Source organism: Plasmodium inui (assembly GCF_000524495.1).
Source record: "Plasmodium inui San Antonio 1 unplaced genomic scaffold supercont1.19, whole genome shotgun sequence".
Taxonomy (NCBI): Eukaryota; Apicomplexa; class Aconoidasida; order Haemosporida; family Plasmodiidae; genus Plasmodium; species Plasmodium inui.
This window is the reverse complement of record NW_008481853.1, coordinates 16,024-145,826: the sequence shown is the minus strand read 5'-3', so window position 1 is coordinate 145,826 and position 129,803 is coordinate 16,024. Positions and strand designations below refer to the sequence as shown.

Sequence of the window (129,803 nt, the reverse complement as noted above, 5' to 3'; positions counted from 1 at the left end):
TAAATTTATATATATATAAAATAGCATATGGAATTTTTTTTTTTTTTAACGATACTTTTTTTTGTATGCACATGCAGGAAAGGAGAAATCGTCTCCACGTTTCGCTATTTTATATATGCGCACACACGGAGGAGGGTGTGGGCAAGAAAGAGCTCGTTCCTGTGGCATAACAGTTTGTATCACCCTGCCGCGTTTATCGCTCTTCCGCTTTTATCGCCTGACCGGTTCATATTTTTTTTAACATTCCAAAAATCGCCCCCTCCAGGGAAATTGATCCGCAATACACATACGGATGTATGTACATACGTATATGCACCTTCCCCCCTGCGCTTCGCTCCTCTGATCAAAAAGGCGAAATGGTAGTTTAGCGCGAGTTGGAAGGATGTATATTTTCCGTGTGCAGATAACTGCGCACGAGGGGGAGCACAACTGGGCCGCTCACACAGCGCATGTACGAGCATGTATATATACGTATGAGCATTACGCGTATGTTTAAATGCTGCGGCGATTTTTATAAATCTGCGCGTACATATGCACGTGAGGAATTTGCCTGCCAGTGAACCTTTAATTCAAAGCAGCTATCTTTTCCACCCTTCCCCAGGGTTGATCGCAATTTTTCTACGCAACTCGCGCTGACTTAAATGTGAGGGAAACTCTCGTTTACGTCACCAAACTGCGCGTGTGTGACTTTAAAAAAAAGCCATTCCCCTGTTCGCTCCTTCAGCTTGGTACCTTCCGCCCTGTTCCTTCGATTTTGTTCCATTCGATTTGCATCCAATGCGGCGAATGGGGGATAGTATAGCGGCGTGTACCCTTTCGCCAGCACTTGGAAAAGAAAGCGGCCTTTTTAAAAAATTCCAAATTTGTACGTACTTATGATGACGAGCATTACACAGTGTTCCAACTCGCCGCTCTTTCCAAAGCGTCTGAACGGAAAATTACGTTGGGGAAAACAAATGGAACGAAGTAAACTCCAACGAGTTGGAATTGTATGCCACCATTTTGTGGCACATTTTACCATTGTCAAGACGGAAAATAATTTTTTCAGGAAGTTTTTGTGCCACTCCATTTTGGGAATCCTTCCAACCGATCACTTTATGTTCTTATGCGAACGTCGCGCGTAATTGTGCAGTTGCCTATGGTTAACAGACTAATACATAAATGAACGATCATTCGATGGTACGTTAGTTCGTCTTTCTGTCCGCGTTCCACCCCCATGTATGATTATAAATGTGTAGGACTCTTTTTCCGCCTTCCAAGTGATAACACCATTTCATTTGGCAGGAAGTAAGCACAGGGAGAAATAAAATCATGTTCGTACAAACAAATGTGGGCATATTTTCGGTAAAGAAGGAAAAAAAAGAAAAGAACCACCCATCCGTATGGAAATCAGCATTAAGTTTGTATTTTTCCGGGCGAAGACACACATTACAAATGCGTCGCAGTAGGTCATGGAACACATTGGCTACGTCTAAATGGATGGTGGTGCACACCACGTGTCACTTGGAAAATTTTCCAGTTTTGTCCGCTCAACATTTGTTCTCGGTACGCGTTATAAAAGTGAAGGGTTGTCACGCACAGAGGCTGAGATGGTAAAGGGTAGCTATGGGCATAGTGCGTCAGACCAATATACAAAGTAAGCTTGGGGTGGTAAAGACACCAAACGGCATATGAACGTGCAAAGCGATGGCACTCCTATCGCCCCCAAAAATGATCTTTTTACAATTGTGAACTGAAACCACCCCATGGCAGAGCTGATATGAGCGGATGGTAAACATGGAAAAGTGTCTGCTGCTAAAATGTGCTCCCTTACGGTTTACCTAGATTCGCCGTCTCTTCAAAATTAGGAAAATTTTAAAGTGGTGCTCCCTTCCCTCGATGAACATGTACCAGTTGTGGCGTGACAAATTCGTATCACACTCGCATGAAATTAAAAGATTTCTCCATTTATGCTTTTGCTTTACCTTTTTTTTAAATGGGCAAATTGGCTCATTCAGCCCATGGAGAAGGGGAACTTTTGGTCTGCTTCCTCAAGTGCAGCGTAAAAATGGGGTCAAGTGAGATGACGCATAATTCGGGAAAACAAATTTACCTTGGCGAGTGCGCGGGGAATGAGAATAAATGTCAGCAGAGGGGAGAACTACAGAGTTATTATGGCGCGTGCACGAAATGACGAACATGAGAGAGATACCCTTTGTTGAGAGATGTACGTTAAAATCCCTTTTGAATGACTTCCTTGCCGGGACACTAGACGCACGACGGGCACCCTTTGACACTTTTGGCGCAAATAATTTGGCAGGAAAGCATGCACTTATACATATGGCAGTTTGTGTTTGCTCATTTCGAAATATATTTTGGTTGACTGGAACTGCCGGGGTATGGCACGACTCGAAGCGACAGTCGCGTAGTATTATATGCCTATGTGCGTAGATGCTTAGGATATGTATATGACGCAAACCGCCGTGCGCCTCATGTCCAATAGTTGCGCGGGTGACACTGTCCACTCGGTATGCAAACATAAATATAAATGTATATATATACATGTATGTATATATATGTATATATATGCATGTATATATATGTATATTATATGCGCGTACTATGCGCATATGCCATGCGCGCTGGCATAAATTGGGAGCATTCGTAGCATCTTCGTTCGCCCCGTCAGCATGGGATGGCAAGGGGGTGCGGCATAAGACGTATGCGTATGTATGTACAAAGTATTTTTATATATACGAATATTGCATACGCGTATGTGCAAGCAATGCGAATGCGGTTAATTGTATATTCTTTCCTGCCGCAGTTGACGCGTGCGGGCAATTATCCCGAAGTGTACGGCACACGGCAGCGCAGGCGGCATTTATATATAAAGGAGAAATAAAAATATATACATATATATTTATATATATATATATATGTACGACGCGTGAACGGCAAATGTACGAACGCGGCATGTACGTACATTTTATGTATATTTATATGCGCAGCGCAGCCGTTTCGACTCAAAACTGATTTAAAAAAAAGGAATACGAGCTTTCCGGGCCGCGAACCCAGAGCGAACTCTCTGCTCATACGCGGAAAAAAAGCTGAAGAAGAATGCACAGAAAAAAGAAAAAAAAAAAAATCAAAACGTGACGGTAACGTAGCGCAACGATACGTAAAGAAAAAAAGAAAATCTCAAAACTTGTGCGCTGAGTGACGACCAAATGATCAGCCAGATTTAACGGGCCGATTTTTAATGAGCCAATTTTAGCGCGCCGAGAGCGATGCCCCAAATGATAATAAAAAAAATCAAAAATCTCAAAATTTTAAAAACGAATGGCCGCAAATGAAAATTTTAAAATAATTAAAAAAATATTCTGAACTGCTCATATTTTTTTTTTTTTTTTTAAAATAAATCTCGAAAGAATTAAGAAAAAAAATATATATAAATTAAATATAAATCATATAATACACTTTTTTTTTTTACATTCCCCAAATTAAGAAAATTTTCAGTTTTATATAATCTAATTTAAGCGAAAATGTCAGGACGAGGAAAGGGAGGCAAAGGATTGGGAAAGGGAGGAGCCAAGAGGCACAGAAAGATTTTAAGAGATAACATTCAAGGTATCACCAAACCAGCCATCAGACGTTTGGCCAGAAGAGGTGGTGTGAAGCGTATCTCCGGTTTAATATACGAAGAAATCAGAGGAGTATTAAAAGTCTTCCTAGAGAACGTCATTAAAGATTCCATCATGTACACTGAACACGCAAAGAGAAAGACTGTCACTGCTATGGACATTGTGTACTCCTTGAAAAGACAGGGAAGAACATTATATGGTTTTGGTGGTTAAATGTGACAGTTCGATAGGGGGAACTGAAGAAGAACAACCCCAGTTTAGCACAATCTTTCAGGAAAAAGAGACCCACAGAAGGAAGAAAAAAAAAAAGAAGAAGAAGAAAAAAAGGTTTATTTTTTTGCCTTATTTATTTATACAACTTTGCAATCTGATTGTGTTAAAAATGGTATTACCAATTTTCGTCCCATCCGAGGAGCGGAAAAAGGAAACCATTCAATGAACACACACGGTTGTAATGTAACATAAATAAATATGTGCATAAAAAAAAAAAAAAAATAAAACGAAAAAAAATGGTATCGAAAATACCGTAAAAAAAAAAAAGAGAACCAAGGATATCAAAGTTCTCAGGATGTAACGTTCCCCATAACTTCTTTATTATATCATACTGTTATTTTTCTTACATAAGACACATCGAAGTTTACAATAAAGCGAATGCATCTTAAGGGAAAAAAAAAAGAAAACAAAACAAAAGAAGAGAAAAAGAAGAAAAAAAGAAAGAACTAAAATTTAGTTTTTTTTTTTTTTTTTTGCTTTTTTTTTTCATACGACTATTATGTATGCAATCTATCTTTACATAATAGTATGAATTTTTTTTTTTTCAGGCTTCACTAGAAGCCATTCATCACTTATTGTAGATGAGTCTATAAAATAATTAAACCTGTTTTCATTGGTACACACATTTGCAACTATAACTGTATGGTGTTATTTCCCATTTGTCATGGGGAAGAAAAGTGCATAGATGTCTGTTTGCATGTAACGTTAGAATTTCTTTTTTTTTTTTTTTTTTTTTGCCCCAAAGGCAGAAAGGTATGTAACTTTAAGTAATGTAGCTTAAATTTAAAATGAAAAATTGTGGAAGAATTTAAACAAGTTCTTGTTCAGGATGACACTTAGTAACTGGCGAGCGGATTGGAAGATTACCATCTGGCTGTCTCCCATTTTATACGCGAGTATCAGTGTGGGGTGTTCCTTTTTGCAATGCTATAGAGTTGGTTTATTTTCGAGTCGTGTCATCGTTATTTCAGGTTTGTCCTCCCCCACCCCTTCAATAATTACGCTAATCGGCGTTTCTTCCTCCAACTCAGGGTTACCCATTTCTTCCTTTTAAGAGGGGCTCCCTCATGGTAGAGCCATCATCGTGCAAACGGACCTTCTTAATTGTAGACCTTGCAAAGTCATCCTTACATAGTCCCTCTCAGTTGCGCAACGGAAAAAAGAATTATTTTGAGTAAACCATACGCATTTCTGGAATGACACAAAATGTTGTCACTCGTCACTCTGCGCTTTCTTACGTGGAGCCCTTCTTTCCCTTTGACCCATTTTGTGCGGGGCTCGCAGGAATACACTACCAATTCGATCCGCATTGTCTACTCAAATTTTTGTGACAATAAAGGAGTTACGCTGTGAATTACGAGAAAAAAATATGCTGCCATGATTTTTGTTTTTTTTCGCGATTAGAGGGGAACTGAGGGGACACACCCAGAATGGGGTTTACGGTTATCTTCATTTGTAGTTTCCCCTAAAAGGGCCAGGATAACAAAACTATGCTAAATATTTGCCACGGGGTAGGGAGGCGTTCGGAGGAGAAGAAGCATACCGAATTAGCTGCCCCTCCTCCCAAGGTATACCTTTGTAACCTTTATAGTGGGGATTCTTGTAGCTCCCATTTGAAAAAATCCTGCATAGTGGAAAATGTACAAAATAGGAGAAAGGGAAAAACTTAAAAAAAAGGAGGAGAAAAAAAAAACAAAAAAAAAAGTGTCACTCTCGAAACAGTGCCAAACGGTTAAGTACAAGGAGCATGTCAAATTCTGTCACGCTTCTGTAAATGGGAAGAGGGCAAGGGAGATAAAACGATCTTCCATAAAATGAGTCGAAGAAAAGTTGAATAGTGAAGGTGAAACGGCAAGGGGTTGTCATGCTGTATGGCCACGGTCACACAATGGGAGAACAACACTCGGGTGGAAATCCAACGGGGGAGGCAAATTTCAGGACAAAAGAAAAAAGTGCGCAGGGCGGGTGGGGGGAAAAGGCAGCAAGGAATGGCGTACCTACTCACGTACGTAAGTACTCGTGTGTGTGCTGCCAAAACAAGTCGTGGAACTAAACTAGGGGAGGGGTTAAGAAGAACCATCTGGAGAAGGCGCTCCGGTGTGCAGATTTCCACAAGCCGTATCTCCTTGGCTTACCCAACACACGCGCGTAGACACGACGTCAGGCAGATGACACGAAGACGAAGTGGCCTTGGGGCCAAAAGGGTGTTAACTCATTCGGATTGTAAAAGAACCCATTATGAGGGGGGGACGTGCACTTGACATGCAAGTTTAATCACACAAGTGTAGTGAGGTGGGATCAGGCAGGGTTATCTGCTTTCTTAGCTATATATACACATCTATCTGGTGCGGATGGGTAACAATGCGCGAGACAAAAGGCGAGGCGCGCGAGGGAGGCGCAATTAAAGCAGGGTCGGCATGTAGCTAGGACAGACTCTAAAAGACAAAATATAAAATCGGAAAAAATGAAAAGACGCAAAATGAGAAAACAACAATGGACAATTCGCTTCCTACTGCGGTAAAAACTTTTGAAACACCCCAAAAAGAATGAGATAAAATAGAAAAATAAAATAATAAAATAAAGTAAAACAAATAGCCTACGGTCACATTGCTAAGACGTGGTTGACCATCTGTTCGTAAAAAGGGAAGAGACAGCTGCGCGTGAATACCCTGCTGGGGTGCTATCGCTCTGCAGGGTGGCGAGTAACTTGGGACGGAAACACAGAGGAGAGCACATCCTGGAAAGCGCACACGGAAGGAAGCCCGTCGCTCGGGGACTCCCTTCCCACTGCTTGATAACACACCCGTGTTTGTTTCTGCCCTCGCCCCGATGGGTAGTCACCCCTGTGCATAAACAAGAGATCTGGTTTCGTTTGCTTCGCTCCGGCTTTGTATGTCCACCCCATAACACCACTGCCTCGTGCCCATGCAACCTCGCTGGCTCATCGTTTCTCCGTCGCGTCACCTCTCATCCCCTGGTTTCACGCAACACATGGGGTTAAAAGGTTGGTGTCCTTTCCTACAAGCCATTCGTAATGGAAAAACTGGGGGGGACCCTGTCTAAACCACAGTCCGCCACTCGTTAGTCATTCCGAGTGTTGTCTTGGTTTGATTTTACTCTAGAGGAACACTCCAACTGTGAAGTAGAATAACTGGGTTGCCACTGTCGAAGAGGGCAGTATGACTAGCCAATTTAAATCTGTTTACAAAATTGCAGTTAATTTTGTCTGAACATAGTGGGAACGATTTCGATGTTATTTTTGTTGGCCCTGCGATAGTTGACATATATTGGTGGCATGTTCCCATTTTGTGAGAACATACTTTTGGCGCCGTTCTGAGGGATCTTACTTTTGGCGCCGTTCTGAGAGACCTTACTTCTGGTGCCAGTTCTTGCCAATTTGGCGTTAAGCCCGTCGTGCTGACTATGCATGCCATTATTTTGCCCCTCCTGGAGAGTCACCTGTTCCTCCTGTGCTTCATTCAAACTGGTGGACGTCTCGTACAGGTTAGTCACTTTGCAAGGGTCGTCATATGCATTGGCCGCCACATTGGCATAGTAGGTGTTGGAATGTCTGTCGCTGTTGATCACGCCAACGAGGTCATCACTGCTGTTTGTTAGGTGGCCCTTATCATTTAGAACAATACTGTTTCTTAGTCCGTTGCAGTGGTGGTATACAAGTGGGAGAAGAGAGGGAGACAGCTTCTGTGGAACGAGGATTACATTGGGTTTCTCTCCTCTGTGTGGAAGGGCGAGGTGACTATTTGGTACGTAAACCCGTTTCGGTGGAGCAGAATCATATGCCCTTTTATACTCCTCGTCGATCTGAATGATCTTCATAGGATCATTCTGCGGGATTATGCACATCGGGGGGGAGGAAAATAGTTCGGACACATTTTGCGTTCGTATGTATTCCACATCTTTCTCCTCTTCCGTGGTGGTGTGTTCCTTTCGCTTGAGGAGTCCTCCTATCCCGTCTCTTGTTCCATCGATTTGTTCATCATTCGGTACGTAGTAATCGGGAAAAGGCTTCTCAATGGAAGGGAGCTTCTCCAATGGCTTCCCTGTCATGGTGAATTTTTTTTTTTTCTTTTCGATTAAATGTTCGAAGAGGTCTACAAAGTTGTTGCAGTCTGGGGTGGATTCTTCATCTGGGTGGAGGGAAATGGGATCACGGCTTCCAGTGAGGGGGCGATCATCATCACGACTGCGCAAATGTTGCTGAGTAAGAATATATCGATGATCGGTGCCATAGTTTCCCTTTTCACTCCCGTGGAGAGCCGCACCAGTGACTCTCCCCTTGACGTTTGTCAAAATTTTTCCCGCTTTTCTGCGAAGAGGTCGTCTCCTTTGTGCACTCGAGGCTTCTTCATCCTCCTCGTCCTTCTTCTCCTCTTCGTCTTGCTGTGGCCTTCTCATCTTCTGTGCGTGTCGAACGGATGCCATTCCCTCAGCGGGGTGTAAGCGGCCACCGTCACGGGTAATGTCACAGGGATTGACACAGGAATTGTCTCCGTCATGGTCAGCGGCATTGTGCCTCTTGACAAATTGGTGGGATATCCTCGGGGGGTGCCTGCTGTCCCTGTCCTGGTAATAATTCACCGCATGGGTTTTTCCCTCAAAGTCGTTTTCCACAGAGTACGACGTGGCAATGACCTTGTCACCACAAGGAAGCAGCGTGTCGCCACAAAGTGATACCTTATCCCCGCTGAGGTTGCCCCCTCGCAGATATGAGAACCTCTCGAGGGAGGTAGACAATCCTGGATGGGGGAGGATGCCATTGCGCACTGCGTAGTAATTTCTTATCCTTTGGTTGATGAAGTAGTAGTATCTTTGCTCGTTGGAGAGGGGCAGAAAGGGGGGTAAATCTTCCTTAAGGTTCACTTCTTTCTGCATATGGTATGGGAGGATCACATGGCAGTTCCTGTCCCCATATCGAGGTCGTTTATTCTTCACGTAAGGTCCGTCATGCAGCGTGTTCTGACTCAGGTGAGAAGGTGTTAGGTACTTTCTCTCAGATGCACAGAGGTTGATGTTTGTTCCGAGAATATTGAAATATCTTAACCAGGGATGATGCGATGCGATCACAGAGTTTGGCATGCGCTCAGCCGGGTCGAACTGCAACAACTTCTCACATAGGTCTCTTGCCAATGGGTAGCTATTAAACGAGAGTAAGCTGAAATTGATTCCTTTCTTTTCCTTCTTCAAAATAATATCCTTGGTGTCTTTGTAGTTCACCATTAGACACATGGGCAAGGGGGTAATGCCCGTCATCAGAATGTAGAAAATGATTCCTATCGACCACATATCGGACAAGATTGAGTAATTATATCCTTTAATGATCTCAGGGGCAATGTATCCGTAGGTGCCCACAAGCTTCATGTGTTTCTTCCCTGAGGAGGATTTGGTTCGTGGTTGTTGGCGTCCGGAGTGCTGGCACAAATTCGATGTCCCGCTTCTCTCGTGTGTGCTCTTTCCCTTTGTCCTTCTCTCACTAAAACTTTTCACGCATCCCTTTGGCATCTCCCCAGGAGAATCACCCTTCTTCTGTTCCATTTTTCTTACTTCTCCATGTTTGCACATCTTGGCGCACTCGCTGGGCGTCACCCTCCTTTCTGTACTGGAAGATGGCGAAACGGTCCTACGTAGGTTGGCGGTTCCAGGAGGGTAAGACAATCCAGGGAGGCGACCCAAGCTGGGGGGATGAAGAAACTGACATGTGTCAAAATCGATTAAAACTAACTCATAGTTATACTCATACGTTTTATCCTTCCTCTTCTTATTTCTAAACATGAGATTCTCCGGTTTTATATCTCTGTGGATAATATTATGGTGATGCAGGTAATTAACGGCTTGGAGAATCTGGCTAAGTATATACTTGCACACACTCTCCTTGACCTGCTTCTTATAAACGAGAAAATTGAATAGTTCCTTCCCATATAGCTTCTCCATAATCATATAGAAATTTTTATCGTCATCATATATGTCGTAAATCTTCATCAGATTCTTGTGTTCCTTTAGAGATATGATGTGCTCGATCATGCACTCCCATGTATCTCCAAATGCACTGATGACTTTTTTTTTATTTACTATTTTCATTATTTTGCTTGTGTTGTCTTCTTTGTCTACTACGTTTAGGAGGACTGCTCTGTCGAAGGGGAGGTCCATTTCTCTGAGGCACTGCTTCGTATGTTGCGCGTACTTTCTGTAGAGGTTGGTTCGGTGGAGGTTTGAGTGGGAGCGGTTCGGCGCAGACCCGTTCATGGCAGACCCATTCGTGGCAGACCCATTCGTGGCAGACCCCTTTTCGCTGTCCCCCGGGGGCCCATCCCACAAGTCGTCTACACTTTCGCTTCCTTCTCCCAAGTGGTCCTCTCCTTGGCTTCCCGCTCCCAACTCGTCACCACTTTTGCTTTTCTTCTTCCTTTTCGCCTTCCTCCTAACGCATTCCTTCTCCTTGGTCTCGCCTCCTTTATGATCCCTGGTTTGTTCCAGCTGATCCGGCTTCTTATCTAATTCGGATTCATCTTGTCCGGGTTCTCCCTTCGTAATGGCCTGTAAAGACTTCCCTTTTCCCTTTGTCTTGTCCTTTTCCTCCTCCTGTTTTGGCAGCAAGTTTGAAAATATACTCTCATGGTGCTTTACGAGGAATTCTTCGCATATGGGCAGGAAATTCCGTATGACGAACAGGTCCTCTATTTTCCTATTCTTCAGCTTGATGATTTTCTTTCTGTTTCGATGTTGGTAGGGAGCACCCGAGTTCGGATTGGTACAAATTCTGATACTTGTGTTGGTACCCACATTGGTGCTGCCTACATCGCAGGCGTCCAGATCGGCGACTTTTCGTTTTTTCCTCTTTTCTGGGATCTCCTGGACGGCTCCGTTGCTCTCCATTGTGGGGTCGAGAAGTTGGGCGAAGAAAAGTAGACTTATGTACACGCACGCGTGTAGGTCGTTGTGTCTCCCAGGTTAACGGATGGTCTAAACCCTTCGAATTTATGTGTGCTTTGAAGCGACTCCCACTCTTCCAATCGAAAGAAAGATGTCTGCTCTCTACCTAACATGTACAAGTGGAGGAGTTCTGTTCAGTCTTGCTCAAGGATCGACTGCTGATGAAATGCAGCACACAGAAGATTCCCCTGTGTTTTACAAAATGGTACATCCGTTCTATCTACGGTTTTTGTAAGAGAATTATTCTTCACGTGACTTTTTTTAAACTCCTCTGTTGGCGTCTGGAGGAACAAAGGTATACCCATGTACATACATGCATATATCTACACTCACAAAAGAAAGGGTAAGCGGCAGTGGGGGGAGGCGGTAGAATGACAGTGCTTTCCTCAGATGATTTTGTCCGTCAATTTCTTAGCGTAAAAAAATACGTATGAAGAATTATACACAATGTAGAATGTATACAATAAAGGAACGGAAAACTACACAGCTTCTTTTTTTTTTTTCTTTTTTCTTTTTTTGCTTTCCCCTTTCGAGTAATCCACAGCCTCGTGTGACAAAAATGGTTTATTGGTAAATCGATTATAAAAATGAAATTATCGGCGAGGAAGACAAAAAAAAACAGGAGGGGGGGAAATTATTTCATTAAAATCGGTGCTGCTGCTGCTTCGGGCGCGCTACTGCCACGGCTGATGCGGGGGGTATGCCAACTTTTGCGTGAAAAACAGAAAATAAAAACGGGGTTTACTACGTTTCTATATGCAAGGAATCGATTCGCGTGACTACGGACATGGTTGGAATGAAAAAAAGTGCTGGTACACAGGTCGAGATACGTAGGCGTACAGCCGGTGCGCTAGGCCTCCTAAGCTTGCCTCGGAGGATTTGCAAAAAGTGTATTCTCCTAAGTCCACTCTTATGTTGAGGTAACAAAAAAAGAAAAAGGAAAAAAAAAATTTGCCATGCAAAATAGTAATTAGAAGTCCAAGTACATATGTCACTTAAAGCATGTCTGATTTGGGATTACACCATTGGAGGTACAGCACATACATGGGGACGTACCCCTGGAGTTGATTCTTCAAATATAGTAAGCATACAATGGGAAGAACAAACGGAGTGCGCAGCTGTGGGAAATGGAGGACAGGCGAAAGGCGAGACAAGCACGGTATAGACACGCTAATGGGTGCAATGTTCCTATATTCCCTAACGCCCCATTAATGCGCCCTCGGCGATGCTGTACGCGTGTATGTACGCATGCATGTACGTTCCCTCTTGCCGGGGCAGTAATCACGTCTGAGCTAGTGTATTCCTCATTCAGCAAAAGAGACAGTGATATGTGTACAAAAATGGAAAAAAATATTAAACCATATATTTCTTAATTCAGTTAAGGAAAACGTTTTTTTTTTTTTTTTTTTTTTGAGCGTTTTGGAACAATATTCTATGAAAAGAAAGAGTTCACTAGGTTAAACTAAAATTAGCATAAAACGGAAGGAGGAGAAATAGAAAAAAAAAAAAAAAATTGTCACTATCGATGCAGTAAAATATGGGTCACACTAACATGTAGGCAACGTATAGGCGCTACGAGTGTGTTTGTATATTCCCTATGCATGTGCCCGTACGGATATGTATTTACAGACGGTCAACCATAGCACCATACAAACCTACAAAGAGGCATAAGCCCCACAAAATAATCACTTACCCTTTCTGGTTGACCAAAATGTACTGTGATAGTATGAAGAGAGGGGGAAAAAAAAGTTAAATGATGCCCCGGAACAGCGATAATTTTGAAAGAGTACACATAATCGTAAGACAGAGAAGAAGGGAGAAAAATGTGGGAATAAGATAAAATCGGGAAAATGAAAAAGAAGGCAAATTATGAAATTAAGAAAAAATTAACGCATAAAAATTAAAGTAGTTAGTGGTCTTCGGATAGAGGGCGTGGTTTTGAAAAGGGGCCTCAGTCGAAAATGGGTGGCAAAATGGGTGGAGAAAACCGCAAATCGAAAATTGCAAAGGGGCCAATCAAGCAACGCCAAGTGGCCTACAAATTTCAAAAGTTTTTTTTTTCGCAGACATGCATATGCAAAGAAAAAATGCCCCGTCGGAACGACAAAAGAAAATTACGATAATGTTTGCGCAACTCTGCGCCACGATGCCCAATCACGAACTATATATGTGGTGGAGCGAACATACTTTATCTTTTTAAAAAAAAAATGTTAATTTATGCACAAAATGCCACTTTTCCTGCCCTCCCCCTTGAATAAAAAAACAACTGCGTTTTTATAAAAGCGTCTGTGGTGAACATGTGAAGTGGCAAAAAGCCAAATGGTCATCAATTTAAGCAGATCGCTTGGGGAAAAAACAAAAACGGGGATGTTGTAAACAGGGAAATTTTTGCAGACAGGAGGCAAACGAGAAATTTCTCCGCGGCGAAAAAAAAAAAAAAACGTATATGTTTATTATAGGCAAATGGCAACAGGTGAAATATAAAACATTCATGCCGCAGCTTTCCGCACGCGCGTAATTTTACAGACAACGTTATTCACGTGTTAAGCGCACATTCAAATGGTGAATTGTGTGAACACGTGTGAGGACATAAAAAATGCATGTGAGTTCTGCGCGGGGGAAACACATGCACCTTGTGTAGTGGGAAAAAGGTGAGTACAATGTGGGAAAGGAAAAATAGACGCAAAAATGGAGCATAAATGACGCATGAATGGCGGATAAATCGCTTCCTCACATTTTCGAACACGCGGAATGTCTACTTCGTGCCGCAGATGCAGGTGCGCGTAAATACATACACGCCGCGGTATTTCCACATGGAAAAAAGGAAAAAATAAAATGATAAAAATGCGAAAAACGTTGTGGATATACAGTACTCCCCGTGGACACTCGGTTTGGCCAGATGAACATATAACATTCATTCCGCACAGACGACTATCTTTTAAAAAAAAAAAAATAGACAGGCAAATGTGAACGTGTTGGTTGTACATTCAACGATTTTTTTTTGATTTTTTTTTTTTTACATTTTAAAATTATTTCATCAAATTTATCGCGTCAAAATGGGCGCTTCACAATCGTTGCAGAATTCACCCTGCTGATGTTGCTGTTAATCACCACGAGATGGTCCTCCCTCTGTGTTTCACTTTTTTCTTAATTTGCATTACGTACAAGGGACATCGCAAAATATGCGGCCAACAGGGCAAACGGGACAAAAACAGAACAGAGGAGCCAATGCAACGGTCACATTAAACACACGTGTCTTAGATGAAAGAGAGGAGGAAAGAATGCCAAGAGCAGAATTTCCACCCGCACGTACAAAATAAAATGCTGTATCTCCTGTCCTGTCAGAAGTTGACGAGGCCGAACCAAAGTGGATGTAAAAAATTAACGAACGATTAACCTCGAAATGGATAAACCGAGTAAGGGCAAAATGTAGGGGGAGAGTTAAAGCAGCTCGAAAGCATAACAAATGGCTTCTTCATATGCAAGAAGTGCAAATATGAGTTCGCATTTGAAAAAAAAAAAATACAACGATGCGTGTACATTCAAATGAAGAATCGTTTAAGGGAGGGGTCACCCAGACGAAAGTCGTGGACAGTGGAAACACACGCTGGTGCACATGTAGGTGTGCCCAGAAAGTTCTTCACCCAAGTGTATGTACGCGCGGAGTTGTTAAAACGCTGCACTACGAGGGGGATGAGCGAAATGGGAGATGGAACAATAGGGAAAAATTAAAAAGAGGGAAATGCATTCAACACATGTAATTGCAAAACGAACGGTGAGAATTTTTTTTTAAAGCAATCCCATGTGTGTACTGTACGCATTCTTCAACGTATTTATTGGGCGTAATTAAAAGCTGCGTTGTAAAAAAAAAAAAGCTAATGTAGAGGAGCAGAATTGATGAATGTCTACTTTGCTGAACATGAAAAAAGCGCGTGGCCTTGTTCGAGCATTAAAATTGGTTCGGTGTGCGGGAACAGAGGCGTAAAAATGTCGTAAAAGATGTTATTCCTTTTTAGCAACTTCACATTGCAGGAATTTGCCACAAATGAAGAACATGCGAAGCAAACGTGGCAGCAACGGTTAGCCTCGCTATTCAAACTAATCCACCTGCTGCGTTGAAAAAGACATACAAGTGAGTGACCAGCTATTCTGCCATTATTCCGTTGTTACAGTAAAGTACAATAAGACACCAGGCCTCTATTTCGACACTATGTCTTTTTATAGAAAAAATGGGCCTCGATTGCTTTTTCTGCTTAAAGGCCCTTTTCGAGTCGTAAAAATGCTCTTTTACCGTGCTCATAATAAAAACATACTGTGTAATTATAACGCGGAGGAAAAAGAAAAAAAAAAAAAAATGAACAAAGTGAACAATCATTTCACGTAGAGGAAAACGAATGGGACATTTGCAAACATAGTAAGTGTAGCATGTACATACCCCGGAGTTAGACATTCTTGTCACTTAAGCATTCCCTAGTTGTCTAAATTTTGGCAGATCCCCTTTTCCCAAGAAGTGAAAATAAAATCAATGCGTAGCAATATTAGGGGCGTTTTTTTTTATTTTTTTTTTTTTACCAATGTGCAAAAAAGGAATAACCCCCCACATAGCCAGACATTAAAATGGTTAAACGGACTGATAAATCAGTTTCTTCCTTTTTGAAAAATCTGAAGTGCAAAAATTGCGGATGTAGAAATAAAGAGGAAAAGGACATTTATAAAGAGAAATGTTTTACATTAATTTGACATTAAGGGGGAACATTTTTTTTTCACCCATTTGGAAGGGAAGAAGAAGAAAAAAAAATATATGAACAGTTGAGCAAAAACAGGAACAACCCCGAGAAGCAACGTCGGGATGATTTTTCCCCTTCTGTTAAGTTACCAACAGGAAAAGCAAGTTTTGCGTCTTACTCAGAATTTTTAATCACAGATAATTTTTATTTGGTTCACGATTGCGTCATTTTAATTCTGGATGTGTTACTCTGCTGGTTCGATTTTAAAAAGTGGTCCTTTGGTTGAGCGGCTAACAAGTGGTGAAGAAGAAGGGGTTGGGGACCCCATTCTGTTCATTGCACCTATGTCATCCGAAAAAAAGGTTCATCACAAGGTGTCAGGACAATTGTCCCGTTAAAAATTAAGTCATTTTAACAATATTCTTAAGACTAAATCATGTGACATGATTTTAGGGAGTATTTCTTTAGCTTAATCGCGTATGTTTCCTCTTTTTTCCCCTTTCCTTTTTAAATTGGTAGCAACAGGTTTTTGCGACATGGAGTAGACGTGTCGGTTGTTTTGTGTGTGCATGTATGTGCTTACAAGGTATTGCCTTTTTTTTTTTTTTTTTTTTTATTTTTTACATTTTCTATATTTTTCATTTCGATCCGTTGAGACAAAGTTGGAAGTGCTTCGCACACGCGGTGGTGCTATTCCTTGTAAACGTTTTTATTTTGGGAGCATCTGTAGTGGCGCTGTTAACCTTAAGGCCTTTTCTTTCGCGCGTTTAGTGCGGAAGACCAAAGGTTCCAAATGTTTCCCCATTCGTGAAAATCCCCTCCATCTGGTCATAAAAACTATTTTGCCTTCCTTTTTCGCCTTAGGTGGAAGTGCTAATTGGGAAGAAGAGGAGACAAAATAGGGGGAGTGTTCTCTAATGGACTTTCCCCCCTTGCTGTCCATCACGTATTTATCACTCCACAAAACTGAAAGGAGCAATTTCCGCACCGTGCGGCTGCTCGGCTGCCTTTTTACAAAAATGCGTCAAAAGAGTGATAAATAAGAAAATTGAAAATAGCTTAATGGGAGTCAAAAAAAAAAAAAAAGAAGAAAGCAGAGATAAAAGGGCACAAACTAGCGTCCAAAGCGAACAACACAGAGTAGCAAAGAAAAAAAAAAACTAAACATTTGTAAAAACAAAAAAGAAGCTTAATAAGGGTTAACGTGGCAATTCAAAAAACGATGCCATGTTTTTATGGAGATTAAACTACATGCACATAAATTGGGACGATATGTAGAGCTTAATTGGGAGGATAAATTTTACACACTTTTATTTTTAAACAAATGGAAACGTGTGATAGGGGTTGGGGACTTAAAAAGAAAAAAAAAACTGCAAAAAGAGAGTGCACGTTTGACCAGGTTAGGAAGGAAAAGGAAAAAGATAGAGAAGGTTTGGAATATTGCTTCTATAAGAGTTGATACGTCTACATAGATGCATGGGGTGGGTGTGTGTTTTTTTTTGTCCTATTTTTGTTTTTCCTTTTTTTCTGCTTCTTCTCCTTCTCCCTTTTTCATTTTTCCCGGAAAGTGGTGGGTGGGCCCCAATCCGCCCACACTCACATGGTTTCTTTGACCGGCACGAGCCACAAGAGGGGGGCGTAGATTATCAAAGATATCAAATAAAAAAAGGCTGAACGGAGGGGCGGAAGTACACGATAATGTTGTGATGAGGACTGCAAGTGGGTGGAACAATTTAGAAGGGGGAGCACACTAGCCCGTTCACACAGCAATGCTGTCTATTAAAAGGAGAGGGGAAAATAGCGTCACTTACTTGTTATTTTAAACGTGTTTCTGTATGACGATATGTCGGAGAGCCATCCGCCTGGGACGAAGAAAAGTGAAAGTGGTCAATCCGTCAAGCGGTGGATGGGAGGAAACCGTAATGGGGAAAAAATGAATGATAAAAAAATAACGGGAAAAAATAAACAAGAAAAAATAAACGAGAAAAAATAAAGGAGAAAAAATAAACGAGAAAAAATAAATGAAAAGAAGTAATAAAAAAGAGAGCTGCATGCTCCGATTAACCCCCTCCTCCGATTCTTACCAAAGTATGCGCTGATGGACCACACGACGTAGTACAAGCTTTGCACACCCATCCATCGACCTGCACATTTGAAAAAGGGGAAACATCTTATGTAGGCACGCATATCATGTGCGAGTTTATTACCCATGTGTAGAATGTGCAAGTCGGTTTCGTGCACCGCAACCTACACAATGAACTTAATTTTTCGCGCCTCTACATGCGGACAGCTTCCCTCCCAAGTGCATACCTGTGTATCGGTTGGTGTCGATGAAGTCATAGAGAATACTTTTATCTATAGAGTTGGTGCAATTCTGAAAGACGCTCCTACGGAATGGAGAGGTGAATAAAAAAAAAAGAAAGTCGTTTGTGTGTAAGGGGTTATATTAAGATAATTCGCTACGCTTCCAAATGGTGAATTTTGTCTAAATGGTGGGTACCTAAAAACGTGGACCTTCAGAACGTCCTGGTAATTGTGTATGTAGAGAAGAGAACAGAGGAGCCTGCACAGGGGGGAGCGGTATCACATAGGGCAGGAATGACGAAATATATTTGGGTGCACGCATATATGTGTGGAGTCCGTGGGGCTCACAGGAGAAGCAGGAAAAAGGTGGCCTATTCGTTAGTGCCATTTTTAAACTATTACAAGAAGCCAATGGTCGTGAAGAAGAGGGAAACCTGGGCCCGACCCAGCGACTTTGACAGCTTTTGTGAAACTGAGGGGAAAAAAAATAAATATACATATGAATAGAAATATAAATATGTACACATTTGTGTAAATGTACGCCCACGCGTTGGCGAATGGATGGCGTGCCCCCACGAAGGCGCCTGTCCTGCCCGTGGGGGTCCTTTTCCTTCTCAAATTTTACTGTAGGTGAAAAAGGTGAGGAGGACTGGAATGACAATGTTGAGGACGCACATCAGCATGGGCGACACTTTATATTCGGACTTGAGAAACAGGGAGAAGTATTTAAACGTCATGCCTGCGGGGGGATGCAATATGAGGGGGGATAATAGTATTGCTGCGTGCACGAGTCAGCTAGGCGGACCATGTGGAGAGCCTCCTAATCAGTCGTGTAAGCGCTAACCGAGACGCTTACTCCCCCCCCCAATGGAGAAGAAAAGTCCTACCTGCCCCAGCTAGGGTAATAATGTGAGAAACGAAAACAATGTACGGTATATGACTTGTGGAGAGGCAAAAAACACGCTTCTTATCGTTTTTTTTGGAGATGAGTTCCGTCTCCTCGAGGCTCTTAACCGGGTCGATAGGATTGTTCTGCCAGAGGAAACTGATCAGCGTCTGTGGCAGGATTGTTAATATAGAAAACTGGAAAATAACAAAAATGTTTTTGATGTTCCACTTGTCATTATACACATAGAATAGGATGAGACAAAAAAAAGGTCCTAGCATGGTGGCCATTGTGCTTATGAGTTTCTGGTAGGTAAAGATGATGCTCTTCTTGCCTTTGGGGCGGGTGTATAAATAGGGGTGCATGGGTATGAGTGTATAAGTAGGGGTGCATAGGTATGGGTGTATAAGTACAAGGGTATAAGTACAGGTTTATCAGTACAGGTGTATAAGGAGGGGTGGATACGTAACGGTGCACAGGCGCAGCACGCGCGCGGCTCAGGAGGAGGGACTCACCTCGGTCTATGCTCTCTATAAAGATCGATTCCGTAATCACGTGGGAACACTCGTGCAGCATCTTCGTTACAGCAGTGACGAATATGATGAGGCCCAAACTGTTGGTGCGTATGAACATGTAGTGAATGATATTCACCAGAAGGTAGGACACAGATATAGCCTGCAACATTTTCTTCCTGTCTTTTTTATGCTTGTCGCAGTAGTACCCAACCAAGGGGGTAATGATTAAACATACTGAAGAATTAATAATGGAAAACAAACCGATGACTTTGTTCTTCCTAAACTTCAAATAAATGTAGTGGTCATGGAGAAAGGTGTTTCTCATGGAGTAGTTTATTCTGTCAAAGAACTGATGAATGAACATCAGAATGATATTTATGTGCCATCTTCTTTTCCCTTTCCATTTTTTCATTTTTTCTTCATCATTTAGTTGAGCGATGTGTGTGCGGGGGTGGGGTGTTGCTTGGGCGTGGCGACGCGCGATAAGTGGTGGAGAGGGTTGTGGTGGGGTGCCCTACTGTACTGGGGAAAGTATAACCCAACGTGGCGAAGATGCTGAACTTTGGTCTCTTCTCCCGAGGAAGTGGTTACATGCCAGATGATTTGAACGCGGGCTAATTGACGTACACACGGAAGGGGGTGGTCATCACGTCTTTAATTAACTGTGCCGATTTGTAGGCAGAAAGATGCGCACATGGATTAGCTTCACGGGGTGGTTGACTCGGCGCGCGCAAAGATGGACAGGCAGTTCTGTTTAGACGGTCTGCGAGGGGGGAAGGGCACAAGAACGGCGGTTAACACACAACACATGGAATGGGGTGTAAAAGGTGGGCAGCCAAACAAGGACACCATAAGGGGGCCCTCCTCGTGTGCACCTTCACTTGTAGTAGCGTTTGAGTGCAATCACAGATAGGCAAAATATTTCCTATGACGGGAATTCCTCGGTGTGGCCCCCTCGCATAGACAGGTAATTATCAAAACGGGTAACTTACCATCTTCCTTCGACTTGAGAGGCACCAAACAGAAGAGTAAGCAATTTTGCTTGTCGCTCATTTACAAGCATGTAGGCATAACGTACACGGGGGGGGAAAGAAAAAAAAGAAAAATATATATATATATGGAGCGGCTATAGTTGTACGTTTGCTCACGCATGATGTACGTGTTCTCTCTTGAGAGAGAACCTCCTGGCGGTGAAGGTATTAGGTGGGTGATGATGATGAAACGGTGAGATGATGCATGGGGGGGAGCAGAAAGTTTGAGATTCAAAACGCCTGTGTTCTATATACTTAAAACGGGAAGAAAAAAAGAAAAAAAAATCCAATTGAGGATAGATAGCCAGCGGAAGGAAAAAAAACGTACCAACTCTTTAAGCATTTGTAAAAGTTTCACGTGTTAAAAAATTTGCCTCTGAACGCCCGCGGACGGTGGGACTGAAGCGAAACCCTCTTATGCAGGAAAAGGGGGGGCGAGGAAGAGGCGTAACAATGAGAAAAAAATCTCGGGGAATTAACGAGGGGTACGTGGCGCAGGGCAAACGAGTGGGCGACGATAATTTACCGTTTCAAGATACGCGGAGGGATATTCAGACGGATTGGGCATTACATAGAGGGTATTACGTGGAAAGCATTACATAAAGAACACTTTTTTTTCAGTCCATTTTTAACCGCTCACTGTTTTATACATCCAAGTGAGATAAAACCTGCGTGAAACGTTCACTTTCTCTGTTGGGGCTGAAGCAGTATAGGGTAAAAAATGGCGTTTTCGGTGTTGGTTCTTCTTTCCTCACGAGATGAGCCCACTTTTTGCCAGCAGCAGTTTACCTAATGGGCATATGCATACAGAGGTGTACGCTTATTTACGCCTTGGTGAAAGCATGAACCTACGTGAGTAGGGAAGATGGCCCCCCAGTTTTTTCCTCATTTTTAACCCTCAAGCATGTTCTCCCTGTTTCGCATAGAGGACGTGATAAAGATTGAGCCTCATTTTATGGAGGAGGAGTTAAAGAATGTGATTGAATTTTTGATAAGGGCCAAGTATGTCGACAAGGTACCATCGTGAGCTGCGGCAAAATCCGTTGTGAACGCGGCAATGAACGGGCAGTAAAGGAGCAGAGTGTATGGGGGAGGGAAGAAAAAAAAAGAAAAACGTGAAACTTTCTTCCTCTTCCTGTATCGGTCAGCCAAGTTATTTAGCACATTCTTCAAGCGAAGGGGTAAACCCATTTCAGTGTGAGCCATTTAAAGGAACCTGACATCTAAAACAATTCTCTTTCTTCCTTTTTAAGGTGCTGCAAAATGTGGGTCTGTGTGTTGGCCTGTACGACATATTGGAGGTGAAGAACAGGGAGATTCTAAAAGGCACAGGGGAAATTCGATTTGACGTAATTTTCAGGCTGGTATATTTCCAGCCGTTTGAAAATGAAATTATTGAGGGCTTCGTTAAAAACTCCGATTCGAATGGAATCATAAGTAGGACACACAGCCACAGAGCAGGGTGCACGCGTAGAATCAGTTATATGTTTTTTATGTGTGCATGTGTAGCGCCCCACACATGATAAATTTCCCCCGCCCCCATGGCTGCAGTACCTACCGAAGGGGGACACACTCCAAATGGTGATACAACACGGCAAACATGGTACTCCTCCCATTCGTTTGCAGTCAGCATAGGCTTCTTCGAGAACATCCGGGTGAACTGTGCCAATTTGAGGGAGCCCAAGGAGTTGTACGACGAGAGCTACGAAAGCGACGAGAGTGATAAAAAAGAAAAATGCCTTCTTTTTGATGCGGATAAAAATGAACGACTTGGGAGCGGCAACAGTGGGAATAACCTTCCTGTGAATGACCACACCTTTTTTTTTTTTATTTTTCTTATTTTTTTGCTCATTTTTTCGTTTTCCCCTAGTGATATCGAGAAGAAAGAGTGGTTCTGGACATACGAGGGGATAAAATTTTTTTACACAAAAGATGAGTTGATCAGGGTGCGGGTGCTGGACACCTATTTTAGCGGTAGGCAAGGGGGAGAAAATAAAGAAAAACAAAAAAAAAGAAAAAAAAATACTTGACGTATGTGCATGTAAATGTGTGTACTACATGAGATCGAAAATGCGGCGACACACGGATAAATGAACGTGCACTTTATGCAGACCCCAACGAGATGCGGAAGGATCAGACGACGCCATCGATGTCCATAACGGTAAGATAGGGCAGCCGAATGGAGGCGCGGCTATACCGTTATTTCCCACGTCGCGTTGTTATTGGGGGAGTTCTTCTTATCCTCCTTCTCCGCGCGCGTTCTATCTCCTCACCCGTTCGTGTGTAATCCTCTTTTGAAGGGTACCGTGCAGCAGGACGGGTTAGGCCTGGTCAAATGGTGGAACTAGTGTGACCCGGTATGGATGTTTTATACTAACCGTGGGAAGAAGCAGTCTGTGTGTTTTTTACGGATATCCGTTTGGAGTATGACCCATTTGATCCAACACAAACGTAGCTCATTATTGAAGCTGACATGAAATGGACATCAATGCGCATGCAAGCGAGGGACGAAGTTGAGAGGGAAAAAATTGAAGCCAATGTGAACACTATGTGGACAGGGCACCTTTGAGATATTGCCCTTGCTTTTTTTTCTTTCTTTTTTTTTTTTTTTTAACATTTTAAGCAACCTGTTGGTGAAGGGGCCTCCTTTGAGTGAAGAGAAAGGAGCTTTGGAAATCCCCTACTTGTGAGTGTGTCTCCCTTAGTGTGACCCCGTTTGTTGGCTGTTCTTATATTTTCTTTTCTTTTTTTTTGTATGTCCTCCCCCATGATGGAAATTTCTGCGTACAGTTTAAGAACGAACGTGACTTGTTTAACATTTTCAAACCGGTTTGAAGTCCATTTGATGATTTACTTCTCTTCCTATGAGGAGTCCCTTTCAACACATCGTGAGACGGCATAAGGCGTTAAGCGTGTGGAGGGATGGCACCAACTAGGGGTGCGTATCATGCAGTGGTGATCACAATGTTACCGTCATATTTTCATCGCAATGTAGCGTAATATTTTTTAATCGATTTTGTGTGCATCATACGGTTCTATATCAAAAGTGACCATGTATGTTGGTACCTCCAAAATGATGTCATGTGGGATCAACAAAACGGAAGTTGCTCACACCACCATGTAGTGGCAAAGCAACGTTATTACGACAGGGTAGAAAAAAAAAAAAAAATAATAAAAAATTCCGAGCTGGAACAAAGACCACATGATATGTACATTTAAATTTTTCCTTTTTTTTTTTTTTTTTCTTTTTGGTCCATTTCATCACAAGGAGGGTGTGGTGTTCCCCTCAACTTGAGTGGTCCACCTCAGACAACTCACTCTCGTCCGATTCGATTTTGCCAGGTTGGTAAGTATGAATAAACGAGTGCTTCGATTTTATCCCATTTCCAATGTAGAAGTTAAAAAATTGCTTATTTGAGTAAACAGTAAAGGCGCCATAAAATATAAAATTGTATAGGACTATTACGTCGTAGTGGAGACTATGAGCTCCATAGTAGTGGCCAGGATTGAGGTGCTTCACTTTCCACGTGGGAGGAACTTGGTTTTCTTTTTGTGCATTAATGCCTCTTAGGATTTTTAAAGGGGGGTTATGTTTAATAATGTGTCTCATTTTGGCGTTACTTGCGTGTCCCCCATTTTTCCTGCGTCTATCTTTGGGGTAGCAGACATGTCCATTTGGCAGGAAGTTATGTTTGCAGTGAACCCAGTTTTCTAGGCGTGAAAGAGCATTTGCATCGAATTGGAACTTTTTATTTTCTATTAGGATATCATCCCCAGCATCGTGGTTGTCATGGTCAAGATCTCCGTTCGGTCTGTCTCCATCTCCCTCCTTCTCTTCTTCACCATTTTCATCACCTTCATTTTCATCTTTCGTTTCGCTAGAATCGTCACTTTTTTCGTTAGACGCATCGGAGTAATCCAGTTCATCTTCCTCTTCATCTCCCTCTTCATCTTGATCTTCATCGCTGTTTCGATTTTTCCCTCGCTTTTTTCCCTTCCCAACTGCCTGTTTTTTTTCTGCCCCTCTGGTAATGTAATACTTCCTAGGCGATATGTGCGTGTAGGACGATATGAGTGAAATGAGAGCTCTGAGATAGTGCTTTTCCTTTATGGCAATGTTTGGGAAGGCGGTTATTATTTTGTTCATATGTCCTGTCAGCATTTTATTCGTCTTACTAGCCATTTGAATGTACTCTGGAGTCGTAGGTTTTAGGAGAACCCATTCATCCGTTCCGTTCACGGACGCCCAGTAGACGTGTCTATTGACCCTCCTGTTGAAGGTGACAAAGTCTTCCTTCTTGTAGTTCAGATGGTGGTTTTCCGTTGATTTATTTTTCCCCTTCCGCTTTGTGGATTTTCTGTGGTTCTTATTTCGGTCCCTCTTCTGTTCGTCATTGTCGTTCTCTTCGTCGTCTTCTTCATCGTTCTCTTTGTCCTCCTCCTCGTCATCTTCCTCGTCGTCCTCTTCCTGTTTCCCCCCCTCTCCTGATGCGGGCCCTCCGCTGCTTGAGGACTCCTCTCCATTCGAGTCCTCCGAAGGTGCCGATTTTTTCCCTTTCCTATGAAAGAGGAAGCTGGAGTTTTCCTTTAGAAGCCCTTCCAAAATGTAGTAGTCGTTCTTTACGCCTTTGAGTATTCCCCAGAAATGTAGGGACACCAATTCATTTTTATATTTTTCGAGGACATCTTTCACGGATTTATTGATGAGCCAAACAGAATCGCTCCCTATGTGGTATCCTGCCCAGTTAATTAATTTGGCTTGCTCGTAAAAATTTTTTAAAAAAGGTAACTGGATACGTTTAGGCTGCACTCTCTGCTGGAGTGAGAATTTTATTTTGGCTAGCCAGTCCTTTTTGTTTTTTATATAGTTGTGCAGTATGTAGTTGTCTAAATTGACGTCCCTCAAGTTGGAATCTTTGGATGTTTTGCCCCTTGCGCGGTGGGATGAAGAGGCATATGATGCGGAAGACGAAGCCAAAACAGAGTCCCCCTTCTTACTTTCCTTTATATGACTAGAGATCATTTCAAAATGCTCATAAGACTTTTCTGGCTTCTCCACGATGATAAAATTTATCACGTCACATATGTGCTTGTACACGGATTGTCCATTTTCGTCTCGGCTTTTCAGGTAGTCCTTGGCGTTGTTAAGTGAGAGCATCAGGTTGTTCTTCATCCTGTCTGTAATGTTTGTGGAGTGCCGTTTGGGGTCAATGGAGTATAATTTTTTTTTAGGAGAAGTGTGCTGTGGATAGATGGGATGCAGTGTGTCCAGTTAAGGCCTCTCTATGCTTGGCTATGCTTGGGTTAACTTAGCCTCTTCAGTCATTTCAGCCTTTTCATCCTCTCCGGGGAGATCATCAGGGGAGTAGAGGAGGAAAAAACCCTCATATGAGACGCCCCACTATTCCTGATAGGCGTGTACGTCCAGATGAGCGTTATCAATCGGAAGATAAAACGACGAAACAGGAAATTAATTTGTCCCACATGACATTGTAGCGGAGAAGATCACTTTTGCTTGTCACTACGGAGTCCTCTAAAATGTCAATGCTACGTAGGGAAGTGCGTTCTGTGGTGTTAGGCGAATGGGTTTAATTTTTTTCTTAAGGGGGGAGACATGTAAAAGTTGGACCGGATGTGAAAAAAGAACGTTACTCTTTTAGAGGCAATTCTAATTCTCATTTGGTGCAGCAATGTCACTACGTGCCGTTACAATGTTGGCCGGGGATGGAAGCACATTTTGGAGATTCAGTGTGTGGAAGGGTGGAAAAGCGAAGCATCACTTTGTGCATCGTGTCCGCAGGCATCTAGGAGGGGTGTAATGCGAAGGTCCTCTTTGATCCCGTTTAGACGCAATGAAGAAGGGAGGCGATTCTGCAGTGTTTCAATTGGACTGATGGATGGATGAATCACATTGGTCTGTCCACCTTTCTCGACATGTGGAAGTGTCATTTGGGGTACGCTCCAAATTGGGAAGGGAGAAAAAAAAAAAAAAAAAAAAAAATGACGCCTCTTAAGACAGCTAGCAAAGGGTATAAAATGGCCTCATTTTTTCATCTTTTTTTTTTTTTTTCTTCATTTTTTCACCATTTCGAAAATGTGCACGGGGATACCCACCAACGGAGAGCACAATTTTTCAAATTTGTCCCCATCACTTCGTTGGTGACGGGTGGGGGAATGTAGATTGTACGCTGCGCGGACTTGTAAAGAGGGTAAAAAAAAAAACTTGTTAAGAAGTTATCTCCACAAGGAGCTCATTTATGCCACCAAAGTGTGTGAGAAGGATGCACATGTGCATACGGATGGTCTGAATGAGCTCCACATGGTTTAACTTCTTCACTGTACTGCTTTTCCGTTGGCACGATCGGCCATGTTAACATATGGGTGCAGTGATGTGTCCCCTTTTTGAGGGATTCTACGCTCACTGACCTGTACATGCCCCCGTGCCTATTGTTGGGAGCTCATTTAGAAGGCGTGCGTATGTTTCTTCTCCGTGCCCTTTTGGCCCCCTCCCCTGCAGCCGATATGCCCCCAAAGCTGCTTTTACTTAATCGAACTCGCATTTGAGTGGGCCAGGCGTATACCATCTTGATAGGGTGAGATAAAATGGATTTCCGAAACTGCGTGTCGAGCGACGACTATATGTTCGAAATAAAAAACAATGAGCAGCTCTTCGATGGGAGCAGAATGGTGAGCAATATCAAACCGCTATGGAGCTTCAAAGGACACGATAACTCCATTGAGGGGATCCATCTCGTGGGGGAAAAGGAGTTTGCAACGATTTCGCACGACTGTCTGGTCTCCGTGTGGTCATGGGAGGGTGAAAAAAAAAGCGGAACGAACGTAGTTGACGTAAAAAGTGCGACGAACATGAAGAACATTAAGCTGGATAACCCGATCCTATGTTCCAGCTATCATGAGAGGAAGGGGTACTTGTGTGCCGGAATGACAAACAGAGATGACAACATATCCATAATCGACATGGGCGAAAAGAAGGTTAAAGAAATAGTAGATAGCCAGTGTAATTCTATTTTTTGCATAAACTATTTTGATGAAAATAAAATGACATATGGAAGCAAGGAAGGATCCATTTGTTTAACAGATTTGAATAAAAAAAAAAATGTATACAGATATGAAGAGATAGGAGATTGCCTAAATTACTGCACTTGTAATGAGGAATATAAGGTACACATTTTTAGTTCCTACAAGGGGAACATGCTATTTTTTGATTTCAGACAAGCATTGCCTATTCATAAAAATAGCGATTTACACTCCAAATATTCGATCAATACGGTTTTCTCAGATGGGAGTTGCTTATACTCAGGAGCATCAGATTGTTTAATAAAAAAATTTGACTTACGTTTTCTTGATGAGAAGAAGCCGCTGGAAATATACGTTGGGCATACTTCACCTATTCGTTTTTTATCTTTCTCGAGAAAGTATGATAATCTCTTCTGCTCTTCATCAGATAATGGAAGTATAAAACTCTGGCAGACTGAGAAGAATGTGGATGGAATGAACAGATCAGGTATGTCTATAGCTTGCCCAGTTTCTACTCCTGGGGAGGGTGCAAGTTGTTCCTTTCTCCCCCCGCTTCCTGGAGACTTAACCACCAAAACGGCTACAGAAAGGAACAAAAATGGAGGAAAGAATTTCCTACAGTTGAATAAAAAAACGGTCAGAAGTAACCGATCCAGTTCTATCGTATCTCAGTGCAACTATAGAAAATCACCTGACTTGTTTAGAAAAGAAAATAGCAATAAGAATTATGAAAAATTGGGGAAGGTGGAACGGACTAGCATGCTTGACACGTATAGGAAAAGGACGTTGACTCCAAATGTGCAGAGCATCCATGACAAGAGAGTCCAAGTCATGTCCAGGAACGAGTTATTTAACATTATAAAGAGGAAGAGTGTCAATAGTAGGAAGGAGATCGCGCCTAATTTTGGGAGTAAAATTTATTTAGGGAACGCCAGGGAGGGAACTACTCAGGGAGAAGTCAAAGGCGCGAGGACCTCCACCAAGTTAAAACTATCACTAACATCCCAGCATTGTGCAAACACCTCTAAGCATAGTACCAGTTGTAAGAACTTCAAGGGGAAAAACAGAATTAGCATAAGCGTATCCAATGACTCCACCAAGGGAGGGGGCAACCAAGTGGGGTTGAAACCCAACCAGTTTGACATACCCTTCCTACTTTTTAATGAAAGCGAATTAGCCAGCTCTCAGGCCAAGAAAATTAAAATAAGGCACTCCACTCTGTCGATGTTGAACCATAGGAGCCGCGTTTCCGCGATGGTGTGGGTGGGTGACTTGGTTTTGTCTACTTCGTGGGACCAGACGGTGAAGTGTTGGGACGTTCGTGGGCACGCCCAGGAGTAGCGGTAGGGAAGCGGTGCAGCGTCGGAGTGGCGAGAGCCTAACTAAATGACCGCACCCCCCGTTGCAGTCCATTCAATTGCGGTTGCGCTCCATTTCGCTCTTCGGCGTTCACATTATGTGCTATGGTGTGGAAGCACCTGCGCATGGCTAAACTCTGTTGTCGACCGCTTCTTCCCCTGCTGCTGCTGCTACCGCATTTTCCCTAATTGTCAACTCATGTGATGGGTTTTTCACTCTCCACCTTGGAAGTGGACACATCCCTGTGGCACTCCCCTCTTTTGAATAGACGCCGACGAAGGAATGACCCGTTCGTTTGGCTTTCCTGTTTTGCTTCCCAGTCTGGCTTCCCAGTTTGGGCACTTTTCCTTTTCTTCATATTTTTCTCACCTCTTTTTTTTCGCGCAAAACAAAAATAGTTTTTCTTAAATTTTTTTTTTTTAAAACGCAAAAATGTTCTTACGAGGTGGTAAAAAAAAAAAAAAAGAAAAAGAGAAAGAAAAGAAAAGTTGGAGAAATCGATTAGAGGATGTGAAGGTGTGGTGTCGCAAAAGGGTTGCGAAGTTTTAGCGTGGGGGAGGAAACGCATCAGGCAAATGTGGAGGGAATTTTCTTTTCCCCTGTAGGTCTCCCCCATCTTTTCCTCTTCGAAGAGGTAAGATGGTTAATGAAAAGAAAAGCAAAGTTCCTGGGGGAGTGACAACTAAGTATATAGCTGTGTACGTATAGGTGGGAAGATAGGGACACTCTGTTGATGGGCACCTTTTTTTTTTCTCTCTCTCTTTTTTTGTGTGAAAACCCTACACCGCATGTTCCTTTTATAACTCGTCTTTTTCGTTCGCCTTGGGGTCCGAATCGTCCTGAATGAACTCAGGCAATGTTTGTCCCTTCAGCATGGTAAATTTAGCATCTCCTCCGGATATTTTTTCCAAAAGTTTTTCAACATTTTCTTTCGTGGCAACCAAATCTTCGTTCAGTTTTGCGTAACGAATTCGCTTGTACGGGTTGAAGACGACGACGGAGGGATACTTCTTCACTTCGAACAGGGCCCGGAAGTTGGTCTCCGTGGCGATGTCGATCCACATGTATCGGAAGTTGATTCCTCTGCGGGGGTGTAGAAGTGGAAGTTGTGCACTAGTTAGGCATGGTGTCTAGGTTAGACGCAGCAACGCGGGCAGAGACCGAAATGGGCCAGGCCAATCATAGTTCCGCTAACACGTTACGCATCCATAGGCGAGTGCGGTGCCCTGGACTTACCTTCCATCTATGTGTGGCTTGAACTTCTCCTTGAGCGAGAGGAGCATGTCGATTTCTGTTTTTTCTAACTTGTCCCCCTCTTTCAAATAAATGAGACAGAGTCCTTTGTCCGCTTTCTTAAAGCAAATGTCTCCGTGTGACATTTTGGTGAACTTAGGGACCAGTTCGAACTTCCAGGGTTTGTCTACGGTTTTATCTGGAGATATGTCGAAGCCTCCACCGAGAACAAATGTCTCTGAATGGACATTTAGCCAATCGAACATGCTAAGAAAGTTGGGCTTACCCTTATAAGTATCTACCAGTTTGCTCTTTTTTAAAATTAGTATAGTGGGGAAGGTTTTTATATTGTACTTCTGGACAAGGTCATTCAATTCGTTGTTAATGTAACAGAACATTAGCTTTCTGTTGAAGCTGTTACTTAGAGCATTGAGTACATAATTGGGTTTCTTCTTGTTACTGAAGATAAGGACCTTGGGCATATTTTCATGTTTGGAAAGGAAAACAGTAAAATCCTTTTCGTCTTTAATGACATCAATTTTGGATGGAATGAGGTAGGTGTATTTTTTTAAATTCACTTCATTCATTTCTTCACTGAATATAAATTTGGGCATTGGGTTTATAGGGTATATCAGCAAGTGGTGCTTATTTGTGCTTTTATAATCTGGGACGTAGAGGGACAATTCACTTTCACACAGGCCCGGATTTTCATCACAGTCAGCTATACACAGGGTGAAGATCCCTTTGAACTTGGCTGCGACATCGTTGTACTTTTTTATTACGTCTTTTATATTCTTGTTCGTTTTTTGAAAAAACAGAACGGAGAAAACCTTTTCGCTTCTAAATTTGTTAACTACTGTGTTGAAGTTGTGATTATTCACGATCTGTAAGTCGTGCTTTATGGACTCTAGGAGGGACACTGCCTTGCAGGTCTTGTATAGGAGTAGCACGAGAAGAAGCAGGATGGATACCTGCGCTGAGCCAAATGGGCGTTTCATTTTGTTCCTCAGGGGGGAGAGGGGATCTTTTACATTCAATCACTTTGCCTATTTTTTCGTTAGCGCTTCTGCGACTCGCCTTTGTGAAGGGGTCTGCTCCCGGTTCGTCTCTCAAGAAGGGGGGCTCTCTTTTTGCTGTATTGAATGTGTGTTCTGTATGTGCGCGACTTTAGAGGGTTGCCTAGAGTATGCAGTGAGTACCTGGCAGAGCCTACCCCGTAAACGGCATAGGCCCATACGCTACGTACTCCAGCAAGGGTTCCAGCACAAGCTCATGCTCAGGATGGTAACTCCCTCAAAGTGAGCAAATCAATCCTCTTTTTCACAGTGCTTCCTCGGAAGGCATCAAAAATATATTCATTCACATGCTGTGGAGAGCTTTACCATTAGGTGACAATCTTGGATATACATGGCATTCTTAGAAAAAAAAAAAAAAAAAAAAGAAAGCAATGTTATGGAGGAGTATACACGGAAAAATGCAGGGATATTACAAATATCATTTCTACGGGGGTATCACATACTTCACACTTGTGTACATTTCGAATTTTTCCTCTAGGGGGGGCAGAAAAAAAGGGAAAAAATAAGAGGAAGAAAAAAAAGGAAGCAACAAAAGGAAGAAACGAGGGGAAAAAACAAAGGGATGGAATCAAAATGGGGGGCGAAAGATTGTAAGGGCAAAAATAAAAAGAGAACTAAACTATTCATATAGCGAGGCACCCCTAGGAATAAACAAAAAAGCAATGCTCTTTTACGCCTCGGCCAAATGTGTATACTTAAGGAGAGCGGCAAAACGGGGCAACCGTAATGGGGGTGCTCATAATGACCGTGCTGTTAGGCGTATGGTTTATAAAGCTCCCTTCTGAAGTGCCTTTAGTAATGAGCCCTAGAAATACCCACCTAGGGACGCCCACTAGGGGCTCTCACTTTAGGAAGCCCCATATGGGGGAACTCGTTTCGGGGAACTCACCTTAATATAGCCCAGCGACCAGTTGCGATCGAAGACACTGCTTCGTGTTACTAGGGCGGAGCCTAGAAATTGCCCCTTCCCCTAAAACCGAGACTTCCCAACATTGTCGCCCTTTTTGTTCCTGCACGATAAGAGTGTGTTGCGTCCGCTCACTGGCTTTATTTCTGGTTCTCTCAGTTTCGGTTCGCCCGCTTTCGCCACGTTTGCGTCCTCTAGAAAGGGTTTTACATCCTGGCCGATTCGTCTCTCATCGCGTGGCGCGTTTTTCTTCTTTTTCCGCTAGGCTAAGGTAGCGCCTCAAACTTGGCAAAGAGGTGAGGCAAGCGGAACTAGAAGGGGGGCCCCCCCAATTTATGAGAAAAACAGCGCAACGAAGTGGCACAACGAAAAGGCACCCTGCTTTATACCATTGCTCCTATTTCCACATTACGGTTAAGCTAAATGATGTGGGGAAACGTTACGCCACTAGGTTGAGTGGCAAATGGAGTACCTACATTTTCACACGCAGGGAAGAAAGCACTCCAGGGTGAAAAAGTCGAGGGTGAGAAAAAGTAAAGGATATTTTTACTTCTGATTTTTTTTTCCTGGGTACACAATTAAACCTATCATTCGAACGAGCTTCCACTCCTTTTTTTTTTTTTTTTCTGTTAAGCGTGTAACGAGACTGAGCTTTGTTCCTTCCTGCTAGCAAATATGCGCAGGTAAACTTCAAGCGCTTGTTGCGTTAGACCATCTTGAGGGTCCACTATTGTGAAGACCTGTTTGATAAGACTGCATACGCGAAGCAAGGACATCCCCTCCAAATTAATACTGCTGCTTCCGGGGAATACACTCCTCTTGAACGTTATTGAGAAAACAGCTAGGAAGAAAAAACGCTGGATGTTACATTTTCCTTGGACATGCTAGCGCGCGTTTTTACGCCTAACAGACCGTCCACCCACCGTTTCCTGCTAACAGGTGGGGGGTTCGTACCACATTGTTCGTAGTGCCGAATGGAGGAAAACAGAAGAAGAAATCACTTCGGCGGAAATTCCTACGTGATGGCTACCTCCTTTTGATCTTCCTGCTGGCACATTTTCGTGAGCAACGTTGTTAAGGGAACATTACGAGGATGTGTCAAAACAGAGGTGTATCTGTCCCCCTCCCCTCCGCCAAATGTGCGCATAAATTTGTGCACGCGTAAACATATCCTAGCAGCGCTGGCTAACCGCTTCTTGACGATCCCTCCTGTCCTAATCTCCACGATGAAGGATAATGCGAACCAGGAAGGTCGCCCGGAGGAAGAAATTAGCAATGCCCCGAGGGAGACCAATTTGAAGAATTTCGAAAAGACCTTGTAAGTTTTGTATGTCGAGGGAATTGCGCTACGTTAACGTGTTGCACGTGAATGTGTTGCACGTGAATGATGTGTTCAGAGGGGTACACATGCCTTGTAGAGGGGAGACCATACCTCAGGGAACTCTTCCCCCCCACACACATAAAGTGTTGCTTCCTCAAATGAGTGGGACAGAAGCGTCACTCCTGAGTCACATACCCAACACTGCATAAATGGGTGTACTTCTCCAAATGTGGACAACCACATAGATATGCTCTCTTATTTTTGTACTATCCCCAATTGACAGCATCCACGACTGGCAGAAGGCACTAAGGCGCGTAGAAGAAGGAAGGAAATGTTGCGAACACCTGAGTAGAATCTTCCAGGAAATTATTTGCATCGAAAAGGAGTATGAACAGAACTTGAGAAAGTTGTGTAATTCATTCAAACAATTTAGTGACGAATCATCTGGGATTAAAAACGGAATAGAGAGTCTAAAAAAAAACATCGAAAGGAGATGTGAGCAGATAGCCGATTTTATTAACTGTGTCGAAAGTGAAATAATATATAGTACCCTCAACACTACGCTAATTAATCACAAAAATGTATATGACCAGATTAGAACAGATGGAATGGAAAGTGATAAAATGGTGGAGAGGACTAAAAGTGACACGGTAAAATATGTTGAAAATTGTGTAAGTGCCTACGAGAATTTAGTGGATTGTATTCACGTCTTTCACAATAGTACTTACTACCATCCGCTGAAGCGGATTGAACTCTCCAATGTTTGTATACATAAATATTTACTAGCCAAAAAGAGGGAGTATGAATATAAGAACATCATAAATAATGTGAATCAAGTGGAACTGGAAAAAGAGAAAAAAATGAAAAGCATTTTGTACTCTCTTGAATCGATGGACTACAAGAGAATTTCATGTATAAAGGATAACGTGATGAAATACTTAATTTTTTTTACCTCCTATATTAGGAACGTGCAATATGATCTGAATGCCTGCATTGATGTGTTTAAAGATGTGGACGCCGTTCGGGAGATCGAGGAATACTGCGAATTGTATTGTGCGAGGGGTGGCGCTGCTGGGAAGATACAATGCGAGGATTTCTTCCTTTACAATAATATTGTCTCGTGGCCAATGCTAATAGATCACCGAAATGAGTTTAACTCTGTTGGGGTGGGATCTTCGTACGGTAGTCGAGGTGATCGCCCTGAGAAGGACGACTATGTGAGAAGCACGAGGAGTAAGTATGGCAACTTATTCTCCTCCCTCTTCAACGTTAACGTGTACAAGAATTTGATTCAAAGTGAGCACGGCGAAAGGAGGAGGGGCACGGAGAGCAAAGGGGTCACCAGTGTTTATACGAATATTTTTAACGAAATTGTTTTTTTTAACAAGAAGGAGGTGAGCGGCGGGGAGGAGAACGAAGCAGGGGAGAACGAAACGGGGGAGGATGAGACCGGGCGTAGTGATCCGGGTGGAAATGCTGACTGGGAGGAGAACCCTGGCCAGGTGCCCAGACCGAGTGACGCAGTCAGCCAACGTAAGGGAGCCCTTCGCCGGGGGGAACAAAACGAAACAGGGGAAATGCCTGCACAGACAGGCGAAGAGGAACCTAATGAGAGTGAGGGCAATTCGATGGTGAGGCCGTTTCCACCAGGGGAAGTATCCCCAACGGGGAATGAGCTCGTAGAGGATGGACATGATGTGGACCCAAATGAACGTGGGCAGGTTGTTGATCTATCAGATGGCACTGCCGCAGAGGATTGTATCAAAAGGGAGTTTGTTAAGGTGGAAAATCTCCACGAGGGTGGCATAAATCGCGCAGAAGAGGTAGACAAACGGGGAAGAAACCCTGAGGGGGGAGGCCATGGACATAGTGTCAAACGTAACAGTGTGCACTGCGAGTCTGATCTGAGTTACACGTACGTAAGGGACATGCTAGAAAGGGAGGAGACGCAGAACGAGGACTCAGACAGCGGAAGAAGCGAAGTGAATTATACAAACCGATTTAAAAAAATGGAAATTTTTTTTCAATTTTATTTGAAAAATTTATTTCATGGAAATTTTACGAAAATAGAAGAATTCAACATATCATCATATTTCAACGTGTACAATAATCGATTAATTTTTTGTGAGTGTCTAATGTATTATGTTAAGAAGGGGAAAACTTTTTTAAAAAATATGAACGGCATGGTTATATTTGCAAGAATTATTTTGTCCTTTTTGGATTACTGCGATTTGTACTTTGATTACTGGTGTTCCATCTATATTTTGGTTGCTTCGGAAAATTTTTATTTTGAAGTGGAGGAAAATTATCACTTCGATGTTAAGCAGTTGTTGGAGGAGTGCCATTTTTTTGAGAAGTTTAAAAGGGGAAAGAGAGCCGGTAGGGGGGAGTCCCCAATGGAGGCAATCCAAATGAACGCTGGTCATGTGAAGGGAAGGAGAAAAGACACCCTTGCGATGGACGATTCTTTCATTATGGATGAGGATGGAAATGGAAAGGGGGGTTCATCTAAGCCACATAACGCGCGGGTGTTCTCCAAGGTGAGTATGACAAGTAGCAGAGTGAGGAGGAGGGTCGTGAATATATACGAGAGTAGGGACGATGTGGAGAAGGAAGGCGATGTGGAGAAGGAAGTCGATGTGGAGAAAGAGGGCGATGTGGAGAAGGAGGGCGATGTAGAGAAGGATGACCAGGTGGACGACCACTTCACTGGTGACGCTCCTGCGCTAGGTGATGTAGAGGGTAGCGGACAGGAACAAGTAATAACAAGGAGAAACGGGTTCAGTGCATCCAGGGAAGAACCTCCAAATGATGACTTCCCGGAGGATTTGGAAAGGAAAGACCAAAGGAAGGAAAATTGCGAACAAGAAGTGAACGCAGAAGAAAAGAAGAATGGCGAAACGAATATTCCCATGAGAGGTGACGAACGCGAAATCATAGAGACTAGTGGGAAGACCCCACGGAGGAAGAAAATCCTGTTGCACAAATTTGTGTATGCCCACAACCTTTGGAACAACATAAAGTTTTGGGAAGTGAGTCTCTTAATTATGATTTCGGAAATAATCCAAGAAAGTGTTTTACTGGAAAAACTAAAATACGAAAACAAAGAATCGCTGATTAAAAAGTATTTTTTCTTTTTTAAATATTTTAATTTCTACAATAGTATGATTGACTTTGGATTGTCAATTAACCAAATTGGTTTGCTCCTAAACAAAGTGTTTCACAGTTTTGACTTAAAGAATGACCCCATTTCTCGCAAATATTTTTTCCAAATCATTGACATTGCCACGAATAAAAAGATCACTCTGAATTATATTAAGACGGATGTCGGTAATTTGAACACGGAGTATAAGAAGTACTACTTGCAGTACTACAACAACTATTTGAATGACGACAGTCGCCACTGGGGGAAGAAGCTTTGATATGCGGCCCACCTATTGGGTCGGGAGGGGGCGAATGTACGCGTGGGGCGTATATCGGGGGTAAAGCCTTCGCATTTGTTTTTTTTCTAGTACAAGATTTGACATTCTAAAAAGAGTGACGCTTCTGAGGGGGTACACTTCGAGCTTTTTTTCCCTTGATGGAGTTGCTCCCTCGGAACGCGCCACCCGTCCCCGTTGTTTACTCCTTTGTCTCTGCTTTGCATTCCCCTGTGTGTGGCGCATAAAGTTCACGTTCACCATTGCGCATTTTTTTTTTTCCACAAGGAAAAGAAGCAATTACGAAGTGAGCATGAAATTGCTGGTTCGTCAGAAAAAGGAAACATCTGTTGCACCCAATTACGCGATTGTGTGTGTTACGGATGGGCCGTGGGGAATACGATTGTTTAGTCCCCTTGTAATTGCTACATGGGATTATGTCATTTATTTATTTTTTAAGCTCCTCCCTCTTCCTGCTGCGAACTTCTGTGTGCACACATATGGAAGAAAGGTTACGGAAGTTTTGACGAGTTTTGTGGAGCATGCACTGCTTCTATTTTAGACTTTCCGAAATGGGTGCTTAAAATTGGTCAGGTGAAAAAAGAAAAAAATTACCTACAATGTAGCTCTGTTGTGTGCTTTTTTTTTTTTTCCTTTGGCTACATTTCTGCCCTTTCACGTGGAAATACATGTGATGAGATGTATTTCAAAAATGGAGAATACCTCGACACCGTACAACCATTTGACGTGGTGACCTTTCATAGGGTAAGCATTTTTTTTTTGCGAAATGCAAACCGAGTGACCTGGTTTAAATTTTGTTCACCATCAGTGAGGAAGGATCAGCGGGGGGGTCAAACATCATATATTTTGAAAGGGGTAAAAAGTTGTAGAAGCACAATGTATCCTAAAAAGGGGCGAATTGGTCTCCACCCTGCACTACACAAGACCCTTATAGTAACAACATTGTGGAGGGTACAAGTTTGATTACGTGTTTTCCATATCAGTTTATATCCCCTGGTGTACATTTTTTATTTTGCTGAACAAACTATGCCATTCGTGAAACGTTTTACACGTATGCGAGTAATTTACGTGTTTTTATTTCGATGATAAGCATAATGTAAGTCCACAAAAGGGCACATTCTGACAAAATTAATTTATATATGGTTTTTTTTGTACAGTTCTGGGGAACCATTAATAGAGCAAAATTGTTATGTTTTTTTTTTCAAATTTTGGCAGCATTTTTATCCGCACAAAATGTATACAGGGGGAACCTGTAAAAAGAGCATGCGAATTTTTTCCTATTTATTCATTTTTTTAAATGAAGTAAAATGTTCCTCCTCCTTTTCTTGCCAAGAAGTATACATACATATCAAAGAAAAAAGGGGAAATTTTGTACGATGGCTGCATCATTGTAATGACAATGTAACATACACATATACTCATCTATGCAACAGAAAAAATTTTCATTTTTCGCGAATGTCTTGAAGGTAAATGGGGGGTTGGCTTAGCCAACCGGCAGCAATGAGAAGCATATGTTGCTGTGTTTGCACTTGATGGTATGGCATCCCTTCTTTATATGCATGCTTTACGATGAAGAGTAAAAAGAGTGTTATATGAATCAGTTCGTGCGGGCATACAAACGTTATTACTACATATAAAGTACGTGCCATTTCCTCGGAATCATTGTCGTTACTTACGTTTATTCCCATTGGGCATGTTGCCGCGGCGTTGCATGTATGTTCGTATAATAGGTACATAAAGTATATTACTATATATATTATTATGCAGGAATTTTTCGTGCGCTTTCTTTGAATGGCCAACCAAGTCATCCATTTTTAACGCACCTCGCGTTGCTTCGTTCGGCCAGAGAGGCGTGAAAGTCTGCATTAACTCTAACGTTATCATATATATTATATGCGTACAATGCAATACCCGTTTGTAATTTTGACCGAGCTGCGCGCAAGTACTGAAGTTTTTACAAAAATGCTGAATTGACTATTGTTGCAAAAACCCATTTCAGCCATTTGGAAATGATTAAAGCGAAGTTGTAACTTTTGAATTTGTTACATTTATTTACGAAAAATATGCGTTCATGTAGCTATAGTTTTTTTTTTCTATTTTTTCCTTTTCCTTTCCTTTTATTTTATTTTTTTTTGTTTCCGAGCGTAAAACCTTGGCATTTTTTCTTTTCTTCATAGGTGAAAGGAAAAAAAAAAATGGTTATTTAAAGAGTTACATACCTTTGTTAAGCTAAAAAAAAATTAAAGGAAATTTTGTTTGTACCATTTTACGTGTATATATTTACTTATTTATTCGTATACTATTGTGGAAAAAGCGGAAATTTCTTCAGCCTCTCTTTTGGGAGAAAAATTAAATAAAACCAAAATTTGCAAATTAATCCAAAATTAAAAAAGAATATTAAAAAATAAATAAAAAAAAAAAAATTAATTTCCAAAATCAGTTTTATGTATTCATATGTACACTATACATTTACGTATATACGCATATGCAATGAATGCTTTTGGCCGATATGGATACATTGCTTCCTGTTAAGGAAAACTAAGTGGGGACGCATGCGTGTTATTATTATATGGTATGCCCCTTTTGTGTATGCACAGTAGGGGAACACACTTTTTCCATGGTCACGTTGATGCGCTCCTGTTTTTTTCTTTTTGCATTTTCCAGGATTAGCCAATTGTACCTCTCTTGATTTAATGCGTGTTTTTGTCCTAGCAAATTTGCAAAGTTGAAATTGTGTCCTTTTTCCTTTGCCCTTTCCCCTGGCATTTTTTCTGCTCGTTCCTTTTGAATTTTTTGCTGCCTTTTTTGTTTTACATTTTTGGCTTGCAATTTTTCCGCGCCGACTTGCCCCCTTTTCCAACTTTCCAGTTCGTCCAACCAGCGCCTCTACCTTCAGATTTAGTTCCATTTCTCCTTTGAGAAATTCCCACGTATGAATCATCACACAGAGAGAAGGCCACAGAGAAGAGGAAGAAGCTAAACATCTGTGCGCCTTTTGTTTGCAACATTCTATAGTGCGTCCGTGTCTCATATATGTACTGGTATATATGAGTACGTACATTTGTGCGCACATTCATGCGAGTGAGAAAATGTTTTTTTAAAGGTGCATGGGTGTGGCGATAAAGCAAATAAGCGCGTGAGTAGCTGATCCTATAGCAGATGATCATGTGAGTGAATAAGCTGGCGGACAGGTGAACAGTGTAGCCAAGGAGAAGGAACAAGAATAAAACAAGAAAAGGCAAATTTGACACAGTAAAATAGGGTTTCCCCCCTTTTTTTTTATGAATCGAAACGGAGACAAAGTGGCGGAGGCTGCCAAATTTGATCAACTGTAGCCCTATGATGATTTATTCCTTTTGAATAAATAGCACTGTTCGCGTATCTCAATATACGTGCATGTGTGTTTATGCTCTACACCCCCTAGTAGGAAGTGTAGTGCGGCCTCCAACCATGTTAACGTGAGGACAGAAAAGACAAACCTTGACTGGTCAATTTGTTAATGAACAGAAGAGTAGCTCATTAAGAATGTTTACACATAGTTTGTGGACACAATTTGTGTTCGTAAATGTGCCAATATATCGCGTCCATAAATTGGGCTCCTTAAATTTTTTTTTTTCTTTTTTTTTTTTTTTTGTACAAAACACCGCGTTTGGTGTGCGCTAGAGATAAGCAAACACGAACGCTTGCGTGGCCTTTTTTTGTGGCTCAAGGGTTAGCCGAAAGGTAAAAAGAAAGTAGCGTTGTGGATGGCATGTAACTGTACGCACCTGGAGCGTGAAGCATGCCTTACGTGCCGACCTGTGCCAGGTCAACACACACGCGTTATATAGAGGAGAGACAGACGCATTACCCATTTGGGTGGAACCATAACCTGACAAGCTTGTGGACTAGACGTTCCCAAGATGTTCCGAAATGTATGTGACTATTTCAAAAATTCCAATGAAAAAAGTGAAAACTGCGAAGAGGGAGCAGATGCTGGGGGTAATAACAAAAGTGACGTTAATGCCAATGGGGTGAATGACGAGAATGGAGAAAGGGGCACTCTTTGCGATGAGGCAAATCAGGAGTACTATCTAAATGAGGCGTCTTATAAAAATATAGGTGATATTTGCAATGAGGAAGGCAACGCTGAGAATGATTTCAGAAAGAAATATGACAGTTACAACCATGCGGATAACGTTAGGAAGGGGTGTAGTACGAGTGACGAGGGGAGTCGTAAAAAGAAAGACCTGGTTACAAATGGGGACACCTGCAACAACAGCGAACCATTTGTGAATAATTGCGAGATCAGCGCGAGTTGCGCGATGAGAAACGTGGCGGGGGAGTCGAACGTGGACGGCAAGAGTGGGAGCAACGCGGGAAGTAACGATGAGAAGGACTCCAGCGGTGAATCTGAAAACGGGCGCGACGCGGTAGATCCCGAAGGCAGAAGCAACAGCAGGAGGGATAAGCACAAATTGGACCTAAGCGATGAAGCCCTCAAGAGGAGGAAATTCGCCGAAGAGGGGGAGGAAGCAGAGGATGCAGCGATGGTAGCAGCGGAAGGGGAGGAAAATGAAACTAACGGTAATGGGGAGGAAGCAATTGAGAATGCCCACGTGGAGGATGACGAGAAGTCAAGTGAAGGGGAAGAATCGGGTGTTGATAAGGAAAAGCCGATGAAGGAGAACCTCGAGGAGAGTGCCGACCCCATGAGCGAAGAGAAGGTGAATTATTTGCAAGAAAAATTGGAACAGCTACTGTCCCAGACGAAGCGGTATACAGAAAAGCTCTCAGGTCAGCGACTAAAAATGAATGTGCATTCAAAGGATAACAAAACCAGACGTTGTGCAATGACCGAGAAGGAGGAAGATTATATGTTATTGCAGGATGCCAACGAGGAGGACGAGACGTTTATTATGAAGCAGCCAGCTAATATCAACGGGTGCATGAAGCCGTATCAAATAGAAGGGCTAAATTGGCTGTATCAATTGTATAGACACAGAATTAACGGAATTTTAGCAGACGAAATGGGGCTAGGAAAGACCTTGCAAACAATTAGTTTGTTATGTTACCTTCGATTTAATAAAAATATAAAACGGAAAAGTATCATTATATGTCCCAGGTCTACATTGGACAACTGGTATCAAGAAGTAAACAAATGGTGCACAGAAATGAAGGCGTTTAAATATTACGGGAATAAAGAGCAGAGAAGGGAATTGAACAAGAATGTGTTACATACCGATTATGATGTGTTGCTAACGACTTACGAAGTAGTGATTAAGGATAAGAGCGCCCTGTTTGATATCGACTGGTTTTTTCTCGTAATAGATGAAGCACATAGGATAAAGAATGACAAAAGTGTGTTAAGTTCGTCTGTCCGTTTTCTGCGATCTGAGAATAGATTGCTAATTACAGGAACTCCCTTACATAATAACTTGAAGGAGTTGTGGTCCCTATTAAATTTTTTAATGCCAAAAATATTTGACAATTCGGAAGAATTTGACAACTTGTTTAATATATCAAAGATTAGTTCGAACGATAATAAGCAGAGTGAAATAATAACTCAGCTGCACACCATTTTGAAGCCGTTTATGTTAAGAAGGCTGAAAGTGGAGGTGGAGCAGTCGCTGCCCCCGAAGAGGGAGATATATGTGTTTGTTGGCATGTCAAAATTGCAAAAGAAGTTATATTCTGATATACTTAGCAAAAATATTGACGTACTTAATGCCATGACGGGGAGCAAAAATCAAATGCTTAATATACTTATGCAGCTGAGGAAGTGCTGTAATCATCCCTACCTATTTGATGGTATTGAAGAACCTCCTTACATTGAAGGGAATCACTTGATCGAGACGTCCGGGAAGATGTCCCTCCTGGATAAACTCCTCCCAAGACTGAAAAAAGAAAATTCACGTGTGCTTCTATTTTCGCAGATGACGAGAGTTTTAGATATCATAGATGATTATTGCAGGTGGAAGAATTATGAGTACCTTCGTATCGATGGGTCCACAGTAGGAGACGAGAGGCAAATAAGGATCAATCAGTTTAACGAGCCGAATAGTAAATATTTTATTTTTTTGTTGTCCACGAGAGCAGGAGGGATTGGAATTAACTTAACTACGGCAGATATTGTCATCCTCTTTGACTCGGATTACAACCCTCAGATGGATATCCAAGCCATGGACAGAGCACATCGTATAGGTCAGAAAAAAAAAGTCATCGTGTACCGATTTGTCACGCAAAATTCAGTGGAGGAGAAAATTGTCGAAAGGGCAGCGAAGAAGTTAAAGCTAGACTCTCTTATTATTCAAAAGGGAAAGCTAAATTTGAATAACAAAGAAAATAACAAGCAAGAATTGCACGACATTTTAAATTTTGGAGCCCCGGAGGTGTACAAGACACAGGACATCTCCTCCATTTCGGATGAAGATATTGATATCATTTTAGCGGATGCTGAGAAGAGAACTATAGAAATTGAAAATAAGTTAAAAAATTTGGAAAATATTTTTGATCTATCCAATATATCGCTAGATGGAGGACTGAACATGTACAACGGTTTGACAAAAGACGGTTCAGAAGAATCGAGTGATGAGGAGTATTCCGACTCCGAGGATGGAGAAGACGAGGAGGACGGAAATTACTCGGAGGGGGATCACCTTGAAGGACAGGAAGGAGCTGAGGGAGGAGGCATTGACGGGGTTATCAGAAAGAAGAAAAAGAAGAAAAACCTGAACAAAATAAGAAGTACGATAAAAAAGTTCCTGAAAAATAATAAAAAAAATATGACGTTCCTTGATTTAGGAGAAAGAAAAAGCAAATGGAAAGTTATAAATTCGACAAGCAACAAAATTATCAAGAAAAAAATCGAGCTGCAAGGATGGAAAGCAGAAGCGAAGGGGGGACATGACTTCCAGTTTTTTAATAATGCAAAATTAGATGAATTAGAAAGGTTAGAAGAACGGTGGAGCAAGTATCGCGTTAGTGAAGACAAAATTAGGAAAATTATCGACGCGCAAAGTGAGGAAAAGGATTTTGAGAAATATATAAATTTTTCTGACTTTCTCGATTGGCACGGGAAGAACATTTACGAAATTATTAACTTGATCTATCCGAACATTTTTGATGAGCACACGGATGAGGAGGTTGCGGGCCACCCCAGTGGGAACGGCGCAGAGGGGGGAAGTGCCATCAATCAGGATGGCGTGAGCAGGGCAGAGGATGTTGTCGGAGGAGCTAACGATAGCTCAAGTGAGGTGCAGCAGCTAAAGAGAAAAATTATCAAACTCTTTGAGTCGAAGAAGAAGCTAAGCATGGTTCGGTTCAGAGACAAAAACGTGAAGGTGTGCTATGAGTATTTGGTCAATTTTGTAAAGAGGCACTTGGGAGAAAACAATAACGAGGAAAGCAGTAACAGCAAAAAGAGTAAGAGCAGCAAACCCGTTAGGAAGACTATCGATCATGACTTGGTCAACATAGACATTGACCAGATAAGGAATGAAAAAGAGGAGCTTCTCAAGGAGGGGTTCCCCCTGTGGAACAAGGCGGAGTTTAACAAGCTGATGACTGGGTTGATCCTCTACGGGAGCGAGGACATCGAGTTTATCCACGAGAAGTACTTTGGCAACTCGAAGAAGACTCTGGAGGACATATTGGCCTACTTGCGGGTCTTTTTCCGGAGATACAACGAGGTCAAGGGGGTAAGCTTCGCGTTTAGCGGTGTGACAGGGGAGGTGGCAAGCGGTGTGACAGGGGGTGCGTTTGGAATCTCGCTTATCATCAGGCGTGATGTAATACATGCTTCTGTCCCTGCTGCTATACCTGATGTTGGCCCCCTGTGCTACCACGACTCATCATATTTGCACTCCAAACGTCTCCTGACATCGTGCTCTCACATCGTGCCCATTTTTGCCGCTCCTTTCTCAGGGTAAAAGACTCTTCGACAGAATTCAAAAGTCCGACTTGCAGAGGCAGTTGATAGAGGAGGAGAATGATCTCATCGCCGATTTTGTAATTTAGAGATTTATTGAGAAACGAGAGCGCATGGGTGTCAAGGCATGGCTGCCCGTGCATTATATGAATTTACTTGTACATGTGTCTACTTCCTAATGCGTACAAAAAAAAAGAGGCCCTTTTCATTCTGTGCACACCGTCATGGAAACCCATTCCTTTATTCCATGACAGGTTGAGAAGCAGCTGTCCGATGGAGTCGACACGATTGACAAGCTGGAGCTACCCCCGAATCTGTGCTACGAACCTATGCCGAAACTGGAGGAGCCACCAAACCCCATGGGGGAAGTTAAGGAAGAGAAGGAGACCAAAAATCCCATGAGTGAAGAAGAAATAGCATATTACGAAAGAGAAAGTAAAATATTACTTTGGCTCTTGTACCAGCAGGGGGTGGTTCACACAAAGAGCATTCACATTCTGGTAAGTTCTTTGCATCGGGGGGGGTGAACGTGAAAATGCAGGAAATGGTTGCCCCGTTTTTGTACACCAAGCGGACGTGTTCATTTCTTAATTGCGCATTATTGTGAAGAAGTTTTTTTTCTTTCTTTTTTCCATGAGTTACTGTGATGTGGTTCGTTGCAGGTATTTTTTTTTTCCTTTTTTCCTTTTTTGTGCCAATTTAAACACACCTCTACGTTCTTTTTCCTCACCTTTTAGACCCCCTATTATTGGGCTCAAGCTCAGGATTTTTTTAAGTACGCAAGCACCCCCTTCGAACACATCGAGTATAGATGCCGACTGATCATTGATGCCGTTGTGCAAATGAGAAGAAGGGTAAGTCAACACGTTGGTTGCTGGAAAAACGGGTGACTCCTGGGAGCGACAGATTCGTCTTCGCCGATAAGCATGGCGTATTTGTATGTATGTACGTGTGTATAAACGTGTGCTTCACATTTTTATGCCTCGCACGTAGACGCCAACGCTTCACATGTCCTCGAAACCTTTCACCACCCCCTTTAGAACTCTAAAGCCTCGAGTATCAAGGGAAAGAAAAAATAACAAGTTGGACGTTATTCCAGCAGATGGCCTCGGCAAAATTTTGAAGTCTAGTCATATAACAGTTGTTTCAGTTGTGAATTTATATTTTAAAATCTGTTGCTTTTGTGCACCAGCCAATATTTATATTATATGCGCGTTGTGTGTACACAGGGTTGTGGCGATTCGAAGGCCTGCGTTAATGGCTGTTCACACGAATTCGTAGAGGAAAAGGAGAAACTTGGACGTTGAAGTTATCACCTTTTTTTTCCCCGCCCATTTTGTTGTACTTTACGTGCCATCTGCTACGTTATGTGTTGACTTTTTTTCCTTTCCCCTCACCTTATAGAGTCCATTTTTTTAGCTTAATTATACAATTTTATTTAATTTTTCAACCTAATTATTTCTTTTTTTTTCTTTCTTTTTTTTGTTCCATATGCGTTTATGAGCTCTTATATATAATCATGGCATTCACGTGTATTATATTATATGAATATATATTTGGCGCAGTTGTATGCAATTTTATCTATGTTAAAGTTTATACGCACACGTGAATGGCATCCTATTTGGTACAATATATTTATATACGTGTACATATTAAAAGCTAACTGTACTATAAATATGTGGGCTTATACATGAAAACAAACTTGGTGATTATACATATGTGATGAATCGTAAGTGATATGTTTACAACTTTTGATCACATCCCTTTTGAATTGTCAATTCAGTATTTTTTTTTTTAAGAATTCTGCTGAAGTTTTTTCGGTTTCTTCACGCTTAGCTTTTCTTAGGATTTCTTAGGCATTTTTTATTTTTTTTTTTTTTTTTTAATTGCCTTGTTCTTCAATTTTTTGTCGTTTTAAGGTTTTACAAACTTTTCAGCACCCGAAGGAGAAGGGAAAAAAAGAAAAAAAAAAGAATTATAAATTATGAATCATGTAGAAAATTTTAAACTTTTAGGGGGAGAAATAACTTCTTTTTGTTACTCCCCTGGAGCTATTGTATGGCTAAATTGCGCAGAAGCAATCATAAAGCGTTCGTTTTTGTGCCCCCCGGTGTTCGAAGCCCCTTAGTATTTTTCTTCGCCTTCACATATGTTTGTATAGATACTTCCAGCTGAGGAGTATCAAGCTTGCTCCATTTCTACTTCTCCCTGTTTCTGCTCCACGCGTTCGCCCCTCGTGGGAGTTACCTCACTGCCCCTAACCGACGGGCAAGGAACCGGCACATCGCTTCACTGTTTTACTGCTATACCGCTTCACCGCCCGCTCCCTAAAACATGTCATATTCAACAAAAAAGCAGAGCAAAAAGACTATTCAGAAGAATGCGAACAACTTTGAATTTAGCGCGGACATTCAAAATGACATTGGCATGATACAATCCTACACGGTACGGATCTCAAAAATTGTAAGTGAACAGGATAGGAGTTTCTTTTTCCTTTTAGCCAATGCGAAATGGGTGCTTCTTCTCTGTGACAATGAATTGGAAAAAAGGAATAGGGAAAATTGGCCCCTTTGCGTACGTACTGTACGTTGAATTGGAAATACCTATTTACTTCACATCCTAATGAACGTCTTTTTTTTTTTTTTCTTTTTTTTTTTTGCATCCTCTACTGTAGAATGAAAATGAAGTTTGTTCCGTTGAGAGTTCAGAAAAAGTGTAAGCAGATGAGGAGAGACGCATAAAAGGAGGACGACAAGCGTCTCCTCTTGTATGTACAACTCCCGCGTTTGTTGAGGAGGGGCATGCCCTTATTTCACGCATAAAATGGGATGAAATCGCCGCACCGGTGTTAAATCGGTCAAGTAGAAGTGGACATTTTCGTAAAACGCATTATTGTTTTCCATGAGGAGCCCGCCCAATGGTGCAGTTCTTAAGCCGTAAATGTATCTATACATACACGTGTGTCCCCCCTTTTGCAGGCAAGAGATTGTGCAGGAAGGGAAAGTGAAAATCCAGGAAATCCAGAGAAAAATCAAGAGTTATTCTAATAGCGCAGAAAATGTCTCGCCAGGTGAAAGGGTACGTCCTACCCTCCATCCATGCATAAATGTTCTTTCGCCTATTCGAACGTAGAGGAGTGTGGGGAGTTGAATATGCCTACGTTTGTTCGTATATGTGAATGGGTAACTGGGCACACATGTAAAGGGACGAAACAATATTGAGCGGCCAGCATGCATAAAAAGACTTCTTTGCATAATGTGTAAGTAATGCCTTCCTTCCAGCTTTTTTTTTTTTTTTTTTTCTTTACCCCCCTTTTACGCCAAACTAACAGATGCGAATGAAGCTCATGCTGCAGAAGCTGTCCAACTCATACGTAGCAGCGGTGAACAATTTCCAAAATGCGTCAAAAAATTATATTAACAAGACAGTTTTAAATGACATGCTATCAAAAAATATGAACGCATCGAGTAACAATTTGGAATACGATTCGATGACCAACTTTTCTCGAAACAGTGATTCACATTATGACTCCAGTAGAGACACGTTTAATGTGAACATTTATGATTTTAATTTTAATGAGAATGAAAATTATGATGGGAGTTATGGCCCCATCCCCAGGGACATGGAGAACGCAAGTATGGGAAAGAAAATGAAGAAGAAATATAAAAGCAATATTTTCACGGGGAGTAAAAAAAGCGAGGTTAATGAGTACCTCCTGCAGAATGATGCATACGATCAGGATGGCGGCTACTTAGGGAGCGCTGGATACGGGACAAATGTAGATCTGGAGGACCCCCAGCAGGAGAGGCAATTCGTTTCGATAAAAACGGTGGACATTGAAAACGAAATTTTAAGTCAGAAAAATAAGGAAATAAAGAAATTACATAAAGACATAATAAACATACAGGAGCTATACAAGGAGTTATTTGACCAAGTAAATATTCAAGGAGAAACCATCGACAACATAGACTCTCAAATAATTACTACCCATGATAACATTCTTATGTCGGGTCGTGAAATTGAAATAACGAGGAACAGGTATTTTAGGAACATCCGGTGCATGGGCTTCCTTTTTTTTGTTCTAATAATTTTGATAATAATTATTTTGGTTGTCTTTAGGGTTATATGATGAAAGGCCCCCTTGGATGTAAGTAAACAGTAAATGGTAAAAGCCTGTGGGGGAGAGAGAGTGTGTATACCTTTGTGGATAAGTCACAGACGAAGTTGTAATTTCGCCGCTGTAAGTATGTGCTTCGTTTCCTGGAACGGGAGTTTTTTTTCTCTCTTTTTTTTTTTTTTTTATTTTCTTTTATTATCTCCCCATTCATTTGGGTGTTTCATTATTATGTATAAAATTAAGGAGCTATTTATGGGAAGAAAATGAAGGAGGCTTCTTTACACTTGCCTCTCCTTTGCCCTTTGCTTGTAGAGCTTCGTTTCGTGTTGCATCGTGACGTATCTGCATACGCATCTTAACATACTTTTCATCCCGCGTGTTCCTGTCTGTGATGTTTCCCCAATTCTTTACCCTCCCGCCGCGATGGGAGAATCCATTCGGCTGGTGAAAGGACGACGTGGGCTACGTCCACCTGAACTTCCATCCCCGTACGATATTGTGCCGGATTTGCTTTTTGGGCATTTATGCCTCCTTTTTACACCCCTTTGTAATATTTTTTGAAGTTTCCATTTTTTGAAGTCTACCCACTTTTGAAGTTTATCTATTTTTTACGCCCTCTTTTTTTGCACCCATTTTTTTTTCGTGCACGTCTCCTCACCGGACTACACAACTGAGGGTAATTTCACGCCTCCCTGGATGAGTTTCTTTTTTAAGTTTTGTAAAAGGTTTAATCATAGTTTCGTTGTGGAAAAACACGAGATGGTCATTCTTTCGCTTTTTCGTTTTTGTCACCTTTGGGCGACTAACCGTTTTGTACATTTTTTTTTTAATTTTTGTTATAAAAACAAGGGAGGATCGATTGTGAATGCACAAGACAAGAAAGGTGAAAAAAATTGTCAGACCTATGTGAGAAAGTTTTACGTTACCTGTACCTTTGTGTAGCTTTTGACAAGGGGGAAACGATTTATACGTCTTTTGTTTGTACGGGAAGGTGTGCAGAAGAAGAGGGGGGGCTTCCTGGAGGATGGTCTGGATAACTACCTACGCGGTAGTATGGAAAAGTACACGCATAATAGAGGTACTTAAGTAGGTGCACAGGTACGTTCGTCCCACTACGTGGGAACTGTATTTTTTTTTTTTTTTTTTCCTTTCCATGCATCAAGAAGAGCCACCCCCTTGGTATTACAAAAAAGGGGACATTCTACCACCGTAGAGATGTAGGTTAGGATGGCAAATAAGAAAGGGTTTTGCGGGGGAGGCATACTCTAAAGTGGACGTCCAGTTCATAGTCATACTTGCATTATCATTTGCTTTTGCGTCGCGAGTGAAAATTTGTTGCCCAGCCAACTCTAGTAAGTAATTATAACGCCACCACGTGCTCACTTGCACCAAGCGTTGGACTAACTTGTGTGTTGTTATTTTTTGCCAAAATGGAGGGAGAAAAATGCAACAACAAAAAAAAAAGAAAAAGAAAAAAGGGGAAGTTCAGAAAGTACAAAAAAAAAGAAAAAAAGAAATGATCAATTCGTAAATTTTGCAATGTAAGAGTTAAACGTGTGATGAGAAAAAAAAAAAAAAAAAAAAAAAACATCTGATAGGAACCCCTAATGGAGAAAGATCAATCCCAGAATAATTGACAAGCTTACAATTCTGTACATTACGAAAATGTTAAGGGGTCGAGGCAGTCCAAAAAAGGCAACTCAATTTCCTAAATCGCTTAGCGAATTATCCAACCTGAATGGAGTTAGATAAATAGAGCATATCCTCCAATTGACTCACAACAGAATCTACCCCTTCCTCCTTTTAAATAGGGGGAAGTATACCCTACGTGATTGACAGGTACGCAGATAAATCACCGCAATAATGCGTGTGCCTATGCGTACAAGGAGTTTATGTACTTACAGATGCGCTTTTGTATAGCCTTCTTCTTTACCTGGCGTGGTGAAGAACTCCTCGTGGACATCCAAGCGGCAGTTGGCCCTAGGTGGGACACTCGCAGCCCATCTTACCCGCTGTAATTTGGAGAAAACACCCAAGTTTTCAATTTTTCGAAAGAGTTTTCGTCAGTAGAGAGGACAAATCCTACCGAGGAGTGTCATAAGAGCTTATTCACGTGGGTAAGTGAATGCAGACTCAGTTATGCCACTGGGGAAGCAGAATCTGTGCTCGCGCGCCAAAGTCGATCCATTCCGTAAGGAGATACCTCCATCCTACTGGGTTTTAAGGGGTCAAGGAAAGGACGAATTACTTGTGATCATAGAGGACGCCCGACTAGGGTAACAACATATAGAAGAATTGCCATATGTACGATCGTGTCGAGTCTTTGTGAAGAGACAAAATGCCAACAATTTCCGTGTACGAAGAGGACCTCACAGAAAAACTGGGTGAAAAAATCGAGGAGGAAAAACTGAATGATATATGCTTCGAATTCGGTATAGAAATTGACGACATAGAATACAAAGGCGAAAAAAAGATTTACAAAATTGAAGTGCCGGCTAACCGGTACGACTTGGTATGCGTGGAGGGGTTATGTCGAGCGCTGAAAAGTTTTATAGGGAAATATCAAAACATCAGTTATGTCCTGTTAACAAATAGTGAAGAGGCCTGTGTTAAGGAAAAGCACGTCATGCGAGTGGACGAATCGGTGGACGAACGGAGAAGTTACGTCATTTCCGCCGTTTTGAAAAATGTAAAAATTAATGAAAATGTTTACAATAACATTATAGAGTTGCAAGAAAAGTTGCACCATAATTTGGGGAAAAAAAGAGTCTTGCTGGCGATAGGAATTCACGATTATGACAAGATAAAGTTTCCTGTAGCATATAAATTTGAAGAGAAAGAAAAAATAAATTTTATTCCTCTGAACGAAACGGAAAATGTGAATGGAAATAATTTCCTAAAATTTTATCAAGACAATATAAATTTAAAATCTTATTTAAAAATTATCAGCGACTTTGAGAAATTCCCAGTCATCGTCGATGCAGACAATAATATATTATCGCTTCCCCCAATTATCAATTGTGACCATACAAAAATTACGTACGACACGAAGAATTTATTTATTGAATGCACAGCCATCGATAAAAACAAAGCCGAAATAGCTGTTAACATGATTTGTTCCATGCTTTCAGAATACTGCACGCCAAAGTATGCCATTCACTCCTTCTTCGTCCAGTATGATAAGAAACATAAGGCGGAAAAGGGGAGTGGGTATTTGTACCCAGTTTTTAAGAACAAGTCTTTGACGTGCCATATGGACTATGTGAGAAAATTGTCCGGCATTTTAGACCTTTCCGTGAAGGATGTCGAACCGTTGCTAAAAAAAATGTTGATATCGTCGAAGATTATTGATAGCAGCACATTCATTGTGGATGTTCCGTTTTACAGATCAGATATAATGCACTGCTGTGATATTGTCGAAGATATAGCCATCGCATACGGGTATAGAAATATTTTATCGGAAAAAGTTCAAATTGCAACAAAAAATTCACTAAGTGCATGCACAGAGTTATTTAGGAATGTTCTGGCTGAGTGTACCTACACAGAGGTGATGACAAGTGCTTTGTTATCGAAGAGGGAAAACTATGACTGCATGTTGAGGAAGCATAGGGACTATGACGACGAGAAGATAAACTTGGATGAGTACAACCCCCTGGTTCCCCCAGTTCAAATCATGAATTCCAAAACGTCAGAATACGAAATTGTTAGGACATCTCTAATTGTAAATATGTTAAAGTTCGTGTCTGCAAATAAGCACAGGGAACTTCCCCTGCGCTTCTTTGAAATTGGCGATGTTTCGTACACCACGTATAACAAAACGGATACCAACGCTGTGAATAAGAGGTACTTGTCCGTTATCTTTGCCGATAAGTTCACGGCCGGGCTGGAGGAAGCGCACGGAATATTAGAAACCGTTTTGAAGGAGTTCCAGCTTTTCAGTGATTACAAAATTGATGAGAAGAGGAAGGAGAATGTGGCCATTCGGTCGGACGTATTCTACAAGTTGGTGCCTAAGAAGGGTAAGGCGCTCCGGGGACACGGGCCAGCGCCCGCAGACCACCACCTGGTCTGCGGATGTGCGAAGTCACGATGAATGCGAAAGCGCCGTTGTACCGGTACATATCGTCCAATGTGGGCGAATGTGTTCAGATATCTGCACAAACCCATGCGATGGTTACTCTTCTGTTCTCCTTGCCAAATGATACTTTCCTTTTTTTTCCCCCTCTCAAAATTATCACTCTCCACAGATCCCTCCTTCCTGGACGAGCGAGTAGTTGACATTGTCTTGTACCCACACAACTTGAAGTTTGGAATTCTGGGCATAATTCACCCGAAGGTTTTGGAAAATTTCTCCATCGACATTCCAGGTAGGGGATGTTGTTTTTCGATAGCGTTAATCGTGATTTAGTTGGTAATCCGTCTGGATAAGTGCTCCCATGTACCATACTTGCTGCATGCCATTGTGAGGCATATTCTCTGTGATACCCCGGCTCCCCCCACAGTGCTGTCTCTTTTGTGACGTCTGTCAAACTTTGCTCCATTTTACCAACTCCTCCCTTCTTCCCCTTTACAGTGTCCGTCATAGAGATAAACATCGAAACTATAATGAACGTCATGATGATTTGAGCTGGTAAAGGAGGAAGCACCCCCCTTGGATTTTAAAATCCGGAAAAATTCCACAAGAAGGGAATTCAAAACGGTGTTAATTATGCTCCTTCAATTTATCATCAAAATAATTGACCGCAAAGAGATACGGATTGTCCGGATGTGTCTTCACTAATTTTGCGATGAACTCCGAAAGGACTTCCTCGAAGTATGGAGGAACATTGTACTTGTCCAGGTTCAGCTTGTCCTCCTTTTTGAATTCGAACGGGTTTGTGTTCTCCATAATGAGGCGGGGAAGAAGAAGGACTGCAAGGAAAGGTAAGAAAAGGAGGCCAAAGGAATGGAATGGATATTTAGCCGCAACAAATTAACTCACGATTTGTTTATCCCCCTTATATGTGAATCAAATGTGTACAATGTCCGTATGCACTCGTGTTATATATGCACGTCACCATTTCGCGGAGGCGGCAGAGAGACACGCGAAAAAAAAGGTGCACACTTTGCAGGCGTGAAGAGATGGATGAAATTGTGCTGGGTATATAGCCTCCGTACCGCACGATCGGTCCTTAGTGAAAATTGAGAAGTTTGCGTCGTTCCTCCAATAGGCGCTACGGACAGCCTGGGTCAGTGTGTGATAGTTTGTTTTACGCGAACAGATGCAGATGGCGTAACGGGGGGAAGCAGCTGCGTGGATTAGAAATCAATTTTAGAGTAACTCCTTTTTTGTTTTACTCACCTCTTTTTTTAACTTTCTCCATAACCCTTAGCAATTTTTAACATTTATCAAAACTGAAATTTTAATTTTGTAATTAAAATGACAAAAAAAAAAAGAATAGAAAAGAAAATGCCGTGTGTGATGTGTTGTCCATGTAGTATGTTATTTTAATTTTCCTTTTAAGCATGTTGGTTAGAAAAAAAAACAAAAAAAAGGGGAAACAATGAATGGAAAGAAAAAATACAAAAGGAGGGACAATAAAAATTGAGTTGTAAAAAAAAAAGGGGGGGAATAAACTCCTTTTTTAATCATACAAATTCGCGTTATAGCTGCAAAAAGACACATATTGGGGTAAATACAATATGGAAAAAATGTTGTGGGAAAAAATAATTCCCTGGAAGGGTTTTAAGTAACCCTACCCAGTTTTAAGTACACACCCTCAGAGAGCTTTGATCACCATGTAGGGAAAAGCGGCACCTGTGAATGTGTGCGCAGGAAGTTTCAGTGGTGTAGTGCGTAATAACTACGCTGGTATGTTATGTGATGTTATGATATGTTATGTGATGTTATGATATGTTATGCTATGTTATGATATGTTACGCTATGTTATGTTCTGTTTTTTTTATTTCCTTTTTTTTTCGTTTTAATGATGGGACAAAGAAAATAAGTGCTGCCGTAAGGACGCGCCCTTATTATGGTTAAGTGTGTTCCGTCCCGCTTCTACCATGGAGAGGGGCTTCACCTCGTTTGTGGATACTTCCATACGGAGACATACGTTCCTTCAGATGGGCGTCCCCTTCACAATTTGGCGCTTCACTGACCACCATGGTTTGCATTACTGCTGCCGTTTCTCATGTCGGAGTAATTCGTCAGATTAATCAAACTCTCCACGCTGTTGTTGCAGGAATTAAGACTGATGTTGTTGCTGATGTTGTTGCTGATGTTGTTGTTGATGAGGTTTCGGTTGGGGTGCAAGTCGGCAAGGAACCCCAAATTTGTGCCACTTCCCATGACCGCACGGATACCTCCTCTAACGGGGGGTGCATTCCTTCCACTCTCAGTGGTACTAAGACTGCCATTCGGCACTCCCCTTTGCATTTCTCCGAAATCGCTCTGACGATCAGTATCTAGGATTTTATTACTTTTACCAAGCAAGTGGTCTAAATTTTGGGGGTGGTAAAAATCATTGCGGGTGTTACTTTCTGCAACGATATGGGGAGGGATGGCATATCCACTGAAGGGATGATTCCTCTGAACGATACGATTATTGGAGAGGCTATAATTATCCGTCTCGATCGAATTGCTCTCATTGTAATTGATGTAACTTCTTAACACATTGGGATGAACCCTGGGGGTTTGTTCAAATGCACCAGGGTAGACGTTACCTTTTGCTGTGTAGTCATTTAGATGGTCGCCACTTATTGCTTTCCTGAAATGATCATCGTTAGTTCCATGGGCAAGGTGGTTACTCATGCCAATATTTCCATTTACAGTGTGCTCATTTTTTTGGGTGTATCCATTTGGGATACTGCTGCTAGTGTTGCTGCCTTGCTTCTGGTGATGAGCATTGGACATTATTTTATTCGAATTGGGCTCATTTGGTAGGGTAAACATTTTCAAGTCTGCGTTGATCCTGTCGTTACAGGGGTGAAGATTCCTCGCATTGGTCGGATTCACATCGCTCGTTGTGTGGGAGTGGTGGGTTCCCTGATTGGTGCCACTAGCTGCGATAACTGCGCTAACTGCCCCATCTGCTCCAACTGTGTTGACTCCGTTGATGTGCTCCATCTGGTTGACAAGACACGAGTGCGCTATGGATTGAAACAATTTTTCTATGTCCGAGTTAACATGCACAAAGGAACACTGCCAGAATTTAAAGATGGGATTTTTAATAAGCTCAATGAAGGTAATGAGTAGTCCCCAGGGGTGAGGTCTATGAACTATTAGTCTCTCTAGCAAAATCCCAGTAATTTGTTCATTTACAATTTCCATCTTGGAAATGTTAAAAATCCAGAGAAGGAGACAAGAAAAGTAGTGAGTGTGTGCATTGGGGTATCTCAAATGGTTGGCGATGGAGGAGAGCAAATAATATCTCCCTTCCATGTCTAACTTATAAGTCAGATGTAGGATTATTTCCAATGCAGGATGGGACTCTGAAACTTTGTCAATCATTAGAATTTGCGAAGGAAGGGACATACCAATATATAACACGAGGGCATTTATCAATGCTATGTTGTACTTGGTTTTCAAATATAAAGCTTTCATTTTATTTCTGACAAGCAATTTTTGATGAATTTTTTTTAAGCATGTAGCATTTCTGGTGACGAAATAATCATCGATGTCCTTCTTTATGTTATAGTCAATTAGAATAAATGTGAAGTTGTTTAGGATAACTGGGACTACCTTCATTTCTGGTAGGAGGTCTACTTTCAAATTGGGATAAAACGGATGGGGCAGTTTAAGATTCCTTGGAAAAGCCGACAGGATTAGATTCCTCAACTGGACACAATTTAACGGGATGGAGTTACAAAATGAGAAATTGTATACACAAAGGAACTCTGGAAAATCGTGCAGCAAAATTAGCAGCATTCGAAGTGTCCCTCTGTAAAGTATTTTTATGGGGGGGGTTAGATATGCATTCTTTAGAAACACGTACAGAAATTCTAACAAGTAGATTAGTAGCTTGTTGTATATACACCATCCCTTGGACGTTTTCAATATTTTTGGTAGAAACAATTTGTGGCTAATCAATTCTAGCCAGGCGAAGATAAATGTCGGTACTCGTAATGGATTCAGAATACACAAATAATATCCCAGGGCTAGGATTAACTTATTGTACGACTGCTCAAAGTATTTCTCGTTTTTATTTATTTCCACTAGGATAGATAGGAAGAGGCGAAAGTATGGTCTTTGGTTGAAGTTCCTTTTTTTCCTTCTCGACTCCATCACTACGATTCTACAAAATACGTTCATCACCTTTTGAAACAGAATAAATGGCGAAATTTGCTGCGTGTCGACTAGCTTCATCATACAGATGATCATTTTCGCCAGGCCATCGAGAGACAGAGTGTCAATCGCGTCGTTCAACTGGGAATTTCCTTCCAGTCTCGCAGGCTGTTCTGCACTAGATGTGGCAGCTCCGGTTTTGTTGCCCCCCCCTGGCTGTCCGTAGGCGCAGCGGTCGCGCATGTCGCAGTGGTAGTGGTGGACGTCCTCATCGTCGCTCTCACCATTGTTGTGCGTATTTTCCACGTCGACTTCATCCTCGCTGGCTTCTACCTCGTCGGCTACATCCTCGCTGGTTTCTACCTCGTCGGATTCTTCCTTGCCCTCCTCTAACTGTTGCCACTGCTGCTGTTCTTCCTCCACCTCGTAATTCTCACTTCCGTGATAGCCATCGTCGATCTCCGTTTCGTCCTCCTCGTCTGTTTCATTCGCTTCGTCCTCCTCAGCCTCCGTTTCGTCTCCCTCGTCGCTTTCAATTTGCGTTTCACCTTCCTCGTCGTTCTGCACCACCACATCATCTTCCTCGCCCTGGTTCTCCTCTTCATCTGCGTCGTTCCTGTGGTTTTCCTCTCCCGACTCTTCCTCCTCGTCCATCTCTCCCACATCGTCTGCTTCTAGCTCGTACGAATCTAGCTCATCCACTTCTGCTTCCTCCCCTTCAACTTCATCATCCACTTCTACTTCGTCTAACTCCTCATGCAGTTCATCCTCCGTTTCTTCCGCCTCTTCCGTTTCGTCTTCCTCAACTTCTTCCCCGTCCGACTCGACCTGACTTCCGTCTTTATAAATGCCCTTCAAATGGGACGCCATTTCATTTCGACTACCATCATTGTTCCTCCTCTTCATCTCGAAATGGGTCTCCGATTTGTTAAATTTTTTATCCGAGTTTGACACAAAGTCGACGTCCGCCGATCCATTGATGGCAGAAGATAAGTTCCTCAACATTTCGCTTTTTTTTACTTGCATTTGTCTTGTCATTCTCTGCTTTCTTAATAAAGGGTCAAGGTAGAATTCTTCTTCGTCATCTGAATGAGACTGGCCATAACTGGACATATTGGAATAAAAAGTTAAGTTTGTTGATTCTATGTAGGAACGATTTTCATCAGAAACTTGGGAACATTTACTGCTGTTGTTATTTTTTGCTCTTGGTTCTTTTGTTTCGTCGCTACTACTTTGTTCTGCTAGTCTGCCATTTTTGTCAAACCGTTGTGTGCCCTCTTCTGCATTTTTGTTCGTCACTTTGTTTTTGTACAAGTGGGATGATTCTTCGTGTGCTCCATCGATTTTAGTTTCGCCACTGGGGAGGCATGCTCCGTTCGGTTTATTATTGTCCCCTTCTGTTGGGCCCCCTTGGATGGGATCGCTTGTTTCATTTGGGAATTCTCTCTTCTGTGACGTTAGCGAAGTGTCATTGTTTTGCTGCGCACAATTTGTAGCGGCTGGATAATCCAACCCAATGTTTCCATTTGCACTGTGGGCATTATCTAACACGTTGATGGTTTTCCCCCTTTCCACGATGGGCCCACTGGAGTTGACGGTGCTAATACAGGTCCCTCCTTCCACAGCTTTATAAATGCACACGGCAAAGAAATTATCCGTGTTGTTATCGATTCGTAGCAATCCTTGGTTGGATATGTTTTGAAAAAATTTAACATAACTCTGGTTAGGGTTATCCACATTCTTAAGGTTGATTAATTTTATCCACTGAAAAAAAAAAATACTAATGATCTGTTCATGTTGTTTTGGAATTTTCTGCGGTTTTGGAACTACTCTGATGCCTCCCACCCCTTTGTCTTTGAAATATTTATTATTTTTTTTTTTCTGCAGTATATTCCAGTCCATGTTCAGGCAGAAATCGATTATCTGCGTCAGGGTGGTTATGTATTCTGGATCCATTAAAATTTTTAGATTTTTCTTGTATTCCCTCTTGGCCTGTCGCTTGGAGTGGCAAGGCTGCGCATTTGCTTTGTTTTCCTGGTTCCTCTTACTTATCACGATTCCGTCCGCGTTGCTCTTATTGCTGGTGCTGGTGCGCGTACTGAGGGCTGACTTGGCCTTTTCGCCTCTCTCGTGCAGGCGCACATCTTCACCTGTCTGCATCCTGATCCCCTCCATGTCTAGGAGACCAAAGTTGTCGACGCTCTTTAGCTCATCTTGAATTTTATCGAAATTCTGTTCATCAATTAGGGCGCTTAAAAGGTCTTCACTTAACTGATTATATCCTCTTTTAAAATATTCCAGTGGGTTTTTCAGCAACTCGCTTTTTTTTATTTGGTTCAGATGGAAGTTGTTATTTGTCCTTGTGCATTTCAATTCGAATGTGTTTTCTTTCGCTTCTTTTCCATTTAGTGTCTCATTTGAGTAATACAGCCCATGCTCCCCCCTTTCCTCACTTTCACCCTGCGCGTGTTGTGAATTTCTACCATTTTCCACTTGGTTCCTTTGCAGTTGTCCCTTTTTACAGTCCGCATCGGTGACATTCCTGTCCATCCCCATTCGCAGCGTCATCTGATCTGTGTCGGCACCTCTGGACACCTCTTGATCCTGCTCCTCGTCATGCTCATCATCACTTTTTAAATATTCCTCATAAACGTGTAGCAGGTCTGAAAAAATGACAGCATCTTTTTTTCCTTGAATCTTTTTGGCCTCTTCAGTTAACATTTCGATGGCGACGTTGGTATCAATTGGGGGGGAATCGTTGAAAAAAATAATTTTGTTGGTCAGAATGTTTTGCTCCTTCAGGTTATTTAAAATGATAAATATGTTTTCAAAATCGTCGTATCTGAAAATTTGGAAGTCGATTAAAATTTTTTTCAACACCAGGGTGACAAACTCTGCATTGGCATTGATGCTAGACATGTTGGTGCTGAGCTGCCTTACTAGGTAATATTTATATTTCTGCATGTCGACCAGGTTGTACCTTATGAAGCCAGCTATCACATTTGCATTTAGTTTGGGCACTCCTTTATTGTGACACTTTGCTTCTGACTCGTTCTTATTTTGGTGGCCACCCTGATTTGAGTTGCTATTCGTGGTAGAGGAAAATTCGCTTCCCAGTTTTGTTACATCGTCTGATGATTCTTTCTCCTTCACCACGTTTGATGCGGAAAAAAGGGGCTTACTACAACTTGGTGAGTTGTCATTCGAGGGGGACGAAGAATCATCCGACATTATAAAATTCGTTATGTGTTCTTTTAACGAGGGGCATTTCTTTTTTAGCTTTTCCAGGATGCATAGAAATACTTCCAAGTATATTCCAGACGGGTCATTGGATCGATAAACCCAAGGTGTCTTGTTACTGTTAGGGGGGATAACCTCAAAAAGGAATTTATAAATTCTGTTCGAGTATGAAATGATGGTCTCGTTTTTATGTTGTGTTAGCGCTGCTATTTCTGGGATGGATTTAATTAGGTTAAATATGCTTCCATCCACGGACAGGCTATACAAAATGTGGAGACTCATTTTGTTTATATTGTCGGAAGGCTTTTCTTTATTTATGTTAAACAATATGGGGGGTAAGATGAGGATGTCCTTAATGGCATCTTTCAGTTGGTTAGTCGCAAGTTCTAATTTGTTCAGAATCCTATGCAGCTGCGAATTTGTGGCTAGCGAGACTGCAGAGGGTGAAGTGGATTGGGAGAGGGTACTTACATTCGCGTTCCGTTTCGCGCTGTTTACAATTTTCTCAGTCTTTACACCATCATTTATATTGTAATCCTTGTTGGTGTTTCTGGGTACCGTGGGATCACTTTTTGGTATTCCAATTGGGGGCTCATTAACTGTTCTCTTCTCCTCGTTTATATTTTTTGGATAGTCCACTTTTTCCTCCTTCTTCTGTAAGTTCGAATTTGAGAAGAGTGCATGCATGAGGGTTCCACCTCCTTGTTGATTATTCTCTACATTCACATCGTTCACTTTTGTGTATATTTTCGTCAGCGCTTTGGCAGCGGCATGTAATTTTTTCAGCGGGGCTATGTTTAGGAAGTCTTTATATATTTGCAGCTGATTATTCGTCACAGGCGATCCTAACTTTAGATAGTGAGCGATTTCTAGCTGCAATTTTTTCGTCTTCATAAGATGAATGGGATCATTAAGAGGGATTCTATTTTCTTTGGCTACTTGTCTGGATAAAAGAGTAGGTTCCAATGCTTCATTAATATCTTTGATAGCTTTTTCAATGACTGCCTGTTCGACGAGACTGCAACCTAATTCTAGGTTATCTGCACTTAGAATTTGAACTACTTGTTCAATTAAAACCTGGTCGTTGCAATCCTTCGTGCTTGTTTTTTCTAGCCAATGTCTTAAATGGTGCGTTAGAGAAATACGCAGAGGTTCTTTACACGTAACTAGGGCTAACGAACCAGCTAGGGAGGAAATCATAATATGGGCCGCTTTCCGAATTAGAGTTTCATCCCTTTCTAGGCAGAAATCTTTGCACACAATTTCCCTCGTTGTAACACAGGATATAGCTACAGATCGGTCTAATATAGCTGCGATGATTTCCCTAATGGCTTGATAAAACGCTATAGTAACTAAGCTTTTTAAACCCGGCTGGATTTGAAAAAGGGCTATGGAGGAAGATATAATCACTGCATTGTTCAGGCTCTGCAAAAACTTACTACTATTAATTTTGTTATTAATTAAATTGCTGTCGATGGAAATGTCTGGGGTGTCCATATTGTCGTTAGTGTCGTAGTAGTTGGCAGTGCCGTCGAAGTAGTCGGCGCCCTTGTCATAGTATTTAGCGTTGTTATCATAATCGTTGGCATTACCGATATGGCTGGCATTGCCGATATAGCTGACATTACCGATATAGCGGGCACTACCGTCATAGTTGGCACTAGTGGCATAGCTCACATTGGGGGCGTATTGCTCACCCATAGCATTTACTTTTGTAACTCCGCTAGCAGTCACCTTTTTGGGGTAGCTAGAATTTATTAGATTCATATCTGGTGGGGGAAAGGTGGAAACTAACGTCATGTCACTTGTCAGGGCATCAATTCTGATGGCATCATCTTTGCTCCATTCGGAATTGACATAATCAACGTTATAACTTGGAAGGTTATTGTTTCGTCTAGTTATCTCCACTTTTTCTGGGATGATCCTCGAACTCGGTCGCGTATTATTCGGCAAACTACTCGGTATGTCCCTGGCGGTAATATTTGCGGCATTTTCCAACTCTTCCAGTCTGGGGTTCAAAGTCAATCCACCTTCTACTCTACCTATATGACTATTAATAACACTTGTTAGGCCTTCTCTGCGTGGGAGATTCTTCGGGTCCTCACTTACAGGTAAGGCGGTGCTATTGTCCTGGTTGTTGTCACCACCTTTTGGCATGAGCAACTCACTTTTCTTACTTTGTGCGACACTCCGCTTACTCAGTAAGGTGGTTTTATTCTGGAAGGCATGAATATCTAAGGCCAGATTTTTAAACAGAATTTCTACCTCAAATATTGTGTACGTCTTCACATTTGGGAGTTCATGAATTTCGGTTAGTAAGCATAGCATAGTTGTGGTCCACGGATTGGGGGGCTTAAAATTTTTAGACAGTTTTATAGATTCTAAAATTCTGCATACCATTGGTAATATGCAAACTAGGCAGCCTTTTTCGTAGGCTTCAAATAGAACTAACTTTAAATCTAATATTTTCGATTTTAGGGGTCTATTTCTCCCTAGGGTTATGAACCCTAACCAGGAGCCTAAATTTTTGAGAACTGTTTTAAATGCACTAACTTCTCTCAATTCGTTTATGTATTTGAACAGGATGAGTATGCAGTCGTAGGTCATATTGATGATGGTGTCGATAAGCATAGGATAGCTTAGTTTATCAATAAACTCCAGGAATACTTCGTGGAGGTTTACTTCCTTGGAGGCCCTGGATTTGACAATGTAAAAGGCTAGCCAGCTGTAGTGCTCTGGCTGCATGACTTCTTTTAATATTTTAATTTTCTCATCAATATTGAATGAGCAGAGGGTGTTAAAAATGCTAAACACTTCGCCTATTATTAGGGACGATGGTACAATAATATTTTTAGTTAAATCGGTGTTGTCCATTAGGCATTCTATTTGGCCTAATCCGAACCCCCCGATGTTGTTTAGGCTCAAATTAGGTGGTAGCTTTACCTGGATTCGATCGTAGAACGATTCCATTATTGGGCACAACTGCTCCTCTTTGTCCCTACTGCTGAGCGGGTTGCCACTTGCGAGGTTGTTCCCAATGCCCATGCTGATGCCGTCACCGTTATCGCCATTCAGATTAACATTCGGGCGTTTGATCCCATCGGGCACACTGCTCATTCCGATTTCTCCTGCCTGCTCACTGACAATGGAAGAATTACTGAGGGAGACAATTTCCCTACCCCCAAGGTTGAACGGGTTGCCTTGGGTGATTAAAATTCGGTTAACTTGGTTGCTTCCATTTGGAGATACGTAGGACCGATTGGCATATAACTGATTCATGGCCCCAAAAGGGGTGCTTGGCTTATCACCGTTTACCAGGTTCACATTGGTAGTGACGTTCTGGTGTTTAGCGGGGGAGGATAAGCTGTTTATGTTTACGTTAAAGCTACCGTTTAGGTTATCGTTTATGTTTTTATTTTTTAAAACATGATCAGTTCTACCTAGGGTGTGTGGATTGGTGTTCTGGCTGGCTTGCAGATTGGACTGCAAACTGGACTGCAGATGTGGGTTGTTGTGAACAAGGCTTGAGTTGTTTGGTAAAATGTCACTGATGTAGGATAGCACGTTGTCATTAGTTAGGTTGGTGCTATTACCGCTGTTCCCCTTGAGCATACTGTTTAGCGCGTTGGCGATGGCGCCGTTATTGTTGTTACTGCTGCAGCCGCTGGCGCCGCCGACGTTGTTACTTACATTTGTATTGTCAACAAGGCCGCTACCCGTGGTTATCCCCATGGAGGGAATTAAATTATTTACATTTTTCAAATTGTTTGCATTATGGGTTGAGACTTTTTTTACGTCATCATTAGACGCCTGAGACATATTCGCATCGGTTGTGCTACTGTTTGCACCAATTTCTGCGAGGTGTTTTATTTTTGCTATTGTAGAGGCATCTATGTAAGGTAAACTTCTGAAGTGCTCTGGAAGGGTGTTCAATAAATTACTGCAATGAATGACGTATTGCGGGTTGTACTGCCTTAAGGTAGTAACCGCTATCAAGGAAGACAAAAAACTAGGGTAACATATTAGAGAATCTTCAAACTGTTCTAAGGCCGTAATTCCAAAATTGAACATTTTAGAATCATTTCCTTTTTTAAAAGCTTCCAGAATGCACTTCAATGCAACAGCCAAGGTATTTCCATAGGATAGCAATAAGTTGTGCTTTACTAACTTCCCAAATAGCTGTGCAGTAGTGTCCAGCTCTTCTGACGGATATTTTGGGAAGAACTTACACTCATTAAACAAAATTAATAACATTGATTTATACACATCATTATTTTTGGACCCTTTTGGGGAACATGACAAGCTCTTCATGATATCTATCATCGTGTCCACTGTAATTTCCCCCGTGTACAATTTCGCGAAATAACCATTCACCTCAACCTCGTGTTCACTGAGGAACGCATTGTCCACCTGAACATTTATGTTGAAATTCTTATTCATTTTCTAGCACATGTTTTGTTTTTCCTCTACCTATACTGTATATTGTATAATGTGGTATCGGGCAAGTTATATATTTTCGCAGCGCCTCTTTCCTTATTCGCCTTCTCTTCTCTCAACCTTCTTCTCTTTATTTGTAGGCTTACAATATATACCCGCGCGTGTAGGTATAATTTGGAATGTGCCTCAGTGCGAGTACAAGTGGGGACGGGTGCATATATGTGCGTACATACGTATGTAAGAGTTTATGCCTGTATGTACCTGCCAGTTTATGTGCAAGCATGCGGCGTAAACATATGGACGTATGAAGATGTGCACGTAGAAGATGTACATGCATGAAGATGTACACGTATGCATATATGCATGTATCCCTTCTTTTAAAATCTTTCCTTTTTTGCCCTTCTCTCAATTTTGTGTGTTGGCGCGATACTGTTTTCTTGTCGAAAATATGTACGCAGGGTTTTTGCAAACTCTGTAAAAAATATGGTGCGCTTTTTTATCTTCTATATGAGCGTAAAATACAGCAATGCAAAATAAATCTTAAAAACAATTTTTTTTTGCAATATACTGCGTTATACATTTCCTCATTTGGTCGCGCGTTCGTTTGTTAGCATGCTCGTTTTGTCGCTTGTTCATTTCTTTGTTTTATTCGTCCACTGCTTAATATATCTTTTTTTCCCATAAGGAGCTTTTATTTTTTCTATAAAGTATGTACATACTACATTTTTATTTTGCCACATTTTTTTTTTAATATATAAGGATGATGTGCTGGTGCAATCTTCTATTTTTTAAGCGCACGTGAGTCACCATAACGTGGATGAAACGTCCCTGCGATATGCGTGTATACCAACGTTTGGATGTCCTTCACGTGGCACTGCCTTCGTGCAATTAAGCGTACTCGCGCGTGCCTCCTGCGTACACTTGGGAAGATGTTTACGTGCGACCCGCGCACACGTATAGGTATGCGCATAGGTATAAGTATAGTTACTCGTATATAGGCCCACATATAGGCACAATTATTCTGGCGTTTATTCCCACACTCAGACGTGCACGCTTTCATTTCACATATTAGGCGGCAGGCACACTGCGCGCTGAAAGGGGTTGGAAACCTGGTTACAGTCGCATGCAGCAATTTTTCACGAAACTACATCCTTTCTACATGCATTCCTGGGTGTCAATTTGGTTCATTCGTTATAAGAATAGGTATGCAAATGAGTGTATATGTATGTATATGCATATGTATGTACATACGTGCGAGCGTACATGTTTTACGTGTTCCTCCTTCTCACCTTGCCTTTTCGTTTTTTCAATTCTTTTTTATTTCCCCCCCTTGTAAGCTTTTCTCGGCACACATTTTTTTATGTTATGAAACTGGCGCGACTTGATATATTTTTTTACGCTAAGTAACGGATATTTTTAAAAAATTATAAGTGAAAAATTTCCATTTAAATTTGAAGAAAGGAGTTTCTTTCGATGGAGGGATTGAACTGCTTATTTTGTTAACAATTTTGTGCAATATGCAAATAGGAGCTAGCTCCTTTCAGTTCTACGTTTTTTTTTTATGCTTTAATTAGCCAGGGTCCTAATTATAAAATAAACTTCAAAAATGTGTGCACTTTTTTCATCACGTTTACGATTTCGTTTTTATTCACATGTGACGACACAGATAAGATTCGCATGGGGTCGGCGTGCGCCACGAGAATTAGTAAAATATGCGCCACTGTTGGGTTAATTTTATGTAAACATGTTGATTTATTTTTGTGCCCGTGCTTGCACAAATATGTAGGGATCTGTTCGCAAGCGAAGGTGAGGGAAAAAAGAAACATAAAAGGAAAAGATCAAAAGGAAGCCAAAAAAGGGAGCAGAGATGGAAGCAAAAAAAGGAAAAAAATTCCCACGGAGGGGACTGTATTAATGCCACTACCATGTCGAAAAGTGCGCACAGGGTTGAAAGTGGTACACATAATACATGTGAGAGCAAACAAAGAAATGAGTGTTAGCACAAAAGTAAATATCATTGCGTGGTGCACATCTCAGCGTTATTCTGAAGTAGAATTGGCGCGTCTATTTGGTGCATCCCTGTAGGCCACATAGATTTTAAGGGTGAATAAAAGGTCTCTTTTATTGTGGTGCTGGAACATATAGTGCGGTTATTTCTTTGCGTGAGGGTAACGTTGTTAAGAGGTACGTTATTTTGATAAATGTGCAAATGATCAAGCGTGAAAATGTTCAAATGTAGGGATTCACACACATGTAAAAGTTAGTAGCACGCGAGCGAGTGTTTTGTTCTATACACGCACAGAGTCATGACCATTAGTTTAGTAGATTCGGCTTAACCGTACGTGAAGAGGCGAGGCTGGGAGTATCTGCTCATTCGTTGGGATAAATGACACATTTTTTTCCCCCCAACAGTTGTGTAAGTTCTGTCATGAATTTTTCTTTTTCTTTTCACAAAAGGTTTTATTTGTTTGTTCTGGTTCAAAATAAAAATTGCAATAAGTGGAAAAAATTTTGCCTTTTCAATATCAGCGTAAGGGTGTGCCTATCTTAGAAAGGTATCGTGAAATGCTTTTTTTTTTATGTATCACTTTTAAGGTACAAAGTGAGCTGCAAAAGGTAATGCTGCAGCCGGTTAGCCTATTCACAAATTGGACAAAATAAAAAACTCGATAATGTTTCTTTCCACTTTAGTGACATAAAGAAAAAAAAAACGGATATCATGAAAACCAGTAATGGGGATAGCCAAAACTTCGCATCAATATTGCAAAACGATGAATAGTACAAACCAACGCAGCGTTAGCAAAAAGTCGGCATTATGATATGGCCACTTTGGAACGGACACGAAACAGTAAGGAATAAAAAAGGAATTCAATTTTCCTCTTTTTTTTTTTAACACTATTAATTGTATTATTACAAAAATTAGTTTTCGAATTAGTTTTCTTCTTTTTTTTTCCATATATTTACGTAAAGTCACAAAAGCATACATATAAGCATATGTTGGTGAACTTGAGATATGCTTTAAAAAATATAACGTTTATATTTACAAATAGGAATAAGTGTTTTTTCTATTTATTCAATTGATACAAAACATATATAAAAAAAAAAAAAATGGAGGGAGAGGGAGTAACAGAAACACATGCCTGGGATGGATGCGGATGGATTCATCCACTCAGCGGAGGGGGGGTAATATGTTTTGTTGATTGAGGTGTATGTGTATGCCCTTGTAAATACGTTTATACATAAACCTATGCATATACATACCCAAAGGCATACACGCACACATACATTTAAAAGGAGAATCAAATAAAATTTTAATTACACTTTTTTAACCACTGATGGGAGGTGGAAAAAATGAAAAAAAAAATACATTGGCGTTAAATGTAGATTTTCATAGTTAAAAATCTAGCCACGTTTAAGTATCCTTAATTTGCAATTCTTCTTTCTTTAATTTTTTTAAATACTTTGGATTTTTTTTAAGGAAATTTTCTCTAGACAATTTCCCAAATTCCCCCTTGGCAATTTTATATTCCGTTCTGGTAAAATTTTGGTAGACACTGAATCCGAAAATTTTGGAGGTGCAGTAAGAGGGAGTTTTCAAAGTAGCATAGTAAGGATAGGTTTGCAAAAGTATATGAGGAAAGGATGTCCCAAAAAAGGAACCATCCAAATATACTTTTTCCTCTTCATGTATTTTGTATATCTCTTGACACAGTGGACAATAAATATGGACTTTTGCAATTTTAATTTGATCGAACAGACCAATTGGAAGTACATTATGTCGAGAGCAACTAACTCTTGGGCAGCTTCCAAAATCGCCCTTGATATACTTATCCTTCATTAATGACAGCCCTTTGGGAGTCGTAATAAATCGTGCGTGGATTAATGAATATAAACAGACGGCATCCTTTCCAAATGCGTTCTTAGCGTCATCTTCATCAGGAGCGTCTCCAGCTACTATGGACAATAAATGGTTAAAATTGGGCATCTCCGATTTTAATCCGTATAAATTAAAAGAATCTGTAATGTACTCATTATCTACCTCGACTAGGAAATTGCTGAGGGCTCTACTGTTGAACCATTTTACCCACGATGTACTTTTATCTGACTTGGAATCATTGACATCTTTGTTCGAGTCGCTAATATTCATTTTGACCTCTTCACCTTGAATATGCGTCTGTGTCTGCTACTTCCGCGTGGTATGAACTGCTTTTTCCTATCTTAGCTTATGCATACACATATGTACACATTAGTAATACTTGTGCAGCGTGTAGGGAGGCAAGTAGGGGGGGGGAAAGTTGCAAATGTACTCGCCACAATTTCCTCTACCCTTTCGGTATGGAGCGAACATAAAAAAAGGGAAACCAGTTTTACGCTTCTGTTATGACAGGATGGTCAAGATATGAGCATCTTTTAACAAACTTCCACAAATGAGCTCTTCAAATTTGTAAAAATGTGCCTTTATTTTGAATATCTGGACATTCGATTTTTGTTCTACTTCTCTTTTTTTTTTTACAGGTGGTGGGAATAGGTTTCTCCGTTCGTTCCTTTCCGTGTTTGTAAAAACGACTGGCATAATTCGCTGCGACACGTGCTGTTATTATTTCTTTGAAAGCGCGATCACGAAGTGGAGGGGCTACTAACTGGTAGTCTTATATAAACATATATATATATAAACATGCACATGTACATGATGTACATTCCCCGTGGAGTGTTCCCTTTCGTGGGCTGGACCTTCTCTTTGACCTTTAGGGGAAGGGTGAGAACTGCTAAAAGTTACCACCACTTAAAACTTGGCGAAGAAGGTGCAAGAATTGTATACATAAATGGGATAAAGCGCGGAAGTTCAGAGGATACATACATATAAATAATAATTACATGTACGTACACTCACTTATGTATACATATATGCATATGTTCTCGTGGGGAAATTAATTAGGCTTTGCTTATATTTTTACATTATGTCAGTATTAATTAAGAGCATAGAGATAAGTAGCCTTTGGCATTTCGTTTTTTAATTTCATCATAGAGTAAGAAAAGGAAAACAGAAAAAGAAAAAAAAAAAAAAAAGAAATTAGAGATATGCAAACATTGGGGATAACGGCAATGGTGGTGCAAATGCGTAATTATTTTTATTTTTCCTTTGCGATTTCGATTGGTAAGGGGGCCTAATTTCCTCCCCGCCCCACTAACTTTCGGCAGATTGCCGTGAACAAGGCAAGCCTCTACCTGTGAAATTACATTATGAATAATCTATGCTTAATAAATTTTATGTACATGGATAGTACATCTTATGTATGTACTTGAGAAGAATTCTTTACGTGTTACCCTTCTTAGGCATGCCAAGGTGATAACAACCTCGTGAAGATAACCCCACCCTGGGCGCCCATTAAAAGCACGAGCAATTTTCAGCTGTTTGAAATTTAAGAACGTACATGTGAATGTACTTCCGTTTTGCGAAAGAGCTTTTATTCACCACAAAACGAAGTAGAAATTAATTTGGAAGTGTTGTACACCTCCCCACATTATGTTTTTTTTTTTTTTTCATACACGTTATGAGAATAAGAAGTGATATGCTTATCAGTAAGTCTAAAGTTTGCTTGTTATGTGAAATTAAAAAAGGTGCAACCAGTTTTATACATACAGCTTTGGAAACGGAGAAAACGAGGGATGAGATGAACACAATGCGAATTTTTTTTTTTTTGTAAGGGGAAGAAATATAAAGTGAGAGCGGCTGTGTTGTGCCCTAAATGAGTTATCCTTTTTCCTGTCCCATTTTCTGATGATGGCGTCGTTACGTGGTTGGTCCTTCTTTGAGGTGGGATCGGTTAGAAGTGCCCGTGGGGTTATGACAATTTGGCAGCAACATTTTAGCCTTCACTTCACTCGTCACAGCGCCCACACACCAGCCCATTTTTCATTCCCACGCGTTGCACAAACATTCAGGAGGCATTCTTAACAGTGCTAACATTTTAAATTGTAAGACGCATCAATTTCGTGCATCGAAGAGGTGTCCTAGCACGAGCAATATATAGTGTTGTAGAAGTGCGCGCATTATGAGTTTCCACAATAAGTCGATTCTTAGGCGAAAGGGTCCACCCTAGTTATCCTCACTACAACGTCTGCTTAATTTATATTTAAATGGAATTAAAAAAATTGTAAAGTTATTGGGGAGTATTTCATCCCCGCTGTGTTCTGATATTTGCCTTTTTTTTTTTTTTTTTTCTTTACAAGAATGGGTAAAAGACAAAAATGCGAAGTGTGCAGTGTTTAGAAAAAATTCAAATACGAGAGTGTGGACAAATGCATTTTGCGTATTCAGATCAAACGTCATCGATGCATCGAGGGATGCATTTCGCGTTAACAAACGCTTAATCATAACTAAAAAGAAAAAAAATAAAATAAATATCAAAATTTCTGCAAAACGGGTGATGTCCCGTGAGCAAGTAGTCCTCTTATAAAGTGTATCAATCGCTTTCGAGTACATATGGGAGCGCCGTTGGAGGGATATATTTCGGTCCGCATGGGTGTTACCAAACTGATACTACGCTTCTCCAAGAGGTGTAGCTTTTGTTGGGGATAAGTCTGTGTCACAGAAGGGGGATGTTCTTCATATTGTGCAGTTGGTATATAGGTACTCCTCTTTTTTTTTCCCCTCTATCCTTATACACACTTCTTATCGACAATATTTTTCACGCCATACTCTTCGTACTCACTTTTGGTCATACAGAACTGCGGAAACGTACCCAGGGAGGACAAAATGGAAGCACCTATAAAGCAGTTGCACTTCCGATCGGGTCCTTTGCTATAGATAATTTGTGTGCTCTTCTCTTTTATTGTGTCTATAAAAGGTAGGTACGATTTTAGAATTCCAACAAAGTTATGAAACATGGTGGATTCTCCAGTCACTATCAGGAAATTGAGAACTTCATCTAAGTTCATATTTGCAGATATAAAGGATAAAATTCCTTTTTTGATAAAATCTTGTAGACCATCGAATATTTCAAAGTAAGTATCAATTTGCTCTGAGTTGCATATGTTGGCGTTCTTATCAGCTGGGTTGTCTGGTACTCTCTCTACAACTGAACTGCTGACATTAATCCTGTAATTATGTTTGTATAAAACTGGAAGTTTTAACGTTCTTAGCGAATCATAAAATGAGTTAAAGTCCATATTATGTAGTGTTGTCATTCCGGTTAATTTACTTATACTATTTTGGTTGTATTTTTTTTTAAAAAATATGTATGGGAAAATAAGTTTTAACGATTCGCAAGTATTTTGATCTATAATACTACCGTCGGGTAATTTATAACTGGTATTACTCTCATTATTGTCTGCATTTCTTTTATTTTTATCAACCATGGGATGACATTCATTACCTAAGTTTTCTTTTAAATGACTAGCTACATGAAGAGATCCCCAAAGATAATACGATTTTGTAACCAAGGGGCATTTTAAAATTCTAATTTCGTTGCTCTTTTTTTCACTACTTTGACCTTTCTCAATAGTAAAGTAGGGATATATTTTAATATTTTTTACATTTTCTATATAAGCTAGATAAATTCGATCGATTAGGTCCCCTCCTATGGGGACCTCTTCGATGTGTTTTTGAAAGATATATCCTTCTTGTATTCCACACAAATTGGTGCAATTTCGTTCAACGTTGAGAACTAGGCCAGATGTCCTTGCGCATCCATAGCAAGAGAGGACACTTCTTCTGGAGAGGAATAGCTGATATACATTATGCGTCTCGAACATCAATTCTGTAAAATTTTCTCGATACAGCCTATCTGTTTTGTTTGGCTCTGTTAACAAAATGGGATGGTCTTGAAAATTATCATCCAATGCTTTACTCCCTGATATGTCTTCCAGAAGTTTTTCCATTACGTCAAAATTGATGTCGTACTTGCTGCTATTATTATCATCATATATGTATTTCATACCGTATAGCAGTTCCACGTTATCTCTTTTTATTTCTGGTAATAAAGGGAAAATTGTATGTTTTAGGGTAGCGTTGTGACCTACCGGTAACCCTAGGATTAAGTTAGAATTGTATCTGGGTGAGCACTCACCCGAGTACCCTGCCCGCATCTCCCCATCGTTCACATCTAAAATTATGGTTTGTATGTTCTGAAACATTTTTTGGAACGCACAGGAAGGAGTGCGGAGGGGGTGGGGAAAAAAAAAGAGGTGCTACCCCCCTTTGCTTTCCTCTATCTTTCTTGTGCCAATTTTTTCCCCTTTGACTGCCCCTCTGCACAATTCCCCTCACCAGTGTGCGGACTACTAAGCGGCGGGGTAGGGGGAAATAATCACTTCGGTGGTCTCAATGTTGTTATTAATTGTGCCTTTTCTACAGCATTGGAAAGTAGTCACCTGATGATTTTGCCTTTCGCATATGTTGTAACTTCTTAGGATTCGTTTCCCCGGGTTATGTTTATTCATCGATGATTCCTTGCGCTGTGGTTTACACTTTTTCATTCCTACGCGGAGACAATTGTAGGTTCTAACATTCATGTTCGCTTTTGTGCGAACGCAGGGTGGCTATCCCTCTACGCATAAAATGGCGTTGGCGTCATGGCGACGCATCAGATGCTACTTCACGTCGCCTCCCCAGGTGAACACGATTTCAGTGCGAACATGTATTTATCACTAGTACTACTGTTGCTACTACTGCTAATGGTACTACTGATGCTACTACTAATACTACTACTATTGTTGTCACTTATCAATTGTGAGTAATTAATAAACACGCTTGACGGAGTTTCGTCCCCCTCGGTTTAGCGGCGCGAACGCAGGCATATTTCGGGGTTGAAAATCCATGCACTGCTGGCACTACACTTTGTTGTTTTTTCCCATTTGTTGAGTGCGGTTCGCGGGGTGGGAGAATAGGGGCAGTCCCTTCCAATTGCTTCCGAAAAATGGTAAAGAATTGGCAGCCCGCGGTAATCGTTTGCGTACTCACAAAAACAAAATATAATCATTTACGCATTCACCTAATCGTATGCATAAGATAGCCCTTCCGTGGAGACTTACATAATGAAACATTTAATTCTCCAATTATGCCAACCCTTCTTTCGCTTTTTTTTTTCGACTAAGCTAGCTATACACTCTGTTACCAGCTTGTGGAAAACATAACACCACAATCTCTTTGTTTGTATTGATTATGTTCTAAACGGCTTTTCGTCCCATTTTTCGTTTGATGAATCGATTTGAGGACGTCCTATGCAATGTTCACCGAGTTGCTCCCTTTTTTGGGGGGCCTGCAAGCTGAAGCTTAAGTGTAGATTGTGTTAACCGCGCACGTGTATTGCGTGTATTAACTGCACTAGTGGCATAGCATAAAGGGTTGTTGAAATTAAAATCATTTTTTGCAAAATCTTTAACGCTGGTGTTGTGCTCAGGGGGGAAGCCTTCTGCACGTCTCCCTCTTTTGGAAGCATGTTCATGGAGGGTCCACTGGCAATTCCGTTCTATCGTACAAATTTTTTCGCAATTTTGCAAAACGGATGTAGCATAATTTTGCCTCCACGTATATATAATTATGTGTGCGTACATTTCCATACGTGTGTATTTTAGCCGACTGTAAGATTGGAAGCATACCGTTCTGTTTCTTTTCGATTCCATCGTTATTTTCTCGTTGTGTGCCAAAGAGGTGAAAATCCATTTTTTCCCCATCCCTCTAATTTTGTAAAACGCCCAAACAGGTATCATATGGGAGTAATTTTGTGCTCAATTTTGAAAGATTGTCCATTTTTCTGGTAAGTCCCAGTGGGTAATTACTTGAGGTGAGTCTCAGTACGATGGTGTTAGGGTTCATTTATCCTTCACCTTTTGTTTAGGCCACATATATGGTATTTTAAGCGCAAAATGGAACTTCAGCTCGGGTTTTAATTTCTCGCATTTTCAACAACTGTGTTCATTTTAATGTTTCTCTGGAAGGATAATTCAGCAGCAACGACGGGGAGGTGTCACTCTTTTGGAAAACTCGCAATACTAGGAACCTCGTGGTGATTATTTTTCCCTTGTTACGAATGGTCCAAATGTTTTCTCCCCTTTTTCTGAGGAGTTAATTGAACCAAGTCGGAGAAGAAAAAATAAAAAATGGAAAAACTTCCCACTTGTTCTTCAAGATGCAGAAATGTGTACATACATAAGAGGTGGTGTAATTTTGCGATTCGCGGGCTGCTTAAGGTCGTAACCATCTATGAAAGGGGGGAAAATAATACCGTTTTATAAAATATTATCACCTTTTGGGAACAACGTTATAACATGAAAAAGGATGTTTCTATGTTGTCTTTGTTGTCCTTGTCTCGCATCATAATTCACAGCACTATAGCATTGCGTAATTTTATTTTTTCAGTTTCCTTTGCCCTTAAGGGATATGTAACTGTTTATTCATTTGGCTTTTTGTTTGTCCGCTGTTGTCCATACAATTTTTTTCTGTTTACTCTTTAAAGGGAATTGCACTGCACTAGCTCAGAGAAGTGTGAAGATTGGCCATTTTCTCCCCCACAAGACGGTCACACATATATATGTACAGATATACAAACTCTTGACTCATTCACACATATTTTAGCGACTTCCTTAATAGTATCAGAAATCCAGCCCAAATGAAAAAAGTGGGAGTTGTGCTGTTCGTCCTTTTTATCAAAGAAATAATCTCGTTGAAAATATGTTCGAGGAAAAAATACCCTAACGTGGAAAACGGGGTGTACCAGCTGGACAATCGAGGGAGGCCGATCAAAATTGTGGATGTGAATTACCACCATGTGTGGGAACTACCAAAGGGGGGAAGTGTTAATTCTTACACAGTTGTTAAAAAGAATGGAAAGGTTAAAAAGTTTAGCGAAGGAACAAACATAATTTATGGAACTACAAAGAAGGTCAACTGGGGACGGGGCAGTGAAGAGGAAGAAGAAGAGGAGGAGGTTGATGATGAAAATAAAATAAAAAAAGAAATTGCAAAGAGGAAAAAATTGAACAATATAAAAAATGTGTCTAATGTAGCTAAAAATGAAAAAGATGTGGAACAAAAAGAAAGAGAAAAAAAAAAACTGCAGGTGCCTCGTGCTATGCATATAACAGCGGAAGATGTCCCGGAGGAAAAACAGGCGAACGAAGAAGAGGGGTAATATGAATTTTTGAGAATTTCAGAAAAAGGAATTTCTAATCATTTGATGACAAATGTTTACTTACGAGTGAACATGAGTGTGCATAGTCTGTGAGATGAGGGAAGAGATTCGCAAGGCGGACAACGCGCAGCTCCCTCTCCTGCAACAACACAGGAAGGAAGTTCTTACAATGTGCAGAACAGATTATCCTATAGTTTAAAAAAAAATGTGCTCCCTTTTTTTTTTATACTTTTTCGTTATCATTATTTTTCTTTTTACCATTTTGAAGATATGGCAGTATAGCAAAAGAATTAGGAGGTACACAAAGGGGGCACCAAATATTTCAGGGGGAATAATAAACGCCCGTGATTACAAATGTTTGCGTGTCTATTCGTTTATCTGTTCTACAGGACGCGCAGTGACATTTCTAATGCTGATTGCTTTGTGAATTGCTCTATTCTACCTCATGTTTTTTCATCCCATTTTATTCACTTTTTGTTTGCAGCTAAGATAAAGGAAAATTTGGAGAGGTTATTCATCAGAGGAAGAAAACAAAATGAGAGACAGAAATCTGAGAAAAAAAAAAGATAAATTTACACACATGTGTAACGATTCGATTGAGTTACGCTGGACAGTATATCGTTGTATCCTTCCCCTTTTCAGCCACTACGAGGAAAGCAAAGCCCCATCTTCCTTGAGTGCCGATTTGTTAGATGTTAAAATTCCCACAAGTTTGGAAAAATTGTTGATGGACGATTTGGAAGAGGGGAAATGGCTCTCTAAAAAGCCCGTTAACGATAAAATATGTTTGCGGGACTACTCCAAACAATGTCCTTCTCTATGGGAGAAAGTATCCGAAACGCAGTGCATCTCGCCCAAGTGAGGAGAAAATGAGATGGGGCAACAAAGGACATGTGTGATTGCGCGTACACATTTGTGTTATGAAGAAGGAAAAAATTGCCACATTCGGTACATATATATGATATATCCATGTTTTAACTATCACTTTTTCCCTCCTTTTCCGTGAAAGGGACTACGCGGGGCCCTGCTCGCACCTGATGACTTTTGAACCCATGAGCGCAAAGGAGAAAAGTCTCATAGGAACGGACTGTAAAGGTGAATCACGAAAAGTGAAGACTCTGAAATTTGCACATATATTGGTAAAATGTTACTCGTATTGATGATCTTTTTCTTTTCTCTTTTTATTGAAGTGAATTGGCTGTGCCTTAATGAGTTGTGCGGGAATAGCGGAAGGGATTACTCAAAGGACTGTCCAGAAAATTGGACTTACACGGGAAAATGCGAGGCACCAGAGTAGGCTTAAAAAAGGAAAAGGAAAAAAATACATGGGGAGAAACAAATATGATAGCAGTTACTACAGTTGATATAGATGCCAATGAATGTCGCATTTATTTTTGTTTTTCCCCTTTTTTGAAGAAACTATTCCGGAGGATGCAACAAGACAATGGTAAACGGATTGGCTGCTTTCGCGCATGTAGAAATGTGAACTATTGGTTCCTGAAGCCTCACTGATGTGGACATATAAATTCTGTGTTGAATTGCCACTCGTTTGCAGGATTTTGGGGCCTTCACAAAAAAGGAGAAGGAGGAGTTTTCTTCCGGTACCTTCAAGATTCTATAAAATGGGGGAACACATGGGATCCTTCTCTGTGCTTAGTGCTGTGTTTTATAGGGTTACATTTTTTTTTTTAATTTTCTAATTTCCTCATTTTTTTGCAGCTTGTAAAGTGGTAAGCTAGGAGTTCCCCAACTGATAAAGATGATACACGTAGAACAGATTTATGTGCCAAGGGGGGAGAAAAAGAACTATTCACCAAAATGCCCTACACAATTTTGAAAATATCTATATGAGGAATTCTTTTTTTTAACTATTTTGAATACGAATGCATAGGTGTGGCCTTGCAAAGAGGAATCATGCGGTGAGTTTGTTCGAAGGGGAAACTAAAAATAGCTCCCCTGTGTGTACAAATCTACACACTGTGAGAATTGCAGTGTTTGTTACAAATGGAATCTGCGCTAAAGGGGTAGCACTCCACAGATGGATTCATAGAAACAGGGGGAGGTGCCAAAATGATGCTTAATTTAAAAAATTCATTTTTATTTCCCTATTCCCACCCGCTTTTGCAGAGAGGGATTACTCAATAACATGTCCTAAAGGTTAAACAAGGGAAAGAATCCAAATAATAATTTGGCGGAATTAAATGCATCGAAAATTCCCCATTTTTATCTCTTTCCGAAAAACGACATGCATGAATTTACGGCAGGTTGGCCCTACAATGCGAGCAAGGATACCTGTTGCAGTAGCCACGGTTTCGAAGGGCTGGTTTCGAAGGAGGAAATGGAAGCCATAAGCAACATGTCTTACCACGTAAGGATGAAATGGAGTGCACAAATCGAGTTTGAAATGTACTAATGTTGTAATGGTCTTAGCTGGGAAAATTCCCACCTTTGCTAAACACTCACCCAAAATGGACAATTCTGATAACGCTGCCATGCCGAAGGACACAATACAACGCGACGACAATACAACCTCGCCAACCTTCGTAGCAAAGAGTAGCCTTTTCCACGAAGTACGGAATCGTCTGGCCATGCAAGAACAACTGCACCCTTGGCTACGACCTATATGACTGCCCCCGAGGATGGATCAACTTGATGAATTCAGGAGTTTGTAAAGCCCCAGATGATTACATCCCCCCAAGGGGCTGTCCTCGTATAACCCATTTTGACTATATGAGCATAAATGAAAAGGAGGCATTTAGCAGGAAGTGCCATGTTAAGTGGCTATGCGTTGAAAATTCACAAAGAGATTATTCCAAATGTCCCAAATATTTTGACTACGGAGAGGAGGGAAATGATAAAGGGTTGTGTATTCCAAATGAGAAATATAAAGGGCCATGTAAAGATGCCCAAGATATACTCTCGTTAAGTCTGGAGCAAAAATATAACTTCGAAGAAACTTGTGAAGCTCAGTTTCGTAATATGAGGAGCGAAGATATTCCTCAAGCGAATGAGGATGTTATCGACCCCACTACGATGGAAAAACTACTAAAGGGAGCAGACACCACAGATAAGGGAATTACCTTGGAGTAGTTTCTACGAGTATGCACAGATAAATTCGTATGGGTACACACACATGTACGTGTGGACATATTCAATTGGGAGTTCCCTTTTTTGAGTTAATTTAAAAAAGTTAACATATTTTTTACATTAATTTCATTGAAAGTACAAAAAAGGGAAGTAAAAAGGGGGACAAGCGAAACAGAAGTGATACACACAAAAAAAAAAGAAAAGAAAAAGGACAAAAGAACAAAGGAACCATGTTGGGGAAAACATAATGCCACTACAAAGTTCGCTTTTAACTCAAATTGAAGCAAATGACGAAACGTAGTTCATTGGTAAACGTGCGTTAATACGCATTCTTTTGCGGCTGTAGCAGCCGGTGGAAACATTTAAACCTTCCAAAATGGTTTATTCTGATAGGCTATGAAAAAAGTCATTTTTTTCTTGATAGAAACAGCTTTCGCGTTATGTTAATCTGGTTTGAAGCGTTAGCCTGGAAGAGAACCCACGTTTCGGCTTCATTTGTTTTAGAAACTTATGTGTTCCTCCAAAAGGGGAATATTTAAGAGTTTTTTTTTTGGCAGAAAATAAAAAGAGTAAAACATGGTCATATGTTAGTCTCTTTATATGTCAACCGATTTGTGTGAAGTTTAATTATTTCCCTTTCTTTACGATCCACCCCCTTTGTGTGGCAGCCTTTTGCGCTACGTCTGAACCCGCTTTACTTTACATGTCATTCAAGGGGGGAAGCATCCTTCTGGGGGGTAAAATAATTTTCCCAATTTTGCCTATTCCGTAAATATATTCGGAGCAGAAGGAAAACGGTTTTCCCCATGTGGCTTCACTTTTTCGCTCGCTCCAAATTTGGGAGAATCGTTTTCCTATACTTCAGGGATAACTCCAAGACCTTTTTGTGAACCCTTTCTCTGAGATTTTCATCCGGTATGTGCTCAAGAATTTCATTAACAAAGGCTTTCATCATCATTTGTCTGGCAATTTTTTCAGTTATTCCTCTTGTCATTAAAGAGAAAATGGGTTCTTCCTCTAAATCGCTAATAGTTGCTCCATGATTTGCACATTCAATATCACTTGGAATAATTTCCAGAGTTGGTATGGCAACGGCACTGGCTCCTAAATTTAGTAGTACGGATCTGCAGAGGGTGTTTAACTTGGCCTTTATTGCATCTCGTTCAATTCGACCTCTGCTTCTCCAAACGGCATGGCCTTTATCAGATACTAGAAATTTGAACAATTGGTTTGTTTCCATATTAGGGTGTTCATGATGAAACATTTCATACTGACTAATATTTTGTTTGTCCTCTAGCAAAGATAATCCGTAACTTTCTTGTTTACATCCTTTTTCACCTTCAATTTGTAAATTGACTCTTGATGAGAGGCTACCCAGGAGTACATCTGCGAATTTATAATTTGCCTCGAATCCATTTTTTACTGAAACGTTGTGAAAGTACCACACATTTTTACCTAATTCTTGAGATAAGGTGTGCTTGACATTTGATTTTTCTTCCATGGCGATTCTAGAGAATGCGTTTACGAGGCCTCCGTTATTCTGATTTAACGATATGTGCGATTCGTGGATGTTTATTTTGCTATTACCTTTGACGTAAACGACGAGTCTTGGGGTTGTCACTGGGTTGTGCATATAATTGGTTAGTTCCTTTTGTGTGTATTTTTTTTCTCTTTCTAGAATTTGCTGTGTTTTTTCTTCTTCTTTGGGTGATTCGTGGTGGCCATCTTCCCCAGCGTTGACGTAGTTTTCATGTTGTTCTATTGAGGTAGATTCATTCGTTGGTTGGACCGATTCGATGCCTGGCGAACTTTCACACACTGTGTAGTCTGCCTCTTTGGTACTCGCCTGATCGTCCTCATTCTTCGACGTCGCGATGAATATGACGTGAATAAACTTGTCGCTTAAGTCGATGTCCTTATCTAGGTAAATCACAGCGCAATCTTTTATTGAGGCTAAATTTAGGGCGGAGAATTTGGCCATGCCAAAGTCGCTCTTCCTGTAATCATAAATGGGATAATCGTTGTCGAATTTTCTAGACTGCTTTCCGATTTGACCCCTCACAAAAGGTTGCGTATTTTTTTTGTACCAATTGGAATGTTCAGGAATGTAATACAACTCTTTGTTAATTAAATATTCCATTTCTGCATCTTTGATGTTAAAGAAGCTACCCACAAATATTTTGCTTTTTTTTGTCTGTTCTCCCTGGTTGATACTGCTGGAAGGTTCCAGTGGGTTCTTTTCACCTTCTACATTCTTTGCATCTGACTGCTTCAATTCACGGTCTAAGTTTTTCAAGATGGCTATATCATCAGAGAGGTGTTCATCCACTATTCCGTCCCGAACGACTAAAGTGTAGAAAGCGTTTTTGCATTTAACAGAATTGACATAATTGATGTCCTCCTTTAATTTTTTCGGCGAAGTCCTTTTGTGCTCGTTCACCCCCCTGGGGGGGTTGTCTCCTGGCTTCTTATCATCACCGGTGGAGTCACTTAACTCAGCACTGTTTTGGTCACTCGCGTCTGCTTCGATGCAAATTTGTTCATTCGGATTTGCAAAATGTTTTCCATCGGGAGGAAATTCTGTCTGTTCGAGGTCATCCACATCTGCTTTATTCGTATAGGAATCATCTTGGGGAGCAGTTTTCCCACTGTGGAACGCTAGCTCATCGATTTTCATCTTAAAATTTTTTAGTTCTTCTTTCGAGATTTTCCTCAAACTTGTGCTGTTATCAAAATTCTGTTTATAGAACTTTTTTAGGTTTACTTGTTGCCTCCAGGCTTCCAATTTTCGGTTGGGAGTTGGAATTTCACCGAAAGCACTTTTTCCCGAATTTTGTAAAATTTTCCACATACAATATTTCGGATCATCAATATTTAGGTAAATTTTCGGGATGGGGATGCTGTTCGAATTTTCTATTATTTCCCCTTTCTCGTCATACTTCCACAAATTGATAAAATCTGTGTCTTCTAAAATGTTTTGGTTATATTTTTCTTTGAAGATTTGAATTTGGTCATCAAATAGGTTCTTCTTGTGAGTTAGACTCCGCGAAATTTCCTCGTCTATTGGGTCTTCATGGTTTTCCATCAATTGATTAGAGGTATCTTTCCGGGGCTCTAGCAAACTGGGGGCACCATTTTGAGCGCTGTTACTTGGTTTCACTTCTAATTCAGATTCGGGGATGGGCACAGAAATGTGGTGAGTAGCCGCTTTTTCATAATAAAGGGGGGGAGAGTTATTCCTTTTTGGGTAACTTCCCGCCTTATTTGAATTCTTTTCATTCCTTTGTCTTAGCTTCTCTTTTAGCTGGTCAAATTTGTTAATTAGATAATCCGTTTCTATGGCAGTTTTATCCCGTATCAGTATTTGCAGTGTGTGTAAATTTAGGAGAAAGTTCAAATTGGGAAAAAAATGTTGATTATAGGAGGAAGATATCAGCATTAAATCGTTAAAAAATATATTTCTTTTAACATCGGTCGGTGTGTTGAACGAATATATTTTGTTTCTTTCTTTTCCGAATGTGTCGATATTTCGGGCACTGAACCCACTAGTGGTTAACGCGTTAATAGGAGAATTATTGTAACACTTTGGGGAGTTAAAATTGGACGGCACAAATTTCGATTCGGTTGAAATGTCTTCTTCGTAGGTTACTAATTTGGGGATATAATATTTATATGTATAGAAGTCCCTTTTTAAATCAACTGGGTGTGTGTACATAAAATTATACATGTATGTTAAGTAGGGTTTTTTTTTTTTTTCGCATTCCTCCATTTCGATTAGTTCATTGTTTTTAATAAAATTGTTTACACTTCCTATGTCTTGATATTCCGTGTTGTGCATGTTGGACAAATAATCATACATTAAAGTCTTGTTGTATTTTTTCTCATCGTTCCCTAGGTACCAATCGTTCATGGTGATATTTGAGACAGTTCTTTCGCAGTTTTCTGTAATTTCTCCCTCGTCCTCTTCTTCTTTTTCCATTTCGGGGGTAAATTTTTCATACAATTCTTCATACTTTCGTAGGCGCCTTTTGAAGTGCCTACGTTTGTTTGTTTCCTCTTTTGGGGTAGATAGGTTAATAAAAAGGGGTTTGGAGAATTGCAGGATGGGGGTTCCTGTGCTTTTCGTAAGCCTCCTTCTCAATTTGGACACCTCTGTGTTTTTATAGCCCCCCTCGTGTGTTCCATTTTTCGTGTTTCGCTTGTTCTGTACATTTCGTATGCGAGTGACATTCGCTCCATTTTGACCACCTTCAGCTGTGTCATAGGAAGAACCAAGTTTAGTTCGTCTCGCAAAACTGCTGTCGAAATGGATGGCGTAATGTTTTCTTTTTACTTTGTTTTTGTTCCACTCGTGGCCTGTCCCATAGAGCGCGCTTCTTCTCTTTTTGGGGACGTTATTAAAAGTGCAGTTGTAATATTGGGGCTTTAGTTTTGTCCTTCCGTGTGACTTTGCCTCCGTCCTAAGACTAGCGGTATTAACGTGGGCATCATCAAAACATCTGCAATCCGCATAATGGAATAAGTTCGCGACATTACTAGTTAGCAGGAGGAGAACCAGAACGCAGCTTCCTATGATTGCTTTAGGCATAGTTCCCTTCCGGTATGTGAAAAAACTGCATTTTTATAAAAAAGGAAAGGGTAAAAAAATTCTACGTTAAGTGGTTACCCTTGCATGATGTTAACATTGTTCCTTTTTCTTTTGAAGTACACTAATTTGTGCAATAAAAGGGGGTAGGGAAAAAAAGATCAATTAACTTGACACATGTAGCTTCAATCATTTTGAGGCAAATACCGCATTTCATTTTATATACACAGATGAGGTGCCACTTTGAATAAGCAGGAATTGTAAGCATAACTGTATGCATGAAAAATCCCCCCCCTAGTGTTGCGACTTTTTCTCCCATTTTGTTTTCACAAGGGATTGAACATGCGTAGCTAGATAAATACTTGCTGCCAATTATATTAAGAAAAAAATTATTTTTATAAAAATTAGCAATTTTGCAGAAGGAAGGATATGCACGGCGAAAACGAAAAAGTGAGACCAACATAATTATCAACCAATTTACATTTTCCACTTTATAAAACAAACGTGACAGAGAGACGCTTAAAAAAAAAAAATAGTCTAACAAGTTAGCAGTTCTCCGTTTATGAAGTTGTTTCAAGTGATAGAAGCAAACCATTTGAGCGGTTCAAATGGAAGAAAGAGTTACGCGTAAATTTCTTCTAAATGGAAATTCAAATTTTGCAAATTGCAATTCGCATTGTTAAATAATTTAGAAAGAGGGGGGATGGATGAAATATATGTGCTTTTTTATGCAAAATTTTGGAAGTTCTCCTAACATGTATGCGCACAGCTTTGAAGTGTGGAAACGAAATAAGAGATGGTTTACTATTCAAATGAATACACACATTGGGAGGAAAGTATTCCAATGACGCTTTCGTAGTTTTTTTTTTTTTTTTTTTTGCATCATTGGGAGAAACGGCGAATACACCAATGAGAAGTCCCCATTTTAAAAGCCTTAATATCAACTTTAACCTTTTATGTGTGTGGAGAAAAGCGTACTTTTATGCACCGTTTTAAAGGACAGTTGAGTGGTCCTTTTACTTCTCTATAAGGTTGCTACAATTGTGATAAAATAAATGAAAGTCTACACGCGCATACACACCGGTTTTATTGTATATTGTTCTTCCTTTTATGTTCACGTCCATTCCTTCTTTATTTTTCAATTCATTCTGGGCAAGAAGAGGGGCGCAGGAACAATGTACGATGCCCCCGAAAATCAAATTAAAAGGATGGAAAATAAAAGGAATACAGTTCTTCATATCCTGCGAGGGGAGTGGTAGCTCTTGTTTGACTTGCGTACTCCATTACAAGCAACTTAATGTGATGGTACTTACAGGATATTACTTATTACTCTCAAAAAGGGAACATACGTAATTTGCTCACAGCAGAAAATTGCGCGTACATATACGAAAGAGGGAGCATAGCTAATCGTTCATCTGTAAAATGCTACACCATCAGCACAAACTGAAAGGATAATATAACATGGTTCGATAATTTTTAATATTTATGTTTTGTGAACCTTTAAAGGAGATTCCAATGTTGTAAATTCGGCCTCGTTATTCCAGCTAATTTTTTAAGTATTTTACAATTTCTGCCAAAACTCAATGACGAACCAGTTGCGAATACGTATATGCATATCTATACCATTTTTTCAAATGTGAATTTTTAAAAGGATAAATTCTTAAAAAGATTTTTTTCAAATTTTTCGCAAAAAGGGAGAAGAAATTTATCCTTTGTGAATAATTTCATACGATATAGTAAAGTTAAAACTACGCGTAAAATACAAAACATGTAGAGCACCTGCTGTGAAAAAGGAATGTGAAGCATGTTATGGATCCGGCAAGTAAAATTTACTTTATAAGCACGGATGGCTGAGTGGTCTAAAGCGTCAGACTCAAGATCTGATGAACGTAAGTTCGCATGGGTTCGAACCCCATTCCGTGCAAAAGAAGAAACTAAAATTTTACATCATATTTTAAATATTTATTATATTTAATCATATTTTTAATTTAATTCAGACGCTATGTAATTTCACAGCATGAAGTAAAATAAATAGCCATTATAAGGGAAGAATTATGCAGAAGACGATATTAAAAGTGTGACAGCATTTCTTTAAACGTGGCTTTGAAAAATTCTATGAATTCTCCCTTCTTATTACAGAACACTCGCTGAAACCTAGCTTTATTTAAAAGAAGCGCATAAATATACGATTCATGGCGTTTGAAGAAAAGTGTAGTAACCACATCCGTCAAGGGGGTCTGCAACAGAGAAAATGCTATGTTCCTCCCTCTATTTTTTATCCATCTCTATTCCGCATAATTTATGGAAAGAAATGGGCCATTAAAAATTGGAACAATACGTACACTTTTCAGTTGGATTGCGCGATCTACTTTATAATTCGCAAATGGGTATGAACAGCGATGGGACAGAAAACGCCTAGAAAAACTGATCTTAAAGCTTATTGCAGTAGTGTCTATTGGTTAAGGCAATTTCAGTGGGGGGCTTAAATTTTACCAAATCTTCTTTCGATTGAAACGCTATATTATTGTGTATGTAACACTTAATGCCTTATCCATTGGTGAAGAAACATCATCATGGTGTTTAAGCGGATGATCATGGACAAAGCGAAAGGGCATTCTCAGGCACATTACCTATAAGAAATAAAACTGAAAAAGTGTTAACGTATATTAATCTTCATGTTAGATAGGAGCTGTGTGCCATTTAATGATTTTGTTTCAGAAAAACACCATAAGAGAACGTTCGTTGCGATAAGGCTTATATACACAGTATATATACTTCAAAATGGAAGACGCCGCCTTTATTGACTCATCATCATTTCGTCGATGTTTGGGAACGTAAATATGCTTCCTTAAGGTTATAGTTCAATTAAAGGAGAGTTTTTTTTTTCGCCATTTCCCATATATTCAATTTCGTTGAATATTAGTAAAACCTATCAGTAATGCCTTCGAGGTAGGATAAATTAGCCGAAATAAGGAAAATGAAAGAAGGGGAAGAGGAACAAGAAGCCTATAGATAAAGAATTCTACTTCATAAATATGAGCGCACGGAAGAATTTAGAACAAATTCGCAAAGCCGAAAAATAAGAGAAGGAAAAAAAAAAAAAAGTCAGCGAAAAAAAATGCTATTCAAAATTTTTGAATTTGTTCCCTTTGCGTCAACCGGGAGTCGAACCCGGGTCACCTGCTTGGAAGGCAGGTATCATCGCCGTTAGACTATTGACGCGTTGATGTAAGACCTTTTCACATTTCCTATATTTCTTAAAATCTCATGATGAGCTCTTTCTCCCCTCTGCCCTCTTGTATGACAGTGCAGGCTCCGAATCAGAATCCGCGCAGAGTCAAGCGCTGCCTGGTTGACACCCTATAAATTAAAGATGTCATTGTTTTTAACGTTATATGCATAAATGGGAATATTTATTACAGTATGGTTGTTCTTGTCAATGCGATATTCTCTACATTCACGAGATTTCTCAGGATGAATTCCGAAAATTTGTTTTACCAAGATTTATACGCTTCACCGTCGCGCCAAATGCTGTAATACTACATTTCGTTCTGCATTGTTCGTAAAATAGAAAATGAGGAAAAGAAACTGACCAAGATGAGGAGGAAGTATGAACTTCACATTTAATAGTTAGCAATTCAACAAATATCCATTTTTTGCACGTCTATGATCATTTATATGTAATGATATTGAGCCAATTCCTTTTTATGCGTCCGTCCCCTGCGCCCTTGTTAAAGAACCATCATGTTAGCACCTTTACATGGTGATATAGCATTTATGTAGAAAAAGGGAAACGGGAAGGCAAAATTCTGGGGTGAATCCTTTATAACAGGAAAACGCATTAACAGTGATTCCGATTTGTTAATAACATAAAATTAAGCATCCCTTTATGGCATTCCCTATCCGTTATATCATCAAACATAAAGATAAATGCGCTTTTGCAGACACGTGCTAATGTAGAGGTCCAAATGTGCATACATGTTCGAATGTACACTTGCAAGCCTTTTATGTACAGAAAAACTTTCAATAAGGCATAAAGGAAAAAAGGACAAAATAATAGCTACAATAAGGAAGGTGAAATGAGGTGTTTATTGTTGATTTACCCCAAATTTGATTAACCTCCAAAAGTGTACGCGCTTTTTATGATTTGTTTTACGGTCTATGACTTTATAAAGTAATAAAATGATGAGGAGATAAGCAAGCATAAATATTGACAAAAACTTATTTTCTGAAGAATAAGCCACCTATCAAATGGAAGTTTTTTATGTGAACTGTGATCTTGTCTCTAATTAGATGCGCACATATTTAATTCAGTAGGGGTGATAGTGGTGGAGTGCTTCCCATTGTCTGCATCCATTAAGGCTGTAATATATCATTTTTTTGTTTTCAAATAGTGCGGAAAATGCCATCAATTGTAATGCGTTCATAATAAATGCTGGAAAAAAATTAACGCTTTGAAAAAGCTGTCTGCTATTTGTACATAGGCTTACAATCCTATATTCAAACCGATTAAATGATTAGCATAAAAAAAATATTTGATAAAAACTATTATCCTTTTTTTTTTTTTTTGATTATAATCTTCTCCTCTTCTATTTCGCAGAGGTTCAACGGATGGGATACAGAAAATGTAAAATCTGATCATATAGTATCTTTTCTTATAACACGCGCGTTCTTTAGTTTGTAGTTTCCCTTATGCACACATGAAAGGAAGGAGAACAGGAAAATTTTAAAATTTCTCCTTCTTCTGCTTAATTTTTTCCACTTAGATGTGCCAATGGAGGTAAGGAAACTGCCCATCTCCTCACACCTTGAAAGCATATATAGCGTATTTTCAGGTCCGTCATTTTGAAAATGATTAAGTGTTAAGTTACACAAAAACGTTGGCTACGTTTTTCATTTAAACTTAAACCTTTATTATGTAACATGAATACACAGACTTTACATATGGTGTTATATGGTGCCTATTTCAACAGATACTCGTATGTATGTGTGCATTTTTATCTTAAAAAATGGGAACCTTTTCGGTGTAATTTCTCAACTCTGTGTGTTTTGATATTGGTGATAATAACATTGGCATGTTGCCCATTAATTAGTGGCGTTGCAAGCGGGAGGGCCAGCAAGCTTGTGTCTGTTGCTTTTTTTTAAAATGGGAGCAACTTACAAATGACTGAACGGGAAGTAAGGTAAAATTTTGTTCCAATATATGCGTAAATTAAGAAGGGTAAATTATGCTAATATCCTTTGCTTTTTTGCAAATGCATTCCGATGGTACTTTTCTTTTCAGTATCATTTGTAAAAGTGAATGCGGCTGATGATAAGCGGCGGGATGGATAATCCATGGATTTAATTTAAAATAATTCATACCTCATCGATTGTACTTTGCGGATTGTAAAAATGAATGTAAGTTTTTCCACCATTCTTTATTGCCACATTATTTTGCCCTTATGTGCGTATATCGTAGAATACAACACATCACCATGCCTGCGTTAATTTTAAATTATGTTTTATGCTGATTTGGCTAGAGCAAGAGGGTACAAATATTTGTACAATGCGTAGGCACGAGTGGGGTTTTACTTGGCATATTGGGCACGCAGCATATACATTAAACTTAACGAAGGTTTTCCTGAAACTGTTATTTCTATGTTATTTAAGAAATCGTAAAGAATATATAAACAGGGTGAAAATGCGAATTCCTACTCGCGATTGCCATTTGCGCATTTATTGACATTCATTTTGTGGGGACGAAGCCGCAAAATTGGGAAAGTGGCACAAAAAAAGAGGATAGCTTTAACATGAAGATGCTGCGCAAATTTATAATATGCAAGCAGTAATACAGGAATTAACTGCAAGAGAAGCATATGGACATATCCTCGCGAAGATTATTTTGCGCCCCAAGTTTGGTAACCTCTTTGATACACTATATGGCTCTGCTGTAACGTATGCAAGGTATTTTTATACATATGTAAAATAAATGGGCTGTTGTTTTTTTTCTTTTTCGTTATACGTATATAACATTCCCCCATCGCCCAATTTTTTTTGGGACCATTTTCAGAAAACACTTTTTTAAATTAGCGTCATTTAATTTAATTTTTTTTTTTATATTTTTTCGTATATATTTTTTTCCCCCACTTGCGCATAAAATCTAAATTCTTGTTTTATGCTTATCGTAAAAAGTGTTAGCAAAACTCTGCAAAAGAAGGAAAAAGAAAAAAAGCTGTTTATTGGAAGTATAGAAAACGATTCTACTTTTTTATTGAAATAAATTATTCTTCAGATTCTCTCAAATTTTCACGAAATATTTAATTATCAGTCATCTAAGGCAAAATGGCAGCAGTTCCAGTGGCAGAATTAGCAGAATGTGAAAAGCAGGAGCTTTTATGTACTTACGCCGCGCTGATACTACATGAAGAGAATATGAGCATAACGAGTGAAAATATTGTGAAGCTTATAAAAAATTCAAACAACACAGTGTTGCCCTACTTACCAATGCTTTTCGAAAAAGCTTTAAAGGGAAAGGATATTGAGTAAGGAAAAAAGAGCAAATAAAAATGTACATCAGTATACGGAGCGTACGTATTTATGCTCCAAGTTGTGTACCAATGCTTGTATGCTGATTGTAAGGCAAATCCTGTATACACAATCCGTTGTGCAGTTTTCAAATTATGCCATGCGTTTCATACGTATTGGTTAACCCATGATTATGAATTAAGTGCAGCTATATAATGGTACACATTTATACATATGTGCATTTTGAGGAAACACCGTTATTGTGCATACTGCATAACTGCGGTCAGTAGTGGACCACCCTGCGTAAAATACCACGTTACGCTGTGTGTGAAACCCCACATCTGTTTATCATCACCAATGAGTTGAAATTTTTTTTTTTTTTTTTTTCTTTTTTTCTCCTTTTTTAGGGGCTTACTAAGCAATTTAAGCGTTGGTGGAGGTGCCCCTGCTGCAGCTGCACAAGCCGCAGCGGATAAGCCAAGTGACGATAAGAAGGAAGCTAAGAAGGAAGAGAAAGTAGAAGAGGAAGAAGAAGAAGATGACTTAGGATTTTCATTATTCGGCTAGATTTGTTGCAAACGGGAAAAGAAATGATACACACGAAATGTGTTGTACATTCAAATGTAAGAGGACAAATTGAAAAGAAAAGAAAAAAAAAAGAAAAGTACCTAACCTATGCCTATTTTAACGAATTATTGAAATGTTTTCATTAATTTGTTGAAGAAGAATTCTCATTTTCTAATTTAAGCGAAACGTTTAGCTTTTACATAGAACTTTTTTCTCTCACCTTTTTTTTTTTTTTCTTTTATTTTTCCATATTTTAAAAAAAAAAAAAAAAAAAAAGAATTTTCATTAAAACTGTTTAAGAAGGGAAAACCTTCTATTAAGCATATAAATAAAACGTTACTTTTCTCTTTTAACAACAGTGCAAAGTATGTGGTTGGTAACGAGGTTTTTGCAAAAGGAGGGGTGGTAAGCCCTGTTAAGTAATGTTGAATCCGAAATTGTATACCCATTTGACTTTTTGGGAACGTTTCTATTTTATCTAAAAGATGGGTTAAGAAAATCGATGCTTCCATGTACGAATCGGATAGCGCTTGTGTTAAGGTCTTTTTCTTTAAATGTTCCCTTTTTTGTGTTGTGCGGATGGGATAATATAATGAGGTTCTTAATGCCTCTATAAGTTATGTTCAAAATAGTTTGGCTATTACAAGCCGCTACGATATTAGTGCAAGCGCGGGCGCTCCGCTCTTAGCATAACAGTATGATTTTATGACATATTAGTACTATTTCGCAAAATGGCTTTAATGAATGAAAGTTGATGTGGATAACCCCGTCATTGTTAAGCAGTAATTCAATTGTCCTTTGGATTTTAAAATCCGTTTGAAGTTCATGCATCCATCGCAAGAGTGGGGGGTGCGGCACTTTGTATGTTAACGGCAGAACTACGACTTGACTAATTACTTAACCATCGTAGGATACCATCTTTTTTAGTGGTTTAACTTCAAAAGTTCCAAATAATGGAATGATCCAAAGAAATAGATAGCTGAAAAAAGGCTGTTATTTTAAAGGTATGAATGTGGACAAATCGTGGAAATGGACGAACACACTGAGAGGTAGGATAGCGCGCCGTGTACTTTACAAGAGCAATATTTCTCCTCCTGTATGATGCAATCACTCTGACACCATTTTTGCTTCCCATAAAAAGAATAGCCTACACCAATTTTCGATCTTTTTAAAATACTACACATTTGAAAAAGGCGAGAGTGGAAAATATAATCATACAGTAAAGGATAACACTTACAAATGACATGCCACAAGGTTGGAGCAGCTCATTTTTGCTATTTAGCGTATTAGAAGGGACAAATTGTAATTTCTCATTCGGGGGAGGATGGTGTATGAACGTGTTCATCCTAAAACGTTAGGAACAACATTCAAAGGAGCGCAGAAAAAAGGAAAACAGAAAAAACTGACGGGGAGTGTTGCCAATCGAAGTGACGCGCGAAAGCGTTTGTTGACACGTATACATACACACAGGATTAGTGCATATTTTAAAAAAAAATTAGACTAACACTCAAAAGGGTGTGCCCATATGGTTACGCATGTACGACATGGTACACACCAATGTACACTTGGAAGTTCGAATTTAACAGGACGTAAACATATGCATAAGAAGCATTATCATGAAGTTGCAAAATGATGGTGCCTTCGCTTAAAATGGAGCGAACACCATTATTTGAGGCCGCTATGAATTACACTTCTATCAGCGATTTCGACGTCTTCAATTCTGCCGCATTTTAAGCTTTCTCATGAAGAATGTCTTTACCCTTAGGATGCCCTAGGAATGGTAAATTTTGCAACAGGTTAAAAAGGTCTCCAACAAGAGAATGGCCATTTGTTCATTCTTCTCAAAATTTATTTTCAAAAAAAAATCATACATCTTATTTAATGTTAATTTCTTTAAGTTTTATAAATGGACACGTTTTTTTATAAATATATGTGGAGAATTTAAGAACTGAGAAATGGGTGATATAAGCTGTTTTAATGCCTATATGTATATTTTTTTGTTGAGTCTCGAAGTCTCTCATTTTTTTTTTTTGGGAATAATTATCAACAATTATGGACAGTTAACAACAATTTTTACTAAAAATTTCGCTTTTTTACGTTATCAATATGCTCAAAACTCTGTTCACATTTTTTACGTGTCGATGCGACTTATTTTATAATTAAGGTTAAGAGAATTGTGACAAATGCTCCATCGGTCATTTCAAATCATGTCATAATAGTAGTACACATCGTCGTAGTAGCCGTAGCTGGGAGGGGCATAGACGTAATGATAATAAACATTTTCATAATATCCATCAGCGTAAGGTTGAAAATAATAGTCTACATAGTCTTCTTCATTCTCTCCGTCCTCTTTAGCCTCTCTTTTCCTTTTAGCCTTTCCTTTCTTTTTAGCCTTTTCCGCCTCTTTAGCCTTTTCCGCCTCTTTAGCCTTTTCCGCCTCTTTAGCCTCTTCTGCTGCTTTAGCCTCTTCTGCTGTTTAGCTTCTTCTGCCGCTTTAGCCTTTCGTTCTTCTAGTTTTTTGAACATTTCAGTACGATAATATCTTCTAGTATCAATGTATTCTTTTCGTTTCATGTTCAAGTACTCTCGTATTGTTTTGGGTCCAAAATTCCACTGCTTTTCAAACTTATACATATCTTTCCACTTCTTCCATTTCCTCTTTTGTTGTTTCTTATGTATGCGCTTGAGATTTTTATAATACTTTGATTTCATTTTACTCGATCGCTTCTTTTTCTTTAATTTATCCTTTTCATATTTGACACTTAAAGCTTCCATTTTAGTTTCCAAACGCCTTTTGTCTATGTTGCAGTATGGACCTACACCAGGGAAAGCAACGCCCTTTGGTTTTTTGGCTAGTTTGGCCTCGAGTTGTTTTTTTTTTTTCCCATTTTTTCTCCAATTCGTTTTCTTCTTTTCGGATTTTTAGATCCACTACTTCTAACTTTTTTTTCATCATATTAGCGTCCTCTTTCATTTTGCGATTCACTTCTTCCAGGAATTTTAATAGGGGTTCCCTTGCCTCGTGCTTCCTGTTCAGTCTGTGGCAGCGCTTCCTCTGCAGAAGGTTAAGAGTAGGTTTGTATGTGTGCATTTTTGCTGCACTTTTTCCGCGTTTGTCATGCATTTTAGCGTGCACTTATTATGCACATCCATTTGCTCACTTTGCATCGCATTCGCTATCAGGAGAACGAATGCGACGCGCAGAGAGCAACCGATTTTGCTATTTCAAACTTACGCCTAATCGCAACAAAAGAACGATGACCATAACCACTTGAAAGAAACTCAACATTTTTTTGAGGTTGTCCACTTCCTTCGCTTCATTTTCGTCTGGTTTGGGGTCTTGATCGATTTCTGATTCCTTCGTAAGAAAATCTTCCCCATCATTATCAACATCGTCCTGTGTCTCATCACACGGAGGACTTTCGTAAAATGTGCTACGAATTATGGGGGGGGAGGGGTAGTAAGTTTCGTACACATAATGCGGCTCATGAAAGGGATGGAGTGGATTCGTGAACGTTTACCACTGAGTACAGGGTGTACGGGGAGTCTCTGTTATAAGCCATTTTTTATATTATTTAAATTATTTGAAGATTTATGCAAAAATTAAACAGTAAATTAATTTCTACTTTTTTTAATAAAAATTATTAGTAAAACTCTTTTTTTTTTTTGTAATTGTCTGAAAAATGTTTACCATGAGAATATTACCAAAAAAAGAGAAATGAAAAACATACGAATGTAAAATTGTCAATAGGAGAACATTCGGGAAGAATGGTTTGTGTAAAACTGTTACAGCGAATTTATTAATACGAAAATTTGAACACAAAAATTGCAAAATGAGAAACACACAGATCAAAATGTCTTTTCCTTATACAATGTTAAAGCACACGCAGGAAGCTGCACATACAATGTATTGATAGAATAATATGTCCATTTATTACCATGGGTACGAAAATAATTGCGCGTACATATGGTTGTGTAAAAAATGTCATAAACAAAGACAGGTTATATTCGCTAAAAAATTCATTGAAAAGTGTGAATATTTGACAAAGTGCAAAATAAATAAAAGAATAATGAATAAATAAATATCGCTATAATCAGAAAACATAATTTTAGCTAAAAAAAATGGAATAATTCACTTGCAGTTCGAATTCTTTTAGAATTCATTCATGCATAGCAAATATGGACCAATGCGGGTATAAAAAATTTATATAATTTATGTGCACCCATCGCAATACGCTCATATTAAGAAAACATTTAAAATGTAATATAAATTAATAATGGTATAAAAAACGGGCAAAAAGAGAGAGAAATATAAACTGATAACCTTTTGGAATTTTTCTCTTCCTTTTATTTTCCATTAAATATTAAAAATTTTTAGTTAATTTATAAATTTGAATTTTTCCTTTTTATTGTATTTAGTCAAAATATACTATTTTCATTTTAGAACAAAATTAGGTTTGGTCCCTTTAAAAATGGTTCTTAATTCTTCAAAGCGAAAACTGCTTAATAAAGTTTACTTCCTTATCGGGAAAATAATTTTTTTTTGGACTTTCTCTACCTTTTTCTCTTAAAAAAGATGGACAAAGGTAAAATAATACGAAAGAGGAGTGTGCGAATTCTGCTCTAAAAGCTTCGAGATCGAAATTGTTAGTAATAATTTTGAGCTTTGTGTCCTGATGTGCTTAGAGAAAAAAAAAAAAGAAAAAAAAGAAAAATATTATCTTAACTGTTGTACAACTTACTCATCTTTGCAGTTTAATGTAAAAAGTGGAAAATAAAACATCGGAGAATTGTTTAATTTATTTTTTTTTTTAATTTATTTCCTTAAAATGGAGTATCTATATGCCCTACATGGTAATGGCTCAACATGAATGGGTAAGTTTCAACTGAGGTAAATGTCAAGGGGTTAGACCCTATTTCTAGCTGAAAAAAAATTAGTTTAGCATAGACACAAATTAAGGCAAAAGAAAAAAAAATTGTCATCCTTATTATTTGTATGCTTAGCTCTGCAAACAAGAATGTATATTATAACAACTTGAACCCGAAATGAGAGGGAAAAATTGCCCGAAGAAATGGTGCACTTAGTGGCTATATAAAATTGGCTTTTTCTTTTACAGCAGTTAAAAAGTACATTTGGAGAAAAAAATAATTTTCTTAGAATGGGTAAGGTTTACGCTAGAATATGTATATATACATGTATATACCTGTATATATGTATGCTTAGCAGATGTGGGCGTTTAATTCGAGTCTACCCTAATGAACTAGTATGCGACAAAATGATTCGTTTCAATTTCTTTCCAGGGACCTTAAGCGCTCATTTATGCCATTCGATGAATGATTTCCTTTCATCGTTACGCAACTGCATAAATTGTCATGGTGTGCGAAAATATTTGTGAATGGAATTTTTACAGTGGGAATAAATAGAACTGCATAGTAGTGTAATGATATTTAATGAACATAATGAATTTTCGTTTCGCCAGTTTTCTTAAATATGATTTGCTTCTGTTTATCACATTGTATCACTGACACGTTTGAAGTAAAAAGCGAATGGGAGTTTCCTTTGGGATTAAAAAGCATTGTGCTGCTCCAACTGCAACTAGAACTCGTTAAGTTACGTTAGCGAAAGATAAACATTCAAGGGTTAACCCCTGCGGGCATGGCTTCCCGTCTCTGTCAAGAGGTGTTTTGACTCGTTCGATTGTTCTTACATTTTTAAGTTCAAAATTTGCTTCCTTATAGGGTACATATAGCAAAGAAAGGAGCAAAAAATAGCAAATGGTGCTATGACCGTGCTTGTATGAATACATAGCCATATATGTTTGTTTGGCCAACCAAATGTGTCATTAAATCCGATGAGGTGTGGTAGTTTTTCCTTCATATAGGAGGTTTCCTCCAAAAAAAACTCGCGGGAGAATTTTTATCACAGGTGTTAATTTTTTTGTCAATTTTTAAATACCTTTTTATCTGTTTATTTATATGATGATCCTGTTGAAGCCGCTTTGAATTGGTTTTTATCTTACAAAATTCAAAGTGGTTATATGTTGTTGAAAGCATTATTACAGAGTTTTTATAAACAAAACGAAGCGCGGATAATTGATGTGCATCACACGTATATGTACAACATCCCTTTCATGTGTCATTTTCCAATTTGGACAACGAGGTATAAAAAATGCTGTGGCGGCTAAAATGGCGCTGTGATTTTTTCATTTCCCCATCGTTATGCGCTATAGAGCCAATTGCTACATTTCCATCCCTCTTAAAATGTTGTAACTTATCGTTTTTTCGCGAATGTTTAATAAAAAAAAGGCATAGTAACGCTGCCTCGTAATGAAATGCGTTTTTGTGACTGTAAAGGAACAACATTACACGAACGTGGACGATGTTATTTATAAAAGGAGATGGACAAAATGAAAGAAATATACCATAAAAGGAGAGAAAGTTATCTTTGTGCGTTCCTATCAAATGGTGCAAAATGGTACAAATCAAGGTGCTTATGTAGCCATTTTTTAATACCGCAGTTAGCGGCAAAATGATATGAAAGGTGTGTACATGTACTCAATGCGAACTTACGCTCCTTGGTACGTACGAATTAGCGGATCGGTTGGTGATCCAGAATAAGTCCACAGATCGTGGGACAGAATAAAGCTTCAATACGAATATGTGGCATCTTTATTGGGTTACCTTAATATGGCAAACAAATTAGGGGGATATAAGAACACAGCATGGGAAAATATTTGAATATATGGTTATACAAAAGAATGATGCGGAACTGCTGTCCCCAAAACATCTTTTCGCATAAAAAATTAGAATGAAAACGAAATAAACATTATAATTATTCAGATAAATGCATAGTTATTATGCAATCGTCAGAACCAATCATCAAATACTTTCTCCAATTTGAGCGACATTACCATGAAGCCAATTCAGTTATGTGTGCTACTCAACTGGGGCAATTTTGTAACGTTTTTCCCTTTAGTATAAACAGGTCATAAAAGTCAACTTCAATGGGTCAATCTTTTTATTTCCCACAAATGATTAATACACAATTGTCGGTCGTTCACTCGTGCGCTATTTAGAAGAAGATAAACGATGACGTGCTTGGTAAAAATTGACAATGCAATTACGAAACTGAGCGAACACTAAAATTGTTGAGCGTACAAATGTTCATCTATGCAGTAGTCAACCAATACGAACATTTAGGTGGCACATATATGTATGACATTAGGAACAATCCACTGTTTAAGACAAAAATATAATCATAAAACGTCAACGAACAGTATATTTACTTTGTCGTACAATATGGTCAGCTATTACACTAAACTTTAATCTAATGTTAAGGAAACAAAAGAAATTAACAAAACGAGTTAGATTCTACTACATGTGTGGGACAGTATTATATATTTATGCTACTCTCTGTGGGGATAAAATGCAGAAGATTCGTGTGGAATTACTTATTATATGGCTCATACATTAAATAAATTAATAGAAAAAAGTGTTAATAACGTTAACGAAGGGACACTGTCAAATATCTGCGTAGTCTTTATATTTCATTGCGTATTTTTAGTTTCTCCTGGTGATATATGAGCATTGGTGTGTGTATGTGGAGGGGGCGGTATACCTCTTTTATGATAAGGCAAAAAAAGTATCCACAATAATATATGTGCTATTTTAACCAAAGTTACTCTGCACAATGTCAAAGCAAACGTGTAAAGAAAAATGATACAGTTGAATATATTCCATATTTCATATATACATAGAGAATATGCGTATATGGAGAGGAATTCATTTAAAAAAAGGGAGCCTCTTCCACGATAAGAATGGTATAATTTTTAAGAAAAGCGAAGAAAAAAAAAAAAAAAAAAAAATGAAATGGCATGGGAGAAAAATAACATACAATTCGCACAATTAATCCATTTTATTAAAAAATATTCCGCGCGAAATATATGTATATATGATTATTGTGCATGTAAAATACGCATAATAAATGGGATCATTATTACGCAAATTAAGGCAATGTCTTTAGTTCCTTACTCTTGCTCCAACGGCTTAATCTCTAATGTTCAAGGGTTCCTCGTCTACACTTTGACATTAATCTTGTTCTTTTTTAAGAATTACCAATACTGTAATAACCAGAATCCATTGATACATTATCATGTTGGCGCCGATGCAGACGACGGTGATCTTCATATAACTTTTAATCAAAAAAAAAAAAAGAGGGTTTTATTATGAATGAGTTAGGGAGTTAATGTGCAGAGGAAAATTATAAATTAATATAATAATTTTTTATTTGTAATTTGTTCTTACTAATTTACCAAAGAATATGACAACGGCTACTAATGCTATATAAATCAGAACACAGAAAGTAAGCGCAGTGTAATACACTCCCCATTCACGTTCCCAGTCATTAATCATGCTCCATTCCTCCGTGACATTCAGTAAGGTCGAGGATTGGGTTGGAAAATTAGTCAACTGCTCCTCAGTCATTTCTAATGGGGTGTTTCTGTTTGATCTTTGTAATTTTTTGTGCTTTATATATAATTGAATACAATCTCAATGAATTCTGTTCCTTTAATTATGAAAATATGTAGGTATAGTTATATAAATTTATATATAATTCAAAGTGACAAAGGTATAGACCTTAAAAATGTGTGCAAAGGAATGGTAAAGAATGAATATGGGTCAATTTTTATCCGAAACAGCCTGAAATGCTACCCTTTCGATCGAACATATTGTGCTTAATCTATGAATCAATATAACCTAGTTTATATCTGTTGTTAAAAAAAAAAAAAAAAGAGTCGTTTGTAGGATTACAAAATCTGTTGTTTACAAATGTATGTACGTACGCACATTTTGTGCGTTTTCTCGTGGAGCTCTCAAATAAAAACCTTCGCGAGACAATTTTTATCCTCTTAACAGATTTCCGAAATTCTTGGAATAAATCTTTTCCGGGGGTCCTTATGCTAACTAAACATATAATTATCAAAATATAGTGGTGTTGATGGTTGTGGTTGTTGTGGTTGCGATGGTTGCGGAGACTGCGATGGGCCAAGGCATATTCTTCAAACATCTGCTTTAAATATGTCGAAGATCATGTTATAGAAACAAAATGAGACGTATATTTTTGGTATAAGGGATTTGGCATTTATTTTATGAAAGTACGCGGGTGCATCGGCAGTCTGTTCAGTTATTTCAAATCATTCAGAAGTGTTTTTAAAAAAAAAATCGTTCTTGTGAACAAAAATGTCAGTGCTGTTGTGTGAATAAAGGTCCTTAATTTTCTTATGAATTATGTTTTTAACAAAATATTTTTTTCGCTGATGTGACGTTGGTAAAAAATGTAAATTCAAGAATGCAATCGCGCTTTAAGCCCCTTCCCTTATTTGCTATCTCGATATCGACATTTTTGAGCCGCATCACTTTTAAAAAATTCAATTGTTATGTAGCATGGAGTAAACAAATGGCAGAAATGTACCCCCCCCTTTTTTAATTAATTGGTCGCTTTGTAGCTATTTCACTAAGTATATGCGTCCCTATGCATATTTTATCGCTTCTCTCATTTTTGACACACGAAGAAAACTTTTGCACATGGGAAAATATCCTTTTAAACCACATCTTTTGGTTGTGCGAAATCTTCCGCGTCTGACACAGCACAACTGGTTTTAGCTGAAAAAAAAGGAAAAAAAAAAAAAAATAAGAATGTTTGCCTTAAATTTCATGAATTCCCGTTTCTCTAAAATTGTAATTTATTTTTTATTTACGTTTTATGATTTATATATAATTTGAGTGAAACTTTTCCTTCATTTTGAATGTTCCCCATGTGTGTTGAAAAAAATAATAGTTCCCTCCGAAAAGAACACGGTGTATTTTTCTTCAATAAGAGTAAAACGTTCGAATTGGGTGTTACAAAATTGTATAAGAGTAAGTAGGATGATGTTGAGATGGAAATACATGTATAAGGGATGGACAATCTGTTCATAAAAAATTGTGCATACTGCATAACATATGCCTACGGATCAGTTTTACAAATTAACCAAAAAAAAACTGCCTCCAATAAATGAGTAGAACAAAATGAACCACTAATGAGTGGAGATCAATTTCATTTTGGGGGAGGGGAAACTATTCACCGATATGAATAAATAAAATGAAAAAAAATTTAACAAAAATGCTATTTTTTTAAGGAAGTTTCTTAAATACAGGTATTCTTATGTGAAAATAATTTAAGCTGACGTTTCACGTAACACTAATAAAGGGAGAATAAATACCATGGAAATACAAGGCAATTCCAGAAGAAGACATGCCTTTAATGAATTAATTATTTTGCACACGACTATATTGATTTATTTTTGCCGAAATGTATACATCATTTATTTTGGAAAGGTTAGGAAATCAAAAGAAAAGTGCGCACTTTCCTTGCAGTGGATGAGCGTGCATTTTTGCATCATTCTTAATGAATTAATAAAATTACAATGCCAACAAAGCCAATATGCTAATCGGAGATAGGCAAAGAACAATTGAAACAGCAAGAATTGAATTTACCAATGTGTAATAAAGTATTGAAGAGTTTCCCCCAGTGGCGAAAGAAAGCATTAAACAATAATTTATTGTAGTGGGGATCTTATATGGTCACAAAATACGCAATCCTTTTTAAGGTCAAATGAATCGGTGTAGAACAACAGAACACAAAATGGAACACACACAACAGTTCGACACGAATTAATAAGGCTATTGGTGAAGAATATAAGGATGTAAACTCACGTTTTGCCTAAAATTCAGCTGCGTAAAGATGCAAAACTCTTACCGAATTAAACATTTGAAAAATATTAAGCTTGTCTGAGAGAAGACATTTTGTAGTGAAAGCGAACTATTGCTGAAGTGTCGGTGTTGTACGTAAAAAGCGCAGAAGGAAAAAATTACAGTTTAGTTTTTCATCATGGTAATTATAAAAGGAATTTTAAAAAAAATATTTTTTCTTAACTATACATTTTCGAAGGACATTTTTTAAGTTCCTTTTGCCTATCCCCTCTTGTGTACCATTTTTTCAACTGATGTTCATGATTTATGTGTAATATATTAGATAAGCATTTTTTACAATTTATTTGACACTAATGTAACTCTTATTAGTTTTCTCCACACTTCATTCAATCTATTTTGCCTTTTTCCATGGATAAAAAAGGTTTTTCAAATTGTATTTTATCATATAAGTGCTACGATTAAGCACGTTTATTGGGTTTATACGAAGGGTAAAAGACACCCTGAATGAAATATATTGAAAGTGTTCATCGTAATGAGCTGGATTAAGTGGACACTTTGTTCAGCCTATAATGAAAAATGATTTATTAAGGAAGAATATGGCATTTTATATGGGTCCCTTTGAAGGTTGCCTCTTTTTACAAGAAGAAAAATAAACGTTCAGAATGGTTACAGACGTATGAAATCTTTTATAGCTAGCAAGTTCATATGTACAGGAACATAAATTAGAAATAAAAAAAAATGATCATATGTTTATCACATAGTAAAAATTTAATGGTGGGTGAAAACATGTACACCGTATAAAAGGCTTCATATCGGCACCTTCTTCTAATGTACCATTATACTACATTAAAAGAAAACGCAATTTTCAATTCGACCGCCATCTATTCAAAGGCGCAAAAATGAATTGAATGATGTTTGCGGGTAACATAATGTAATGTCCCCTCCTATGCATCGCTCATTTCTTTTTATTTTTCTACCACGGACATATCATTTGAAGAGCCTATTTTGGAAAAAAGTGCTTGGAATGTGTGTAGTACAAAATTAGCGGATGTACAAAAACAGATTACAGCAAACAAGGATAAAAATAGGAGAGAAGTGGGGACAAATGATTATGTCTGATAAATTTTTATCCAGGAGTCCATTTATCTGCACGATAGTAAAACATTTGTCTGTTTTCTCTATGCAAATCGTTTAATATCATTAAATGTGCATATGTATGACATACATTAGTCAATCCTTTTTCTGTCTCCCTGAAAATGGAAGTTTTATTATAAATATTAATGTATTTTTATATTTTTTGTTCAAATTAAATATTTGTTCCAAGTCCCCAGGATATCTACCAGAATTTAATGTATTCCTGTTACAAGTTGCATCCATGTGGTTCCCCTTCTTTGCATAAAATTTCGATGTGCTTTTATAAAACCACTCCTGGTACTCCTTGACAGTAGAATCATCATGAAAAAAAAGGGAATCTTCTTACTATTTTATCGTATTCAAAATGGAATTTTGTTTTGTTGCTTATTTTTCTATATGAAGTTAAACATTGGGTGATGTAGAGGCCATAAGAGTTATGGACGAATACCTGATTTAGCTGCCGGCTTGGTTTTAATTCAAATGTTCAAGCGTCTCCATAAATTATCCCTGGGTCCTTTTCTTAATTGGGCGAAGAAAATAGGCGCTTTACACAGTTTACACACTTTACACAGTTTGTGGTGAATTCGCTCCTTTATCACATTTCTCTTTTTCGCAATGTACTTCTTCTTTTATCTTGAATTGTACCATTCTGTATACCTCACGAGGGATGAGAACAGTGTGTCAAAATTTTCGTATGATCCGAAGGGATAAACAGCAGGAGTTTATATTTTCCCGAAAGGAAAAATGATTCTGTTTGTGCACTCGGAGTGAATACATGCATTACTATGAATTGTCTGCATATGTTTAGTCCACCTATTATTCTTCTGCATATTTTTGAAGAAGCAGATTTTATATTGGGCGCACATTCTTACTTAATTGTCTATTCGCGTATTTTTTATGTATTCGGAAAGGCGTTTGTTTCACTGTTCTTCTGTTTCTGGATAATTTGGCGCAGTCTACATGAAAGAAGTATCTTCCTGTCACATTCGGGCTTGTTTTCTTCTTGCTATTGTTTCATCTTTTACAAAGCTTTATTTTGTTTTTTCTGTCAAAATACCGCCTGATACAGCTGTTACTGAGATTAGTACGCGGGACAAGTAAAAAGAGTGTTATTCACACGTATTTAGTTTTCGCTAAATGGGCAGTAAGATGATCACTATCATTTGCACAATTAGGTTTACGTATGTATGTGTGTGTATATAGGTGCGCGTCTTTGTGGAGCGAATTTTACCTTCTATTAAGGACATGTAGACCCCCCATCCTTGTCAACTTAGGTAAAGGTTGATTATAATATGAACTGTGCTATTTGTGAATAGTTCCTGCTCTTCCGGTTTGGCTCCTATAACAAACATTAGCAGAGAAACAAAACATGTGTGACGATATGAATAAACAAATTAAGCCTCGTTTTCGAGAGTTTAACAATTTTGAGGCGAATTCTCCTATAGGCTGAGGTTATGAAGATGGTTTTTGTAAAATGTCACACGTGTTGTTAATTAAATGGTCCAAAGAGAATGTTTCGCTGGTATTGCCATTAAAGGAAAGCTATGTTGTATTTAATGTATTGGAAAATGGTCAAATTTTTTGGAAGTAGAACAAAATAAGTCGAACATTTTTACATGTGTTTTGAATAAAATATCTGAACAGGGAAAAATATTATCACAAAAGTGTATGCTTCAATGTATGCACCTCCTTTTTTATGCGTCTCTTCATTTTTCCCTGTTAACAACCTCATAATTTTATGTGGTTATTTTTTCCACTTGCAAAAAAGCGTGTTATAATAATGAAACAAATTTTTATTGGCCCTGCACACATAAAAATGAGCAACGTCGAAATGGATGATGCAGTCCATTTGAGGTGAGCAAAGGAATGAAAAGATAAAAACGATTAGCGCAGATATTCTTACCTTCTCTGACGCAGTACAGAAAATTGTACGTAAAAATAATACGTAGACCACATGAAGTTAAATTTTTACCAAAGAATTTTGTGAAAAAATATTTGAGCAGATTGTAGTATATATCGTTGCAATAAAAATTGTTAGAAATCCGATTTGATATTTTAAAAAATAACAAGAAAAAAAAAAACAAAAATGACGTTAATTCGTTGGCGAGTCAAATATGTGACACATTTTTTAAGCATAAATTGACAGACAAGTGAATATGTATGTATATATAACTTTCCAGAACATTAAGGACCATTTATAGAGAAAAATTTTTAAATGAAGAAATGGTTTGTAATATTGCTTAAAACAAAAAAGAAACATGAAGCCGAATTTTTTGAAAATCACCTTTATGAACAGATAATTATGAAGAAATGGTAAAACATCTCATTTCAGCCATCCCGTTAGCTTGCCTCAGAGTGGTTATCATTTTACTATACGATATATCCCAGAGAAACATGATCAGATGCGCGCAATGCCATATTTTAGTGCATTCATTACATCGCGTCTTCTAAGTCTTTCCTGTAGAGACACATAATGGTAGAGAATTTCCAACAATTCATACAAATGATGAAAAACGTGAATCTCCATTTTTTGCTATGCCTTTAAATTAAAAAGAGGAAAACAAGGGGGGGATAAGCTTACACACAAATTGATTGGCAAGCATTTGTAAAGTATATTTTTTTTAACAGATGTGTTCTCTTGTGTAAAGCCGTCTTTAAATTGACAAAATGAAATAAAAAACTCTTCGCGCTGTAGATCTGGAAGAATTCTTGCTACAATAGCTCCTCATTTTTGGAAAAGTGAGTGAGGTAATTACATTTTTTTCGGAGTTTAAAATATTTCTCTGAATAAATACACCATAAAACAGTAAAATATCTGATGAATCAGTAATATCTACCCTTCATTTTGCATTTAATTAATATCCACTGATATTTCAAATTCCTCCAGATTCTTCATTGTTTATCTAGGGGAAGCCTTATTTATGCATATATGCTCGTTAAACATATTGTTTTCATGCTAGCCACAATAACAACGAGAAATTCGTACTGGCGGGCAGAATCAAAATATACTAACAGAATCTTACACATGTATATCATTTATGATAAATTGACTGTTACGCATTTGTGCCATCTCTATGGATGTACAATAATACCAACATATCTCCATCATTTGGTCATAATTCAAGGAGCAATACTCTTAGTTCATGTTTTTCTTCATTAAAGCAGTAGCTCCTGTACAGCATCATCCACCAAAATGATACTCAACATTCTTTACGTAGTAACGTCTTTGTACTATTTCTTTACGTGCTAAATTTAATATGCGATTCTGAGAGTATACCATTAGTAGTCCCTTTTTTCGTGGGGCTTTGTCCAGTACATTTTGGCTGCCTCTTTACAAATTCGTTCTTCACATAAAGCGTTTAAAATTTTTATTATCCCCGTTGCTTGTTCTTTATATTACAATCTTTATTGACGCATATTTTCTGTTAGTGATGAATAAAATTAGAAGTCTGGTATCAATTGTTTGGCGATTGAAGTGACATAAGGATAACTGATGTGAAGCTATTTACTATTTTACGATGCCTCACATCGGTATTTGCTTTATGTGTTATAGAAAATTCATTTTTTTGTAGACGTCCCTGTGCAGCTGTAGGAATGAAAGCTGATGGTTCTTTGTTATGCTTGTCGTGTTTGTCATTTTTATCATTTTTTCCGTTTTTCTTCATTCACTGATAATTTTTTCGCGTATTTCTGTAGGACTTTTACTTCGTAATTTGTGATGGTTCATTTTGCTCACTGCGCTTACGAAGTTCACTTGGTTTATCTTTTTGGTTATCGTGATGTTCTTCGTCATGTTTAACTTTTTCTTGATTTGTGGACACAGACGGCATCTTCGCCTGTACTATTTGTCTGGGTGTCATCTGTTCAGATGCCATTTGTCCAGGTAACATCTCACCAGGTATCTTCTCACCAGGTATCTTCTCACCAGGTATCTTCTCACCAGGTATCTTCTCACCAGGTATCTTCACATCAGGTGTTTTTTCATCAGGTATCTTCTCACCAGGTATCTTCTCACCAGGTATCTTCTCACCAGGTATCTTCACATCAGGTGTTTTTTCATCAGGTATCTTCTCACCAGGTATCTTCTCACCAGGTGTTTTTTCATCAGGTATCTTCTCACCAGGTATCTTCTCACCAGGTATCTTCACATCAGGTGTTTTTTCATCAGGTATCTTCTCACCAGGTATCTTCTCACCAGGTATCTTCACATCAGGTGTTTTTTCATCAGGTGTTTTTTCATCAGGTATTTTCTCCTCCTCCTCCATTTCTTGTTCCTCTTGCGCTAATCTCTTATAATATTGAATATGTTTTGCCTTCCTCTTGCGTAAATATCCAATCTCATCAGATGGTGTGAACTGATTTGTAGACGAAAATGTAATGCACATGTAAAACGTTTGAATGTTTTAATGGAAGAGTAGATCATGCGAAAAAAAGGACAAATTCAATTGCATAATGAGAATTTTTGTTTTAAATGGAGCATCCACATACCACCAACCAAAAGGCAAATAAGGATCCCACTATTAACACAACAAATATAATTACAATTCCACTGACGAATTTTAATTGGGAACAATCAGTGTCCTCGGGGTTAGAAAAAGGGGAATTTTTGATTTGACAAAAACATTTATGTAAACGTTTTAGTAACTCAAAAGTTCCTCTTGCGGCGTTTAGCCCAACATCAGCTATATTCCTTCTCATTTTGCATCTTTCACTGCTTTGAGATGCTTCTGCACCTTGCGAATTTACCGTCCCCGCACAGGCGTTCATTGCAGGTGCAGATTGGGACACAAAAACGTAACATATTCGTGCTGAGGTTAACAATTTCGTTACAATATTATTATATCGAATTTTTAATGGTAATTTAATTAAGCCAGGTGGTAAGTTCGGTGTGAGAACCTCATGATTGCAAGGTGTTACACATTTCGCAATGTCTATATGCATGCCATCGTTACATATATTATTTTGATCATATAATATGGCGGCTTGGAAGCGAATTTATTGCACTTTTGGACTTGTTCTTTTAACTTCCTGTTACAAGCCTTCATATTACCATTTTAACGGAATTATAGAAAGTGATAAAACAATAGAAAATTTCTATTTGTAGCGATTTGTGTACATTTCCTTCAAGGATAAACAAACTACTCGAACAATTAGGTATTCTTCCTCTGTTATGATATGTAAGGGGGTGTTCTTATCTGATTATTGCTGTCTCTGCATCTTCATCATCAGAATTAGTCCCATGATGTAGTCCATTATAGTAGTGGAAATGGAAATGACTGTGTTGGTCAATATTAAGGTAATTCGCTGTGAACTAATTTTACATCGTGCAATGATCCCATTTCATTCTTCAGAAACATAGGTTACCAAAAATGGGTTTAACGAATAAGTAATTTTTCTCTCGCCTTCCTTGTGTTTACAAGAGCAGTTATATGTTCTAAAGGGTATTACTTTTTAAGATATTTTTATGTTGCTATTTGTTCTGTATAATATTACAAGGTTTTTGAATGTAATCAAATGACTAATTGTCAGAAATAAATACGTAGAATCATATTTCGTATATATTTGAATATTATTCCTTTTATTTGTAATATTATAGCAAACTCCTAGACATAATACTTAATTATTGTAAAGTGTTACTAGAAGAAAAAAATTAATAATTGTTCGAAGACACTTTTCTAACAGATAGGTTTATTATACTAAACTAGTCATTTGTTCAATATGACGAAATTATATTTTTATTGATTATCTTAAGGTGAATCCTTGAAATATCTAAAAGTGATCACGCAACTTGACGTCAAATATTTAAATCAGATATTCCTCCAAAAGAAACATATATATCCTGTAATGGATATTAAACTGATGTAAATGTATATATAGGGAATATTTTAACATCTTATAATTTTTTTTATAGTAGATATGAGTTACTTGATTAATTAATATTATAAATATCATTTCTTTAACCAAAAAATATATATATATGCTTCAATTAATTATATATATTCTGGGTTTAGAATGAAATAGTTAAATTAACAACTGTTTAAAAATATAGTTAATATATTATCTTGTTCTTTTGTATACATATATAATATATAAGCCATGTAATAATTCATATATTAATATAGTTTCTGCACTAAATTATTTTTTATTTATATGTGATTTTACTATATTATCTAACAATCTATATATCACATTGTAGTATTAATTTGTAAGTTTTGTCACCATCTTAAGGTGCAGAACGTAGTCAATTGGGCACTGATTTTTGCTTTATTTTTCTATTTTATGTGCTACAAAATTACTACAATTGTCCTTCCGTTTCTCTATTTTTGTGATATTACTTTTTATTATTATTATTTCGTAGAAAGATAATTCATGTATAATGTAATATGTTCCTCTGTTTGCAACAGGCGTTTTCATTAAAATTCCATAAATTTAGGTTTTCAACTATGCTTTCATCATTTACAACTTTTATTTTTCAATTCGTTCAGTAGTTCAGGGAATAAGTTCATTATTTCAGAATTAATTAAAATTTAATTCTGTCATTAATTCTTCCATATGATTATTAGAAACGACACTGTTCTCATTAAAAGATACCCCAAATGATTTACGATTATGTATTTCTTAGTTCAATTTAAGGTTAAATTATATTAATCGTATAATTACATTTTAGTATTCTTGAAAATATTTATCAGTTCTTATATTTTTTTTATATAACATCATATTGTTCTTAATTTGGGATATTAATAAAAGAAGTAGAGTTTTTCAATGTCGTAACGATTTTTCTTATTGTAGCAATGAATAGTAGCTTAAAGATATGTTCCATTATTCATTGAATTATCCCATTCTTTTTTAGAAGATTTTTTTCTTTCCCCTTACCTTGGGGTCCTTGTATCAGTGCTTGTAATGAATTTTGCTGACTCAATAGAAGATGTTTACCCATTTGTGGATTATTCATTTTTTTTTCGAAGATTCCATCTTCTTGTCATTCTTGTTGCATTCGTTTTTCTTCGGCGACTCCTGGTTCCGGGAATTACAAGAACTTTTAGAACGAAAAATCCATAAAAGAGAAAATGAAAATGGGACACAAACACGATGTTGTTCTATTGCAATTCTAATTTGTTCACCGAAATACATTATAAATTATATTATGTTCAATTTATTTAGGAGTTTTTTTTCGGTATTCTACGAAAAATTCCAAATACTATGCTAATTATTGTGGAGAAAAGGAAGAATCCAAGTATACCCATTAGCTCATTGCTCCCGCAAATAGTCTCAATGTTCAAATAAGTTCTACATACTCCTGCTATATGATCAGTAATAGTTGTCTCTGGACCTGTTGCTAACATTTGGGAGGAGCATTGTTATGTACTCGGTGTTTGAGTATCATCACCTGTATTGCTGTTTGTGCTTCTTGCACAATTGTGACAAAAGATTGTGAAACAAAAAAAATAAATGTATCTATTTATCTAGTAAATTTTATTGCAAAATTATTTAAGAAAATTCAAATATAAATTATGCGAATAAAAGGGAAAGATTTCTTGTACATCTTTATCGCTTTTTTTTTAATTCCTTTTCATCCCCTCTATATATGCCATTATTATATATTCTTAATAATTTTCCTCGTGCCTTAATGCTTCGTGAGAGATACGTCTTTACATTTTTTAGGCAACTCCTTGAATTCTTCTATCTTATTCTTCGAATGCTCTTGTTTATTACCATTACGAATAGTAAAATTGTATTAGAAAACTCTAATTTATTAAAACTTAAATATTCATGTTGGTATTCATTGGATGTACATAAATTATTTTTATAATTAAATATTGTTGTGTTAGTAGTATAGTCTTCGGAATTACAGTAAAATATAATCTGATGTAATTTCGAGTAGCATACTTTAAACTTCATATCACATTATATCGTCCATTATATTAATGAAAACAGACGTCGTAATATAAATTTTCAATAATGTATTCCTTAATGTTAAGGTTGTGAATTAATAACTTCCTTTATGATATAGATACCGATTTTTAATTAAATGGAGCTTAAATAATTCATCATCTTTCGTTTTTTGCAAAGTATACAAAGTGTGGCATATTTTCATTACTAATTTGTTTTTTGAAAAATGAATTAAGAGAAAAATTATAAATAACTGATGTATACATAAAAAATTGAATAAGAAATTTTATTATGGTGTCATGATACTACTGACTAATTCTGTGACAATAGTTTTTTTATGTGGGGTATTTAAGAAATGAAATAAAATTAAAGTGTAATAAAAGTAATCATATCTAACAAATAAAATATCACGGATTGAATAACACATATACTTTAGAGATAACTACGCAGTTTTAAACTAATTTGAAAATTATTTCATTTCCGTTACGACATATAATTAGAGCTAACCAATTCTTAAAAATCTATACAATGATTTTCATTAATAAATGGATAAAATTATCTGATATTTTGAAACAATAATGTAAGATTTTAAATTGTAATAAAGTAATTCTTAGTTTCTTATAAAATATGAGTGTGTTAATAAAAATGATTATCGAAAGCAAAAGATATAATATTAAGATATATACACAAGTAACAGAGATATATTAGTATAACACAATAATAATTTTTGATTTATTTATTGAATTTTATGAACAGGACTTGTTTTCTAAGGAATTTTCTTCTATCTATATATATAATCGTAAATATCTCATTTGGTGCAAAATTGTGTATATTATTTACATTATATTACTTTCCGTAAAAAACATATTTAAGGTTTATTAAGGAAGTTAATAATGTTTTCAGCATTGAAAAATTCTTACCCTGAGCCATATTCAAGGTTATATATATATATTATTAATACAGGAAATATATGGTTGAAATGTTTTGGGAGCATGAATGTGCAACATCGCAACCTTATTGATTATAAGGAAGCATAAAGTAATAAAATAATTATAGTTCTTCTGTTCGAAAACATACCTTTGTCTGATTTATATAATTTTCATTTCATTTCTGTAATAATTTTTTTTTCTAGCTTAGTGCTTTATTGAGCATTGTAGATTAATTCTTTGTTATGGACTCTATCGTTATTTTTCGATTACTAAGAATGATTCTGTATCATATGCTGTGTCAAATTTACACATAGAACACGATACCTTATCCATTACATGAATGTTATTTAAATTTTTTTTTCGGATTTTTCTGCACTGTTTTAAAATATAATTCTTATAATAGAATAATACATTCATGAATTATGAATGAATAAATGTGTAATAATAATGTTGCATTCAAAATGGTTGATCGTGTAATATTATAATCCATAGATATATGACGCTTATGGATTATTACAATTTTTATTATTTGTACTGAACAGGAGAATTATTGCATTCAGAGGATTCGCAACGTCTTAGCTTCTAACAGTTTACAAATATTAATATAAATTAATGAAAGGGAAATATTGTGCACTTGTTATGAACGGCGAGGAATGCATTTAATACAGAATGTTAACATTTATATAGTTCTATTTTTACATAGAAATAAATAAGTAAAAAGATAATTATCTTAGAGTGCGTTACGAAAAATGTAGTGTATGGTATATTTAATTGTGGTAATTTAAAAAAGAGTGACATCACGATTTCATGTGCAGGGAATTATATCTAACATTTACTTTAGTTCAACACAAGAGACATACACTTTATTTAAAATTTTATTGTTCATTTGTTTTTTAGCAATCAATAAAATATGGCAATTACAGAACAAATTTTCTGAAAAATAGCTCAATGATTAAAATATGTATAAGAATTACAAAATAGCTATGTACAACAACACCCTTTCAACTATATAGATATATACATATATATGTGTGAGCTCAGGAGGATATTTCTTTTGAATATAAATATTCCTAACACATTTATGAGTTCCTAATTTTTCCTCATATTAGTAACGCACAAATGCTTTAATAAAATATTATATAAGTTAATAATTGCAAATATAGTTTTCCTAATAGTAGTAATAATGGATAAGCTTGGTATCAAACATTATAACACACTTCTCTTGAATGCTGTTGATCCTAATAAAATGGAGATGAACGTAATTCTATAAAGTAAAAATTCTAATATAATGGCGTAACATTTCTTGATTGAGTGATATGTTGTTGGATGCAATGGCCATTAAGTAATCCGCACAACGCTTTGTATTTCTCTGCATATTTTTTTATTTACTAATGACAGTTATACCAGATGTATTTACAGTACACACATATGTGAAAACTACGAATGAAAGGGAAAATTAATAACATATGAAATAGAGCAAAATTGAATAATTTGACAAATGGATGGGGTATTTCATGACAAGTTAATTATCTCTTTATGTGTTTGCTTAGATGAAATCCTTAAAGCATCAAGAGGTAACTGTAAAACTTTGTGTAAAATATTAGTTGCTCCTACAAACTGATATATCTATTTTCAGGGATCATTCATTTATTCTATATATTTTCTTAAAGACATAACCTTAAATAACTTATTCTGACGTTTATCCATAATGTATTATAACAGGCCATCTTGGAAATACCCATCTGTTCCATTGAATAAGGTGTCTCAATGTATATAATCTTTCATTACTGCAGATTCATTTTTGATGGCAATCACTTGCATTTTATTTATTATTGCACGTGCATTACGTAGTTGTTTTATAGGCGTTCTCAGTTTATAGAGGTCCTATATATATAATGTTATAATCTTATTTACTTTTATCTATAACATCCACACGTACCGGGCACTTAAATTATTTGTTAATTCCTTTTTTATATTATTATGGATTATACCTACATAGAAAATTCTATATCCTATTTACTCACTATTTATATTGCAATTTTATGGTATTAAATTAATTTTGCATATGTATTTTAATATTCCGAATGGGTTTAAGATATACATGTCATAAAATTCTAAGTCATGTTCCATGTTGTAAACAATTTCTTCGAATTTCTGTCAGTTCTTAATGTAATATTTTTTTTAATATTAAGAATTCTGTAAATGCATTGTTCTAGTAATGTGTTTCCTTAAATGATATATCAAAATAAATTGTTAATTAATATAATTTATTAAAGGTTTTATACTTAGGTGAGTGCATTTATCAATGAAACAGCCATTAGGCATTATGTGTCAGTTCCCGTGAAGTTAATTAAAAGGTAATAACAAATTTGTGTATTATATGTTGCTATCATTAATTTATATCTCTACATAGGAAAGAAAATAATATTTTATCCTCAATGCTGTAATATTATGGATAGCGTTGTGAGAATGTTATCATTTATAACTTTGTTTCACTTGTTTCAATTAGTATCACAATATACTCTTTAATACTTTTGCTTCTGTCTTACTCATGTTTATAATATAATATTCAAATAAAACTTGAGAGCGAAATATATATTTTAATAGTTAATGTACAATATAAAGTATTTCAGCTTATGATTATTTTTTACTTTTCTTATAAGTTATTTCTACATTGGATGGTGACCTAAATGATATGTATGATCCTTCAATTGTGTATGCTCATATTTGGTTGCGATATTTGTTTGTTTCTTCCTTTTTTCCATATTCGTTTTAATTCCATTTATTTCATGCTGTTCCTATTGTAGAACTTGCATTTGTGGTTGTTCATATTATGGAATTTCGATTTAAGATTGTTAATATTCTGGAATTTCCATTTCAGATTGTTCATATTGTGATATTTCCATTTCAGATTGTTCATATTGTGGAATTTCCATTTCAGATTGTTCATATTGTGATAATTCCATTTCAAATTGTTCATATTGTGATAATTCCATTTCAAATTGTTCATATTGTGGAATTTCCATTTGAGATTGTTCATATCGTGGAAGTTCTATTTGAGATTGTTCATATCGTGGAATTTCCATTTGTGGATATATCATGGGAGGGTCGTGAATCTGCGACTGTTGAACTAAAGTTGGATATGTTTGATCAAGCTCCATGGTATAGTCACTGATTAGCTGTTGAGAAATTTGTCCCCTACGTCTTCGCCTATTCTTCTTTTTCCTTTGTGAACTGTTCTTTGTACCATGTTTTTGTTGACTTTCTTCTTCGTCGTATTCATCATATTCTTCACCCTCTTCATATTTTTTTCTCATTTTCCTTCTTTTTCTTCGCGACCTTTTTTTTACACCCCTATATTCCTTTACAAACTTAATAATCTAAAGCAAAGGGAATAGATAAACGTGTGTTTAACACTTTTATGTTATAAAAATTTCTTAATGATATAGATGAAATCTTTACATATATTATGAATTCTTTCGAATAGTTTGCCCCCTTACTCTTAAAATAATAGGATAACAGATATTATAAAAAAATGTAACCAAAAAAATGAAGAGTGGCCATGTTATTTCTTTATTCCAGCATAGCATATGTCCTTCATCATAATCAAAAGCAGGACACAGTATTTTTTCTTGAAAGAACGTTATGATCGCATCGAAAAGCAATATTATAGGACGTAATAGAAACTTTAGTACAGGGTTCCCGATATTTTCAACCCCTTTTATGGGTTCCTTTTTAGGTCTCAAAAGGGAGACTGGTTGCTCTGTCTCTTCATCAACCATTTTTAGTGTTAAGGCTATACCACTATAGATTTAATGAATTTTTTCATAGCATGATTATAAGTGAAATAAAGATAAATTAAAAATGTCGGATAACAACCCATCTGAAAGACACCGATGATTACATTTTTTTTTTATTCATCAATGGTCAATGTAAATTTTCCATATTTCTTGAACTACAGTGTTCTCCTATTACTATGCACTTGGTACTTTTTAAAGTTTTGACATTTTACAAACATGTGATTAAATTATGTACTAGTATTCTTTAAAGTGTCGTTTGGTGTAAAATTTCAACTTGTAACAAAATTGTACGGAGTATCAGTCTTTTTGCATTTGTGTATTTTAGAGAAAAATACTTCATAGTGGGTGTATAAACAGCTTAAGTGGTCATATATTTTTTCTTGTTAGCTAAAGCATGAAAGAAGATTGTTCATACATGTGTATGACTTTGTTTCTTCATTTCAATGCTTCTCTTTGTACAATTACTGGTATTGCTGCAAGCAGTAGTCATCACGCTTATGCCAATGAGAGCAACCTTCGTGTAAGTCATATGTGAATGATAGCTATTGTCATGTTATGTCGGAAGAATAGTTCTGAAGTGATATTTCTGTAATGAATAATTTTTCAAGTTTATGATATCTGATGAAAATATTTATATGATCGATGTGAAAAGAATTTTCAACGAAGGAACTTCACTTATACATGTTTATTAGTTTAAATAATGTAATGTAGCCACGTAGTTCAACGTGAATACCCAGGAAGAAGATTATAATGTCCTTCTTCAGAATTATTATATCCTAATAAAACCGACATAGGGCTCCATGTAAATGCGTCAATTAAGAGGCAGTGCTACGTACCCTTCGTTGAACTCATGAAGATTCTCCATTCCACTTTGGATGTAAAGGAATAATATAAATAGCTGAAATTGTGAGTAATGAAGGGCTTGCATTTCTATAACAAATTACGAAGTGTATAGGTAAAATGCATAGATTATTATGAAGCTTTAAATTACTATGAATGTTGTTAAATTTATTTCTAATTATATAATACATTGAGGTTTCGTCCCTTTTGAGCTCTGTGTACAACTTTTCTTTTGTGGTGAAAAACTGGAAAGGGTTAAATATGCTTAATCAGTGCAAAAAGCTGGTAGGGGTATATCTGAATAGTGACCTATAAATATCTAGATTTCTGTTGTTTGAAGAATATATATGTTTCATCAGAAGCAGAAGTGATATTAAATTCAGTTTACGTAATAAAGAAGTATATAAGTAAAACACGGCTCTTAATTTTTTTCTATTCCGAAGCCAATTCTATAAATGGAAAAAATTGCTATATATTATAACTACATGAATTGTGGAGCTCTAATTTTTGGATAATAGTTAATTCCTTAATTTTCTAATGTGATTATTTTTTATATCATATGCCTTACCTCTATATTTATTTTTTCATGATATATTTCTTTTGTAATGTTTCGTTTCAGTGGCAATCAATGGATGGGTAGGCTACATATTAAATTTATGTTATGCACTGAAATGCGGGATACTCACCTGAAACATTAGCAGTATAACCGAATGATAGGGGGGAATTTTTTGTAAATAAGAAGATAATATAAAATCAGAAATTATTTGCATATACTGCATAATTGAATTTATATGATTTAAACTATTTTTTATGAATTTTCACCCCTCCCCTGTGTTTATACGTTACTTTTTTTTTTTCCCTTTAACAATTTTTCTAACTGCATATATTTTAATTAATATTATAATTTAAACAATTCTCAATTAATTCTTGTGCTTACATATGTATATACAATAAATATATAACTACGTCAATGTTATTACTAAAGGTGCGAATAAATCCTTTTAGGGGGGAAACGTTTTAAAAATATATGAATATACACATGCAACGAAAACTCTTGTAAATGTTTGCGATATTACAGTGTGAAGAACATTTAATGTTATTGGATATCAGGTAATTATTCATAAAATGCGAGTTTTACTAATGAAGAGCAATGTGATAAAAGATATATGAATTAGTTTATTGGATTGTTAGTTTTATAATTTTTTGTATAATTAGACATTCCTGTATTAAGTGTTACTTTACATTAAGTGAGAGTCTACCGTCAGTTTCCCCATAATTGAAGTATTCCTGTGTGGAATAACAGTAATAAAAAATGCGAGTGAAGTGATTTAGCAAATTCTTTAAATTATATTCAACAAGTACATTATCATCTGAGGCACTGAAGTTTCTCTTTTTTGTTAATAACGTACTATTATACAGCAATTGGAAGGTAACGTATACTAATTTTTTTTTTACAAAATGTATGTCTATCCATGTATTTGTGTATTTTTTATTATAGGTATTATTTTTAATTCTTATGTGTGTGCTACATGAAGAAGTATTTAATAATAATAATAATAACCGTGAGGTTATAAATTTTAATTTTACTCTATATCGTTTTATTTTAGTATTGTAGATTTAAATAAGAGTTCTAATGGGTAACTGGTTAGTTCCATATCATATTGTATTTGCACATTATGTTCGAATATGTATCTATACTTTTGTTTAATGCAGTTTTAAATGTGAACATTTTTAATTGGCATAAATTGAGAATAGGCCATTTGAGGATCATTAATGAGTTCATAGCAATGCTGGGTGTGACTGTGTTTTTATTTTTTTTTAGGTGCAAACAATATTTGATTCACGTAAAAAACGCATTATAATTTAACTTACATATGCTTATTAATAATCGAGGTTTTTTTAATAGTTTTTAGTACTCATCAACTGTAAACTTCTTGTAATATATAGCAGCGTAATATCATAATGAACGATTATTAAAGTATTCCATAAGACATTATAGTTTCTAACTTGAGCGTCAAGAACAAAGTGTTTAGTGCTTGAAATATATTTACAGTATCATTCCTTAAAACTATTAAAAATTTATTTATATATTATATTTTTCCTATGATATCCATATTGTTTTGCTCAGGTAGCAGTATTACTGTATATTTATTATTAAGAACCAGTATTTGTGCCTATGATTTGTGTATTAAAACTTGTTCTTCTGTGTTTTTATTCTATTCATCATTCTGTTCGCTGTGTTCTGTGAAAAATTAGGTGACGCCTAATTAATTTAGATGTGTGCTCTTGCATTTTTGTGTGAAACCATGCTATGGGGAAAACATTATTATACTAGTAACTTCAGGGAATCACAACTTCACTGAGGATACCCAGTTTCCTATTGGTAGCTGTTTCTTCTGCGAATGTGCAGAAATATAGAATTAGTATATTATATAGCCTAATAAGATTAGAACTAATATACTTAATAGAACATGGTTAAGTGACAGTATAAACAGAAAAGGGAAGAACTGGTAATAGAATGCCATAAGTAAGTGCGCATAATGAATAAGACACGAACTGCTCTAGTTTTTATAATGGCGGCCTACTTATTTCCTAGCGCGCTTAATATGTAGACAATCCATATTTTGTAATAGTCTTTGTTTCCTTTTTTCCCTTGTTTGTGAAATTTTATGTACTTCTTAAAATTTTGTGTTAGTTTTACATTGGGGATTAGACTAAGTTATAACTTTATGTATAAAAATGCTTCATTGTCAGTTGGGAATGCGTGGAAGTGCGTATTTCATGCTATTAGTAAACACGAGCACATGAAATGGTCTTTGACGCAGTACTTTTCCGAAGGGGAAATGTGAAATTGTTATCTATTAATGTATAAAGCAGTAGACTGATAAGCATTGAATTAGATATTATTTATTTAATTGAATATGAACCAATTTTTCTTATTAATGTTTTCACGCAATAGTAGTTTTAAGGGAATGACGCTAAAATAGTATTAGATAACTATTAAAAAAGGGGGGTCACTAACATTCCGAAATTGTTGATTAGCACTTAAAAGGAGATATTGTAACAGGGAAGTAATTTATTTATACAATTTTGGAGTAAATGCTAATAATTAGAAATGTGTACATGTAATATATATATGTTTGTGTGTTTTATTTGCATGTTAGAGTTAAATTCCTAATTCCATTAGCTTTACGATGGTACGTTATATGTAATTACCCCCTTTAACGATAACTTATATATTACTGCATATAGGAGAAACTGTGTGCTATATTATAATGTGTTTCTGCCACATGATAACACCCATTCAATATAACTGGGTTGTTATAGCGGAATATCCAATTTTCTTATATCATTAAAGCATACACACAAAGAAAATAGAATCATTAAAAATAGTTGGTGTCAATCGGGATGAGTGCGTAAATATTTTAATGTACGCGGAGATTATTATATTAGGTCAAAGAGAAAAATGAAAGTGTAAGAGATAAAGGGAATATAATTTGTCTCTTATGCGTAGTATTATAGAATGTGTTGTAATCCTTACTACAGTAATGACGGATGTAATGTTTGACTAAAGGAAAAGAATCCCGGGAATGCTCTAGTATAACAGAATAAAACTTCATAAAGATCATTATAATATGGTAACCCGGATAATTTTGTGTAATCATTAAATAATTACTGTTTTCATATGTTAAAAATTTGCTGATATTAGCATAATTCGGTGAGAGGTATACATATTTAGAACGTGAGAATTAGAACACAATATATGTTAATGTTTCATATTTACTTTTCCTAAGAGGTTCCTATGTAATCCAGAATGGGGTGTATAAAATATTCATCCTATTAATATAGCGGGAAAAAATTTCCCTTTAGGGGAATCCTTGGAGGAGTATAAATTTTGTAACCTCAGTAATAGCTCAAATAGAATAACACGAGTTAAATCATTTGTTGTCTTCTTATTTATTATGAATAAAATATATATGGCATAGACAAATGAATTTTAGGAAAAAAGAAAGACATAGATAAAAATATAAAGGAATTTTAGATGAGCTATATATGTCTTTATAATGACATGCTTAAATGCATATACAAATATATATATGGTTAATAAGTAAAAATTGTTCAGATATTTGTATGCTGCAGAAGTTGACTTCGAATGCAGAATGCATGAATTTTCAATAGTACTTTATTAGAGTAATAATTACAAATAATAGTTGTCTCTATGTTTCAGCGGATACTTCATTTGGTAGGTTTCATTGCATTCCCCCATGCTATGCCTTATTGTGCAAAATTAACTATATTTATATTACTTTATTTTTTATCTTGTGCTGTAAAGTTACCGAATGTACTGATATGGACGTTGAGAGTGTAACAAATGAGTTGTCGTTAGCATAATATTCATTCTTATGTGTATTATTTCCTCTATTGATAACCATGTGACGCCTGTTCATACGGATTACATAGTTACTGAACGCTTACTAAAAGTGAATATTAAAATTTCAGAACATGTAGGTTTTTAAGAAATGTGATATTGTGATGAGAGCCATTGTTCAGTTATTACGGAATAATCTTTCTATTATGAAAGCTTGAATTATCTGTTCAAAATATTTTGAAGTATGTATTCAAATAATGCCAAATATGTTCACGGTACAGACCAACTCAGATGAGTACTCATAGGAATACATTTTCGAATGAAGCAAATACAAATACGATAAATATTAAGGAACTTCAATTTGTTTCATCTAATTGGTATATACTCTTTCGTGTCTAGTACCATTTTTAACTTTTCTTGAAGGGGAGCGTTAACTGAGTACTTCAAATAATTTTTAAACATTGTTTTCTTAGGACCAGAGGTGTTATAAGTTTTTCTTGTACTGTATATATAATGCAAAAACATCTGTGCGTCTCACTTTTTGGATAATTTATCCTTATTGTATATTGTGGGCACTGAGAAAAAACAATGCAGCTGACATGGTAAAATCGTTCTCTGCACTTTACGGTGCCACTTATGAAGTTATTTTTTTTTTTTTTTGAATATTGAGTAGGGCCTCTTGATATGTTCATAAAAATATTTCATATAAAAGAGTCTTCTAGTACTTATTGAAAATATTTTCTGTAGTACTTATTACCCTAATGTTTGCCGTTTATTCTTTGCAGTTACCACATTCTATTGCTTAATGAGCTGTTGAATAAAATATTGTTCCCGCTAAATATCCTAATAGTATATTTCATAGTTGTGTTCGCTGTCGAATTCTTTTTAAATATGTGTAATTCCTTTTTTCTTTCGAGCTACCTTATATATTGCAGAGGGTCATTGTCCTTATATTTTTAATTTGGTGAAATAGATATAAGCATGTTTTCTAAATCTTATTTTTTATTAAAAATTACCATAAGAATTAGTCGTGTTCCAATTTTTTCTTTTTTTTGAAAGGAAAATATATCTTATCGTTGTTTATAAGTCTTTTCGTAGTATTTGTTCTTCCATTACATGTAGGTTCGAAAGTACTAATTTATTTATTACGTCATAACTGTGTATAGTTAAAAATGAAAAGGAAATCTATATTCACCATCATTTCTTGAATTGTATTGTATATATATGTGAAATCTTATAGGAATTATCTATCATTTCTATGGGTGCGCACTTTTCCTTTTTTTTTCTGTAGTACTTATTATTCACATTCAGCTGTTTAGTACTATGGCTTGCTACAGTACGAATTGAAGAGTGCCTGTTATACATAATTCTGTAAGTATTTATGTTCGAATATCTACGTGTGCACATGTCTATAAGGCTTATTTTGGATATAAGTTATTGGAGTACATCCTTTTACAAAATTTCCAGGTGAATTCTACTATATTTGAAACATTAATTGCTTCTCGTCGTTATTGTATGTTTATTATAGGACTTAAGCTACAGCATATCTTTTTTTTTCATTAATGATACTATTTCATTAGGACGAATGCTAGAATCTACTGTACATACTCCTTTACTTTGACTATATTTTAACTATGTTATCCAAAATTCCCTCTAATTTCTGTTCTTTCTGTTATTTTTCAATTATTTACTTGTGAATATAATTTACACCGGCTGTCACCACCCCTGTTGTTAATATGCATAATATAAGATTCAAAGTGTGCTATTCTTTATTGTATTCTTGCATGATACCTTAAATTAAATATATCATCATTCGAATGATTTCGTTTATTTTCGGAAGAGAATTTCCTTCTTTCTTTTTTTTTTCTTTTATATATTTCGTTTTCACGTAGTTGTGGATGCAGCATTTTCGATGGAAGCATTTGTTCCTGTTGAATCTGAGGATGCACTATTTGTGGTTGTAGCATTTCTGGTTGTGGAGCCTCTGGTTCCTGTTTATAGGGGTGCACTGTTTGTGGTTGCTGCATTTGTCGTTGCTCCCAATGTCGATATACTATCTGCGGTTTTAGCATTATCTTTTCATGCATTAATTGTTCACGAATCCGAGGTTTATGGCTCCGGTGATTAGCCTGTAGCCATTGATGCACCCGTTCCTGTAACGTATCTGCTCCATGTGCACAGTTTTCTTTGTCTTCATCGTCTTCATAGTCTTCATCGTTTTCATCTTCTTCATCGTTTTCATCTTCTTCATCGTATTCATCGTCTTCGTTGTAACCTTCTTCTGATTCTTCTTCGGCAGTTTCTTCGGCAGTTTCTTCGTATTCCTCCTCTTCTGGTGTTCTGTTTTTTTTTTTTTTTTTAAGGGTTCCTTTACTTTTACATGACTTCTTTACAGCCTTCGTAACCTGAAGAAGAATTGAGTTACAGAAGATATGTATATTACATTTCTTGTGTGAATTATTCTTACACGTGTTCATGAAGTACTACTTATGTATGTTGTGAAAAAAATTTGATCAATATTATTTCTTACTCTGCGAATTATACTACGTAGGATTCTAAACAATGTCCAAAAAAAAAACACTACAACTGCAATGGCTATTTCTTCATTGTTACAAATAACGTGAGCCCTATCGTTTATAATAGCACAAATGGTATCATGTTGAACATATTTTACCATAAAATCCCATTTGCATAAAATAAATCTTAGTACTTCTCTCGCATTCGTGGGTGACGTCTCGGGACACGGTAGCAACTTTTGATCCTCAAAAAGATTAAATCTTGGTGGAGGTTCCGCTCCTGGAGCAGCTTCCATTATTAGAACGACATATATTCGGACCCTTCTTTATAAATATACCCATAACTTAATTTTAGCATGAATTAAAATATATAGCAAACAAGTAGCACAATACTACACCCCTAACATAAGAGTTATTGTTGAAATTTTCGAATTTTTCATTGTCTTCTATATTTTTTTCCATATCCTCTTAAATATAAACTGCCTTATATTGTCACGTCAGCGTTTTCCAAATGTATGTTTTATATTTCACACGCCAGTATTTAAATACTTCGCTACAGTTCCTTATAACTTCTTGCCCAATGTAATTTCAAATAGATACAGAATATAGAAAAGCGTAAGCTTTTGCCATTTGTGTATTCTATATATTGACACTTTGTAAGAACAGGTACATAACTTTCTTGAAGGGTTATATATTTCATTCGATAGTAAGCAGAAATGCAGAAGTTAATTCAGGTTCAGTAGTGCCTTTGTGTCCTGACAAGGTTGAATCTCGTAGTGGAGTACATAATATCAGTTGCAAGTTCAACTATCTCCTTTATTACTATTAAAGCAATTCTCTGTGTGTATATATCGATGACAGCTACTATTGCGATATGTGCGGAAGTGTTCTTCTAAAGTGATAATTTTAAGTGTGTAATTCTTCAAGTTTGGAATAATAGTTAGACTGATTTATATTGTTCTCAAATTCTGTATTTTCTGAAAGGGCATTCTGGCGTATGCAATGTTAAATATGTGTATTCATATTACTACGAATATATAATATCTACGAATCATTAGGTAACTGCGTCAAATGAGGAATATTCTGCTAGACTCTTTTATTGGATGCAATATATTTTGATAAGTACAGAAGAGTTGGTGAAAATGAAAAAGAACTAGATAGAAAAATAATTACTATCATTAGCGCTGCAATACATAAGGGTTTTCCATTTTGAGCTGGGTATATAGGTACAACAAAAAATAATAGTAGTTGTAGGAAGTTAAAGGGTCACATTTGCGAAGTAAATTCCGTAGAGTGTATATATAATATTCCATAGAGTGTTATAAAGTTTTGAATTATTATAAAGGATTCTTCAATTTAGGATAAGTTATAGAATATGTCGAAGTTAAGCAGCTGTTATTCCTGTTTTATGTTGTGTAAAGAATGATATAGGGCTATATATATTTATGTTCGATCAGAAGTAGCATAAAATAATTGTTTAATGTATTATGTATATAATTCAGTGAGGCTGTAACATCTATAAGTAATGTATGTGTTCATTCAAAGGCAGAAATAATTTTGAACTAAATATATGTAATGAACGCGTATTTAAGCATTGTGAATTGTGAGTGGTTTCTTATTCTATAATAATTTTTTAGGGAGTAGTTATACTTCAGGTAACTTAATAAAATAGAGTATTTTATTCTATAGAGATAAATAATTTCTGTGCAATTTTGTATATGTTGGCTTTGAATATATGCGTAATTTTACATAACGTATTTTATGAAGTTCAATTTCATGAAAGTGATCATGGTACGATAGAGTTTTTATTATATTTTCTTTTAGCACGTATTCATAAAGAAAATTTTAATGTAGAAATATACAATCAAAAGGTTATTAATAGGAAAGGGAATATAAATAGCGATATATTTTATATAGTGAACTAGAAAAATGTAGTTTTAACTAATCCTATGATTTTTTTTAATTACTCGTTTGCACCTCTACTTGGATTTCTGCTTTTTCCTTCCGACGATTCTTATAGCTGCTATATTTTAGTTAACGTATCCCAAACTTTGTCGGTTATTAATATGCATATATATAATGGTGGGGTACTTGTGTGATTACTATAAGTATTATGAGGCTCGCGCATTAGTGTGCTCTGTATAAATATGAACAGTGACGTGGTATTAATAGCAACGTAATATTTCAATACCTTTGTATAAATGATATTTTATGAAATAATAAAGGAGATATTATGAATAAAATATGTCATTCCATCGAAAAATAAAAGGGTTTAATGATATATGAATGGAAGTTATTCCTTTTTTGGTAATTGGGAGGTTCTTTATTATAATTCCATATTGCTATATTAGGAAGTAATGCATAATTGCTTATGGGTTTGGCATTAATGAAAAGTTATTTTTTGAGTGCTATATGTGGAAGCACACTAGGGATCCGTATAAATGAGAACTATAATTTTTAAAACGTTTCGACATATAATGATGTTAAGAGAGCATTTTTCTTTTTTTTTTTTTCTTCATGGGACATTAATTAATTAGTAAATAGAGTGGCACATATATCAAAATTCTGCTATATGATATATATTGAGTTTTATGAATATTTTCTTATGAGTATTTTCAATAGATGTTTTTTTGTTTTATTATTTGCACCATCATTAATAGAATACTGATTTTTAGTTTACACACAGTTCTACGTATTGGAGTAAATTCTATTTATTAATTAGTTTATTTTTTGCCATCATTTGATGTATTTTTTATACATGTGTATAAATATTTAAATTTTTTTTTTTGCGTGATTAAACGCTTTGCCCATGTCGTTATATTTTACTTTTCTATTTGGTTTAAGCAAATTTATCAAAATGCTGTAAAAATGGATATAATGTACTAGTAAGAATATTCATTTTTTTTCTCCATGTGCTAATAATATTCACTTAAAGTGAACGGCTACGTGAAATTTGAATTATATGTGTAAGTGCTGAATATTCTTACAGAGTTTAAACTTTTTACTATTTGTTAATTTATGTTAGTCCACGTCGTATGAAGGCTATAGTAAGACATTAAGCACCTCTTTAAAATTGTTATAGTTCGTTATTATATCGAGCAAAGGTTGTATTCAGGGGGATGAAGGAATGTACAATTCCAAAGTAGCGTTTTATATTTGTTAAAAAGTGTACTCTACGTCATTTTTTCGTACATAAGGGTTACATGACTTTGTTTTTGTATGTGTGGATATTTTTATTTCTTCACTGGACTATTCAAGATTATGTTTATCAGTTTTCTATTTACGTAATTACAATATCGTTTATTTTATTCAGTGGGTTATTGCAAAAAATTGCTCTGAATGTGCGGATTGAACTTTATGATTTTAGTAAAAATAAGTCTCTACATTTTTTTGGATGGTTCTTTTCCGAATGTAGTGTTTTAATACAATACTTCTTTTCTAACATTAATATTTTATGAAATACTTAAAGGTTTGAAGTGAAAAAAATGATCCAATAAGTTCTCCTTTTTCACATTAAAGAAATAATAATTGTACATTATAAGGCATAAATAATTTTACATTAACGATTTATATAGAATAGTATATATGAACCGTGATAAAAGTGTACAGGAATAAACATACCACACATGTATAGGAAGTAAAAGAAAAATTATATTAGTTATTATCATAAAAGCATAAGCATCCTGAAGAGGCGTATAATGTAGCATGAAATTAATATTTCTCAGGAAAGGAATTATATCGGTCTTGTTCTGTGCACTGTCATATGCATAAGAAAGTTCTTTATAAATGTCTTCTCCAACGGAAGAGAATAAATGTAATCCTTAGGAGGAGTATACAAACATATATATAATACATACTATCAGCATGTGAGTTATGTAAAGGTAGATATGTTGTTGAGAAAAATTCAACTTTTTGTCAGATGTTTATTTAATTATTTGTTCAAGAGCAAAATGATGAAATAATAATACATCATTGGTCTCTAAGGTTAACCAAAAAGTGCTAACGAAACATAAAATAAAGTGTCTATTTATCCTACTATAATTAAGAAAGTGCATTAAAGTAAACCTTGCCTAGTTTCCTTATAAATCAGGAAGCTCCTAGAATTATATTCAGATTTGAAAAAAGTGGAAGTTCGCATTTCAAATGGAAAATGAAGAACTAAGCATCAGAGATTGTATGTGCCTCCCCCTGATGATAACAATTGAGAAGATATCATCCATAAATTCGTTCTTACTTCACCGAATTCTTCTCACATTGCTGAAGTTAACTCATCAGTGTTTCGCAATGGTAAGACTTCTCGCGACGTATCTTTTTAAAATGAAGAGCCATGTTAAATATTTCATTGAGTATGATAAAATTAGATCTAAGGAGGAAACGATGTGTAGCTTTTCCTATGAACTTTTGAGAGCACTGCAGAACTTAGAAGATAGCATAAAACACATTCACAAAAAATATTCCGCTGTTGATTATTCATTCTAAAGATGACATTTTGTGCTACTATGCCCGGTTCCCATGTCTCTACAACCAACTGAAGTTAACAATAAGGGAATGCACACACTGGACTATGTGGAGCATAGCCCCCTCTGGGGGGACGGGGAAGAGGATATCTTGAAGAAGATCATGGATCTGTCCTCCGAACTCGTCTGCGCTTCGGAGGGGAGCGACGTGTATAGGCTGGTTACTATAGGAAGTGTTTTTATCTGAGAAAAAAAATGCATATTTTCCCTCTCTGAGCAGATATGCATCCCTCTGTTACACATAGCAGAGGCGAGGGTATCCATAGTAACGCAAATGTGTGTGCATTCCCACGACTGACATTCTATGTGACGTGTCTGTTTCTTCTTTTTCTTAAGTTGAGCACTCTTCTTCATTTTATTGTGTGCTGTTCTGTTGTTTTTCCTCATTTTAAGCTTCTCCCTATATGGATTAGGAGGATAATCTTCCGATTGGCACATTTATTTCTTTAATCTCTTCGCTGGTGGGTATTCTCTTGACAATTTAACTTTCATGTTACTATAACGAATGTTAAAACCGGGGAAAGTCCATTTGAAAATGGGGGAGAAAAGGAGTAATAGCGTTTCAGTAATGCTTCTACTATTCGTCTCCCTTTTTTATGCTTTTCAGTTCACATTACGTGGATGAAGCAGAACACCTGAGAAGAATTAACAGTTACCTGTCGTGTCACCTTTAGACTATGTCCTGAGGATCCATATGAAATTAAGGTAAATTTTCTGTAAATATTCTTTATATTAGAAGAATAGCAATATTGGAAAATGTCCATCACCTGTGCAGAAGAAAGCGGAGGGCCAAGTTACGAATGTTCCCTATCAAATGGGAAGCCCCCACCGAAGGACATGTTTCTCTGTTGAAAAGAAATGAGTAATAAATTCGGAATAATGGATAAACTAAGGAAGCGACATTTAACAACGTTTTATCCTAAAGAGCACAAATAGAGCGAAGAAACTTTAGGATGCCAGATGAAGGAATGCAAGTCCGTATGATATGTTTCATTACCACTGAGTAATATTTTCATACGTCGCTGTGATGTCCTCTCGTTTATAATGCTTCGAAAATAAACAATGTAGATGACTTCTTCAGCTATGGAAACTAAGCGAGCTTTCATGCTTTAATTTCTCTTTTACTGATCTGTTATGGCCAAGAACAAGCCAATGCCTCTGAAAATAACTCCTAGTCTGCAAATGAGAAGTTCTTTATCTGTTTGTTTTTCACAAGTTATGTTCCAATATTCTGTCAGGATTTAAATTATGGCATGTTCAAGAGAATTTCTTCTTTGTCACCCTTTCGCACAGTGCTAGTCCTCGAGCGACCGCAATGCATCGTAAGCGCGGTAAAAGCCTTGTTTTGAACACGTGGAAGTAATTTAGGAGAGGGAGGCGTAAGACGTGTAAATATACATTATGACACATGTGACGGAGTCTTGTTGCAGGAATGGAGCATAAGGGGAAAGAGCCCCGAAAGGACGATTTATTTTGTTGTAAAGTTCCTTCTCTGTTTTTTCTTTTCAGTTACGAAAGAAATTCCTAAGAGTATAAAGAAGACATGCGCATGTTTTCAAAATTATGTACTATTATCGTTCTCCTATGAATATGCTGTTCGTGGTTCATTTCACAGATTTGTAGACGACTGCGTGAGTGAGTAATGCGTTTACGATATTTTGCTGTTTGCTTAGCACTGAATAAGTTCCAAAGGATCATTTAAAATTTAAATGAACTTTATAAGAATAACAAAGTATAATTTAGAGTTGTCTTGAGGGAGGCTACACTGTTGCGGAATGCAGCAATGAGGATGTCTTCTTGGTACACTAGAGAGGGATAATGCGATCTCCTTAAAGAGAAGCATAGGAGTTATCCCATGCATAAGTAACCCTAATTTGTAAATTGGCCGAATATGCATTACAGTTTCCGCATGTTTGAAAAAAATATCCTTCCTTCAATGCAGTCTGATTTATTCGCAACTGTACTATATTTAGGTTTGCTTTATTTTTCGGTTGAATTCCGGATTTCCATTTTCGGAAGTGTTACAGACAGGGTTAGTAATGCAACAATAGACTTATTAATTGTCATCAGCCTGCGTTAATATACTGACAGATGGCCATCATCTCACATTTCAAGAAAACCAAAGCCACACACTTTTCACAACTGCACAACGAACATATGATTATGCTGGGAGAATACAAATCCGAAATGGGGACATAAAAACACATTTGAGCAAAATGTATTACGTCTAAATTTTAGAAGGTAATAATGTCAGGCGAAGAGAAAAGATGTTACAGAAAGGGAGATGCATTCTTAAATGGGTTAAGTGCTGTATTGTTAGCAGGCATGTGAGTAGATGATTTTTAAGAGAAGCATTTCCATGTAAACTAGTGTCCTTATTTATTCGTAAGTAAATATGTGTTAACTTCATTTTGCGCATGTTTTCTATAAATAAGTTTATGAGCAGTGAATTTCATGTCTCCGCTTTGAAGAATTTGAGTTACATATTTGACCTTAAAAGTGTATTTCCTTTCCTATTGTATTTCTAAATT

The 129,803-nt window shown here is 37.7% G+C and overlaps 26 protein-coding genes and 2 non-coding genes across 28 annotated transcripts; 11 read left to right on the top strand and 17 right to left on the bottom strand.

Moving 5' to 3' along the window:
- Positions 1-3,521: 3,521 nt before the first annotated feature.
- C922_04021 (histone H4) lies at positions 3,522-3,833 on the top strand (the record flags this gene model as incomplete). The annotated part of the gene is made up of 1 exon (XM_008819606.1): positions 3,522-3,833. The coding sequence occupies one exon, from the start codon at positions 3,522-3,524 to the stop codon at positions 3,831-3,833; it is 312 nt and encodes a 103-aa protein (XP_008817828.1).
- Positions 3,834-7,109: 3,276 nt separating this feature from the next.
- C922_04020 (CAMK protein kinase) lies at positions 7,110-10,784 on the bottom strand (the record flags this gene model as incomplete). Its single annotated transcript, XM_008819605.1, has 1 exon — positions 7,110-10,784. The coding sequence occupies one exon, from the start codon at positions 10,782-10,784 to the stop codon at positions 7,110-7,112; it is 3,675 nt and encodes a 1,224-aa protein (XP_008817827.1).
- A 6,380-nt stretch (positions 10,785-17,164) lies between these two features.
- Positions 17,165-19,685, bottom strand: C922_04019 (hypothetical protein; the record flags this gene model as incomplete). Its single annotated transcript, XM_008819604.1, has 9 exons — positions 17,165-17,238; positions 17,380-17,430; positions 17,653-17,712; positions 17,879-17,955; positions 18,069-18,131; positions 18,275-18,344; positions 18,498-18,611; positions 18,760-19,092; positions 19,274-19,685. 9 exons carry the CDS (start codon positions 19,683-19,685, stop codon positions 17,165-17,167), a joined length of 1,254 nt encoding a protein of 417 aa, XP_008817826.1.
- A 1,523-nt stretch (positions 19,686-21,208) lies between these two features.
- On the top strand, positions 21,209-22,474 carry C922_04018 (DNA-directed RNA polymerase III subunit RPC8; the record flags this gene model as incomplete). The annotated part of the gene is made up of 4 exons (XM_008819603.1): positions 21,209-21,319; positions 21,558-21,741; positions 21,931-22,278; positions 22,416-22,474. 4 exons carry the CDS (start codon positions 21,209-21,211, stop codon positions 22,472-22,474), a joined length of 702 nt encoding a protein of 233 aa, XP_008817825.1.
- A 1,116-nt stretch (positions 22,475-23,590) lies between these two features.
- C922_04017 (hypothetical protein) lies at positions 23,591-25,477 on the bottom strand (the record flags this gene model as incomplete). The annotated part of the gene is made up of 1 exon (XM_008819602.1): positions 23,591-25,477. One exon carries the CDS (start codon positions 25,475-25,477, stop codon positions 23,591-23,593), a length of 1,887 nt encoding a protein of 628 aa, XP_008817824.1.
- A 1,430-nt stretch (positions 25,478-26,907) lies between these two features.
- C922_04016 (hypothetical protein) lies at positions 26,908-28,683 on the top strand (the record flags this gene model as incomplete). Its single annotated transcript, XM_008819601.1, has 1 exon — positions 26,908-28,683. The coding sequence occupies one exon, from the start codon at positions 26,908-26,910 to the stop codon at positions 28,681-28,683; it is 1,776 nt and encodes a 591-aa protein (XP_008817823.1).
- An 815-nt stretch (positions 28,684-29,498) lies between these two features.
- On the bottom strand, positions 29,499-30,932 carry C922_04015 (hypothetical protein; the record flags this gene model as incomplete). The annotated part of the gene is made up of 2 exons (XM_008819600.1): positions 29,499-29,784; positions 29,938-30,932. The coding sequence occupies 2 exons, from the start codon at positions 30,930-30,932 to the stop codon at positions 29,499-29,501; spliced, it is 1,281 nt and encodes a 426-aa protein (XP_008817822.1).
- A 2,211-nt stretch (positions 30,933-33,143) lies between these two features.
- C922_04014 (hypothetical protein) lies at positions 33,144-36,660 on the top strand (the record flags this gene model as incomplete). The annotated part of the gene is made up of 2 exons (XM_008819599.1): positions 33,144-33,235; positions 33,522-36,660. The coding sequence occupies 2 exons, from the start codon at positions 33,144-33,146 to the stop codon at positions 36,658-36,660; spliced, it is 3,231 nt and encodes a 1,076-aa protein (XP_008817821.1).
- A 3,920-nt stretch (positions 36,661-40,580) lies between these two features.
- C922_04013 (adenosinetriphosphatase) lies at positions 40,581-45,477 on the top strand (the record flags this gene model as incomplete). The annotated part of the gene is made up of 4 exons (XM_008819598.1): positions 40,581-44,357; positions 44,584-44,667; positions 44,842-45,087; positions 45,325-45,477. The coding sequence occupies 4 exons, from the start codon at positions 40,581-40,583 to the stop codon at positions 45,475-45,477; spliced, it is 4,260 nt and encodes a 1,419-aa protein (XP_008817820.1).
- A 1,444-nt stretch (positions 45,478-46,921) lies between these two features.
- On the top strand, positions 46,922-48,716 carry C922_04012 (hypothetical protein; the record flags this gene model as incomplete). Its single annotated transcript, XM_008819597.1, has 4 exons — positions 46,922-47,050; positions 47,262-47,302; positions 47,566-47,665; positions 47,919-48,716. 4 exons carry the CDS (start codon positions 46,922-46,924, stop codon positions 48,714-48,716), a joined length of 1,068 nt encoding a protein of 355 aa, XP_008817819.1.
- Positions 48,717-51,042: 2,326 nt separating this feature from the next.
- On the top strand, positions 51,043-53,330 carry C922_04011 (phenylalanyl-tRNA synthetase, beta subunit; the record flags this gene model as incomplete). The annotated part of the gene is made up of 3 exons (XM_008819596.1): positions 51,043-52,723; positions 52,952-53,071; positions 53,278-53,330. 3 exons carry the CDS (start codon positions 51,043-51,045, stop codon positions 53,328-53,330), a joined length of 1,854 nt encoding a protein of 617 aa, XP_008817818.1.
- Positions 53,331-53,406: 76 nt separating this feature from the next.
- On the bottom strand, positions 53,407-53,592 carry C922_04010 (hypothetical protein; the record flags this gene model as incomplete). The annotated part of the gene is made up of 1 exon (XM_008819595.1): positions 53,407-53,592. The coding sequence occupies one exon, from the start codon at positions 53,590-53,592 to the stop codon at positions 53,407-53,409; it is 186 nt and encodes a 61-aa protein (XP_008817817.1).
- A 1,245-nt stretch (positions 53,593-54,837) lies between these two features.
- On the bottom strand, positions 54,838-64,650 carry C922_04009 (hypothetical protein; the record flags this gene model as incomplete). The annotated part of the gene is made up of 1 exon (XM_008819594.1): positions 54,838-64,650. The coding sequence occupies one exon, from the start codon at positions 64,648-64,650 to the stop codon at positions 54,838-54,840; it is 9,813 nt and encodes a 3,270-aa protein (XP_008817816.1).
- Positions 64,651-68,059: 3,409 nt separating this feature from the next.
- On the bottom strand, positions 68,060-68,794 carry C922_04008 (casein kinase II subunit beta; the record flags this gene model as incomplete). The annotated part of the gene is made up of 1 exon (XM_008819593.1): positions 68,060-68,794. One exon carries the CDS (start codon positions 68,792-68,794, stop codon positions 68,060-68,062), a length of 735 nt encoding a protein of 244 aa, XP_008817815.1.
- Positions 68,795-71,307: 2,513 nt separating this feature from the next.
- C922_04007 (hypothetical protein) lies at positions 71,308-72,783 on the bottom strand (the record flags this gene model as incomplete). Its single annotated transcript, XM_008819592.1, has 1 exon — positions 71,308-72,783. The coding sequence occupies one exon, from the start codon at positions 72,781-72,783 to the stop codon at positions 71,308-71,310; it is 1,476 nt and encodes a 491-aa protein (XP_008817814.1).
- A 2,474-nt stretch (positions 72,784-75,257) lies between these two features.
- C922_04006 (hypothetical protein) lies at positions 75,258-78,869 on the top strand (the record flags this gene model as incomplete). The annotated part of the gene is made up of 13 exons (XM_008819591.1): positions 75,258-75,775; positions 76,048-76,076; positions 76,264-76,288; positions 76,422-76,637; positions 76,789-76,874; positions 76,970-77,072; positions 77,196-77,226; positions 77,335-77,380; positions 77,499-77,509; positions 77,671-77,698; positions 77,907-77,936; positions 78,044-78,147; positions 78,327-78,869. The coding sequence occupies 13 exons, from the start codon at positions 75,258-75,260 to the stop codon at positions 78,867-78,869; spliced, it is 1,770 nt and encodes a 589-aa protein (XP_008817813.1).
- An 811-nt stretch (positions 78,870-79,680) lies between these two features.
- On the bottom strand, positions 79,681-83,454 carry C922_04005 (hypothetical protein; the record flags this gene model as incomplete). Its single annotated transcript, XM_008819590.1, has 1 exon — positions 79,681-83,454. The coding sequence occupies one exon, from the start codon at positions 83,452-83,454 to the stop codon at positions 79,681-79,683; it is 3,774 nt and encodes a 1,257-aa protein (XP_008817812.1).
- A 1,837-nt stretch (positions 83,455-85,291) lies between these two features.
- C922_04004 lies at positions 85,292-85,375 on the top strand. Its single transcript has one exon. It is a non-coding gene; the product is annotated as a tRNA-Leu (tRNA).
- A 1,226-nt stretch (positions 85,376-86,601) lies between these two features.
- Positions 86,602-86,673, bottom strand: C922_04003. Its single transcript has one exon. It is a non-coding gene; the product is annotated as a tRNA-Gly (tRNA).
- A 3,102-nt stretch (positions 86,674-89,775) lies between these two features.
- Positions 89,776-90,525, top strand: C922_04002 (50S ribosomal protein LP1; the record flags this gene model as incomplete). The annotated part of the gene is made up of 2 exons (XM_008819589.1): positions 89,776-89,975; positions 90,366-90,525. The coding sequence occupies 2 exons, from the start codon at positions 89,776-89,778 to the stop codon at positions 90,523-90,525; spliced, it is 360 nt and encodes a 119-aa protein (XP_008817811.1).
- A 2,200-nt stretch (positions 90,526-92,725) lies between these two features.
- Positions 92,726-93,300, bottom strand: C922_04001 (hypothetical protein; the record flags this gene model as incomplete). The annotated part of the gene is made up of 2 exons (XM_008819588.1): positions 92,726-92,771; positions 92,849-93,300. 2 exons carry the CDS (start codon positions 93,298-93,300, stop codon positions 92,726-92,728), a joined length of 498 nt encoding a protein of 165 aa, XP_008817810.1.
- A 1-nt stretch (position 93,301) lies between these two features.
- C922_04000 (hypothetical protein) lies at positions 93,302-93,616 on the bottom strand (the record flags this gene model as incomplete). Its single annotated transcript, XM_008819587.1, has 1 exon — positions 93,302-93,616. The coding sequence occupies one exon, from the start codon at positions 93,614-93,616 to the stop codon at positions 93,302-93,304; it is 315 nt and encodes a 104-aa protein (XP_008817809.1).
- Positions 93,617-93,745: 129 nt separating this feature from the next.
- Positions 93,746-94,088, bottom strand: C922_03999 (hypothetical protein; the record flags this gene model as incomplete). The annotated part of the gene is made up of 2 exons (XM_008819586.1): positions 93,746-93,959; positions 94,057-94,088. The coding sequence occupies 2 exons, from the start codon at positions 94,086-94,088 to the stop codon at positions 93,746-93,748; spliced, it is 246 nt and encodes an 81-aa protein (XP_008817808.1).
- Positions 94,089-106,112: 12,024 nt separating this feature from the next.
- C922_03998 (hypothetical protein) lies at positions 106,113-106,676 on the bottom strand (the record flags this gene model as incomplete). Its single annotated transcript, XM_008819585.1, has 1 exon — positions 106,113-106,676. The coding sequence occupies one exon, from the start codon at positions 106,674-106,676 to the stop codon at positions 106,113-106,115; it is 564 nt and encodes a 187-aa protein (XP_008817807.1).
- A 3,415-nt stretch (positions 106,677-110,091) lies between these two features.
- C922_03997 (hypothetical protein) lies at positions 110,092-110,310 on the bottom strand (the record flags this gene model as incomplete). The annotated part of the gene is made up of 1 exon (XM_008819584.1): positions 110,092-110,310. The coding sequence occupies one exon, from the start codon at positions 110,308-110,310 to the stop codon at positions 110,092-110,094; it is 219 nt and encodes a 72-aa protein (XP_008817806.1).
- Positions 110,311-114,012: 3,702 nt separating this feature from the next.
- On the bottom strand, positions 114,013-114,270 carry C922_03996 (hypothetical protein; the record flags this gene model as incomplete). Its single annotated transcript, XM_008819583.1, has 1 exon — positions 114,013-114,270. One exon carries the CDS (start codon positions 114,268-114,270, stop codon positions 114,013-114,015), a length of 258 nt encoding a protein of 85 aa, XP_008817805.1.
- Positions 114,271-122,008: 7,738 nt separating this feature from the next.
- C922_03995 (hypothetical protein) lies at positions 122,009-122,716 on the bottom strand (the record flags this gene model as incomplete). Its single annotated transcript, XM_008819582.1, has 1 exon — positions 122,009-122,716. The coding sequence occupies one exon, from the start codon at positions 122,714-122,716 to the stop codon at positions 122,009-122,011; it is 708 nt and encodes a 235-aa protein (XP_008817804.1).
- A 4,182-nt stretch (positions 122,717-126,898) lies between these two features.
- On the top strand, positions 126,899-127,459 carry C922_03994 (hypothetical protein; the record flags this gene model as incomplete). The annotated part of the gene is made up of 2 exons (XM_008819581.1): positions 126,899-127,136; positions 127,290-127,459. 2 exons carry the CDS (start codon positions 126,899-126,901, stop codon positions 127,457-127,459), a joined length of 408 nt encoding a protein of 135 aa, XP_008817803.1.
- Positions 127,460-129,803: the final 2,344 nt, after the last annotated feature.